The 132359-nt window shown below is 35.2% G+C and overlaps 21 protein-coding genes, 1 non-coding gene and 1 pseudogene across 42 annotated transcripts; 13 read left to right on the forward strand and 10 right to left on the reverse strand.

The window, feature by feature from the left end:
* Positions 1-2677: 2677 nt before the first annotated feature.
* Positions 2678-4496, reverse strand: LOC104718509 (WRKY transcription factor 28). Its single transcript, XM_010436264.3, has 3 exons — positions 3914-4496; positions 3662-3805; positions 2678-3516 (listed from the first exon to the last, which is right to left on the reverse strand). Exons 1-3 carry the CDS (start codon positions 4351-4353, stop codon positions 3126-3128), a joined length of 975 nt encoding a protein of 324 aa, XP_010434566.2. The 5' UTR covers positions 4354-4496; the 3' UTR covers positions 2678-3125.
* Positions 4497-15073: 10577 nt separating this feature from the next.
* Positions 15074-17381, reverse strand: LOC104718510 (two-pore potassium channel 3). Its single transcript, XM_010436266.3, has 2 exons — positions 15920-17381; positions 15074-15415 (listed from the first exon to the last, which is right to left on the reverse strand). Exons 1-2 carry the CDS (start codon positions 17089-17091, stop codon positions 15262-15264), a joined length of 1326 nt encoding a protein of 441 aa, XP_010434568.1. The 5' UTR covers positions 17092-17381; the 3' UTR covers positions 15074-15261.
* A 4461-nt stretch (positions 17382-21842) lies between these two features.
* On the reverse strand, positions 21843-26457 carry LOC104718511 (uncharacterized). 2 transcript variants are annotated; one of them, XM_010436267.2, is made up of 9 exons: positions 25725-26457; positions 25250-25293; positions 25046-25157; positions 24826-24943; positions 24204-24733; positions 23590-24110; positions 23332-23484; positions 22823-23248; positions 21843-22454 (listed from the first exon to the last, which is right to left on the reverse strand). In XM_010436267.2, exons 1-9 carry the CDS (start codon positions 25903-25905, stop codon positions 22140-22142), a joined length of 2400 nt encoding a protein of 799 aa, XP_010434569.2. In that variant the 5' UTR covers positions 25906-26457; the 3' UTR covers positions 21843-22139. The 2 variants fall into 2 exon arrangements, with proteins under 2 accessions (XP_010434569.2, XP_010434571.2); XM_010436269.3 differs by having other exon boundaries at positions 23332-23481; positions 25725-26268.
* A 1275-nt stretch (positions 26458-27732) lies between these two features.
* Positions 27733-31846, forward strand: LOC104718513 (phytochrome E). Its single transcript, XM_087469436.1, has 4 exons — positions 27733-30045; positions 30124-30934; positions 31023-31316; positions 31427-31846. Exons 1-4 carry the CDS (start codon positions 28032-28034, stop codon positions 31668-31670), a joined length of 3363 nt encoding a protein of 1120 aa, XP_087325562.1. The 5' UTR covers positions 27733-28031; the 3' UTR covers positions 31671-31846.
* LOC104718512 (protein MEI2-like 3) lies at positions 31723-36077 on the reverse strand. Of its 4 annotated transcripts, none has more exons than XM_010436271.3 (11): positions 35779-36077; positions 35016-35145; positions 34481-34941; positions 34237-34395; positions 34033-34149; positions 33770-33921; positions 32811-33692; positions 32633-32717; positions 32479-32547; positions 32224-32390; positions 31723-32121 (listed from the first exon to the last, which is right to left on the reverse strand). In XM_010436271.3, the coding sequence occupies exons 2-11, from the start codon at positions 35116-35118 to the stop codon at positions 31971-31973; spliced, it is 2346 nt and encodes a 781-aa protein (XP_010434573.1). In that variant the 5' UTR covers positions 35119-35145; positions 35779-36077; the 3' UTR covers positions 31723-31970. The 4 variants fall into 4 exon arrangements, with proteins under 4 accessions (XP_010434573.1, XP_010434575.1, XP_087325563.1 ...); XM_010436273.3 differs by having other exon boundaries at positions 32217-32390; positions 35779-36032; XM_087469437.1 differs by lacking the exons at positions 34237-34395; positions 34481-34941; positions 35016-35145; positions 35779-36077 and having other exon boundaries at positions 34033-34167.
* Positions 36078-39057: 2980 nt separating this feature from the next.
* On the forward strand, positions 39058-40153 carry LOC104718515 (large ribosomal subunit protein eL32y). Its single transcript, XM_010436276.3, has 2 exons — positions 39058-39242; positions 39661-40153. The coding sequence occupies exons 1-2, from the start codon at positions 39153-39155 to the stop codon at positions 39970-39972; spliced, it is 402 nt and encodes a 133-aa protein (XP_010434578.1). The 5' UTR covers positions 39058-39152; the 3' UTR covers positions 39973-40153.
* A 540-nt stretch (positions 40154-40693) lies between these two features.
* LOC104720265 (uncharacterized) lies at positions 40694-42443 on the forward strand. Its single transcript, XM_087468537.1, has one exon. It carries the CDS (start codon positions 40803-40805, stop codon positions 42441-42443), a length of 1641 nt encoding a protein of 546 aa, XP_087324663.1. The 5' UTR covers positions 40694-40802.
* Positions 42444-42846: 403 nt separating this feature from the next.
* On the reverse strand, positions 42847-45351 carry LOC104718516 (uncharacterized). Of its 4 annotated transcripts, none has more exons than XR_756392.2 (5): positions 44904-45282; positions 43640-44298; positions 43458-43556; positions 43313-43375; positions 42847-43221 (listed from the first exon to the last, which is right to left on the reverse strand). XR_756392.2 is itself a non-coding variant. In XM_010436277.3 (4 exons), the coding sequence occupies exons 1-3, from the start codon at positions 45001-45003 to the stop codon at positions 43464-43466; spliced, it is 852 nt and encodes a 283-aa protein (XP_010434579.1). In that variant the 5' UTR covers positions 45004-45351; the 3' UTR covers positions 42847-43221; positions 43458-43463. The 4 variants fall into 4 exon arrangements, 2 of the variants coding, with proteins under 2 accessions (XP_010434579.1, XP_010434581.1); XR_015568651.1 differs by lacking the exon at positions 44904-45282 and adding an exon at positions 44656-44837; XM_010436277.3 differs by lacking the exon at positions 43313-43375 and having other exon boundaries at positions 44904-45351.
* Positions 45352-45872: 521 nt separating this feature from the next.
* Positions 45873-48503, forward strand: LOC104718517 (SH3 domain-containing protein 3). Its single transcript, XM_010436280.3, has 10 exons — positions 45873-46327; positions 46608-46730; positions 46879-46948; positions 47051-47205; positions 47285-47386; positions 47465-47662; positions 47737-47799; positions 47877-47966; positions 48055-48129; positions 48224-48503. Exons 1-10 carry the CDS (start codon positions 46268-46270, stop codon positions 48341-48343), a joined length of 1056 nt encoding a protein of 351 aa, XP_010434582.1. The 5' UTR covers positions 45873-46267; the 3' UTR covers positions 48344-48503.
* Positions 48504-48590: 87 nt separating this feature from the next.
* LOC104718518 (ABC transporter B family member 9) lies at positions 48591-54310 on the reverse strand. 3 transcript variants are annotated; one of them, XM_087469441.1, is made up of 13 exons: positions 53976-54310; positions 53309-53849; positions 53096-53150; positions 52834-53009; positions 52526-52747; positions 52198-52436; positions 51592-52117; positions 51214-51487; positions 50492-51131; positions 50182-50410; positions 49826-50092; positions 49476-49739; positions 48591-49393 (listed from the first exon to the last, which is right to left on the reverse strand). In XM_087469441.1, the coding sequence occupies exons 2-13, from the start codon at positions 53564-53566 to the stop codon at positions 48749-48751; spliced, it is 3795 nt and encodes a 1264-aa protein (XP_087325567.1). In that variant the 5' UTR covers positions 53567-53849; positions 53976-54310; the 3' UTR covers positions 48591-48748. The 3 variants fall into 3 exon arrangements, with proteins under 3 accessions (XP_087325567.1, XP_087325565.1, XP_087325566.1); XM_087469439.1 differs by having other exon boundaries at positions 53309-53573; positions 53976-54308; XM_087469440.1 differs by having other exon boundaries at positions 53309-53573; positions 53850-54199.
* Positions 54311-56131: 1821 nt separating this feature from the next.
* LOC147935968 (uncharacterized) lies at positions 56132-57418 on the reverse strand. The gene has a single exon (XM_087468538.1). It carries the CDS (start codon positions 57416-57418, stop codon positions 56132-56134), a length of 1287 nt encoding a protein of 428 aa, XP_087324664.1.
* A 1507-nt stretch (positions 57419-58925) lies between these two features.
* LOC147935969 (uncharacterized) lies at positions 58926-60106 on the reverse strand. The gene is made up of 2 exons (XM_087468539.1): positions 59029-60106; positions 58926-58954 (listed from the first exon to the last, which is right to left on the reverse strand). Exons 1-2 carry the CDS (start codon positions 60104-60106, stop codon positions 58926-58928), a joined length of 1107 nt encoding a protein of 368 aa, XP_087324665.1.
* On the forward strand, positions 59288-62418 carry LOC147935970 (uncharacterized). The gene is made up of 6 exons (XM_087469442.1): positions 59288-60326; positions 60414-60490; positions 60582-60633; positions 60774-61029; positions 61155-61692; positions 61795-62418. Exons 1-4 carry the CDS (start codon positions 60105-60107, stop codon positions 60792-60794), a joined length of 372 nt encoding a protein of 123 aa, XP_087325568.1. The 5' UTR covers positions 59288-60104; the 3' UTR covers positions 60795-61029; positions 61155-61692; positions 61795-62418.
* Positions 62419-64279: 1861 nt separating this feature from the next.
* On the forward strand, positions 64280-66035 carry LOC104718519 (eukaryotic translation initiation factor 4E-1). Its single transcript, XM_010436282.2, has 5 exons — positions 64280-64723; positions 65157-65322; positions 65424-65549; positions 65639-65704; positions 65806-66035. The coding sequence occupies exons 1-5, from the start codon at positions 64425-64427 to the stop codon at positions 65854-65856; spliced, it is 708 nt and encodes a 235-aa protein (XP_010434584.1). The 5' UTR covers positions 64280-64424; the 3' UTR covers positions 65857-66035.
* Positions 66036-66548: 513 nt separating this feature from the next.
* On the forward strand, positions 66549-70109 carry LOC104718520 (putative methyltransferase PMT14). The gene is made up of 7 exons (XM_019231203.2): positions 66549-67184; positions 67468-68131; positions 68215-68425; positions 68519-69191; positions 69287-69364; positions 69584-69867; positions 69999-70109. The coding sequence occupies exons 2-6, from the start codon at positions 67484-67486 to the stop codon at positions 69849-69851; spliced, it is 1878 nt and encodes a 625-aa protein (XP_019086748.2). The 5' UTR covers positions 66549-67184; positions 67468-67483; the 3' UTR covers positions 69852-69867; positions 69999-70109.
* A 4883-nt stretch (positions 70110-74992) lies between these two features.
* LOC104723278 (two-component response regulator-like APRR2) lies at positions 74993-79404 on the forward strand. 8 transcript variants are annotated; one of them, XM_010436284.3, is made up of 11 exons: positions 74993-75382; positions 76074-76310; positions 76635-76784; positions 76891-76937; positions 77045-77122; positions 77206-77643; positions 77730-77870; positions 77960-78217; positions 78423-78485; positions 78606-78680; positions 78790-79404. In XM_010436284.3, exons 2-11 carry the CDS (start codon positions 76166-76168, stop codon positions 78970-78972), a joined length of 1578 nt encoding a protein of 525 aa, XP_010434586.2. In that variant the 5' UTR covers positions 74993-75382; positions 76074-76165; the 3' UTR covers positions 78973-79404. The 8 variants fall into 8 exon arrangements, 4 of the variants coding, with proteins under 4 accessions (XP_010434586.2, XP_087325570.1, XP_087325569.1 ...); XM_087469444.1 differs by having other exon boundaries at positions 75147-75382; positions 77055-77122; XR_015568653.1 differs by having other exon boundaries at positions 75160-75382; positions 76084-76310; positions 77949-78217.
* Positions 79405-90515: 11111 nt separating this feature from the next.
* On the reverse strand, positions 90516-92270 carry LOC104718524 (pentatricopeptide repeat-containing protein At5g62370). Of its 2 annotated transcripts, XR_015568656.1 has the most exons (3): positions 91679-92270; positions 91131-91225; positions 90516-90862 (listed from the first exon to the last, which is right to left on the reverse strand). XR_015568656.1 is itself a non-coding variant. In XM_019231328.2 (2 exons), the coding sequence occupies exons 1-2, from the start codon at positions 92052-92054 to the stop codon at positions 91185-91187; spliced, it is 417 nt and encodes a 138-aa protein (XP_019086873.2). In that variant the 5' UTR covers positions 92055-92270; the 3' UTR covers positions 91076-91184. The 2 variants fall into 2 exon arrangements, 1 of the variants encoding a protein (XP_019086873.2); XM_019231328.2 differs by lacking the exon at positions 90516-90862 and having other exon boundaries at positions 91076-91225.
* A 5-nt stretch (positions 92271-92275) lies between these two features.
* LOC104718522 (type I inositol polyphosphate 5-phosphatase 2) lies at positions 92276-95535 on the forward strand. 2 transcript variants are annotated; one of them, XM_087469447.1, is made up of 10 exons: positions 92276-92663; positions 92762-92867; positions 92976-93087; positions 93216-93308; positions 93395-93499; positions 93616-94483; positions 94579-94763; positions 94852-94960; positions 95059-95207; positions 95298-95535. In XM_087469447.1, exons 1-10 carry the CDS (start codon positions 92634-92636, stop codon positions 95494-95496), a joined length of 1956 nt encoding a protein of 651 aa, XP_087325573.1. In that variant the 5' UTR covers positions 92276-92633; the 3' UTR covers positions 95497-95535. The 2 variants fall into 2 exon arrangements, with proteins under 2 accessions (XP_087325573.1, XP_087325572.1); XM_087469446.1 differs by having other exon boundaries at positions 92976-93083; positions 93212-93308.
* A 922-nt stretch (positions 95536-96457) lies between these two features.
* Positions 96458-98147, forward strand: LOC104720267 (UPF0725 protein At4g17990-like; annotated as a pseudogene). Its single transcript, XR_015567769.1, has 6 exons — positions 96458-96619; positions 96742-96871; positions 96973-97176; positions 97408-97518; positions 97609-97695; positions 97795-98147. The product of XR_015567769.1 is annotated as a UPF0725 protein At4g17990-like (transcript).
* A 2779-nt stretch (positions 98148-100926) lies between these two features.
* On the forward strand, positions 100927-102366 carry LOC104720268 (uncharacterized protein At4g17700-like). Its single transcript, XM_087468253.1, has 6 exons — positions 100927-100983; positions 101147-101287; positions 101386-101606; positions 101750-101834; positions 101917-102003; positions 102106-102366. Exons 1-6 carry the CDS (start codon positions 100927-100929, stop codon positions 102364-102366), a joined length of 852 nt encoding a protein of 283 aa, XP_087324379.1.
* A 905-nt stretch (positions 102367-103271) lies between these two features.
* On the forward strand, positions 103272-106448 carry LOC104718525 (serine/threonine-protein kinase BSK2). Of its 2 annotated transcripts, XM_019230601.2 has the most exons (9): positions 103272-103654; positions 103896-104119; positions 104571-104706; positions 104808-105047; positions 105141-105226; positions 105312-105500; positions 105581-105739; positions 105828-105941; positions 106036-106448. In XM_019230601.2, the coding sequence occupies exons 1-9, from the start codon at positions 103579-103581 to the stop codon at positions 106291-106293; spliced, it is 1482 nt and encodes a 493-aa protein (XP_019086146.1). In that variant the 5' UTR covers positions 103272-103578; the 3' UTR covers positions 106294-106448. The 2 variants fall into 2 exon arrangements, with proteins under 2 accessions (XP_019086146.1, XP_019086145.1); XM_019230600.2 differs by having other exon boundaries at positions 103363-103654; positions 104808-105226.
* A 2554-nt stretch (positions 106449-109002) lies between these two features.
* LOC147935971 (uncharacterized) lies at positions 109003-113776 on the reverse strand. The gene has a single exon (XM_087470340.1). It carries the CDS (start codon positions 112809-112811, stop codon positions 110244-110246), a length of 2568 nt encoding a protein of 855 aa, XP_087326466.1. The 5' UTR covers positions 112812-113776; the 3' UTR covers positions 109003-110243.
* LOC147935972 (small nucleolar RNA R71) lies at positions 112156-112262 on the forward strand. The gene has a single exon (XR_015569691.1). It is a non-coding gene; the product is annotated as a small nucleolar RNA R71 (small nucleolar RNA).
* Positions 113777-132359: the final 18583 nt, after the last annotated feature.

Consider the following 132359-nt stretch of genomic DNA (forward strand, 5'->3'; position numbering starts at 1 on the left):
AAAGATTTTTGTAATTACATCGGAGCACATGTTGGAATTCAGAAAGCCACATGATCTATGATGGTCTCTCATTAATCATTTCATCTCATGTTTTCAGCTAAATTCAGTGACTTTGTTATATACTTATATGACATAAATGCGCTCCAAAATACTACTACTACTATTACTTTTTCATATATTTGGTATTACATTTAATTTGCTGCATAGTGGAATATCCTCTTGGATTCTACAGTACAGTTTAATTACTATTTAGTATTTACAACAACACTTTTAGTAGGAATTTGCTATTGTTGGATAAATATTTGGATTTGTTTTTCTTCAAAATGTATATGTTATCAACAATAAACTAGTTCTAGTTCATCAATCATTCTGTTGCCTATATTTTTCATTTGTACAAACACATATTTACACGTTACCAAAGAGATCTTTTTCTCTAATTAGACCATGTGCAATGGTGTATACTTGGGCCGTCCCCCGGCATTTGGTTTTTAAAGTTAAATCAAAAATGGCCCAATATTGAAAAAACGACTCTTTAAACGGGATATTTTTCGTCCGTCTATTTGGACACGTGGAAGGCGGTGATTGAGAGAAGATTTTGGGTAGGGTTAACACAAAACACTTTCTCGAGAGAAATTTCTCGAATTCTCTCTTCTATCTCGACGGCGACGAAAACGATCTTTTGTGTCTTCTGTGTCTTCTGTGTCTTCTGTGTCTTTCCGCCGATTTCAAACCGAAAACGATCAATTCCCTCAATATTCTTTCTCTTTTCCACCGATTTCAAGCCGCAAACGATCTACTGTTTCTCCCGAAGCTTGTCCGGCGGTTTAATCGAGCGAAATAAGGTTTGTGTTCTTCCTCCAATTTGAGATTTCGCTGATTTGCTTCAGGGTTATCGATTAGTCTATGTGTATATGGTCTATGTGTATAGGGTTATCGAAATAAAGGTTTGTCTCTGTGCATATGGTCTTTGTGTCTGTGTGTATGGTCGATTACTCTCTGTGTATAAGATCGATTAGTCTCTGTGTATAGGGTTATCGAAATAAAGGTTTGTCTATGTGTATATGGTCTATGTGTCTGTGTGTATGGTCGATTAGTTTCTGTGTATAAGGTTGATTAGTCTCTGTGTATATGGTCTCTGTGTATAGGGTTATCGAAATAAAGGTTTGTCTCTAGTAATGTGTAGTTAAATAGCCTGGTTAATTGCTATGCTTGCTTCGTAATGTATACGAACTAGCTGGTCCTTGTTGGTGACATTTTGGTCTGGTTTGTTCATAGTTTCTTGTTTAGTCACATAAATTGAATGCTTTTGTGAAGTGTACTTGTCATAAATTGTGATTAGACTGTGGTTGTTAGCTCGTTATGAATTGCTACTTATTGCAAGTTACCTTCTAACCTATTAAACCTCAACCATCTTCTTTCTACTTACATCATAAATCTCTTTCATTTTGTAACCCCTTCTTTTCTCTACTCATTCTCTAAGATTCCTCATATGGATTATCAGTCTTCTTCTTACTTAAACCTGCTTAACAGTCAAGAAGGTGGTATAAATGAAAACTTTCGTTGGGAAAGTTTTCCACCTTCTAGACAGAACAACGTGCCTTTGGAGTCTTGCAAGCTAGATTCACCGTTATTAACCATCTTGGTTATGGGATAAATACAAAATGGTAAATGTTATAAGAGCATGCATAATACTCCATAATATGATTGTCGAAGATGAAGGACATACATACAGTTTCCGAAACCAAGTTTCTGAATTTCAACACGGAGAATATGTGGATCAAACATATACCGTTGGTGCCGCCGGTGTGGGTTCAAATATCGGCACTACGATTACTCGTCAAACAAGACTTCGGGATAAATAAGTCCATGACCAACTAAAATATGATTTGATTGAGCATATTTGGACTAACTTTGGACATTTTCCGGGTAATGAAGATTAATTTTAAAATTTTTGTGAATTGAATAAAATGTTTGTTTTTACTTTTGATGTTTGTATGTTTTATGTTTTCTATTTTTAATTTCTTAATTGTATGTTTTTTGTTTTTCAACTTTTTGTAACTTTGTAATTTTTTAATGTTTAAACTTTCAAAATATTATTATTTTATTCAGGGACCAAATACAAATAGATACCAATGCTCATACTAAAAATAAAAAACTTTCTAAATAATAATATTAAAATTGAAAGACTAAAAACCATGAGTCACCAATGCCCATGCTCTAACGCTCTTTTTTCGCATCGTTCTCTTTACTAGTTTGAGTTTTGATATATTTTAAAAATAATGTTTAGTTTGTTATTATTATTTTGTATTCTTATGTAAATTTCTCGCTAATGGAATTTAAACATTGTTTTCAATTTTGATGGTAGGGGTAATATTATTGGTCCACAGACTATATATGTTTCCATGTGTGTGTGGATAAGATAGAAAGCAGAAGGTAGTCAAATCTGTATCTGGGTCCATTTCTCTTAGGACACAAGCTAAAGGTAGAACTCAACTTGGTTTGTTTTTTTACTTCACTTGTTCACACTCATAGATATTCGTCGTCCACAACTTCAAATTTTAATATCGACGACGCCCTTATATTAAAATCTCAATTATATATTCTTCATCTCATATGAGCTGGTTGATATTTTCAAAAACTGTGAGAATTAGTGAATGTTCACAATGAACAACCAAAATTTTAAATAATAAATTTACCATTTGAACTAGTAATTTAAAAATTAAGTTTCCCAAAACCCATATGTATATAATCAACATTTGGGAGGAATATCCTAGAATCCTAGCTAGAGTTATGTCTTTGTCCCTTCTACATATGATGACAGTACACATTACACTACATAATATCATAGATTCATAATGTTCACTAAGTAAAACTACCCAAAAATGGAAAATATTATATTACAAAGTCGAAGCGAAAAATGTATCCAACATCATCAAATATAATCCAAACCCAATCTCCGTCTAAGTCTCTCATGAAAAGATATCTACATGCAAACAAGAGAGACAAAATAAGATCTTAAGTTATACATATATATAAGTTTTGTTCTCTCCCAATATATATAAGTAGTATATATATATATATATATATATATATGAATGTATATATGTAGTTATAACAATGATCCATCAAGGCTCTTGTTTGAAGAAAACTGAAGGAAAGATCTCCCTCAAGAGCTCATATTGATCACCCCCATTATGATTATACTCTTGATGAGAACTAGGGTTTGCATTCACACTACCATAACCACTTTGTCCATATCCATAATCCAAGGCTGCCGCCGCAGAACCGCCGTTAGTATAAGCCGCCGTCCGAAACATATCATGTGCAAAGCTTCTCGGAGTCATGAGGCCGTCTGCGGAGAACATAGCAGCAGCGGCAGAACTTCCTCGGAGATTAGTGGGAATCGGGTGGTTGTGTTGACCCTCATAAGTTGTAATCACAACCGTTGGATCTTGAAACGATCTCTCCACACGTTTCTTCACGTTGCACCTTTGCGTTGTACATCTATAGTAACTCCTATTATATTTTGGATTGCATTGGCTAATATCAGTTACACTATAATGGTCCGCATTTTTGTAACACATTTTTACGGTCAAACTAAGAACAAGACTTTGCAACGCAAATGCAAAGAAAATAAGAAAAAAGGAAATAAGTAATTTACCTTGGATAAGGGCTATTTTTAACAGCCTTTTGGCCGTATTTTCTCCATCTATAACCATCTTCAAGATGATCAACTTCACTTTTAGTCATAAACGAGACTCGTGGCTCTCTTTGTTTCTTCACCTCGTTCTTATTTGTTTTCCCACTGAAATCATATACACACCATAAAATTAGTATACACATGCTAGAATATTTTCTTATTCCATATATTATTCCATCAATAATCCTATATATATATAGTTATATGGCTTACACTTTTTTGGAACTTTGATCTTCTTCATCTCCGACTAACTCTCGTTTCCTCCCGCCCTTACCGGAATCTTCACCGGGATGGTCAGCCTCACTAGAGGAAGAAGATGCAGATACCCTAGTTGTAGTCGCGGTGCATGCACCACCACTGATTACGTCATTATTAGTAACATCGCGGTTGGATTCTTGATCGATGGAAGAGTTGAAAACCTCTGAGGAAGAGGGAGAAAGACCAAAAGTTTTGTGATGAAGTAGAGATTCATACGCTCCTGGAGTATTTTGGAGGCAATCGGTGAAGGAGTAAGAAGATGGATCGAAGCCGTTTTGCGATGAGATGGTGTTTCCATAAGAAGATGGATTTGAAGTAGGCAGATTCATCATTTCGTGCAAGGAAAATGATGGAGGGTATTGGTAGTTGTAGAGATCTCTGGTTTCGTTAGACATGGTGAAGAACAACAATGAAGAGAGAAACAAAAAGAGCAAAGAGAAGACAAAGAAGAAGAGAGGAGAGAAGCCTTTTTAGGTTTGGGGATTAGGTTTTTAGGTTTTTTTCCTAAGAGGTCTAGATTGGTGCTTGGACATTAATTGGGTCTTCGTCTCCCTTTCTCGTATTTATGCATTTTGAAACTCAAAAAAGGTAGAGAGAGAAGAATATTATTATGATTTTGGCTAGTTGGTTTGGAATTAAGTAAATTATATAAAAAGTATAATCGGATATAATTCAATGGTACGTGTGTGAATTCATACTTGTGTTGCTACTTTTGTTTTTCTATTAACTTTGTTTTTAACCAATTTCAGTTTAAATTGTATAACTCTTTTCTCTATGCAGATTAATTTTATGATTCGTCTGTTAAAAGATTTCATTTTTCATTTACCAATTTTTTCCCCCACGTTTATCAGTAGAAATTTCGAATCCATATGTAGAAAAAAAAAACTCATTTTTTATTATTTTATCAGTCAAATGTGTTATAAAGTTTAATGTGGACTATCTTTAAGCAAGTTATGATATATATATTCAACAAAAAGATATAGAAGTGGATATTAGTTTTTATGTATGAGATCATGCAATGCCTTTTGAATGACTTTTTTTTGGTTGCTGGCAATAAGAACTTTACATAAAGCTAAGTTGACAAAAAATAGAGCTGCAAAACTGGCTTCTAGTGAGGAAACATACTTAATTAGCTTCTGTATTTTCAAAATATATATATATATATATATATAATGCTTTCGTCCAAAATTTATTTAATTGCAAGTCCTACTACATACCAATAGATATATTTCTTGAAGTCTTTAAAATTGCGTATCATCAATTCATCATCTTTAAATCTCCCAAAACTTTTACTTTTTTTTTTTTTTTATTTTATCCACATTTTGATAAACATGGGTAAATTTTGGGGGATCTATTTGTTTACTTCCTTTATTTATGGGGCCAAAAAGCAAAGACATGAAAAGTAGTTTCTCTTCTCACTTTCGATATGTTTTTCACTTTTCACCACTCTACACGTGACACAGTGGACGGAATAAAGAAACACGCGCTACGACGAAGCGGCGCGTGGATAAAAGGCGTCGTAATTGAAGGAGTCTTAGTCAGCGAGAAGACTATAAAGTGACCGGAAACCGGAAACAGTCCGTCACCCGCCGGTTGGCTTGGTGTGAAGAACGAAGTAAGAGGCAGTCAAAGATTCAAACAGAACAAAATTAAAGTTGTATGAAAATAAATACTCCAAAAAATGTTTTTTTGGGATTGTTAGGCTGCCACGTGGAAATAATGGCACCGGCATTTGACCGTAGCCGACACATGACTTGGCACGTGCTAGAGAGACTGTCTCTTCTCTTCTTCCCTTCTTCTTCACTTGCTGCTTCACGAACCTTAATATACAATTCAATAATTCATAGTCAAGAGGCAATAATTTAGACCCTACATATTTTTTGCGTATATAAAATATATATATATATATGATTCTCTTGATATTGAAAATTTTGATATAAAAAGTGGTGTAAGAAATTGGTATAACATTCAAATGAAAATTAGTTTGCATATGGGACTTTTTTAAGTGACGTAGCTATGTGGAGTGGATGGGTTACTTATGCTGACGGGTAAATGAGATCATGGTTACGCTATGTATAATCTTTTCACATTAGACCTTTCTGTTGGCAAGTTAAAAAACAGAGCATCTAGATTTATTAAAAAAATATATTCTATTGAGGAAAAGGTGGTCAAACTAAATTGTTGCATAAATTACGAAACATTATGTTAATTACTTTATATACAGTCAGAAAATATTATTCGTACAAATTTTATTTTGCGATAATTGTGGGGTAATTGAAGTTGTTATGAATTAAAACCTTACGCTTTCTTTCATGTAGCTAGTAATCGCTTTCATCAGTTTATGGGAATTGATAAGAACAAATATATATAATGCCTAACCGACATGACAAATGAGAAGGGGACATACATCAACTTTCAAATGTGGTCAAAGTGAAATGCTTACTATGAAATAAACATGGCTAAAATATATATGTCCAAAGAACACATATCCGGGATGCATATTCGTTTAAAATTTTACTATATTTCATGGTTCTTGTGATTTCGCCCACAACCCATTAATCCATTATCCATTTGTTAGGTAGGTGGAGGGTTTAAAATCTTCTGTTTTTTCATTTCTGCTTTTTGTGTTACCCCTAAGATTTTAGATTATAATCTCTAATTCTCTCTCTCTCTATATATATATATATATATATATATGTTTTTACTAATTGCCACAAGTTACATACATGCGGATATATAGTCAGTAGTGACTAGCTATGATATACAGTTACTTCTAAAAATGATGAAATCAAAAGACTATGGCTTAGGTGTATAATATGATTTTGCTCGATGAATAAAGTTGAATCATAATTTCCATGTTTTTAACGCTTTTTGGTCAAAACAAACTATGCTGAAAAACGTTTTCTAGAAAGTCGATAAACAATCTATGGTACTAATCTTTTGTCGAAGTAAAAGGAGCGAATAATTTTCTTCGAACACAAAAGAGACATTCTAATTTAGAACTATTCTCTCATTTGACCAAAAACATCTAATCGTACGTATACATATGCTTTAAAATTGGAAACAAAATTAATAAAACCGCAACTATATATTATCGGATTCCATAAGTAGTAGTAGTACAATACTAGTCTCTCTAAACACAAATAAATTTCAACCTTCGAAGTCAAATGTATATTCATTCTTCTATTACAAATAATAATTGCCATTATGGTAGTATCTATCCACTTCTTGTACCTAACCACATAAATGTATACTAAGTAGAAGATGTCAATAAAACAACATTTATAGTTTAATATAGGCACAAGCTGAACGCCGTAATTGGTGCCTAATTGTTGACGTTATCATATACATATATATAAAGCTTTAACTTGAGTATAAGATAGACTCGCATTTAAATTAACTTCTTAATTACCCTTAAGTAAGACCGTGGACCTCTTTGTATTTGTAACTTGTAGTATGATATATAAAAAAGCATTAGCTATACACACTGACATATAACTGTAACTGTCTGCAGTTGAAAAGTCTGACCTATCTTCGGGATATGTGCCTAACATGTAAAGATATTATTTCTACTTTCTAGTAAACATATTACTCCGTATTATTATTACCACTTTTTTTTTTAAAAAAAAGCGTAAAGAAAAATAAAAAGAAAAGAGAATGAAATTGTTGACTTTAGCTTTTAAAATAGAATAGTTGGGGCAGGTTTGTTGTTAGGTTTGTCATGTGTGACATTTCTATATAAATATAAACTATACATGAATAAAAAGGAATCTCTTGTATTTTCTGTTCTTTCACACACATCTTCTTTCTGAAATTTGAGTTTAACAGAGTATAATAAAATACATTAAATCCATCTTTAATATGAAAAAAATGAAACATATATTTTTCATTGCTTGTTATCGTGAATATGTTGAGAGTTACTATATGATATTATGATTAATTACATTTTGGCGACAATGCAAATTAATGACATTTTTTGTTAAAATCTAATAATATGACAGAAACTCTACAAAAAAATTGTTTATAAAGAAATCTCTCGTTCGAAATTTTTATTTCTAGGTAGAAGAGTTACTGTTTATTACCATATTGGACCAAACAAACTTGGATCAAACATAATCAACCAAATTTTGTATATACACTAGGATCGAATCCGCGCTACAATACGGGGGAATATTTATCGATATGGTATAATCTTATTATATAAAGTTTGATGATAAAATTACTAATTAACAAGATTGTGACACATGTCAATTGTATCATTCAGATGTTGACACGTGTCAATTCTAAATAAGGACCCGCCATAAAAATAAAAATGTAAAAATTCAAAACCTACCATAAAAATGTTTTATATAAAAGTAAAATAAAGAAAAAACCTTCTTTTATTTAGAATCTTTTAAAGAAAAATTTTTTTTGTAAACTTCTAAATTTAAAACAAAACTATTAACAATTTTAAAAATATTAAAAAGCATTTATAAGAAAATTATAAAATTTAAACAACTTTAAATTTTAAAAAGATTATTATAAGGAAATTATATATATATATATATATCATAAAATTTGAAATTATAATATAGTTTATTTATTTTAATTTTAAGTTGCTAATTTTACAAGAAAAATGATTACTTTTTATATAAGATAAAAAAATGATTGTGAAAATATACAATTAATTACTGTTTATGGAAAAAATGTAAATACTCACCTTTACATAAAGAAAAAGATGGTTGAAGTAAAAAAAAAAAAAAAGATCGTCTCATATTTTTTTGACCAATCAAATAATTTATTCAAAAATACTGCTATTGTAATATATAAGATAAGAGTATGTAATCTTAACGTATGTGTTTTGTAACTATAAAAATGTTAAAGTAAATAGACATATAATAAGTTATTTAATGTGTTCATAAAGATAATTTGTTGGTAGTAGTAAAGACTAAAAAGTATATTTTAATAAAATATATTTATGTGTACAAATACACTTTTAGTAGTAATGTATATAGTAGATTTGTAAATGGATATACATTAGTGTATTATAGCAAAAAAAATAACTATTTTCTATAACTAAAATTTTATCTCTTTACTTTTACATATTGTTTTTACTTATGAAAAGAATTAAATATATATTTTTTGTTAAAATTAATTTTATTTTAATAATTTTGAACTCATCTACAACTATTTTTTAAATCGAAAAGTGTATCTATTTACTTTTTTTTCTCAACCAAACAATAAATTAAAAAGAAATTCCTCGGTTAGTTGTCCAAGCTGGAGGGAAGGGGTTTACAAAAGATAAGAGAACACGAAACACGGGCAAGACAATCTGCATTTGTATTTGACACACGCGGGATCAAAGAGATATAGAATAGTGGGAAGGACTCCAGCGAGTTAAAATCATCAAACAGGTTGGAGAAGGACGACCAATCTTTAAGGACTGCACAATAGTGAGTAACTCAGCAAAATCAGTCTTGAAATGTTGACAAGCAATCCCTGCAGCACGTAACCGTTCCATGACCGACAACAACGCTTCTAACTCCGAATGTAGGGGAGGGGCTCCAGCTTTGACACTTGGCCCCCAACAACAAGGTTCGCTCCTCACTAACGCAACACCACTAGCCCAATCTTGAATGCACATTGGTTGGTTTCCAAGAACCATCAATCTGACAACCAGGTGAAGAAACCTGGACATCCGAAGATAGAGATGGATCTGGCATGATCCGCCGTAAAAGAGAGCGCCTCTTTCCAGGCTAACTTATCGTCCAAAGCCTGAGTAATTATATCATTCGCCTCGATCTCTAAACCTTGAAAAACGTTTTTATTTATGGCCTTCCAGATTGTCCATAAAATCTATGGTAATTGAAGAAGTTGATCATGATCACCCTGTTGAGAGGTACCCCTCTAGAAAACAAAACCCAAATTCGAGTACATCGACTCTATTAAAATAAATATGTTTAAACTATGCAGTATATTTTCCTCGGTTAGTTGCCCAAGCCAGAGGGAAGGAGTTTACAAAGGAAACTTCATAGATAAGAGAACGCGAAGCACATACAAGATACTCCGCCTTCGTATTTGCCGCACGCGGGATCTAGGAGATGAAAAATAGTGGGAAGGACTCCAGCGAGTTAACTCATCGAGCAGGTTGGAGAAAGACGGGTAATCTTGGACTGCATCATAGTGAGTAACTCAGCACAATCAGTCTCAAAATGTTGACAAGTGATTCCTACAGCACGTATCCGCTCCATGGCCCACATCAACTCTTCTAACTCCAAATGCAGGGGGAGAGGCTCCTCTTCCCAGACTAACTTATCGCCCAAAGCCTGAGCAATTATATCATTCATATCGATTTCTAAACCTTGAAAAACTTTTTTCTTTAAGGTCCTCCAGATTGCCCATAAAATTTATGGTTATTGAAGAAGTTGATCAGGATCATCCTGTTAAGAGACATCCCTCTAGAAAACAAAATACAAATTCGAGTACACCGACTCATATGGGAAACCCTCTGATGAGACCGGAATCGGTGATAAATCCTAAACTTCACACGAGTAAGGACATTCAAAAAAATGTGATTAATAGTATTAAACGCAGAGTGACACCTTTAACACCAAATATCACATTGGATACCTCAGTGTATCTATTTGCTTTTATAGATAGTTTTTACTTATTAAAAATATTTACTTTATATTTTTTTGTTAAATTTAATTTTATTTTAAAAACTATAAACCCGCCCGATGGGCCGGTCCTAATCTAGTTTAATACAAAGATGTAGGAGTATTGAAAACAAAACAAAAAATTAAAAAAAAAACTGCAATTCCTAAAAATTACACATTTACGGTGTGTGTTTCGACAGACCTACTTGCAAAAAAAATACATTTGTCAAAATATCAAATCTAACCTTCTCTAACATATGATTGTGAATTTTACAAACCACATAACTCTTACAAAAATCATGACAGCAGAATGAGTAATACCAAGAGGAATATTTATTGACATATAGTGGGTACTTACATATATTCTAACATTGTTTGGAGTTAAGTATGAAAATATATAATACAGACAAACAAAGAAAAATATGTTCCATCGCACATACATATTTTTTTCATGTATAGTATTGGTACATTAACTTTGACATTGGGGTTAATTGTTTTTTTTGTCTTCGTATACTATATATTTTAGAAAGGATTAAACATAATGAATATTATATTCAAAAATTCTAACTAACCAATTCAGATTAAACAAAATGAATGAGAAAATGTCATTTCTATATTACTAAAGTGAGAATTAGAGCTTACATATGATTCGGTCAAAACCGCCAACTTTGTAATTTGTCACTCTTGTGTATTGCTTCCAACAATGAACGATTTTCACGTGAATTTTCTAGGTTTGTTTGAAAGGTTTGATAGCATTGAGGCTTGTGAAACCATCATTACCAGCCATATTTTTGTTACAATTTTGCAAATAAAGTTTAGTGGGAAAATGAGAATGATATGAGAGTGTCACAATCTCATGCTAATATTTATAGTTTAGAGATAACCGACTGTAAATTTAGGGTTTTGAAGATTACACACGTTTGTTAAAATCACATTTAGTTAGTATCTCTTTTGTGTATATATATGTATTACCCAAATTAAAATGATTTAAACAACATTCCAAATTTAAATAGAATAATATATAAATAACAAATTAACAACACTCCCATAAATTTTGTTTACTACTGATTTTTCATAAAATATAAAATATTCAAGATCCATATGATTATGTAATACTTGGATTTTTATGGTTTGACATTTCCAAAATTTATTACATTGGATAAACTTCTCTAATTTTTTTCCAAACTGAATTTGAAAATACAACAAACCAAAAAAACAGTATATATGAGCGTATATTCCTTTTTTATTAATTTTCTTTATGAAGATATGATATTGATTAGGAATTTTTGGTTGGAATATTTATTTTTTATGGCAACTAATTAAGTTACGGTTTCTGCCCATAAATGGTAGTTCTACAATTAAAATTTCTGAAATAATTTGTTTGCTATTATAATTTAAATCCTCCATGAATGTTAACTCTAACGGGGGTGTATTGAACTTTACATTTTAGAATATTTTAGAATATTATTAAAATCTACTGTTATTTTTTTTTTTTAAAGGGTATTCAATTAAAAACTAAAAGGAAGAAACAAAGAGTTTACAGGGCCTGAGCCCAGAAAACAACAACCGAAAGCCCAAAAGAAATCTAGTTAATACCCATACTTAAGAAGGAACCAAACAGAACCAAAAGTAAACCCGACCAAGTTAAAATCAAACCAGAAAAACGGTTGGCAATAAAACTCTTCACCCACTCAAACCGTTGGCAATAAACCAAGGCTTCTCAAATTCTTCCTCGAGCGTATCTTTTGCGAGTATCGCGATTAGGATTAGCCACCAAGAGATCCATCAGTCTGTAGAACCAGCAAACCAGAGTGCGAGCAAGTCAGATGAGAGAGCAGCGTTGGAGTCACGGTAACTGAGCGCCTTGTTCCTTATTAGCCGATCAATCTGGCTAGAGATGAGAGTAGCAAATTTGAAACTTTGGCGATGTAGCCGGTGATTTCTTTCGGTCCAAAGAGAGTAGATCGTGGCCTGCCAAGCTAATAGGAGGAGTTTCTTTGCTTCTCTAGTTCCCCTGAATGACTTTAAGCTTTGAAGAGTTGACGACCAAGACATGGTAGGAGTAAGAGAGCACCTTCGGGAGATAGGAGCCCACACTGACCAACTGAAAGGGCACTCGAATAGTAAATGATCCCGACTTTCATCCGCCGATCCGCATAGAAGACAATTAGGGTCCACCTGCAAGCCCCAGTTCTTCAACCTATCCCGAGTTGGACAGCGATTCAACACAAATAACCAGGTAAGGAAATTATGTTTCGGGATTCCCCCCGAGGACCATACTATCTTGTGCCACGATACTGATGGTTGGGTTACCTTGATAGCCTTATAAATTTTACCTGTGGAATGACTATCCTTGAGTTGATTATTAATCCACCAATCATATGTGTCAGGGGAGTCCGAAAGCTGGATAACAATTAATTCCTGCTGAAACTGCACTTGACGCTCCGAGCGTGCCTGAGGAATCCTCCATCCGCCTTGTCGCCAAAGATCAGCAATTGTTGATTCTTTGGGGATACCCCTAAACTCTTCATCTTGCAAGTAAGTAGACAAACGCCCCAATTTACACCAATGATCACTCCAGAACTTGCAATTATGCCCACTTCCCACTCGCATTTTGATCCATGGGTAAACTATGTCTCTCACCTTGAGTAACTTGTTTGTCAACCAGGAGAAATGGGTACTGGGTTTTCGAGTCCAGAAGTTGCTAAGATTACCAAATAGAACAGTGTTCTTGAACCAGGCGACCCAAACCGAACCTGAGCGAAAGAAAAGAAGCCAGATAAGTTTAATCAAACACGCTTTATTCCAAACCTTTAAGTCCCAAATTCCTAATCCTCCTTGTCTTTTTTCAGTAGCAACCTCAGTCCATGCCACACGGGCTGAATGGTGTCCTTCAGTTGTGCCCTTCCATAAAAAAGCTCCTGAGAGAGAGTTTAAGATGTCTATACATTTCCTGGGAAGCACCAGAGCCGAACACCAAAAGTTAGAGATACCAGCTATCACAGTGTTGAGTTGCTGGAGCCGTCCAGCAAATGAGAGAGCTTTTGTTGACCAACCATTGAAAGTGCTCTTTACTTTCTGAATCAGCGGAGCACAGTCAAGAAGAGTAAGTTTTTTTGTACAGAGAGGCACTCCTAAATATCTAATTGGTAGTTGGCCATGACTAATCCCAGTACTGACTTTGATTTGATCCACTTCCTGTTGAGAGAGTCCAGATGTATATAAACACGTTTTTGGAAGACTAATAGCCAGACCTGAAGCAAGTTCAAACTCTTTGAGGACCGCGAGGGCATTCTGCACTGAGGTCGCCGAACCATCAACAAAGATCAGTAAGTCATCTGCAAAGTAGAGATGAGTAAGTTTTAGACCAGTACACTTATAGTGGTATTTGAAACTTCCCCCCTCAGCAGCTTTATCCAGCATGGAGGATAGGCAGTTCATGGCTAGCACAAAGAGATAAGGGGAAAGAAGGTCTCCTTGTCTCAAACCTCTACTACCTTTGAAGTAGCCATGGACAGCTCCGTTGAATCCGAGTGAGAAAATTATCTGAAATCAATGATTTTAGTGAGAAAATCATCTGAAATCAGTGAGAAAATCCACTGTTATTGAATCAATGATTTTTAAAAATCATCTGAAATCTTGTGTTATTGAATTTGAAATTTATATAAATCATTTAAAATCATTCACAATCCCTTGTTATTCGATCAATAATTTATAAATCTCACTTCAAATATATTGTTATTCAAAATATCACTAAGTTTTTTAAAAAACTATTGAATGTGATTCTAGGAGACTTTTCAAACATTTTTAGTTCAAAAATATGACTTACAAAATCACACCTTTAAACGTAAAATTTTGAAGGATTTTTAATAGAAAAGAGTTTCAATCCAAACCAATTACAAAATACACACCTTTAAAAGAACCTCCATCCGTTGACGGCAAAAGAAAAAAAAAAACCATCTCTGCAACTTGTCTTCTCCTATTCTCTCCCTTTCTCTTAACTCTCAAATACAGACATCTCGAAAAACCAGAAGGTGTGTATTTGTTAGTTTCCTAAGTTACATGCACCATATATATTCTGGCAGTTACTATTGTTTTGTTTTGGAAAATTTGTTTAAGTTTCATTTAATATTTAGTAAACAAAGTTTCATTTAATATTTAGTATATACGATTTAATAAATATATGACCGAATAACCCATCTATAATTTTCGGATATTTCGCAACCGAATCCGAATACCTTGATTTCGGGTTTGTTTTTTTAATTGACCCGACTCGGAAATAGTTTTGTACTTTCTCTTTTACTAATATAGAGATTGAACCCATATAACTTTTGATCCTAACTATCATATTCATGAGAAAACATAACTTGCTATAGTACCAAAGTAAACCGATTGACATAACCATTTGGCAACATATCAAACCGGTTAACAAAAACCCAAAATTCATCCTCATGATCTTGAGTAAAAGGGAGATGTTAACTTTTCGTTGTGAATCAGTGAATCCTGCTTAACCAAAATTATGCAAGACAAGACCAAAAGACATAAGATCGGTCCAAAACGGTTTAATTTAACCGGAGACTGGACTCCTCATCATCAGCATCGTTGATCAGTTTGTACTTCGTAGTATGCATTTGTAAACTAAGCTAGAACAAAAAAGGTTGCAGCAGATTAGTCGCCACTGCTACTATCCAAAAGATCTACAAGAGTAATCTTTCCATTGCTGCATCGGTCGAGTTTGTCAAACTGTTTGGAGATTGGAATAATGTCCTTATCGGTTATCTTCTCCATCTCCTTCAGTTTGTATATCACATACTCTGCTTTACTGGCAAACACACAAAAACAAGCAGAAGATATCTCAGCTTTGAGCTTGCAAGCAAAGCAGTTTACATGTATCAAAACCAATGTGACGAAGTCTCTTCTTTAGATAAAGCTGAAAACATCATAATCTCTAGGTGATCACAATGACAATAGAACAATGCTTTGACATCACATGTTCACAGATCTTCAACTCAGCATAAGAACTTAAAACTATGTTCTTGCATGAAAAGTTCCAAGCCAAAAAGAGCAGAAGATGCATTAAATTCGGAATCTAACACCTTCAAGAATCTAATGAACTAATGAGCAAAGAGTGCTTTTGTTTTCAAAGATACTCTACGCAAACGAAAATGGAAAGACTAATACCAACACTAACCTAAGATGTCACAAGTGGATAATTTTACACAAAACTAAGGATCACACAGTTAATTCGGAAGCCAGTTTAAGATTCACAAAACCTTAAAAGAGTGTGTCAGAGGACATAAAACGAATAGGGAAATGAGTCAAATACCTCACACAGCCATTGTTATCAATATCAGCAGCAAAAAACTGAGAGACAGACATTGTCTCACAAAGCACTTTCTTAGCCCGTTCCCTATTCCTCTTATCCACTCTCGCTTCAGCCAAGTACAAGAAAGCCCGAGCCACAGCTAATGTAGACACAAGCAGCCATATCGCAGCGAAAAGCCTACCGGGCAATGTCTTAAACGCCCTATCTCCATACCCAACAGTAGTAACCGACATAACTGACAGATAAAACGAATCCAACCACCCAATGTTCTCAATGAAATGCATAATCCCGACACCAACAGCAATGCATAAAACCACAACACCTAACGCCAAAGCCACTTTCAACCTAATCCTCATCCTCCCTTTCTTAACATCGATTATATAAGACCTCCTCTTCTCTGGCTCGTCTCTCCGCTGAGCAGAGTTTAACATATAGCTCTCTTGAAGGTCAAGAACATAAGAGACCATCCCACTAAGCAATATATCAATGAAACCAAACCCAACAAGCACAAACATGATAGAGAACAGCTTAGTAACCACACTATTCGGAGTGATGTCACCATAACCAATCGTGCACATCGTAACGATACAAAAGTACAACCCATCAACTACAGGATGGGTTTGATTCACAACGTAATGATCACGGTTAAGCCAATAGATAAGCACACCTAAGGAGAGATACACAACGAGAAGAGCAAAAGCTTGTCTTACAACAGATCGTGACGCCTCAGTGAGATCTTTCTGACGAATTGGGTGATGCACATCGTTGATTACAGCCATCGCTGGTGCGGTTTTAGAACGGTGAAGTGGATGGCCACCGTGAGAATGATTCGAGTATCCATCGGAAACCCATGGCTCCGGTTGTGGTGGTGGTGTTGATGGTGGGAGGAGAGGCTCTAGGGTTGTGGAATCGGTGAAAGGGTTAACGGCGGCGGAAGAAGAAGATGGTGAGGGTTGTTTCTGAGAGATGGAATCGATGAATTGAGAAGACGAATCACGCGGCGAACGTGAGAAGGGTCCGAAGATTAAACGGTCTTTGAACTCCGACGGTGTCATCGGCATCGGAATCGCGACTTCGTTGTCTTCAGGTAATGGAAACAGAAGCTGTGAAGGTCTTTTCATCCTCGGACTCATCATGTATTGAAGTAATGGGTCAGTCCCGTCGTTAGCCATCTCGCCGGAAAACACTAAACCGGAAAAATTCGATTTTTTTTTTGGTTTGATCAGAAGTCGAAACTTGTAGGGCTTGAAGAGGTAAGAAGTGGGACGTGAAACGTGGGGAAAAGGAAGAAACTTTTTATCTCTCTCTCTCTTTCTCACAAGGATCGAAGTAAGAAGAAGCAGAAATGGCGCTTTCTTTCCTCCTTGTGGCTGTTAACATTTTAAGAGAGAAATTTGTGTTTTTTTTTTTTTTAATTCATTATTACATTAAATATGATTAGCATAATTATTATGGTGTTATTACTGGAAAATGAAGAATCTTCTTAGTAATATAATCAGATCAATTTCTATTGTATATTGATGATGACTAAGATGCACCAAATACACATGTTGAGTTGATATTTGAGTTTGTTTTCTTGTGACTATTTTTGAAAAAGAATGCCCTTATTAAGTCGAAATTGAATTTGAGTCCTTATATTATTCTTGACTTTACTCTGACTTACTCTAACTTTTTTAATCTAAGACTATGTTAATCTTTTTTCCAACAGTTGAGCAACATTTTAAAACTCTTAAGAATTACACATATTCTTTGTGTTAATTCTTAATTTATGTGAGCTTGATTACTAGTAAATAAGTAACTTTTAACCGTAATAGTTATTTATAAAAAAATTAGAAAAAATTAAAAACAATACTATGATTTTTTGGTCAATAACTCAATTAATCAGATGGTTCAAATAATTAAATTAACGGAGTATTATTTATATTTAAAATAAAATGTGATTGTATACGAATATTGCGTGTCAAATTATCATTTTTTATATTTATTTGTTTGAAAATAAAAATTAAGAAAATATAAGTAAAACTCCAAATTTTTACTATTTACTAATTATCCCATGTTTTGTGGATTTTTTTTTTGTAAAGAAAAGTTATGTTTTACTCTTTTTTTTTGTAAAGATTTAATGTAAATTTTAATATAATGGTTTGTATTGTTAGTTCTCTATATAACTATATGAGTTGACTAACAAGTAATTAAATTTTATTCCTAACATTTTGTGTATAGGTTTTTGAAGGATAAAATTAGCCCCATGTACATACTCTCTTTGTTTAATGTATGAGCCATGTGATGTGAGGCGGCAGGCTGGGGAAGATATGTTAAATTTAAAATGAAGGGGTCAAACTGTAAATTTTGAATTCCATTAAACACTTGGGCCGAATTAAAACAATTCTGTCAACTATGTTTGACAAAACAGCACGACGTCTCTCTTATATTGAACACTAAAATGTAAAAAAGACGAGAATGTTTCTGAGCTGAAGGAAGAAGATAAAACGGCGAGATGTGTCGTCTTTTCAATAAATCTCACATGACGTGGTTTCCGAGATTAGATAAGTACAGCTCTATTAACTAATCCTATTAAATATGTGTAGACTAGTAGTCTAGTACCAAATAAATAACACATGATTAGTCTTCTTGTCTTCATTCATAATTTCTTTTGTCTTCATTCATAATTTTTTTTTCCATCCAAACGATACTAATTTAATTTTCATTCATGATTAGTGGTCTTGTCTTCATTCATAGACATATTTTATTTTTCTCAAAAAAATCGCATAATTGTATATTTCTTCCGTTATAGTAAAATTTGTTAAATCTTATCATATAAAGTTGAGTTTTGAAAGTTAGTCATTAACAAGATTTTGACATGTGTCAAGTTATCAATTTTAGATTTTGACATGTGTAAATATTTAATAGAAAGAATTTGATTACAAAAAAAAAAATTTTGTTTTTAAAAATATTAATAAAGTAAATATATAATTATAAAAAATTTCGGAATTTAGAAAAAAACAAAGATTTTAAAATAATTATAAGGAGATTATATATATATATATATGTATTTCATAAAATTCGAAATTAGAATATAATTGACTTATTTTTAATTTTAATGATTAATTATTAAAAAATAGGAAAAAAGGATTAAGAAAAATAGACTTTTAATTATTTCTTCTAAATTTTGTACTCACTTCTATATATTCAAAGAACACCTCATATTTAAATAATTTATTCAAAAACATTGGTTTCAACTTTTTTTAATTGGGAATATACTTTAATGGGAAGGTAATTTTTTCTTATTTTCTTAAACCAAATTTTTTTACTACTTTCTCCTATTTCAGTTGGAGGTAGGTAAGATTAATATGTTGACAAAAAAAAAAGATTAATATATGAGTCTTCTTTTTTAATACTGTATTTTAAAATTTATCGTAGTATTTTTAGATTGTTTTAATTTGTATTTTAATCTTTGAATGATTTGGGATTCATATATTAGCATGCTTATAATTTTCTATTGTTTCTTTAATTATGCCAAATTATTTTTTTTTCAATTTCTCAACCTTGATTGGTTGGTCATAAACCTTTTTTTTTTTTGCAAACATAATTGTTACCATTATTCATTCAATCCCAAAGAGAGATAACGAATAGAAGCTCATCAACCTAATGAATTAATAAAATAGGCTAATCAAACACAAGCATACAACAAACATAGATAGATAGATTGGAAAAAAATAAATCGTTGTTGATAGATCCATAGGAGCTCAAAGACTCTGACACCCTCGTTTGTGGAAATGTTTAAAAGAATTGATTTAGCCACATACGTCACCATAATGCACTTATTTTTTCAGTCAAGGGTCTTGAGAGAACTTCATGATGGGTGACCTTTCTGGAAGTGATTGTCGAAATTGTGGGAGTGAGGACAAAGCACAAAAAAATATCATTTGTTGATTTGTAAGGTCTGTAATCAAGTTTTTAGACTTCCATACGTAACAAAACGACTATCGAATATGGGTTGGTCCACAAGCCGAAAATAGATGTAGGGCCCATGGACTGAGAGTAGACATGGACTCACTAAACAATGTGGCGGTTGAAGCGTTACAGATATAGAGGCTACATCATGATGTGTCAAAGACACTTCCACGAATACATTGAGAAATCTAGCATTAGTTACTATCAAAAGATTTTGTGACGATTGAAAAAGGTTTTGATGTTTATTGGTTGTCGAAGCAATCTATTTTGAGATAGCAAAAAGACGTGAACATTTTCTCTCTACACAGGATGAGGGCAGAGCCGAGGTTCTCTCTATGCTGGAGAAGGTTGGACACAAGGTTATCTACCCAACAGAGGAAGGTGGAGGAGGTTGGATGCAAGGTTATCTCTCCAAGTGAGGAAGAAGGAGCCAAGGTTCTCTCCATGATGGAGGAAGTTAGACGCAAGGTTCTCTCCATAAGAGATGAGGGCGGAGGCGAGATTTTTTCCATGGCGGTCATACATTACTGTGATGATACATCATTGATTAGTATATTATGTTATCTATAAACACATTAAGACAACTATTTTACTTTCACTTTGGCATAGTTACTATCACGAATACATTGGAAAATTTAACATTACTTACTATCAAAATATTTTTTTGTGAAGTTAGAAAATTGTTTTTACTTTCATTGGTTGTCGGAACAAGCCATTTTGAGATAGAAAAAAGACGTGAACATATATTCTCCACATAGGAGGAGGGCAGAGCCGAGGTTCTCCCTATGGCAGAGAAGGTTGGACACAAAGTTATCTCCGCAAGGGAGGAAGGTGGAGGAGATTGGACGTAAAGTTATCTTTCTAAGGGAGAAAGGCGGAGCCAAAGTTCTCTCCATGGTGGAGGAGGTTTGGACGCAAGGTTCTCTCCATACGGGATGAAGGCGGAGCCGATGTTTTCTCCATGGGTCATACATTATTGTGATGATACATCATTGATTAGTATATTATGTAATATTCTTTTATTCAAATTGTTTTTGGAGCCAACAATTTTAGTAATTAAAAAAGTATGCAGAAGTGAAAGTAATATACTTGGCTTAATGTGTTTATATAGACAGTTTCTACATGGTGATAAAAAATATTTTTGTAACAGACAAGAGTACATTTAGATATAAAAAATATACTTTTAATAGTAACATACATAAAATATTTGTAAATGGATATAAATCAGTGTATTTTAACAAAATAAAATTTATATATAACATACAACAATTTTTTTAATAAATTTAATTTAATTTATAAAACTTTAAATCCGCACATCAGGCGGGTCCTCATCTAGTGATTAGTATTAATTCGTATATACTTGATTAAAAAATCGGTTTATTCTTATTTTTTTAATAAATTGAATAATAAAACAATCATCTAATATTTCAACAAGTAAAATAAGAATATTTGTGAATACAACAAAAATATAAATATTTGTTTTTGTCAGTATTTAGTTTTAAAGGACAGACTTAATCTGAAACATAAATAATATTATTGATACACAACTTGTTTAGTATTAGTATAATAGAGCATTATCACACACTGAAAATGTGTGTATATTAATCTTATTTCTCTGTTTCCAAGTTTTTATTTTGTCTATTTCTCTCCTACCTAAAATTATAGGGAATGTTTTATAAACAAGTTGGGGGTAGATGTGTGTATTAGATGCCACTAATTCGGGAGATAATGATGTCAAGGTAATATATATGTGAAAACTCATATCACTGACTTACTAACATATGAATGTGAAACATCAATACTTAAGCATCAAAGAAACAAAAAAGTACCAAACAACAAATCAACTATGATAATCGTATTAACATATTTGAGTATTTGCATCGACTATGATAATCGTATTAACATATTTGACTCTATTCTGATCATTCTTAAATCCGCAGCTGACCCCGGTTTGGGTTTAAAAACACTGCTCTAATGTGAAGTTTTAAGTCTGATATTGAAGGGTATGTAAGACTTAAGAGTTAAATAGTAAGAAACAGACACAAAAGAAGACAAACAGAGTCTTTTTTTAGTAATACAAGAAGGTTAGCAAGTAAACAAGCCAGCCACTGAATGTCTCTCACAAAACCCCTCGTTAGACCTTACCCCAAACCACAAACACACACACACAACACATTGCCATTTTCACAACTAGGAATCATCCCATCGCTGCTCAGGAATGAGTAATGGAAATAAGGGGAAAGAGGGGTTTGATTGATTTACTTTTTCATCAGTAGTTGTTGGGCCATAACTGTTGCTGGGCCTGTTTAGACGCGTCTCTAGCGTTTTGTTGTTGTTGGTGTTGGTGATGGAGATGGTCTAATGACATTGCACCTTGTGAATGGTAAGGACTGACATAGCCATGTCCTCCAAAATGCTGTTGTTGCTGTTGAGACGGCTGCTGTTGCTGCTGCTGCAGTTGTTGGGCTTGACGGAAACCAGGAGGCTGCTGATTCTGATGACCTGGGAAGCTGTAATATCCACTTCCTGGAACCACTCGCGAGTTGGGTTGTTGACCTTGATGCCATGCTGCTGAGTTATCGTTCTGCAGATCAAAGCAAAACAAAAAAAAAACTACTCGGTAAGGTTTGGGAAACAGATACGGGCACAAATAACTACAATCCAAAATTTCTAAACTGAAAACTCCATCTAAAACACGATCTGCACTGAAACCTTACTCAGCCAAAACCATACCTCAACTAAAATCAAATAGATGAAATTCACTTTTACTAAATAATTAACTAAAAAATGTTATTTCTTTTCTATTATTCTTAGTAATATCTATATATCTAAAACCAGACCTAAACAGAAACCAAACTTCAGCTGACTAAACTGAGAAAACCAAACGGAACCAAAAATTCAAAAAAACTCACATCAACAAGATTAAAATATGAGAAGAATTTCATGGTTTACCTGCTGCTGAAGTGATGATGTCAAATGATTGCTATCCTTAAACTGTGAGCTCAAGACATCCTCGTACGAGTTTGTAGCATTTGTGGGATTCAAAGGGAAGTTGTTATTTGAAGCGGCGCCACCTCCAAAGCCGTAGGCAGAGGGAGGAGGAACAGGAGGAGCGGTTGCTTGAGTTTTGTATTGCGGAAGCATAGCAGCTAAGGACTGATGATTACCAGTGGGGAACGCTTGCTGATAACCTGAAGCCATGTAAGGGTTGTAACTTTGTGCCATGAACGGATAGCTTATCAAATTACCATAAGGCCCTAAAGGCATCCCGGGCTGATGAGAGTATGGGTTTAAGGCAAGGTGTTGTGCAAGAGCTGCTGCTTGTTGTCCTGCACTGGGCATTGCGTTTTGAGTAGAAATACTCGCAGCTCTCAGTGCCTACAAACAAATATGAGTAAAAAATGGTATTAAGGGAAAGCTCAGAATATGTTTATATGGAAGAGAAGAGGGAATTTGGTTACCTCGGCCATGGACATTGCTGGATCACTAAGTGAAGAGGGAGCAGCAGTGTTGTATTTCGTTGGGAAAGGCGAGTAGTGAAGATCGGATTCTCTTGAGTCTTGAATGCCTGATGGGAGTAGAGTGTTGGGTAACGTACTTGTATATCCTTGCTGCTGAACATTTAGAAAAAAATAATAGAGATTGTTAGAAACCTTTTCAGTGATCTTTCGAATGTGTGATGAATTTTTAAGGTTTAATAGTGTTTGGTTTTTAGTTACCATTACGCTGGGGAAGTTGTCAAGATTCTGCATTCGAGGATTTGTTTCCGATGGAGGATTCAACTGTTGGCTGTTTTCATATCCGTAATCTGCAGGAGATGAAAACTTGTACTGATGACCTTCTTCTTGAGGAGGTTCATGTTGCACGGCTTCTGTCTCAGACTCAGAGGGAGAATGGTAATTCTGAGTACTTGAATCGATTTGATAGGACACTTGTTCATTAGTAGCAGCAGGATTTCTCAGCTGTTCTTCTTCCTCTCCATAGAAGTTAGTGTCGGGATGTCTGAATGATGAATCATCCTCTGCTTCTAGTGGTTCATCCAAGCCACTAGCTTGACCAGATCCTATCCCGGAGCCAAAACTACCAAACATTAGGTGCGAGCATTCTGAGGTATGGACTTGGAGGTGATTGGGGATTATCACTGAAGGTTTGTCTTCTTTCGCTAATGCTTCCTGCTCTTCTTCTCTGTCTATAGTAAGTTGCTCAAAACCGGTAGCAACAGATGCTGAAACATCTTCGGCTGAAAATAGTGGAAAAAGCAAACAGACCTCAGAAACATGGACAAAGAGTAAGAAAAAGCTAACAAAAAGACTTAACACTGAGAATATCTCACCTCCATTTTCCTCATAAGAATGTCTCTCAGCTTTGTTATTATCATCATCACAAACTGAGGAGTATCTAGAATCATCATCAACCAAATTTCTGCTTGATACTGAAGCAGGCGGATTGTGATCCGCATTAGGAGGAGACTCAATTGGATATGTTTTTGTTTCCTGGTGGTGGTCATCCAAAAGAGTCTCATCCAGATGTTGAGACTCACTAAACTGGTCAGCAGACATCTTAGCTTCAGCAGCTGGTTCCAAGACAGAGGATGATTGGTTAGAAACATCTTGTTTCTCAATTGAAGGCCATTCATCCTTCAAAGGGGCTTTACTTTTGCTCTCTTGAGCCTCTGAAGAACGAGGCAAAGCGACATTCTTCTGCTGTTGAGGCCTACCCATTTTAACAATATCAGCCATAGTTCTTTGCCCGGGGTTAGCACTAGCCCAAGCGGATTGATAAGCAGGAGTAGGCAGCGACGATGAAGTTACTGCATCATTCGATCCCGTTGGTGCTTTCTTGACTTCAGAGCTTGGAGGATCACTGCAAAGCAAAGGAGATACTAAGATAACACAAAAAAAATGACATTTTAAACAAAATAAGATAACCAAAAAGACCACATGAGAGGGATGAACCTGTTTGATAAAGGTTGGCGTCCAAGAACACCAGATGAGGAAGAAGAGCCAGCCCAATGATTACGTGGTGCTCCGTTTTCTCTTCTGTTTGCAGGTACACCTTGAGCATTTCCCGTCTCTGAACCAAGATCCAGTAACAAGTTTAGAGATAACCAAAATACCACAACCAAACATAAGAAAAAGAGAAACACTTTCTTGCAAGAATCTGCATCTTATTTACCATTAGAGTTATACTTGTTTCCACCACCTCGAGAGGTGTTGTAACTGTCATTACCACTTCTAGCTCCGCGATTAGGGATGTTCCTCGTCCAGGAGTCTGCAGGATCTTTGGTCTGACCAAAAAAAGTGACAAGGCATTAGATTAAAACATACTGCCTAGTGCCTATAACTAAACTAGTAGGTGTTTGATGTTATTTCCACAAACCTCTTTCTTCTTCTCTCGTTTGCTCTTCACCTCATGAAAAGTATCTGAAAACAAGTTTTAGCGAAACAACATTATAAGACACACATAACCAATAGCTTCAGCAACCAAAAACAAACAAAGGAGAAGGCAAAAGAGACAAAAAAAAAAAAAGACAGAATTTTAAGTTATTTCCAGAAACAGGTAACAAATGGAGACTGAAGATTCAACCAAAGCCAATAAAACATTACCATTTCAAGAAACTTAAGTTAAACAAAATATAAAGTTCTGACACATTCTTACACAAGTCGTAACAACTTTAACATGACTACTCAGAACAAGAACAAACAAATTCTTCAGAAGCTAGAGACATGACTACTCTTTAAAGTTTTTTGAATTTTTATTTATTTATGCAGAGCTCAACTTCAATTAAACAAATTCGAAGCTAAAACCCAGAAAGAAGAAGAAAAGCTTATGGAGTGTTGAAAGAGAGAGAAACCTTGAGAAAGGAGACGGCTAACAGTTTCATCAGGATCCATATCGCACTCAACTAGCATCGCATAGATCTCTAACTCAGAACAGTTGACGATCTCTTTCAAACTCTGAACAACCTTTCTCGAAGACGCCGGAACACCCGCGCTGTTCGCGTTACTAACGCCGCCGCCACCTCTACCGCCCATTATTTCCTCTCTCTCTCTCTCTCTCCGGATTACCGGAAAACAAAACGAATCAGATCTGAACTGAAAAGAAACTTCTTCAGCTCTCTCACGATTCCTTCTCCAGCGATTTCTACAAACAAAAACCAAAATTAAAGGATTCTCTCGATCTTCGTATCTCTCTCTCTCTCTCTCTCTCTCTCTCTCTCTCTCTCTCTTTCGTTCTCTCTCGCTAAGTATTTGAAGAAGAAGAAAAAAAAAACCCTCTTTTTATTTCTTAAGCTTCTCTTTGGGTTTGGGGCTAAATTGGTTTTGTGAAAAGGGGAAAAGATTCAAATTTTGGGAAAGTTATGTTTATCAAAAATGGTAATTAAACTAATTAATGATAAAAAAAAGGTTATGTAATTAAAAAAATGGTAATTAACTTATTTCTTTTGGTAGGTTATTACCATTTTTATTAATTGTTATTTATTAACTTTATATATTTTTAGCATATGAACTTAATTTCATATTAAGACATGGATAGGTTTTGGATAATGATGAAACATATAATTAAAACAGTTGTTGCTTGTTGCTGAGATTCGGATTAAATTATATATGTCTTATAAAGAAGATAAATAATTGAGATTTGAATTTTTTTAAGGTTCGAGAGGAAATGATGTTCACGCGCTATAAACAACGCGTGGAATGATTGGAGAGAGAGAATCTGAGAGTTTTTTAAACAATGTTGGGAATATTGGATAAGAACGTGATTGCGGGCCTACACATATTATGGGCCTAAGCCCATTATACCTAACTTCAAACAAAAAGAAATAAAATTTAAACAAATTAAAAGGATGACCAAAAAGAAGAAGAAACATCTGATAACTTGTGGTAGCTGTTCTACTTGATCAAACAAGTCTTTTTAGTTTTTGCTTTTTTTATTTCGGAATGTAATTTTAAACAATCTTTTTGCTTCTTCAATACGGTATATGCGTGCCTCATCTTACAATGTGTACAAGACTGTTTTTGAAAAATAAATCGTATCTCATATCATATATTCATCACTATAATTTGGTCGGTGTCTTGAAACGGTAAATCTGCATTGCATGAAAGTCTCTTCTTGTTCACTATTTTGGGAACTCACCTCGGAAGATTTGGCATGGTTGATACTTTGAAGGACAGGTCTGAGTCTGACTCAATCATGTAACTTGATAACCATTATACAGGGTGATTTAATTTGGAGGTTGTGAAAGAGTCTCAAGGCAATAAAAAGTCTCCCGGACGCCTTTTTCTGATTCTTGGGCTAGAATTGCCACCGAGGCCCTCTTTTCAAAGATGTCATGGAAGGAAAACATACTTCAGTACTATGTGTAGTTGACTTGTTCGTTTTGTTCAATACTTCCTTGGTACTGTATATCAATATGTATACCATCCTTGGTATACATATTGATATACTTGAGCCAGAAGTTTCTAATTAATATTTTAAGTATCTTTCCTTTTCGCATTAAGATTAGTTTGGTGTTTAGATCTAAGGCTTTGGCTCATCTAACACTATCCAGTATCCACATGTATTTTCTAAAGGATTCACTTCAGTACTATGTAGTTGAAAATTTTGACCAAAAAGTTGAAATGTTTGATAAGGGTCTCTTAAATTTGATAAAGACATTAGCCATTTGTTCAATGGATTGAGAATTTCTTCTTGCCGTCATAATTCAGTATGGTTATAATTAATCCAAATTCGAAAGCATTAGTAATACACCAAAAACAACTTTGATGTACTTAAAAAATAAACTCTTTCTTTTGTTGGAGAGAGTTCAACTGATTCCATGGAATGTTTTCTTTATTCACAAAAATAAAACAATATGAAAAAGGCAAAGTGAATCGGTGGTCACAGAACAATCTGTACGTGTGGGAGAGAATGCGAACACCGAAACAGAGTAGCCAAAGATATATAAAAAAAAAGCATTGAAGGAAGCAAAAACAAAACATGAAAAGAAGAATCTTGATGGTAAAAGTTAACGAATCCACAAATATCAACGACATAATTAACAAAACCTTTTTTTTTTAACTTGCTCACTCTCTCTCTCTCTCTCTCTCTGGCTGCAAATGATAAAAGAATCAGCTTCTTCTTCTGAATCAGAAACTCACTTCACAGTTTCCCCAAAGCTATGGGATTCGAGAGCTCTTCATCAGCTGCTAGCAACATGAAACCTCTTGGCGGCGATTCTAAACCTCAAAAATCCAATACCGCTCAGTACTCTGTCGATGCTGGTCTCTTTGCTGATTTCGATCACTCCATTTACTCTGGCAAGTCTTTCAACTACTCCAAATCTGTTATTTCCCCACCCAGTTACGTTCCTGATGAACACATCACTGCTTATTTGTCTAATATCCAAAGAGGCGGTCTTGTTCAGCCTTTTGGTTGTTTGATTGCTGTTGAAGAACCTAGTTTTAGGATACTTGGTGTTAGTGAGAACTCTGCTGAGTTCCTTGGTTTGTTGTCTCTTGCTTCGAGCTCTCATTCTGCTGGTGGTGAGTTTGATAAAGTCAAGGGCTTGATTGGAACCGATGCAAGGACGCTTTTCACGCCTTCTTCTGGGGCTTCTTTGGCTAAAGCTTCTTCCTTTACTGAGATTTCGCTGTTGAATCCTGTTTTGGTTCATTCTAGGACGACCCAGAAGCCTTTTTATGCTATACTTCACAGGATTGATGCCGGGATTGTCATGGATTTGGAGCCTGCTAAATCTGCTGACCCGGCTTTGACCCTTGCAGGTGCAGTTCAGTCTCAGAAGCTCGCCGTTAGGGCTATTTCTAGGCTGCAGTCGCTTCCTGGAGGAGATATTGGTGCTTTGTGTGATACTGTTGTGGAAGATGTTCAGAGACTTACCGGTTATGACCGTGTTATGGTCTATCAGTTTCATGAAGATGATCATGGTGAAGTTGTTTCTGAGATTAGAAGATCTGATTTGGAGCCTTATTTGGGTTTGCATTACCCTTCAACAGATATTCCTCAGGCCGCTCGGTTCTTGTTCAAACAGAACCGTGTCCGAATGATTTGTGATTGCAATGCTACTCCGGCTAAGGTTGTTCAGAGTGAGGAGCTCAAGAGACCACTTTGTTTAGTCAACTCTACTCTAAGAGCTCCTCATGGATGCCACACGCACTATATGGCAAATATGGGCTCTATAGCTTCTCTTGCACTCGCAATTGTGATAAAAGGCAAAGATTCAAGCAAGCTTTGGGGATTAGTTGTAGGCCATCATTGTTCTCCTAGATACGTTCCATTCCCTTTAAGGTATGCTTGTGAGTTTCTGATGCAAGCATTTGGACTTCAGCTTCAAATGGAGCTTCAGTTAGCATCACAGTTAGCCGAGAAGAAGGCTATGCGGACGCAGACCTTGTTATGTGATATGCTTCTCCGTGATACTGTTTCTGCTATTGTGACACAATCTCCGGGTATTATGGACCTTGTGAAGTGTGATGGAGCTGCGTTATATTACAGAGGAAAATGTTGGTTGGTTGGTGTTACTCCTAATGAGGCACAAGTTAAAGACTTGGTGAATTGGCTGGTTGATAATCACGGTGATGAGTCCACGGGTTTAACAACTGATAGCTTGGTGGATGCGGGATACCCTGGTGCCATCTCACTTGGAGATGCGGTTTGTGGTGTGGCAGCCGCGGGGATTTCTTCAAAAGATTACTTACTTTGGTTCAGATCCAATACTGCACGTGCTATCAAATGGGGAGGAGCTAAACATCATCCAAAGGATAAAGATGATGCCGGAAGAATGCATCCGAGGTCATCGTTCAAAGCGTTTCTTGAAGTTGCGAAGAGCAAAAGCTTGCCGTGGGAAATCTCAGAACTTGATGCAATCCATTCCCTGAGGCTTATAATGAGAGAGTCATTTACCAGCTCCAGGCCAGTTTTGTCTGGTAACGTTGTGGCAAGAGGTGCTAATGAGCTTACTTCTTTTGTGTGTGAAATGGTCAGGGTGATTGAAACCGCAACTGCACCTATTTTTGGTGTTGATTCTTCTGGATGTATCAATGGTTGGAACAAGAAAATCGCTGAAATGACGGGATTGCTAGCTAGTGAAGCCATGGGGAAGTCACTTGCCGATGAGATTGTTCAAGAGGAATCACATGCAGCTCTTGAAAGTCTCTTGTCCAAAGCTCTACAAGGTTATAATTTCTTGATACAACTTTCACGTTATGAGTTCTATAAACTAACAAGAAACATTGATTTGTTGCTTTATTCAGGTGAGGAGGAGAAAAGCGTAATGCTAAAACTGAAAAAGTTTGGCCAAAACACTCATCCAGATTCTTCTTCTTCTGATGTGTGTGTACTCTTGAATTCATGCACGAGTCGGGATTATACTGAAAAAATCATTGGTGTCTGTTTTGTTGGTCAAGACATCACTAGTGAGAAAGCAATAACAGATAGATTCATCAGACTGCAAGGAGACTACAAGACTATTGTTCAAAGCTTAAATCCGTTGATTCCACCGATCTTCGCCTCAGATGAGAATGCTTGTTGTTCAGAGTGGAATGCAGCCATGGAAAAGCTCACCGGATGGTCAAAACACGAAGTGATTGGGAAAATGCTACCCGGTGAAGTCTTTGGAGTTTTTTGTAAAGTGAAATGCCAAGATTCAGTCACAAAGTTCTTGATCTCTCTGTACCAAGGAATTGCTGGTCATAATGTTCCAGAGAGTTCACTGATTGAGTTCTTTAACAAGGAAGGGAAGTACATAGTAGCATCCATAACCGCGAACAAGAGCACAAACACCAAAGGGAAAGTCATCAGATGTTTCTTCTTCTTGCAGATTATTAATCGAGAATCGGGTTTGAGCTGCCCTGAACTGAAAGAGAGTGCTCAAAGCCTCAACGAATTAACTTACATAAGGCAAGAAATCAAGAATCCTCTCAACGGTATCCGATTTTCACATGAGCTTCTTGAATCCTCAGAGATTTCAGCTAGCCAAAGGCAGTTTCTGGAGAATAGTGATGCTTGTGAGAAGCAGATCACGACAATAATCGAAAGCACAGATTTAAAAAGCATCGAGGAAGGGTAAAGCATTACATTTTGGATCGTTATCTACTGTTGGCTTTTACATTTTGATTCTGACATACAAATGTTTTTCTTTTTATGATATCAGCAAGTTGCAACTGGAAACAGAGGAGTTTCGAGTTGAAACCGTCTTGGACACAATCATTAGCCAAGTGATGATTATGTTGAGAGAGAGGAACTCACAACTCAGGGTTGAAGTTGCTGAGGAGATCAAAACTCTGCCTCTCTATGGTGACAGATCAAAACTTCAGCTCATTCTTGCTGATCTTATGCGCAACATTGTGAATCATGCCCCGTTTCCAGATAGTTGGATAGGAATCAAGGTCTCACGAGGCCATGAGCTTACACACGAGAATGACCACTATATCCATCTACTATTCAGGTGAACAGCGACTGAAACAACCAACCTTTTTACGATTCTGTGTGTGTTTAACCGCAAATGCAACACTTTTTGCAGATTCTGAGCTAACGTTTGATGTTGTTATATGATAGGATGATACATCCAGGTAAAGGACTTCCTTCAAATATCCTTAGTGATATGTTTGAGACTGGAGATGGTTGGGTCACGCCTGATGGTTTAGGGCTTAAGCTTTCACGGAAACTGCTGGAGCAGATGAATGGTCGTGTGAGTTATGTTCGAGAAGACGAACGTAGTTTCTTTCAGGTGGATATCCAAGTCAAGACAATGTTAGGTGTTAAGTCCAGAGGAACAGAGGCTGTTTCAAGCATAAAGTAGAAATTTTGAGCTACAAGACATAGTAAAATTCAATGAAATTTGGTAGTTTTAATGCCTGAATATAACCAAACGTTTCATTATTTATGACCAATAAGATGTGTCTCAAGTATACCTATGTACACATTTTTGGAGAGATGATTTAGTCAACCAAGACAATAATAAAACACAACCATCAATTTACATGTCTAGATCAAAGAATCCTTCTGAATCCGGAAAACCAAAAAAAACTAGAACTGAGAAAACCAAGAATTTTTTTAAAGGTGCTATGCAGTCTATTGCTGTTCATCATCATTATCATCATCATCTCATCCTAAGAAACTGATATTTACGTTGTACACCAGAGGCAACAATGGGATTTACTTGACTGTCAGCTTTGATGCGTGCTCTCACCGACAAGAGGATGAGAAACTGTGGAATTTGATGCCTCGAGCTGCGAATTCTCCAAGATGATCTAGTTCAGATATGGATGTCAAATTCATCAGCTAAATCACAGAACATATAAATGGACGTTTTAAGATCATGTATTTGTTGTAAGAGATTGTTTACCGGATACCTAGATTCTGATCCATCAAAGACAATAGGTTGGCATCTCCTATCTTCGTTCATCAAGCTTGAGTTCTGAAAGTGAGCAATAAGCACAGCTTTACCTTGGATTCGTGCATAAGCCAAGGAAGCTACTTTCTCGCTGTTGAACTTATCCCATTTGTTTCCATTAAAGGCCTATCAAACAGATCAGAAGCATAAGTTTATCCCAAAAATGTATAATCTCTCATAAAACAAACACCAAAGATTCAATAAGGTTTTGTACCTCGTACAATGCAATGATATATTTAGGAGACACCATATTGATAAATGCATAACCCACATTACATTTATTCTGCACACAGGAAACAAAAAGAGCATCACAGAATTCAGATCACATGATGTCAAAAATTTCAACACGTAACCTAAGTGGTCTTTACCTTGAAATCAATAGGCAAATATAAAAAATCATAAGTTCCACTGTTTTTTTCGTCGATGGCAGCTACCAGCATATTCCGGGTATACCTGAGAACAAGGAAAAATGTCAGTTCTTTCAGCTACCACAACGGTAAATGAACCAGACCACAGCAGACAGCACAATCAAAGTATAACTCTTACTTATTAGGGATGTTTTTTATCATCAAGGTTGTTCGTAAATCGTCACCCCTCATAATCTTACTCAAGTCAAGCTGAAACTGTAACTTGCTGTCGACTTGGTTAACGTTAATATCATGCTGCTGGTTCCTTCCATCCTCCAACGGGTCGTCAATGGAAGCTATTTTAGCAACAGGCCATGGGTAAGAGCCATTGCCCGTAAACAATTGACTACGTCTTGGAGAAGACAACATTTTAAAACTTGGAGAGCTAGTTTCACGCAAGTTCCTTTGAGCATTCATATTACCACTTACTCCTCGGAAAGCCACTGACCCTATTGATGAAGTTTCAGGGGACCTCGGGAAGAATCCAGATGGCGCAGATCCGACATGAGGGAGCTGGTGGAGGGCACCTTTCTGAGCTGAGTAAGGAAACCTGTGATTTTTTCCGTTTGAAGAGTATGGATTCACAGGCCAGGCTGAAGAACTAGGGCTTCCCCACAAGAATTCGGATCCAGATAATGTTTCTACGTGACTCGGGTGTGAGTTCAAAGAACCAAATGAAGAAACAGATCCAAACGACTGCGGTTGCTGAAAGGTAGAAGCTGTGTGGCTTGCATTATTATAGCTGCTACTTGAAAACAGGTGATCCAAGTGGCTAAACCTTCTTCCTTGGTCATTGCTCACCGATGCAGCCTTTATTGGATTTGCTCCTTGATAACGGATGTTAGTTGTTGGACTCAAGTTTCCAAATATTGGAGACTTATTGAAAGTTTGCAGAGGATGATCAGTAGGACTATTACACCAGTAGTTCCCTACAGGAGAGCTTCCTAAAGGCGACTCGACATGATTCAGGTAGCTGTGGGAATCATCTTGCTCCAATTCCGGATTAATTTGCAACATCATGCTGAGAAAAGAAAGCAAAACAGAAAATTAGTCCACAGTTTCTATAAAGTCAGTTTCCAATGGTATCAGTAAACTCACTTTCGACGAGCACCACCAGGACGACTATGTTCAAGCTTGATACGTTTTCCAGCGATGTCAGTCCTGTTCAAAGCTTTGAGAGCTGCATCAGCTGATCTAACGTCAAAAAATTCAACAAATTTGTGATGCCTCTTATTTGGTGTTTCCCGTATCTGCTTTGTCAGAACAATAACTTACACAAACGTTAACCATTATGCAGGTCATGAGAGAAACCTAAAACCTCAAAGAAAGAACACAGAAACAACAGAATAAAAACGCATCACCTCCTTGATCTCGCCATAAGCACCAAATATATTTTCAAGGTCTCTGTTGGTAACAGAATGTGCCAAGTTGAAAACCACAAGAGTTCCTTGGTTAACATCTTTCTCCGATGGATTATCCTATAAAACGGAAAAGTTGTATATTAAAAAAGAGAGTGTAAGAATTATACATACATACATATATAAGAGAATTCAAGAATCTGAAACCTTGGGGATTGAGAAATGTATGTCAAGTTTCCTCCGTTTGAGCAGCTTGCTTTGTAATGCTCGCATAGCTGCTCTAGAAGCACGGATATCGTAATATGAGATCATTACAAATCCCCTGTGCTTGCAGGCTGTATAGAGAGTTCGTATGTCTCCATATTGCTGCCAAGAATGGGAAAACAAACATAAAGATCCAATCTTTAACCCTATAAACATTCCATTTATAAGAATACAGAAGAGAAATTACCTCAAAAAGAGCTTTCAATTCAGAATCCTCAATGTTACTGTTAATATTCCGAACAAAAAGAGTCCTTGAAGGATGTTCACCATAAGGATGCTCGCCAGCAATCGATCCCACTCCATTTTGGAAACTGTTTTGAGGAATACCATTATCAACGTTAGAATCAGCAAAACCCAGTCTTGGTAAGCCCTTGATGTTTAGACTGTCATGTGGATCAGTCTCCAATTCAAGACCTCCTCCGCTACCGAATAAATCATAATCTTCCAAGTCATCCAACGTAGCTGGCAAAGAACTCAAGTTTAAATCATCCATTAGACCAGAGAAAAGCTCTTCCTCATCATCGGGAAGCATGCTTCCAATTGGATGTGAGTCACCAACTTCGAGCATATTGCCAATGCCTCCGTTGAATTGGTTTAGGCCGGAAGCAGTTTCATCAACAGACTGATGGTAGCTCTCGTGAGGGTTGACTGCAAGAGTTAAAGATTATAATATAACACCAATGTGTGACAATAAAAAAAAATACAGTTTTGAGAGTACATACGGTTTTGGTGTGGAAGAACAGGTAAAGAGCTGGAAAAGAGGGAGGCATCACTTGAAGCATGGAAATGATCAGATCTTGAAAAGGTTCCATTTGGGATATTCATTGTATAAGCTCTGCACTTCGATCAATTCTGATGCAGGCAAATGATTAAAAGATGACTTCTCAATTGAAACAGAGAAAAATTCTTAAGGTAAACAAGAGATAGCAGTGCACTAAGACATCAAATATTAGCCAAGAAGTTGGATACAAATTTCAAGAACAGAGGATGAAAAAGCTCATTAGCAATAACTATTTCAGTAAATCCCCCAAGGACTCATATCTCTATAAACCCTAAACCTATTTTTAAACCCTAATCAAACTCAAATTGATATATATCATCATCCTCATCAGGGGACAGTTACTACAAAGACCTATAACATTTAGTGCAGCAGCTACAGAAAATTCAGAGTAGTTGAATAGGAACGAACGACGATGTCACAATCAATTTGGAAGCAGACGAAAAAAGCAACTAAGGATACAGAACAAGAACCCTAATTTTCAATCTAGAAGAAGCTTAACTATGATCATCCCCAACCGTTTTAGATCAAAAGTAACCAACTTTACTACTTTAAACTGTGATCACTAACACGAACTCATTGCCGCGAGAGCAAAAGGAATAAGATATATCGATTGTAGTTTAAAAAAATCGAAACTTTCTATAAAAAAATTGGAACCTGAAAAATCAAAACTTTAGCAGGAAGGAAAGAAAAACAAACAAACTTACTTGAAAGAATCTGTTTTTGTTTGTTTCTCTCCACGAATACAGAAGAAGAAACTCTCTCACTATATATGCCTCTGTATGTATTATGTGTGACAAAATAAATATATTTTTCTGGTTATTCGTGATTTTTAGATATTCTTTTGAAAGCATTTTATGAAAGAAAAAGAAAAAGAAGAAAAAGGGGAATCTTTGAAATTGGATGGAGTATAGAGAGTAATGAGCGGACGAAGGGTGAATGATTGGAGTAACAAAGGACCAAGTGGGGGAACTAATTTTACTTTTTTTTTTTCCAAACTATATTCAACTCTATTTAAGCTTCTTTTCGAATCCGACTTATTAGACAACTAAACCATTAGTCAAAACAAAAACAAAAACAAAAAAAAAAAAACACATTTGCTTTCCTGGCTTGAACGGCCGAGAATTTTAATTTTTACTTAGGTCTATGTTAGCCTCTCAAAGTCAAACTAACAGAAGTCATAACCAATTATTTTTCGGTATTATTGTATCCACTCCACATAGCTTGCAATCCAACTATGACATCATAGCCTCAAATTTTTTACAGTTCTTGCAATCCAACTATGATAGCTACTGATATTTTATATATATTTATATTATTACTATTTTAAATATTATCATTAATTTGAATTCTGTTACTGAAATTTGCGGCTTCTAAAACTCAAATCAGCAAAATCTTTTCTTTATTGCTATGAGTGCATTGAATCACGCCAGAAAATAATACAATTGGTAAGAGTTTTTAAACCACCTTAATTATCTGTGGTTTAATTTCAAACCATTTTTAATATTGGTTGATTTAGAGATTAAAAAACGAAAGAAAATAGACAATAATTGGTTTTGTTGATGACTTAAAAAATTGGTGGTTAGAGTACGTTCAATCTTACCACATTTGGAAAAAAATTGGAAATGACTTATGTTAGTTTGAGATTAGTAATCATCATCCATGATTGATAAATGCCATATTTTACATCTAAAGTAACATTGCATTATCACAACATATTTTGTACACTCAAGTTCAATTTGTTATTGTATAATCCTAAACGGAAACTCATGTTCCGTTTTCAAATTGCAACATAATCATACCTTTTTTATTCAAAAACTTAATATATAAATATTTTAGAAATATTAACATTTATGATATTTAATTTTGTATCTTGAAATAGCCTAACTAATATAAGATACATATGAATATAGACATTTATGAGGTAAATCAATTATTTACTAAGGCCATGAATGTTTTTAGTTTTATAGTTTTTTTTTTTTTTGGTTTTTGATTTTTTGTATAGATTTTAGTTTCTGCACAATCTTGAATGGTAACTAAATTCATATCCACAAAATTGATAGCGCCTTTGTTATGCATTCTTTGCATTTTGCTTACAAACCCTTATTGGAACTCTTGAAGTGACATCCGTCTTTCCCACATCGATCTAGATTTCAATTATTTCATAGTCAAACTTTTTGTTATTATTTTGAATTTAGTTTTTTTTTAAAAGGTCCTGTAAGTTTTTTTTTTAGAATCCCACAAAACTTGGTTGTTGGATTCTATTAACAAATAAGCAAAATCACTTAAAATCTGGTTTTCCTAATTTCTAGGAAATCTATTTTTTTGGAATCATGAATGGCTTAGTTTTTGCAAAATAAAAAAACCAGAAAAACTTGTTCAAAATCTGCAGCAATTAAAGGCCTAAGTAATAACATTTATTTATATTGATTTATGAGGTAAAAATAAATAATAAGATTTATTTCTATTTAATTAAGGACATACAGTATCTATATTATTATTTTCACAACATTTTTTAGAAGAATGCTTGAAGTTTGACAATATTTACATCATATGCCATTGTAATTAAAACATTTAATACAAATTTTTTAAAAAAAATTAAATTAGGAAAATCGAGTATGGAAATATATATTTCCCTAAATATCTAAACAACATCAATTTCTATTTTTATTTTTAATTACAAGTTTTAAAATATTTTAATGAAAAAAGAAACTATAGTATCTTACATTATTCAATTTCGATTTTCCATAATTGGTTTTGACATTATACATGTTTTCCATTATACATAAATTGTTTAATGTTTCATACGTTAAAATGGATAGAGCAATTGATGTCAAAATGGGTAGAAAAAAATATAAAAATAAACTAATAATGTATGATTTTATTATACTACGTATATATATTTTGTTTTAACCTCCACAAAATGATATATGTTTTTTTGAGTAAAAAAGAGGTGTCATTTATAGAGTATAATGTCAAATACAAATATATATATATATATCCTATTGCACAATTTAAATAGTGAATACATCAAATTTAGTCATATGAGTAATATCAATAATATTACTAACTTTGTGATAATAAAACTAAATCTGTGTAAATATCAATAACAATACTAAAAAAACAACAATAATTTATGGAAAATTATATTTATCCACGGGTCCAAACCTAAAATAAAAATAATCATAAGAATGTGATGGGGATTATGTTAATATTAGTACACTTCTATATTTTTGCGGGTTGGTTTAAAAATACAAATAAAATATTTTAGAACTTAATTTTATATGAAATGAGTTAAAAACCAACACTAACCCGCTCCATCATACTCATATACAAAACTAACTATTTTTTTTAATAACTATTTTTTTTATATCCACGGTCCAAACTTAAAACTAATTAAAAATAATCATAAGTATGTGATAGGAATTAGGTTAATATTAGTACACTTATATATTTTTGCATGTTGGTCTAAAAACACAAACAAAATATTTTAAAACTTAATTTTATATGAAAGGAGTTAAAAACCAACACTAACCCGCTCCATCATACTCACAGACAAAGCTAACTAATTTCAATTTGATAAATAAAATTTAAATAATTTTATACTAATTAGAAAGTATTATACATATTATCAGATGTTTACTTTCATAACAACTAATTTTGATTGATTAAATTCCAAAATAAAAGAATTTTGATTAATTAAATTTCATATGAAAATAATAATTTTTAAATAGATAAAGAAAATAAAATTACAAATATCTCCATATTATTGTAAAAAAATTTAAAACATATATTTGATCTAACATAATGTTTTTAGTAAGTTATATAAAATATAAAAAATTACATAATCCTGCTGAACACGGCGAGTTTAAAATCTAGTACACTTAGTTTATCAAGTGGTAAAAAATAAAAAAGGCCGGAAAATAAACTTCTATTGGGCCAAAAAATGAGCCCATATAGAATGGAATATCAGAAAACCCTAGTGTACGCTTATAAAAGGCATTTTTAGGTTTGTTCAACTCCGGCTGTCTACTACTAACGGAGTCGCTTTGAAAGAGATCTTAGGAAGAAAGAAGCAAAAATGGCGGTCCCGTTGCTTACCAAGAAGGTCGTGAAGAAGAGGTCTGCTAAGTTCATCAGACCCCAGAGCGACCGTAGAATCACCGTCAAGGTATCCACTTTTCTCCTCACTCGATTCCACAGAATTTATACCTAGTTTCTTCTTAGGATTTTAGAAGATCAATCTCTAGAGTTCTATTCATCGAAATTATAGGTAGCTGAGTCTTAAAGTTACCACCCTTAGGATACAATATGGTGGTTGATTTAAGTATTTTGATTTCAGTCTCTGTAGTTTGATTCAAGTTTTAGTTTTTGATTGAGACTCTTATGGTCTTATCTGTGAACATCTTCCATTGAAATGATGGTTCAACTTAAGCTTGAGTACTCTCATCAACATTGTTCACTGAGGTTGATTCTAGTTTTGGTTTTGACATGTTTCTAGTAGAAACAGCTGTTGATTTTGGAATGTTCTTGATATGTTTTGTGGTGATTTCTTACATTTAGACAATGTGGTTTTGACATGATATCAGGAAAGCTGGAGGAGGCCAAAGGGTATTGATTCGAGGGTGAGGAGAAAGTTCAAAGGTGTGACTTTGATGCCCAATGTTGGTTACGGATCTGACAAGAAGACTCGTCACTATCTTCCCAATGGGTTCAAGAAATTCGTTGTTCACAACACAAGCGAGCTCGAGTTGTTGATGATGCACAACAGGACTTACTGCGCTGAGATTGCTCACAACATTTCCACCAAGAAGAGGAAGGCAATTGTTGAGAGAGCTGCTCAGCTAGACATTTGTGTTTCCAACAAGCTTGGTAGGCTCCGTAGCCAAGAAGACGAGTGAAGAAGATTACGAAGAAACTGAAGCCTACTTTAGTCGTTTCTTCTGTTTTGTTGCATTTCCATTTTGTTATAAGACTATTTTTAATTACTGTTGTTTGGATTGAACAAACATGAGTTTTGGTTTTACTAGTATGAAGACAGAACAAGTTAAAAGACGTTTTGGTAAAACTATTTCAGATTCATTTACTTGTCCAATAGAATCAACCTTTTTGGTCTTGAATTCATACCATATAATGAGAATTTATCAGAGAGGACACTGTACTTTTAAGATTCATAGTTTCAACGTCCCATGTTGTCGAGTCGAGACAATGTTCGCCATGGTTATATTGAGGCCAAACTCTATCTAGCGTGTGATATGCCAAATGTTTTGTTTCTGAGAGCCAACATGCCGTTACATTTGTTAGAGTGGGTTACTTTATAAGATGGATGAGTCGTGTCATTTATCAACGGTTCAGGTTCCTTATTAGGTGCAAAGTTTGTATCAGTCAGGGAACCAAATCACGGGTTTTCAAAAAGGGTACTTTTTCCCCATGGGATTAACGAGGAAGAACACTTTAATGGAGAGGCACTGAATCTGTTCGACGAAATGCCTCTGAGAGATGTTGTACTGTGAGAATGTAGAAGAGAAGAAACGTGATTTTGTTTTTTTTTTTACGTTTGACTTGTATAAAAAGCAAATATATATATACACAACGTCAGCTCAAACGTCTTTGTATAAAAAGACTACTTAGTACATATCGAAAGTCTCTCTCCCTCTCTCTGTCTTTTGTTCTCTCTCTCTCTCTCCCTCTCTCTCTCTCTCTCTCTCTCTCTGCTTGCTGAAACCAGAAGATGAATATCAGAGATTCGATTGAAGATACTAACGAAGGAGAAGAAAGTGAAACGGGGAAGACCAAGAAGAAGATGAGTCCTGAATCTTCAATCTTTTCAACTCTGCTCGCTGATATTGAAGACAACCCAACGATATTGGAGGGTAAACAGATGAATTTGACCGCTGAATTCTCAATCTTTCCAGCAATTGACGCTGATGGTGATGAACAGAGTCCAACGATACTGCAGAATAAGAACAACAAGAAATTGAAGACGACCCCAATTGACTTCACGAGTACGGTACCAGAAACCCTAACTCAGTCAGATTCGATCGACGTTCACAATGAAGAACTAAAGATTATGAGATCTGAAACAGAGATCATAGGTCAAACGAGTGATCGATCTGTGTCTTGTAACCCTGGTAACGATAGAGAATGTGATTGCGTAGAAGAGGGGAAAGTGGAACAACGTGAAAAAGCTAAGTTTCTTGCGGATGAGGTTATTGAGTGGCTCTTGAGAGATATGAAAGAATCCGAAATCTCCACTGGTACTGAAGTCTTGGCGTGCAACGTAAGGGATGGTGACATACTCGAGACTATTGATGAGATGTTACCAATGATGATTGGTGATGAAGATGAACGGGTGAATGATACAGACGGTTGTGGTCGGGTTGATGAGTTTGTTGACAAGGTGTTAGAAGAGATTGAGAAAGATGGTAGTTACTTACACTGGATTAAAGATAGTTATATGTTTGGAGGGTTGCTTGAGAATGTGATCAGAGATAGATTGAGAGAGAAAGCTGAGAAGGAAGAGAAAGAGATTTCTTCATGGATCTCTAATGGAGAATCTGAAGTCGAAACTGGGGTTGCAGAAGAAGAGAAAGAAGAAAAAAGGGATGTTAAGGAGAAGAAGAAGAAGATGACTCCAGAGGTGGTCATAATGGAGAGAGCTGAACAAGAATCAACTGAGACTAAACGTGATTGTTTCGAGTATAAACGACGGTTGAATTTGATTGAGAAACTGAGAGAACGACATGAGGATCTGATGCAGAGGAAAAGGAAAGCTGCTAGATTTGGATTGGAGCTTTCGTTTCTTGCGGCGGAATTTATGTTTTTGATACCTAATGAGTTTCTTGCTAGTGAAACTGGAGATTGCAGTATGTGTAGAAAGCTATTTGGGGTCAGTGAAGATGAAAAGGGTACAAGTGTAATCATAGGAAAGCTTGAGGAAGTCTTTGAGATAGTGATTTGGAAGAAGGAGAACAAGGAACATGATGTGAACCTTCCTGAATCTTTTTTTAGGTATGATGATTTCATTCGTCGTTGCGCAAATGCAACTCGAGCCTTGGGAAAGATTGTTTGGGCTATGAGAAGGGATCAGTGTGAAACACTTAAGCTTTCTGATTTGGATTGTTTGTTTGAAGATTTCGAAAAAGTGTTGCTGAAGGTAGAGCTGAAGCTAGCAGAGATGAAGCAAAGGGTGTACAGATCTGTTTCTGCGGATTATGAGTCGTTTTCGAAGTCAGAAAGGGATGATCGTTTTCTTGGAGAAAAGATCATGAAGAGGGCCATTGCTGATAATAGATTTGGGAGATCAGTGATTGGATCTTACTTAGTAGAGATATGGCGGTCTTTGTTTCAAGCAGAGGCATTACATGAGTAGTGAAAAAGAATGGTTCAAAGCCTTTTCTGGAGTTTTCGTGTTCTTGAACCAGAGATTTTTTTGTAGATCATTGATTGGTGAATTTGTGTAGTCTTAATCTCTAGAAATCAAAACAATGTAGATTCTTACACACGCTTTATGCGTGATTAAGGCTAATACTTCTTTTACACGCAGCTCACTTGACAATGTTATTGATGCTGATGCATATAGGGGTAAAGAAAATGCTATTTTCTTTTTGAAGTGATCATTTACATGAACTAAGAATCAAATGTACACATAATACAGAAGAATTTTATCGTGGGACAAAGTGTCCTCATGGTGGAGATAACACCAATAGACATTGAAGAAATCATGTTTTTTTCTTTTGTTTAGGGCGAAAGAGTCTCCAGTTGAAACCCGAGAATCCATAAACCCAGTCTTATTATACGTAAAACATGAATCATTTAAGTTCACCATAAACAGTAAACAGTCTCAAAGTCTCATAACCTGAGATAATAAAGACAATGCAGACAAGGAATCTTACATATCGAAACGGAAGACAAAGAAAGAAAAACTACAAAAGAAGCTGTAAAAAACTTATATAAAGAGCAGATACTGTAGTAGACATGTCTGAGCTGAAGACTATTTAGAAGTAGAGTACTCTTTCATGTGCGAAAAATTGTGATTTGATAGACATTCATTCATCAAGTTACTGAACTTTGACAGGTACTCGAGGGAGGAAACTGAGAATCCTTAGCCGTGATCTGCACCTTCCGAGTTTATAGGCAGCACACTGTTTCTGTCATTAGATAGAATATAACTCATCAACGACTCAAAGAGATGTGATTTTTCAGACAGCAACTGCAGGATTGAGGCTAGTTTGACAGTACCATTGATGTCTAACCAACTCCTGCTACTTAAAGAAATGCTTTCAATTGGCTCTTATCCATAAACTAAGAAACATATATGTAAAGACTCATGAAGCTCACAAAATCAGAGAGATTATGCATCCAACAATTCAAACAGAGAGGTTACCTGAGTTTATCTACTGGATCCAGTGACCACATCAAACAAGCCACAGCAACTTAACCATGAGGTTCTTTGCGCAATACCATGTGTTGGTCGCACGGGAGCCTGAGAGAAAACTTAGTTTAGTCCTTTTTGATAACATAAGCTATAAAAAAAAGGGATGAAGCCAAAGGGATAACAATAAAGACCTCTTCCTCATGAGATATGACAACATCAGACCCTCTTTTGTCTTCAGGAACACCGTTGGATTCTGGAAGAGGCGATGTTTTTTCCTCGCTTTCTTTCACATCAGAGTCGGTTTCACCAGAAGATGCCTGCCTAATCGCATCAGATGCAAGAGAAACTTCAGGGGCAATCTCAGTTGGTTTAGGCAAAGGGTTCTCGTCCGTCTCGTTTGAGGTTATAGTATCAACATGCGAGATTACAACCAGTTCTCCAGAGTTGGGATCACTAGGCGTAGCTGAATCCAACAAACCGGTATTCTCTACAATCGCATTAGCAGTACACCCCATAAACGGAGCATCTCCAGCAATCGGCACAGGTTCAACTGGCACAGAACTCACAGTAATCACTTCAGGAACCGACTCACCAGTCTCTTTATTATCATCATCAACCTTCTTAACTTCCCGGGACTCATCATCTGAGCTGCTGCTACTGCTGCTGCTACTACTGCTACTGCTGCTAGAGCTCTTGTCATGATCATGACTTGAATCAGTGATCTCTATGCGGTCATCAGTATCCTTTTCGATTCTGATAGCATCTTCCTCAGTCGATCCTGACTTCTTGTAGTTCTCCTGAGAGCTAACAGTACCATCATCGTTCTCCCTTTCACCTTGGCTTCTCGAATCTAGCACATCGGTTTACAAAATCCAATCAGTATCACTAACATAGTGACTTAACACTGTCTTTATTCAGATCAAATCTTAACTACCATCAAAAGAATCAACCCTCAAAAAAGAAAGAAACAAACAAAACTGGAAACAGCTACTAATCAAACCAAAGCATCAGAGGTAAAAAACAACTTCAACCATAAACATAACAACATCAAAACAAAACTACCCTTAAGGTTAAATCCCAAACCGAAAACTAGATTGAACCCAAATGAATTAACAAGCACAACATGCTAAAACTAACCGAAAGATCAGATTTTTTGACAGATTTGAATCCCTAAATTTTAAGCCTAAAAGGGAAGTTAAAAGGATACCCATTTTGTTTGGATCGGTGAGCACAGATAAAAAAAAAAAAAATCAAAACTTGAAGAAACCACTGTATAAAGAGTAAAAAGCTGAGATTCAAAGTGAAGCTAAATAGAAACAAACAAGAGAGGAAAGGTAGCTAAAACGTGTGTTGTGAGATTTGAATAATTGAGAAAACAGACAGAGAGACAAAAGAGAGAAAGTAGTGAGTGGAGATATATATGTAATGGGCTGTAAAAAGGAATTAAACAAATACCATGGTTGTTGTTGGATTTGAGATTGATTTGAGTAGAAGATGCTTCTTCTACTTCTTGCTTTTTCTTGGCTGCTTTCCTTTTTTTAGCACCTGAAGGCATGATTTTTGGTCCTTCTTCTTTTTTCCTAAGGTGGGGATCTCTAACAGCTATGGCGGATCGTGGCTTGTCTCTTTGGGGTTTGTTTCTCTCTGTAAAACAAGAAAGAAGAAGAAATAAAAATGGAGTCTTTGTTGTGGTATTTATTTTTCAAAACTCAAAATGGTAGAAGTGGGAAAGTTTTTTTTTGGGTGTTTCTTCTGCTTTCTCGTTTTTATTGAATTTTAACTTTGCAAAATTAAATCACTATAATTTGATTTGTTTTGTGCACGCGTTTGTTTCATTTATTTTCCGCGTTTGTTCCGCTTTTACTAATTTAGTCATTAATTTTAATAGATTTTTCCTAAAGTTAGTTCAAACAAATAATCTTACACTTTTGTTAAAACCGACTAATTAAAACAAAAAATTATTGTCACTTCTTAAAACTTCAAAATATAAACGAAAGTAAAAGTATGTTTAATAATCCTACAAAATATATACTTTTACACTATTGGTAGACTAATAAAATCTTCGTTCAGCAACTCTTTTTTTATTACAATAAAAATTAAAAACTTTACAACAACTTTTGGTATATTTATTAACGCGATCGATGAATATTTATAACTTCTAAAATATAGGCACCAAAATGGTCGTGAGTTGAGTTAATTTCGCCTTACTATAGGCTATTTAATTAACTAGAGTCAATATTGCAATTTTGATAAGGTAAAATATCTCACTGGAGTTTGTAGTCGGTAGTGTATAGGTTGTCTTTTCAGATTATTATTATTATTATTATGTTATGGCAGTTAGGACAAATGATATGGGAAGAGTGGGGACAATATTATTATACAAGTGGTTCTTAGTTGGCCATGTCAGATACTCTATTTCGTTATTTACCTCATACTTTAATTATTTAATCATTCATTAATTATCGTGTAACGTAACTAAAAAAGGTAACGCTTCGTTTGGGATGTTATAATTGTACATCTTCCTTAATATTCAATCGCGAACGCTCCAGATCAGATCGGTTCGGTTCGGTTCGGTTTAATCTCAGATATTTAATTCACTGGTAACCTTTCTCGAACCAGCTCCGATCGATTTGTGTGATGATTTCTCTCAGAGGATAATCAGTGAGAGACATCGAGTCGAAGAACATATTTAGAATCAGATCTGATCTGCTTTGTAAGTTTCTAAGCTAGTCTGATCAAAGTGAGATCTCCCAAGCTTGCCTCTGTTTGATTCCTGTAAGATCAATTTTGGGGTAAAATCAAAAGAGGAGGAAGTGACAATGGATGCTTTTAGAAGGCAAGCGAGTAAGCTCAGGGATCAAGTCGCAAAGCAGCAACTGGTAATTTTACCTTCTTTAATCTCCGCAAAACTAATTTCATTTCTACTGATTCAGCGAAACGCATCCCAATTTAGAACTCCTTTGTTGCGACTATAATGAATGATCTTTGGAATCTGCTAATTTTGGAGAATGTCTTCTTTCAATTCCAGAGAGTGTTTGATCTTGCAAGCTGCGTACCAATTTCGTGTTGTTAGAATAGATGATTTATGCATTTTGATATGTATAACATTCTTGGTGAGGTTTTCATTGATTTGTGTGTGGTAAATTTTGGACAATGTAGGCTGTGATCAAGCAGTTCAGTGGGACTGGTTATGAAAGCTCAGATGTAATGGTAATTGATGAGTTAGAAATGCAAAGGCATCATCAGCTCGATAAGCTATACCGCTCTACTCGTTCTGCAAAGGTTAAGACTTATACTGACTTCATGTTAATGGCATTGTCTGTCTTGAGACTGATCTCACAGTTTATATGAGTTGATTATTTGAGGGAGAAGGTTCAGTACGATTCATCTTAGCATAGTAACATCAAACTTATGTTATTGTCACTTTCAGGAGTTCCAGAGAGAGATAGTTAAAGCAGCTGAGACTTTTACCACGATCGGGCTCAGGCACATTGAAGCAGGTACCTTCTGAATGAATACCTATTTTATGTTACCTATCATTGGTTGTTCAATTACAATATGAGACATTTGTAAGGTTTTTTTTTTATCATCTTTAATGTCAGGAACCAAGTTGTCTGAAGACTGTTGTAGGTATGGGAACGAAAATAGTCAGAACATTGATGAGAATATTCTAGCCAAGGCTGCAGCTATATACGGTGATGCTCGGAAACATGTAGACAAAGAACAGGAAGACTTCAACAAGCTTTTGGCTTCTCAGGTTAGGCTTCGATTATCTGTCTTAATCTTAGTATGCTACGTAGATAGCAAGAGTAAACCTTTTTGTTAAATGCATTAAGGTTTTGGATCCTCTTAGAGCTATGGTTGCCGGTTCTCCTCTTGAAGATGCTCGTCATCTTGCTCAACGTTACAGCCGCATGAGACAAGAAGCAGAGACACATGTAATCTTCTTAAAATCTGAGTTCTATGATGATGTTGGCTATATTGTAATGTGAGTTAAAACTTTAAAAGCAAAACAGGCAACAGAAGTCTCTAGAAGGCAGGCACGTGTAAGAGAATCTCCGATTCCAGAAAATGTGGCAAAGCTTCAACTAGCAGAAGCTAAGATGCAAGAGCTAAAAGCAAACATGGCAGTTCTTGGTAAAGAAGCAACTGCTGCATTGGCCGCTGTTGAATCACAGCAACATAGACTCACTTTCCAGAGGCTTGTGGCCATGGTATGTTTTGCATACATACACACTGGATTTTGTGTCTTATAAAGATTAGTATTTACCGTATCGCTTACTTTTAGGTTGAAGGGGAGAAGAATTATCACTTAAGAATAGCAGCAATCCTTAGTGACATTGAAGCAGAGGTTAGTAATGGATGAATTGTCTTCATATCTGAGTCTCATCAAAAGCTCACACATTTTGGCCTTACTGCGTTTCTTAGATGGTAACTGAGAAACAACACAAAGAATCTGCTCCTCCTGCGATTCCAACAGAGAACGGCTCAGAGAAAACATCATACTTTTTAGCTGAAGTAAGTTTTTATATCTTTTCGAAATATCATCATCGCATATCTCAGACAAAGAGAAAGACTCTTTTCAACATATTTCTTCCCTCGACAGGTGGTTCATCCGTTTTCCGCTGCTTCAGAGAAAGAGCTAGACTTGAACAAAGGAGATTACGTCGTTGTCCGAAAGGTTCACATGTTATTACCAAAATCAAATAACTAGTCTTTGTGGTGAGAGCGTGAAACTTAACATGCCTGCTGTTTTTCTTTCCTATTATTCTCAGGTGAGCCAAACCGGTTGGGCTGAAGGAGAATGCAAAGGCAAAGCTGGTTGGTTTCCTATGGCTTACATTGAGAAACGACAGAGACTTCCTACAAACAACTTTGCTGCTGAAGTTTACTGAGACTCTTCTTCAAAGATTTCATTTTTTTTCCTTACATTTGTGTCTGAAATACTTAGTTTCGTTCAGTCATTTCTGCCAAAAAAAGAAATACTACTCTTGTTCATATTTGTTTGTCCAAATAGTGTTTACCTCCAAAAAAAAATGTTTCATTGGTACCCTATTGAAGAGTGTTCTTATTGCAGATTAAAAAAAAAATATTGAAGCTTCAAGTTAATAATCCTATGACTTGCAGGGGAACAATAACAAAAAGATAAATTAGGAGTTAGTAATTACTAATTTGACCACAAAGATTTTTGTTCATCCAATAACATTTGGAACCCACTCTGTTTGCCTCAAATTTATGAGTTTAACAGAACAAAATTAACGAATCAAATCTAAAAATTATCTCTTTCAGTCAAAAGTCTCTTAATTTGAAGTCATGTGCAGAGTGACAAGAGAAGCATAAGCACCACCTGAAATCTTCATTAGTGTCTCATGCCTTCCCTTCTCAGCAATAACGCCGTTTTTCACAACCGCGATCACGTCTGCGTTCTTGATCGTCGTGAGCCGGTGAGCCACAACTACAGTGGTTCGGTTCACCATAACTCGATCAAGCGCATCCTGAACCACACGCTCAGACTCTGCGTCCAACGCACTCGTCGCTTCATCAAGCAACAAAATCTTTGGATCTTTTAAAATGGCACGAGCAATCGCAATCCTCTGTTTCTGACCGCCAGATAGCTGAACGCCACGTTCTCCAACCGACGTTTCGTAACCCTGAGGCAACGAGCTGATGAAGTTATGTGCGTTTGCGGCTTTTGCTGCTGATACAATCTCTTCCTCTGTGGCTACACCGGTTTTACCATAAGCTATGTTTGATTTGATAGTCTCGTTGAACAGAATCGGTTCTTGACTAACCAAACCCATCTGTTGCCTTAACCAACTCAATTTAAACGTTTGAATCTCCACCTGATCGATCAGAATCTTTCCTGAATCCGGATTATAAAACCTCTCAATCATGCTTATCACCGTTGATTTCCCGCTCCCGCTCTCTCCAACAAGTGCAACGGTCTGAAAAGAAAAAAACAACCAATAACCAAATCTTTAACCGATTGAACCGAATTTAACCGGGGGAAAAGACTCTGTTTTTTACCTTTCCGGAAGGGATACTCAAGCACAAATCACGAAATATCTGAACGTCCGGTCGCATCGGGTACCGGAAACTAACATGTTTGAATTCGATATTTCCATGAACGTTTTGCAACGTTGTACCTTCATCAGAGCTCGAATCGATCTTCGGTTTACTATCGAGGATATCGAAAATGGAAGCAGCAGAGTCTTTAGCTTTGCTTGTATCAGGTGCCATAGCACTCGTTTGAGATACTCCAATCGCCATGATCGTCAATGCAAAAAAAACCTATAAAAATTAAATAAAGTAGATATCACTAAACCAAACCGGATCTTAAGTAAACCGAAACGAGAAATGTTTTCTCTTCTTCTTACCTTGAAGACTTCACCAAATGTGGCTTTACCTATTTGAATCAACCCCGCACCGCTGACGAAACATACACAATTGATGCAATAGAGAAAAAAGAAAGAGAAACCGAAACCCGCACCGCTCATAAGACCTAACCGGACACCGTTCTTCTTCGGTCCATCGCATTTTTGTTGGTATAAATCCATTACTTTGCCCTCTGCGCAGAAAGATGCAACCGTTCTTATGCTTCCAACTGCATCATTTGCCACTTGACTCGCTTCTTCATACATCGCCTAAACCATAATAATATCCATCAGTAAATTGAAATTGTGACTAAACCGGAACCGAACCAAAAAATGTTGTGACCATTATTACAGTAAACCTTAGCATCTGCACTGAAACCGGTCAGGAACTTGGTTTGAGCATATCCTTGGATGACAATAAATGGTGAGAGAGCAAGAACTATGAGAGCTAGCATCCAGTTCGCTGTAAACGCTATTATCAACCCAGTGGCTACAGTAGCTATGTTCTGTACTATTAACGCCAATGCATCTCCTACCAAACTCCTCACTGTTGAAGCATCCGTAGACAACCTCGCTCCAATCGCACCGCTGAAACAAAACGCGAATTTAATATTAGAATTAAAAACATACAGAAATACGCGTTTGTTTATATCATAATGTTATTTTTACCTGGAATTAGATGTGTCATCGAACCAACTGATTTCTTGATGAACCACTTTATCAAACGACATTGATCGGATGCGTTTAATCAGCTTTCCTCCAGCGATACCGAAGAAATAGTTTTGGATAGGGATCATGACGAAATTAGCTACACCGAGAGCGACATATATCAGTGCCCAAAAATGTGAATCTTTCTTCAGTATCGCTGCTGGTTCATAGAACATATTGATCGAGCTCGAAAGCAGTAAACCGAAGATGGGAAACAACGTTCCGTGAACCATTGCGGCAAGTGACCCGAGTAATAAAACCGGAATTTCTGGTTTGTTGAGGCGAGCAAGCCGTTTTAATGATACTTTCTTGTGTCTCACGGTTGTTTCCTCATCTTGGATCTCCTCGGTCTGGTTAACGCCAACGCCTGGTATGAAGAAATTGGAAGTGAGAGAGAAAGAGTGGCGGCTGCTCGATCTGGATGAATTCCGGCTAACTGATCTCCTCATCGCTGATGATAACCTACGACTTCCTGATCTCTCCACGTCTAAGCTTGTTTCAGGTCTCTCTGTTTCGTTAGCTTCTTCTTTTGATCCTTCTTGAAGACGAACAAGCTGTGAATACGCTCCCTCGGGATCTTGAATCATCTCATCGTGAGTTCCTGTAATTCACAATCGATTACTTATAGTGCACAATACCAATTTTCCAAATAGGTGACTTTTAGCACACGGTAACTTTAGTACCTTTCTCGACAATTTTTCCTTGGTGGACAAAGGCGATTACGTCCGCGGTTCTTATCGTGGTCAACCGGTGAGCAACCACAACGGTAGTACGATTTGACATTAAGTTCACGAGCGCGTCTTGAACAATACGTTCGGATTCTGCATCTAACGCACTTGTTGCTTCATCTAAAAGCAAGATTTTAGGGTTTTTCAAAATTGCCCTAGCGATAGCTAACCTCTGTTTCTGTCCACCAGAAATTTGCGTCCCGTGCTCTCCTACCATAGTATCCAAACCCTATAAACATAGAGCATTTCATTAGAAAGGTCTAAGGATAAAAAAAAATGCAACGAATACAATTCCCTTCTAATCTTATGTTCTGTATTGAAAATTTAAGGCACCTGTGGGAGTTTGTCAATGAATTTAGCGGCGTTAGCGAGTTCAATCGCAGTTCGAATCTCTTGATCAGTCGCATCTTCTTTCCCATAAGCTATGTTCTCCCTTATTGTGGTCGCAAACAACACAGGTTCTTGGCTAACCAAACCGATTTTGCTTCTTATCCATTTGAGCTGAAGCTTCTTCAAATCAACGTTGTCTATCAAAACTTGTCCTGATTCCGGATCATAGAACCTCTCTACTAGACTGATAACCGTCGATTTCCCGCTTCCGCTCTGTCCCACTAGAGCCACCGTCGTGCCATTCCGTACAAAGAGCGAGAATCCAGCGAAGATTTGAACATCAGGCCTTGCCGGATACCTGAAGTAAACATCTTTAAGCTCAATGTCTCCTCTAATGTCCTCAAGAACAGAACCGCTCATATCGTACGCATCAATCTTTGGACGCCTCTTGATCGTTTCAAACATTTTGAAAGCTGCCGCTCTTCCTGCGGCGAAAGCATTCAAACTCGGTGATGTTTGCCCTAATGACCTGACAAGACAAGGTAGCTTGATTAACACTTAAGATTGTATGCAATGAGTCAAGTTGAGGGATTAGAATCTCTAACTCACATTCCTCCTGTCAAGACCGCGAAAATTATATTGATGACTTGTCCGCCATTGTAACCTTTCTCCACTATTAGCTTTGCACCATACCAAACCGCTAAACCGTAGCTGCAAAACATCACGCCTAGCAATGTACCAAGGCCTAGACCAGAGATCAAACCCTGTTGAACCATAGTCTTGTAAGCGACCTCGAGCTTCCGTTCGTATTTTTCCGTTGCTTTTTTCTCTCCGGTAAACGCAACTACCTAAGGAAAAAATAAAACAGCGATTTGATCTAATGACACGGAGGTTAATGTTATGGAAAGGAGAAAGAGAAAAGAAGAGAAGAACCCACTGTTCTAATGGCTCCAATGGTTTGTTCAACTACATTTCCAGCCTCTGCGTAAGCCACTTGACCACGGCTAGCCATTTTAGACATGATCAGAGACATGGCTGCACCTGCCATCACAAGCAGAGGGATGCAACTCAAAAGAACCAACGTTAAAAGCGGGCCTTTAATAAATGCAATCGCGAATCCTCCAACGAAAGTCGTTCCTAGTTGTATGACTTTTCCAACCTGTGCATCAAAACCAACAGTTTTTTAAGTATCTTGTATTGCAAGAAATCATTTCTTCCTTAATTGTATTCAATTAGTAAAAACACCTTTTCTCCCATGGCGTCTTGAATCAAAATTGTGTCTCCGGACATTCTTCCGATGACCTCTCCGGTGGTTGTCTCCGTATCGAAGTAGCCTATATCTTGTCTTAATATCGTTTTCAGGTATAGACCACGAATTGTGGCGGATTGACGTTCTCCAGTAACCATCCAGCATGAGACCTCTGTTGAAGAATTTGCAGAAGAAACTGTTAACTTGGAACACAAGTTAGGGCAAAGAAATAAAAAACAGAGAGTAGTAAAAGCTTACGGAGGAAGGCGACGACACAAGAGTATACTGCAAGGTAAAGAAACTTTACAGCAACCTGTAAACGTGGTAGGAAGATTAATGGAATTATAGTCACTAAAATTTGATTATGTTCCACGCCAAAAAAAACAAAAGGTGCTTTCGATCTAATCAAACCCCAAATTTAACTAAATAAAAAAAAAGATAATCTATACTTAAAAAAAAAGGAACCCTAACCTTCCACACTTCTCTAACCATATGATCTGGATCGGTGGTACCAAAGGCGTCTATGAGCTGGCCGAAGATTAGAGTCATTAACGGCTGAGTAAGGCCGTTACCCATGGCGGCGAGAGTCCCGACGGTCATCAAAACTACGTCGGTTTTCTCGGCAAACGAAAACAGTTTGAAATACGACACTTTCTGATTCCCACCATCATTCTTCTTCTTGGTCGGGTTCTCCTCCATTGTTTCTTCTCTTTCCTCTTCTTTTCCCATAATTATCCTAGAGGAACATTAAAAAAAAAAAAAGAAGAGTCGATCGAGACTTTATAGGTATAATAAAAACTTTCACGGGATCTATGAGACCAAGGGAGATAATTAAAAAAATATAGAGAAGGCTTTATATAGTAATTAAGGCTTATAACGTAAAGAAAGAGATATCAAAATTTGATTACGCGTTCTTGAATGAAAAAAAAAAACAAAACAATCCAGACTGTAATAGAATATGAGAATCTTAGAGGGTTTCTAGAAGGAGAGAGAGAGAGAGAGATAAAGAGACCTGAACAGAAGAAGTGATGAGACAACGAAGAGAGAGGAGAAAAAAACTGGTGAGATTTCAAATACCGTTATGGGTTTTTTTTTTTTTAAAGATCTCGCTTATGTATAAGTCATAACACTAACTTACTTTTTTTTTTTTTTTTTTTTGGTGCTCGCTCGTCGTCTCTTCCTAAATATAGAGGTAGACAGTTAAATACTATTCTTTAGTCTCCTCCTCCTTGACGTTTGCGTTATGATGTTATTAAGGATTTTAAGAAATTAAGCGTTAGTTTTTTTTTTCTTAAGATATATGAAGAATTAAGAGCATTTCTATAGGGAGTTTTTCATCGAAATATCACACCAAAAATGTTTAAAAACAGTAAAATAATAATTTTTGATCAAATATATATGTTAGGATCGACTTTCATATATTTATGAAAAAAACCCTCTCTATCTCTCTCTTCAAAAATCAATACATGTCATATATCGTTTTAAAAATAGTTTATATTTTTATAATAAATTAAATACCCTATAGTTAGAATAGTAATTAAATATTTTATATTTTGCCACTTTTTTTTTTTTAGAAATCATAATATAATACTATCTATATATCAAACTCCATTATTTTTATTTGATATTACTTAAAAGAATAATATGCTTTTTAAAAAAACTGAGATTTTACATTTAGAAAAATTAATGGTTTTATTATTGTTATATCAACATGTTGCAATTAGAATTTAAGATTTTATTATTGTTATGTTTGTAAATAAATATAATTAATTAATGCAATTTAGTTCTTTAAAGTGTAAATTTGATAGGTTTAGTTTAGATGATATTAATTAATGAAAGGTAAAAATATAAAATATTTATTTAAAAAATAGTAAAGTTTTGAGAAACAAAATAAAATCATCATCAAAAGTACACTTTAAATGGACCAAATAAGGGAAAACAAAAGGACATACGGGTTTAGGATATTAGTCAAACATACTAGAGACATCATAATAGAAATCATGTAATGTAATAATATAAGAACATATTATAGTCTTCAAGCAACTTTCCAACATATATATTCCAATAAAATTTATCGATTCCGAGATTCGAATTCCCAAGAAATTAAACTATTGTTTATTCCATTAGGTTCCACCAAGTATATGAGCTAGACTAATAGATATTTTTTTCAGATAACAAACTAAATATTATTGTTATTCTTCACTCTTTATTTGCTTAGTTAATATTGTATACACACTTTCTTATGTTCTAGTTTTGTTATGAAGATGGAAAACTAGGAAGTATACGTATATATATAATATATTGATTGGTTTAGAGTTAATTAGAATCATATTAAACATAATTTAGTCATAAGGATTAAGGAGAACCCCTAGTGGAGAATCAAACATCTTTATATCCCCAAATTTGTGTGTAAACTTACTTTTGGAAAAGATGGTATGTGTATAGACTTGTAACTAATAAGTGTTCTCTAAGTGTATTAGTAGTGTATTACTCCTTTTCTTTTCATAATAAGTGTTTTTATGATTTAACAAAGATTTTCTTGTGTGTTTTTAAATGAAGATTTTGAAATAAGTACCAAATTTATCTCTATAATTTTTTTTAACGAAAGAAAATGATATACCATATCATTAAAGGTGTACTTGAAATTTTAAAGTTTTCTTATTGTGTGGAAATTGTATAACGTTATGCAAGAAATATATATCATGCGAAAACAACTACTACGGTTACGCAAGAAATATATATGTATATGAAATAAATATATGATTTCTACTTTATTCCATAATTTATATTCTTTTATAAATAAGAAAACAACTACTTTTACCAACAAAAGAAAAAAAAAACATTACTTAGGTATTTCTCGAAGCATGGGGAAGCTAAGTCATAACCCATAAGGATTGTTTGCCGCACATTGATAGAATGAAGCTAAAATTTCAGTTGTTATTGTTCCGAGATATAACTTGTACTCATGGCTTTTGTTTCTTCAAAGCAAAAATCCGAAAAGGATTGAAAGCAAAAACTAGGTTTGATTATGATTCGGTTTTTATGGTTTTACGGTTTATCGGTTTTATTAACCCGAAAGGAGACAAGTTTGCTTATCGGTTGTTATGCTTTCAATATTTGCCTTTTCAAAAATTAACATTAATATTGTTTTTTTAAGGGAAAATAAATTAAAAAGGAGAATTTGATTCTAATCTTTATAGAAATAATGGAAGAAAACTATGACGCATTAGGCATTACCATTACAAGTCACTTTTTTTTTTGGGCAAAATAGAAATGCTTCATTAAATAAAAGTCTCATACAGGAAGGGGAACAACCCCTTTAGCCAAAGCATCAACTTGTTGATTAAAACATCGAGGGATAAACCTAAAAGAACAGGAATTGAAAAAGAGAGATAACGATAGGATATCATGAACAATCCCATTACGTTCCTTGTGAGGGATCTTCAAATTAATGGCTTTGACTAGGGTTTGCGAGTCAGAAGCAAAAAGAACATCTCTGGAATTCGATGCAATTGCAACCCTTACCGCTGTGAGAGTTGCCTTGGCTTTGGATACCAGCGGAGATGTGACCATCGGAACAGGTGCAGCGCCTTCGAACACCGTCTCGCCCTGTTGGTTTTTGCAGATCCATCCCAGTCCCGCTTGTCCCCCTTCTTTCCAAGAGGCATCAGTACAACAGATTAAGCAATTTGATGTGGTTTGGGGGAATTGAAACGACAAGGGTCTTGACGGGGGGCTTGTATGTGGGAGTTGGGCTTCTTGCCACTCCCGGGCTCGAATTATGGCTGTGAGCAGAGCTTCCCTAGTGGAGATGCGTTTTTTGTTGAATAGGAGTTGGTTCCGAGAGGTCCATAAGATCCAGAGGATCCAAGGGGATAGAGGACCAGTTCCCACGCCCGACGGAGGTAAGCAGAGAAGTTTATTGGTCAGTTCCAGTCCCGATTTGATCGAGTCAATCTCTTCTATTTTCAACTTATCTTGGAAAGGTGCTAATTCCCAGATGTTCCGTGCAAACGGGCATTTGAAAAGGGTATGCAGGGCTGTTTCATCGGCCTCACAGTGGGGACACTTCGGATTAGCATTTAAAACGCGGGATGCAAGAGTTTCACCTACAGGTAAGGCATTGTGAATCGCTTTCCACAGTAGCAGTTTTATCTTTGGTGAGCACTTTACCGACCAGATCTGTTTATGCCAATTAAAGGATTCCAGGGTCACAGGTAGAGGATCTATGATCTTGTCATCTTCGTCTTTCACAGCTTCAAAGTATCCAGATTTAGCCGAATAGAGACCATTCTTCAAAGGGAGCCACTCCCATACATCTGGTGCGTCTGTCAAACTTGGATTCAGGTTCGAAATCTGGTCTTCATAATTTGGTAGGGTCTCGCGAATAAGCTCCTTATTCCATTCTCTTGAATCTGGCAGGAGAAGGTCAGCAACCCTTAGGTGTTGAGCTGCTTCCGTGGGAGGTCCCATAGGCGCAAGTGGAGATTCCAACGACAACCAGGGGGTTCTCCAAACTGATGTTGATTCTCCGGTGCCTATCAACTTTCCAAGGTGAGGTTTCAGTAAGTCTCTGCCCATACAAATACTCCTCCATCCGTGTGAGGCTTAATTAGTGGCCACACAGTTAAGAATATCATTCTCTTTGCAGTACTTGCCTAAGAGAACCTTTGCAAAGAGGGTGGAGGGTTTTGTGAGTAGTCTCCAACATAGTTTGGCTAATAGGGCTATATTAAACGCTTTGATATTTCTGAATCCCAGACCTCCGGACTTGTAAGGTTTTGTCATTTTTCTCCAAGCTATCCAACTCATTTTCTCTTTTCCTGTGTTTGTGTCCCACCAAAACCGAGTGAGAGCTGACTGTATCCTTTTGCAGAGAGAGTTTGGCAAATGGAAGCAGGACATGGTATACGTGGGCATTGCAGCCAACACAGACTTGAGTAGAGTGAGTTTACCCGCAGTGGATAGAAAGCGTGAGGACCAGCTCGCAGCTCTTTGCTTGATACGATCAACAATGGCGGTGAAGAGATCTTTTTTCTTCCTTCCAAACAGTTCAGGGAGACCAAGGTATTTACCTTGTCCCCCCTCTTTTTGAATATTTAGATCTCTTTTAACTCTATCTCGAGTTTCTTGTGATGTTTTTCTTGAAAAAGTTATTGACGACTTTGATTGGTTTATCATTTGTCCCGAGGCACTCTCATACTTCCTCAGGATAGACATTAAATTTCTGCAGCTTTGCTGGTCGGATCTGCAAAAGAACATGGTGTCATCAGCGAAGAGAAGGTGATTTATTCTGGGGCTTCCTCTTGCTACCCTGAGTCCTGGTAGGTTTCCTTGTTGTTGTGCTTTTGAACAAAGGCCAGATAGCACCTCGCTGCAGATAATGAAAAGATAGGGAGAAAGCGGGTCGCCTTGTCTAATGCCTCGTTCAGGGGTAACTAGGCCTTTTGCCTGTCCATTGAGTAGGTAGGAGTAAGTGATTGTAGATACACATTGCATAATCCAGGTTATTAGGATTCGATGAAACCCCATTCTCTCTAGTGCTGCTTCGATAAAATCCCATTCAAGTCGGTCGTATGCCTTGCTCATGTCAGTTTTAACTGCCATGAAGCACCGTTTTTTTGCTTCAGAGACTTTGAGATAGTGTATAGCTTCATGCGTGATAAGTACATTATCTGAGATTGCTCTTTGAGGCACAAAAGCAGATTGGTTTTGAGATATGCATGCATCTAGTACTGGTTGTAGTCTCCTGGCCAGTAGTTTAGAGATGATCTTGTAATACACTGAGCAAAGTGCTATTGGCCTGTAGTCCGAAACCCTTTCTGGTACAGTAATCTTCGGGATTAATCTCACATGTGTGTGGTTTATTTTTGCAGGTAGGGTCCCATTAATGAAAAAGGTTTGGATCTCAGCCACAACTTCATCCGCTAGAGTCTCCAAGTTCGTTTGGAAAAAACTCGCAGAGAACCCATCGGGTCCAGGGGCTTTGTCCGGGTGGATAGAGAAGCAAGCCTCTTTGATCTCTCCAGGTGAAGGTATAGCCGTCAAGGCGGCATTCATTTCTGGTGTAATACATGGGCTCAGGGCTTCAACAACCACATTTCTCCTGTCTCTTTCCTGAGAGGTGAAAATCTCTTTGAAGTAAGTGGATATGGCCTTAAGGATGTCTTTTTCCTCATAAACTGGAGAACCTGTGGGTGTTTCTATGATTGAAATGGAGTTGATTGCTCGTCTACCCTTTGTTGCAGCATGAAAATAGTCGGAGTTCTTGTCTCCTAGAGCAAGCCACAGTTGACGACTTCGTTGCTTCCAGAATTCCTCCTCTTGTTTGTAAGCTCTCTGCAGATTTTGATTGAGTGTATCTATAGAATTTTGACTGGACTCGTCAGAACTCATAGCCTCCTCCAGCTGTTCTCTAAGCGATATTATTTCCTTTTGACTGTTCTGTAGCTGGATTCTGCTCCAGTTTATGATAGCTATTCGACAAAAATGCAGTCTCTTGTTCACTGGTGCATCCGGATCAGAGAACCATGCTTCTTTAACTAATTTTGTGATCTCAGGTTTTTCTTTCAACCGTCTATCATATCTAAATAGTCCTTTTCTTTTTTTCTTTTCAGGATTGAAAGATGTAACCAGGGGTCGGTGGTCAGAGCCCTCAAAATGTAGATACTCACTTCTTCCAGAAGGGTAGGCAAGGATCCAGTCACTATTTGCCATCGCACGATCCAATCTGCATCGAACAACAAAGTTGTTCCTTTTTCCTCTCCAAGATAAGAAGTTTCCACAGTGTTTTAGATCGTATAAATCACATGAAGACATTAGGTGTCTCAGGTCAGAGAAAGAGCCTTCAGGTCTAGGTGGTCCACCAACTTTCTCCTCATTGCTGATAATATCATTGAAGTCCCCCGTAAGAAACCACGGGCCAGTTCTTGACGCTGCAATGTCCTGGAGGTTATTCCAGACATGAATTCTTTGTGATCTGTCTGGTTCTCCGTATAAGAACGTTGAGAAGAAGCTTCTGCCCTTTGATTTAACTTTTGTATCAATGTAGTGTTGGTCTGCAAATATAATTTCAACTTCTATGTTCTCTTTCCAGAAAAGAGCCAGACCCCCAACAGCAGGAGTGGATGGTGGCACTAGATGGTGATGCGCGTAATTAATCCATTGGAGGGATTTGAGGACTGTGTCAGATGGGTTTTTGGTCTCCATAAGGAATAGGATGTCAGGATAGATCTTGCGACGGATCTCCTTCAGGCGCTGGATTGTCATGGGATTCCCCAACCCACAACAATTCCAGCTCACCATCCTTAAGGAAGAGGAGGTGATGGATTCTGAAAATCCATCTTTGTCTTCTTTACTGCTGGGATCAAGGCTATCTTTGGAGGACCTGAGGAGTTTAAGGTTTGGTTATGATCCGCTGAAGACCCTTGTCCCCGTTGATCACTCAGATTTGGTAAATGAGCTCTTGATGAGCTTGGTCCCGCTTGAGGTTGATCCTGTTTTTTTTACCCTCTGGATGTAGAGTTTTTCTTTGGTGAGCCCTGGATTAAATTTCGCTTTTGACTCTTTGCCCCAGAAAGCTTTGCAGGGGGTCTTGAGGAGGTTTTGGTGGAGGACTTACTTACTGGGGGTCTCCCTCTTCCTCTTTTCGAGGTACTAGTCGCATATTGATACTGACTTTCACTTTGGGTCCTCTCAACAGTAGGTAGTCTCCTCACATCCTCAGAATTTTCAATATCTCCAGGCAGAGATTGATCAGGAGGAGCCAGGGTTTCTTGAGCTGCTTGGATAATCTGGTTAGTTGTTTCCTCTGTTAGATTTCTTGTCTCTCCCTGAATAACCTGGTGTCGTCTAGCTGCACTTTCAGTAGGATCCGCACAAGATATATATTGTACTGTAACCTCCCGTAACTCGGATAGAACCTGATCTTTTGTAGGGAGAGCAAGGGGAGGGATAGAAGTCGTATCCTTTGAGAAAGCTCCCTCTGCTAGTACAGTAGGGGTTAGAAAGACAGGAGTGTGTGGTCTATCAAACATTTGATCTTCAGTATCGCGCTCCAGGGGGGGGGGGCGGCGTGGCCTGGATGAATCAGACCGCTCTGGGGTCAACTTACTCTGGGGGTGTTCTTTCTCCCTCCATTGCCAGTTCAGCCTCTGGTGACGACCCTCATCTCGTGGGTACGAGTGTTGCCGGTAAGAGTCTCTTCTCTGTGATCTTCTTTGATAAGGGTGTGATCTTTCTGAATATCTTCTGGGGGCCTCTACCCTCCTACTGGCATCACTACGGTTTGACACACTATAGTTTTTACTATCTGCAGGTTGGGGTCTATGGATGCGAAGATTATGAGCGGGTGAGGACTGGTGCCTTGACACAGAATGTTCAGAGGGTTCTACTGGGGGTCGAAAGTTGTTTTCTGGAGTAAAGTAGTTTCGGCGCACACCCTGTGGTGGGGGAGGGGGTAAGGGTGACTTTTCTAAGACAGGATTATCCTTGACCATCTTCAACCCCGGACAGGACCTCATGTCGTGTGTAAGCCTTTGACAGTGAGTGCAGTGATTTTTCAGGCTTTCATATTCCAGGAAAACTACAGTTTCCCTTCCATCAGAGAATTCCACAATGGTTTCTTTCACGAGAGGCTGGAGCCCGTCTACTTGGAGGCGGATCCTGGCTGAAGCATTAGTAATTTATGTGTCTTCAATTTCTCTGATTTCTTTGCCTATAGTTTGTAGCATAGCTGGTTGCCAATAGTGTTTCGGGAGGCCTTGGAGCTCAATCCAGAAGGGGATCTTAGACGGGAAAGTTTCAGAAACCACAGGTTCCCATCTCTGGAGGATGACCATCCACTGGTCGAAATGGTAAGCTCTGTTGTCGAGAACTTTTTGCATATCCTCTGCATAGTCAAATCTAAACTGGAAGACACCTCGACCTAAGTCTGAGCCTACTGCTTTTCCTTTCAGTGTCCAACGGTTAGCTAGAAATGGAAATAGAAGCCAGAGGCGTTGAACAGAGGGGTTTGTTAAGCGTCCTAAGAGGGTAAGAGAGTTTTCCTCTATCTGACCAGAGGTGTTTAGTTCCGGTGCACGGATTCTTCGTCTCTGTGGGGGGGGGGAGAAACTCGCATCGACCTCTTTGCCCTTAAGGCGGTAGGGGATTCAGAGAGGAAGGAAAAAACTTTTGTTCGTAGAACCAAAACAAGACAGACAGTCAGGTTGGAGAGTGGTATGGGGTTGTTGGCGGTGGTTGGACGGGTAGACAGACGTGGTAGAGGTAAGGCTTCGAGAGGATACTAGGCGATGGGCTTTGAGGCGGGAAAACAGGAAAAGATTTTGGTTCTAAAGAAGGCTTTAAAAAGGTTTCGGATCCTTTGTGCTCTTGAGTTAATGGGGTGAAGGAGATGTAGTAAATGCAGCTTAGATTACTGAAAAACCAAACTTAGGTTTCGCTTATGGATGCTCTCATATCTGCAAATCATGTTTGAAAATTCAAAAGCTTATGTTATGAACCAGCCATTAAAAATAGGAGGCATGTTTCATTTACCATTACAAGTCACATCACACATTATTTATCAAAAAAATTTCACTTTTGTTGTCAAAACTAGTCACTTCTCGACTTTTGAAAACTAGTCACTTCTTTCACTACATAAGACAACGTCAACTAGCGACAAAGTTTTATCAATCATTAACCTCTTCGCTAGCTAAACAAAAAGGTCGCTAAATTTACTTACGAAAGGCTACTATTTTTTAACTATTGTTAAAAAAATATATAATTTTTAAATAATATTCGGCGGTGGTCTCTCGAGCGGATTGGATAACGTTCAACTGGTTATGAACTTCTCTAATATTATACATGTCAAGTGACATTACCATATTTCCAATTTTGACTTTCACAATTCTGTTTCAGCGATGGATGAACAATTTATATTTTAATCACTTTTTAGATAATGAAAATTTAGAATCCTTGTAGAACATCTGCTTAATTAAATTATGTTTTTGTTTTTTTTATAAGATTCAAATTATACAAATATTCCTAGTGAAAAAATAAAAGATTTCACAATTCAGATGCACTAAGAAGTGATAAGTTAAGCGATGAAGATTAACGATATATTGAGTAGTTGACAAAAAAAAAAAAAAAAACTTTCGTCCTGGTATATAAACTAAAAGGAGTGGTTGACAATTAAAGCAAATTTAAAAGAATTCTTCCGAATTACTTCATCATATATATACTTGAAAGGTATTATACCATTCGAGATTCTTTGTTTTACGGCATATAAACAAGCGAGCCATGCAATTATGTCTTTGCAGTGAATCAAATAATCTTATATCTTTACAAAATCTAACGAATACCACATAAACTTAAACAAAGACGATGGGGAAGTCAATATATAGTCCCTCGATCGAACTATGGTGTCAAAATAGCTTTTTCAGTACATCCTATATATACAATTTAGTTATCTATTTAGTACTATACTTTTACTAGCTAGTGATGCACGTACAATAAACAAAAATTCTGACAGTTAATGGAATAGAACCAGATTCACTGATCAGTTATACGTCACTATCGACCATGAAGTAAAAGAATACATTCGACTGCAAATTAACATTATATGTGAAATCTTTTTATTTCCTCCATTCTTTCGTTTGACCGAGAGAAACCAATCTAAGTTATTTTGTTCCTGTGGTTAGGTATATCCACAGACTTTCAATTTAAATATAACATGCATGCACGGAACTAATTAAACACAAATGCATATTATTTTGATTTAGAATTCGGTTGCTTTTTTGTATGTCAAACATACTTATATAGTTATATATATTAATTAAGCAAAGGTAGGTGCGTACAAACCTGTTAAAATAAATACTATAATGGGGTTAGAACCTTTACATATGTATAATTAAGACAAACTTAATCGTCTTGAAGTTCCAGTCTCTGTCAACAACCTATGAATTCGGATGGTGAGATACCAAAGATATTAAAACAAACTATTACGGTACAAGTCGTAGTAAGTAATAAAGCTTGACACTAAAACTATACATATTATTCTATATGTAGTGTGAAAGTAATACATCTTCTTAATAATCCTATTATTCGCTTTTGTGAATGTAAAAAAGAAAACAGATTTAGACATGTAACACTTTTTGTTATGTAATAGATTTCATAGACTATAAGTTCCAATCACCATTTTTTTTAATTGATTTACATTTCAAACTAGCAATTAAAAGTTCAAATCAACTAATTAAACAAACAGGATCTAATCGATGATATTTACAACTAGTATTATGTATATGATCAAAACAAACATCATGAACTTAAAAAAACCCTGATGAAAGAAATGGAAACAATTTTATTATGGCCGGGGGAGCCTCAACCCAATATAAAAAGCCCAATATTACTTTAATACAAAATATCTGTTATTCATATTTTTGGCCCAAAAAAAAAAAAGACAGAACAGTATGTATCATATAAGAACGGTGTCGTGTCGTAGTTAACCCTACGAGAGGAAAGTACATTTATTTTGGAGAAGAGAAAGAGACAGAGACAACGAGACAGAGAGAGAGAGAGAGAGGCTGTTCGGATTTTGGTAGAAACAATGGCGGTAGAAGACACTCTGAAGCCTGTTATTCACGAAGAAGCGAACCCTAATTCTATAGAGAATCCAATTGATCGATACCATGAGGAAGGTGACGATACCGAAGAAGGAGAGATCGTAGGCGGAGAAGGACACGGAGACGTTGACGAATCGAACAAATCCGCCGTTCCTCAATCGCATCCTTTGGAACACTCGTGGACGTTCTGGTTTGATAATCCTTCCGTGAAATCGAAACAGACCACTTGGGGTAGCTCTTTGCGATCCGTCTTCACGTTCTCTACTGTTGAAGAATTTTGGAGGTTAGGGCTTTTTGATTTTTTTTTTTCCCCGATTCAATCTCTGTTTCTTTTAGATGATTCTGCATCTGGGTTTTGTTTAGAATTCGATTTCTTGATGAAATTTATGGTCTTGATTGGTGTGGATTAGAAGATGACATTGAAGTCACTGTTCTTATTGTGTTACTGATGAAATTGCTTTGTTTGGTATTTTATTTTTTAGCTAAAACTTATGTTAGGGTTTAAATTAGGTAACTATGATCTTAATGGTTAATCTAAAGCATTAGTTAGATTTTGAAATTTTCACTTTTTGTTCACTTCTTTTTGCTTCAGCTGAACCTTGTATTGTTCTTGTGTTCAGTTTGGTTGTGGAACTGTTCACCTTGGGATTAGTAGCGCTTGTGTATCGTTCTTTGGGCTTCTTATTTTAAAAGGCAATTTTTGTTTTGCGTTGCAGTTTGTACAATAACATGCGGCACCCTAGCAAGTTAGCAACTGGAGCTGACTTCTACTGTTTCAAACACAATATCGAACCTAAGTGGGAGGATCCTATTTGTGCAAACGGAGGCAAATGGACTATGACATATCCTAAGGATAAGTCTGATAAGAGCTGGCTCTACACTGTACGGTTTCTGTTCTTGTTTTATTTTTGGATAGTAAATTATCACTTCCACTTCACTATCAGATCGAGTCTAACTGGGTTATTATTACATACTTGGTCTAGTTGCTTGCATTGATTGGAGAACAGTTCGATCATGGAGATGAAATCTGTGGAGCGGTTGTTAACATTAGAGCAAAGCAAGAAAGGATATCTATTTGGACCAAAAACGCTCCAAACGAAGCTGCTCAGGTAAATAGAGAAGACGATTTTTCTCATCAAACAGTCTCTCAGTGAAAATAAAAAAGACATGAAAATTCCATACTGCTTCAATGTTGCAGGTGAGCATTGGAAAACAATGGAAGGAGTTTCTTGACTACAACAACAGCATAGGTTTCATCATCCATGTAAGAAGAAGTGATCTTCTCCAAGAGCTAGTTCAAAAGTCGTTTCATCAGATCTCTCATTGTTTGCTTTCGTTTCTTTTTTTTCTTTTTCTCTTTTTCAGGAGGATGCGAAGAAGCTCGACAGGAACGCAAAGAACGCTTACACCGCTTGAAACGAAACAACCCTCTCAAGTCTTTGCATTGTTTCAGTTACAGTTTTGTATGTGAGAGATCTCTATTTTATATCTTTAAAACATAGACTTGTTGACCACTGTCTTTGCTCCTGAGTGTTGATTGTTCAGAAGCTCCAACATTTCATTTAGTATTGATATATTAGTATTGTCTTAACAAATTTATGTTGCCTTACTGCCCTTGTGTATATATAACCAGAGGCAAAATACTCTTATAAAAAACCCACCAATCTTATCGGTCCTCCAAACCAAAACTTCATAACATTGCATGTTTAGTTCCCCATATACCATTCATGTTTGGAGAGAGGTCATGTCTTTAACTAGTAACTTAGTGATCACCGGTTTCTATAAGGATTTTTTTAAGGATTTTTTAGAAAACATCATTTATAACTAATCAAAGATGTTGAATTCTAGAAAACTTTTTGAGACTTGAAAAGTCACATCCTCTTTTTAATTGATGCCAACACTTTTTCTAATGTAGGAACTAGGAAGTAATGTTGAGCAGTGTGAACTGATTAACTCGGTTATTGACGGTGGATCGGATCCGGTTACTTGGGAATAAGAGTGTCGGTAGGAGATCCAAATAACGAAGTATGTCAACTGTCTGATAAGGACCACTTGGGACGACAAGTTTCTTCGGCTAATAACATTAGATTACTACATTCAACAAATTAGTCTTTAAATTTATTATTATGCATTCTTTTTAACATATGGGTTTGCTCCATTTTTAATAATAGGAACAAAAGGTTTTGTCACCCATCTTCAAGTATTTGTATTTGTTCCAATAATGGTGAACCAGAATCTCAAATTTTATTTCAACACTAGATATTGTAATGTATGGTAAATCAAACTACCTAAAAGCTTTTAAAAACAAAATAAAGTATAAACTATACTTTATATACAAGCGCACACAAAAGGGTTTGAAGAAAAAAACATATGGATGCATGTGCACTTGTGCAGTCTCCAGATTAGATCTAAAACTATGACTATTGTAATAATATTGTTATAAGATCTTGCTGCGAAACTACACACATTTAATTCCAACAAATTTTCTAAGAAATATTTTTCAAATTGAATTAAATCAAACGCGCCTTCATCATCAAGTTAAATCAAATCTCAATTAGTGTCCTAGTACTAATTAGTGAAGACGAAGACCTTTATTTTAAGTGAGTTCTCTCTCTGTCTCGCACTCAAAAGCTTTATACTTTCTTACAAGCTCATCACTAAAAGAGAGCTTGAACCAGAGAGATCTGAGACAAAAGAACAAGACTTTAGAGTCTCTCAGCTACAACAAGATCTACATCGACCAGGTTAGAATCTCTCTCTCTACTGATAGCTCTGCTACTCATCTGTCTCAACGAGATCCGTTTCTGGGTTTTGGATTTCATTGCTAAAGTTATAGTCTTTAGATTACTTTATGTTAGAACTTGTCTTTTTTGAATCGATAAATCCTAGATTTCAATTGTTTAAGTATTGGTTTCGATTAAACTGAATTAGTTTATGTACTCTTTTGAACAGATCTTGATGTTTTTAGTTCAAAGTAGTGTGTTATACTAAGTATCTAAGTTTGTGATTTGTTCAAAAATGCTTCAGGAGATTTGAAAGAATCATGGGTTCTAAGCATAACCCACCAGGGAATAACAGATCGAGAAGTACACTATCTCTACTCGTTGTGGTTGGTTTATGCTGTTTCTTCTACCTTCTTGGAGCATGGCAAAAGAGTGGGTTTGGTAAAGGAGATAGCATAGCTATGGAGATCACAAAGCAAGCACAGTGCACTGATATCGTCACTGAGCTTGACTTTGAACCTCATCACAACACTGTGAAGATCCCTCAAAAAGCTGATCCGAAACCTGTTTCTTTCAAGCCGTGTGATGTGAAGCTAAAGGATTACACGCCTTGTCAAGAGCAGGACAGAGCCATGAAGTTCCCGAGAGAGAACATGATTTACAGAGAGAGACATTGTCCTCCTGATAATGAGAAACTGCGTTGTCTTATTCCAGCTCCTAAAGGGTATATGACTCCCTTCCCTTGGCCTAAAAGCAGAGATTACGTTCACTACGCTAATGCTCCTTTCAAGAGCTTGACTGTTGAAAAAGCTGGACAGAACTGGGTTCAGTTTCAAGGAAATGTCTTTAAATTCCCCGGTGGAGGAACTATGTTTCCTCAAGGTGCGGATGCGTATATAGAAGAGTTAGCTTCTGTTATCCCAATCAAAGATGGTTCTGTTAGAACCGCATTGGACACTGGATGTGGGGTAAGTTGGTTTCATTGATTTCTCTGGAGTTATGTTTTGATTTATATAGTAGAACCTTATTGATTCTAATGTTCCATCTCTAGGTTGCAAGCTGGGGTGCTTATATGCTTAAGAGGAATGTTTTGGCTATGTCGTTTGCCCCAAGGGATAACCACGAAGCACAAGTTCAGTTTGCGCTTGAGAGAGGTGTTCCAGCGATCATCGCTGTTCTTGGATCAATTCTTCTTCCTTACCCTGCAAGAGCCTTTGATATGGCTCAATGCTCTCGATGCTTGATACCATGGACCGCAAACGGTAATATCAACTGTCAAACTAGGCGCAAATTCACATTTCTTGCTCAATATATGTACTCATATTTGTGTCTTTGCTTCTTGATTGGTTGTACAGAGGGAACATACTTAATGGAAGTTGATAGAGTCTTGAGGCCTGGAGGTTACTGGGTCTTATCAGGTCCTCCAATCAACTGGAAGACATGGCACAAGACGTGGAACCGAACTAAAGCAGAACTCAACGCTGAGCAAAAGAAAATAGAGGACATCGCAGAGTCCTTATGCTGGGAGAAGAAGTATGAGAAGGGAGACATCGCAATTTTCAGAAAGAAAATAAACGATAGATCATGCGATAGATCAACACCAGTTAACACCTGCAAGAGAAAAGACACTGATGATGTTTGGTACAAGGAGATAGAAACTTGTGTAACACCATTCCCTAAAGTATCAAGCGAAGAAGAAGTTGCTGGAGGAGAGCTAATGAAGTTCCCGGAGAGACTATTCGCTGTGCCTCCAAGTATCTCTAAAGGTTTGATTAACGGCGTTGACGCAGAATCATACCAAGAAGACATCAATCTATGGAAGAAGCGAGTGACTGCGTACAAGAGAATCAACAGACTGATAGGTTCCACTAGATACCGTAATGTGATGGACATGAATGCAGGTCTTGGTGGTTTCGCTGCTGCTCTTGAATCGCCTAAATCTTGGGTTATGAATGTGATTCCAACCATTAACAAGAACACATTGAGTGTTGTCTATGAGAGAGGTCTCATTGGTATCTACCATGACTGGTAAGAACATCTATACACACAACTCTTCATCTCTCTCCCTTCAATAGTTCTTTACATTGTTTTCCAATATCTTTCTCTATTTCAAATCTCTACAGGTGTGAAGGCTTTTCAACTTATCCAAGAACATATGATTTCATTCATGCTAGTGGTGTCTTCAGCTTGTATCAGCACAGGTAACAAAATTACAAACTCAACCTTAAACCCTAAAGCCATAAACTTTATGAGAATTAGTAACTCTCTTAAGTAAACCCTAAAGCTACAAACTTTATGAGAATTAGCAACCAAAGCATTGATCTAAACCCTAAAGCTAGAAACTTTAAGAGAGTTAGTGATTGAAAGGTCATGTTCTCTACATGGGTTCGTTAAGTAATGGGTCAGTTTCATTTTCGCAGCTGCAAACTTGAAGATATTCTTCTAGAAACTGATCGGATTTTACGGCCGGAAGGGATTGTGATATTCCGGGATGAGGTTGATGTTTTGAACGATGTGAGGAAGATCGCTGATGGAATGAGATGGGATACTAAATTGATGGATCACGAAGATGGTCCTCTCGTGCCGGAGAAGATTCTTGTCGCTGTTAAGCAGTATTGGGTCGCCGGCGACGATGGAAACAGTTCTCCGTCGTCGTCTTCTTCTTCTGAGAATAGTGAAGAAGAATAAAAACAAAACTCCTCAGGTATTGGATTTTACAATCTCTGTACTTTTACATATTTACCAGATTAACCACCAAGTTTTGTTCAAGTCAGTTAAACCCAAATTCTATCTTATGATTGAGTTGTTTTTGTTGTTGTTGTTGTATGATGTCAGGTGAAGGTTTACTAAGCTTGAAGTGTAGATCTATTTTACAACACCTGGAAAAAAAATTCTTATCAAAAGGAAGGAATCAGAATTTTTTCCATGGAAGAAAGGTGTCAAAAAGCTGTAATACAATATAGATGATGATCAAGACGAATATGTGCATTTGTGTTTTTATTTTTGTTCCCTAGTTTTTAATTTTATTTTTGGAGGAAAAAAAAGTTTAATAGTTCCATGTGTTTCGCAAGATAGTTTGAAGCGTTTTGGCAACCTTGGACGCTTGTTTATGATGTGACCTTGACATTTTTTTTTTATAATAATAGTCTTTTGTATTGAAGGAAAAAAACTATGATATAAATGGAAACTTTTATATAATTTTAAATTAGATAAAACTAGAAGTTTTGTAGAAAAATATCAATAATAGTTCAATGACATTAGTGTAGGGAAACTGATTCAAATGTCGGTCGGTTGATGTACGTAAATGGATATTACTGTTTTGGAACAAAGCTATAGTTGTCATGGGGCACCTTTTGTCTCGTGACTTGCATGTGTTTTAAACGAATATGTAACTCTAAAAACACAATCTAACTTTCAAAGTTAACACATGAAGCTTAAACAAAACGAATTAGTCCACACTAGGCTCCGGTCAAATAAAACTATGGGTTGTGAAATTGAGATCCCTAGCTACAAACAAAAAGAGGCAAATTATTACTAGGAATAACTTTTAGAAGGATAGGAAAATATAATGGCCATGGATGGAATAAAAGGACCAATAAATAGTAAAAATACAACTACTACTTTCGTCTTAGTGATGAGTCTGTAAAGGAAACTTTTTTTTTTGTTTCATTCAATTATTAGTTCCATACTCTCCCGTTTGAATCATACCTTTCTTATAAAAAGATACGTCATACGTGTACATCCATCCATACACACTTATTATTTCTTTGGCTTATTGTTCCGTGACAATAAAAACATGTGGCTTATTCTTCTAAGCCTAATCACACCAATTCATGATATATCTTAAAACTATCGAGTACAATTAATAGAGAAAATAGTCCTACCTAATTACCTTTGACAGTTAAAAAGAAACAATATGGTACACAACAGAAGAGAGGAGTCATGATTAATATTTATCAGCGAAGCATAAATTTATAGAGTAACATTAATAAGATACGTAATCATCTAAAAGAGTGCTTTTAGTATACAAGACACGTGAAATGAAAAAAAGCGTTTTCACGACCACGATCTTAAGATTATCTTGTGTCGGACTAATAATGAATGTTCAACAAGTACTACTAACTACTTTTAAATCTTAATCATAGTAACCTTTGAAATTTAGGAGCAATTATTTCAATCTCTTATAATCATATAATCAAACGCAAGATATTTCAAATTTGTTTCTTCCCCCACTTAGATATTAGAAAACGTATCTTTTCAGAAGTTAGAAAAAAAGTAATAAAAAGGAGAGTTGAAAATTGTGTGGCTAAAACTAAAAGAGAATAGTATTGGGACACCTAAAAAGTCAGAACTTCATTCAATTACATACATATATACAAACAGAAATATTGACAAATGTTACTTGTCTATTTCATGTGGAACATGAAAACATAAAGAGGACATAAATTATACATATACATATTCCTCATCAGTCCTTTTTTTTCTTCTCCAAATTGTGTTTAAAATGTATGAACCTACCGGTTTGAACTAATATCTTAGCCAAACTACATCTAAACAGAATTCGAAATAAAAATAGTAAAAACTGAATATTTCTTGTTTAGGTTAGAAACATGCTTGATTAATAGCCAAATTTTGAACCAAAATTAATCATATTAAATATAAATATAACTTAAAAGCTAATTAAACCGAAACCATTATGGTTCCAAACTAATCTCTTTATATTCAATTTTATTTTGATTTAAAACTTAAAAAAAAAAAGATTTGAACTGAAACAAATTAAAGTTTTGTATCGACGACTTCTATAGATATAAAGCAAAACAACATAATATATTTCTAGATATTTAGATTTTTGTTCGTATTTGAGATTTAATTTACAAAAACCACCATTTAAAAGTTGAGGCAAAACTGTGGGCTTTGCAATAACTGTGTGCCATTCATTACTTCTTACGTTTCTTTCATAGGTTCATATGAATGTTTTTGTTTTCTTTCTATTTTTGGTTCAATTAAATAATCTGTTACAACTTACTTCGATTGGTCCTTTATGTACAAGCTCGATCAATACAATGGTGAACATTATTTTTATTTATAACTTTCAAACAGATAGTTTTAAATAGTTTAATGACAATGTTATACATTGCTAGGTTTGTCTATATTGGATTTTTTTTTTGGGCAGGTACATTAAACTTCTAGAAATAAATAAATGATGATGAGATACCTTCTTTGTATGAAGAACAAAATATATAATCGTTGAGAAAAGAACAAAAATATTTACAGTAGTTAAGTATTAATTCTAATAATTTACCAAAGTATAATTTGTGTTTTGGCTGTTCAACTGATGTGAAATAAGCTTTGTTAGAAAGTATGTTACATTTAGTTGTCTTTTTAGACTTATAAATTATAAATCATCAAAGCCTAATTAATCAACAGAAAACTAACAATTGTTTTTACTTTCTAGTGTAGGTGTCGTTATTATCATCCCCTAAAACCAAAGATGAAAAACTATTGGCCTCCCCGTTCAGCCATTTTGGCACCCTTGTTGTACTGTTGTTATCACGAACAAAGTTTGTCGCCTAACTTGATATTCCGACACTAATCAGTCGTAAGCAATTTCAAATTAAACACTATCTTTATCGTTAATATTCAATAATTAAATTTATGTCATTCACTTGCAAATTGACTATTGACGACTTACTAAATGCTTACTATATATTTCTCGTCATCAATTATATATAGCTTGCATAACTTGGCTCTAATTTGGATTCACTCTGGATTTGATTGGTGACCACGTTTAAACAAGGCGGTTAGAAAACTATAAACAGTTGTAGAAAAGACGATTAAAAAGAAAACAGTTAAAAATAGCAAAGAGAAAAAATAGTACGGTTAAAAAGAGCGGTTGAATATTTACTTTGATTAGTAACATTGTAGTAGTTGAATAGTATGAATTATAATAATTAATAATAAAAAATAGTTTAGTTGGAAAATAAAAAATATGAAATAACAAATTATTATTTAATTCATTTATATGATTTATGAACATAGTAAATAGTAAAATGAAAAATGTTAAAATGCTAAAGAATTATTTTTTCATAATAATAATAGATTACAATAGTAAACTATCATAAATTATATAAAAATAATAGTTAAATAAATTCAATGTCATATAACTTTTTTTTCAAATATAACTTTTTAAAAAAAGTTCATGAAATTTTTATATGAACTATTTTTTTTGTTTCTAGATAAAAAATTATCAAATGCCAAAATAAAAACTTTGCATCTTTTATACATCAATATATCGCCAAAAGTTGGTTTCTCCAAGTGATTGAAAATCGTGTTTGCAACCACTAAATGTAAGCTTTAACCACTTTCTCCAAACTCTTTCTCCAACCAAGATTTCCAACCGTTTTCTCCAACTGCTTTATTGATTAGTGATTATTTGAGTGGTTCATTTGCAAACCATGTTAATAAATGACACAAATCAGAGCCTACATGTTTGTATTTATTATTCAACATTCAAAACTTGTAAAACATGATTTGTTGATGTACAAGTCTCCAACTTAAAAAAATTATTTCATTTGTCTACACAAATTTTAAGGTTTGATTAATACAAAGCGTGAATTATATATATTTAAAATGGTAAAATTACGGATATTTCTAACTTGGTATAAAATGAAGTGTTTTTCATTTTGCAATATGTTATTTATCACGAATATAGTGCATATATAACTTGTGATTGTTTTTTATATTGTTCTTTGTATGTAATTAAGCTATTTATTTTGACTGAAAAGGAAAAACAAAAAAAACAGGTGACCTCTAAATTTGCTCCCAAACGAAAAAATGCTCGAATAACGAAACTAATCATGTTGAAAGAAAAAAGAAAAACAATGATGGTCACGGACCACGGTGGAACGAACAAGCGAAAGTAATTAACTAATTATCATTCAAATGAGTAAAAAAATGGCCATGTATTAACGAATGTTTTCGCTATTTATCGCATTGGTGAACTTTTCGTAAAACATTTTACTATCAAAAATGAGTTGAAAAATCGCATTTGACAACCACCATTTGCATTTACTTCTTTTAAATACAATTGGATATGGACCATATGGTCAAACTTAAGTTTTGATTGCCGTTACAAAAAAAGCTCTGCAAGTTTCGATTGGTTGTTGTATATGCCTCACTATATAAGTTATAACAATCAATGTTATTTGTTTGATCTATAATCATTTAATTATACAAAACATTATAACCTAGCTTTTGCACAATATGAATTTATAGTTTAGTGCAAGTTGGAGACTATATATATATATATATATATATATATATATAGTAAGTAGGAGTTATTAGAAAGATGAAAATAAGATCATCTTTCAATTAATGAAAATAAGGAGTTTGGTTAAGTTCAATTGTTGCTTTGAAATTACACACACACATGTCATCATAAAAGTTGGGCAAGGAGTTTGAAAGATGGAACCTCTGCAGAAAGATTTCCCTACCTTTCATTCACAAACATAGAGTACCACCAAATAATTTGTTAAAAAAACAAAAAAAAAAGAGTACCACCAAATAAAAATCAAGAACTCTAACTTAGCAATATATATTCATAGGTTAATATCAAAAAGGTTTTGATATATTTCTTTCTTATCATCTTAGTTCGCTTTATTTTTATTTTTTGGTTTAAGTTTTCTATTTCTCACAATTTGAGTTTTTAAATTTCTCGTATCGTTTTAATTTGGTAAAACATGTATATAACTAAATTGGAACAAATCTGATTTTATTTACTTTTTGTAAATATATCTGTCTATTTATAATAAAAGTAGCTAATGTGGATATTTTCTTCTTTTTTTTTTTGTGAGAAGGAAATTAATCTTATACCATTATGTTAAATAAAATGTCAAGAACAAAAAAAAAAAACTAATTAATCCTTATCTCTTTTTTTTTTTTCCTCTTACCTCAATATTAACCTTTATCTTAGTGAGGTCTTCTATAATTCTATTCCCCTTTTATCTTGTGTAATAACCCAATGACAATAACAACACTAGTCACCAACTTATTATAAATCTTCTTCTTCATCTATTTTTCTCTCTCTTGAAGTCACCATATCCACCCAAAGGTTTTAACTTTTGAATGTGACTCAGGGACACAGAGAGGTAGAGAGAGAAATAGAGAGAGCTTGAGGAAGGAAGGGTTTAAGCAGATCTGCAAGAAACAAACACTCTCAGGTATGTTGAGAACTTCATAAGAAAAAAAATATGAAATTACCCATTTGATTTGACTTTATGGATTGTGAAAGTTTTTTTTTTTTTTCTTTTTCTTTGGGTTTTGAATTTTCCAAAGCTTTCTTTTGATCAAATTATATTGTTGGTTCATTGCATGTGATGTGAGCATGATCTCTTCTCTGGGTAACTCTGGATTTTCTAAGATCTTGTCCTTCTTTTGGATTTTATCGAAAGTGCAACTTTTGATTTGATCACTATTCTTTCTCTCTGGGTATTATTATATTACTCTTGTCTCTCAAATTCCCTAAATCCAAGGGATTTTTGCCTTTCTCCTTCATTAGTTTAGTTGTTGTCATTAGCCTTTTGGTTAAAAAGGTCATTAGTATGTGTTTTAAGTTAATTTAATCACTGCATGCACGAGTTACACAACACTAGGACTAGGACTAGGACTAGGAGTAATAATAAATTAATTAATACTTATATCATTCACTCTCTCTCTCTCAAATGATTCAAAAGCTTTGTTAGATTTTCCATTTCATGGTGATGGTGGTCCACTCTTTTTTATAAAATAAACAAAATCGAGTTCCTCATGAATTATTCTTATCTCATCAATAATACAATACACCTTTTTGAATATTTTACTTTTCTATATTTTTTTTTAATTTTATTCTATTCTTTTTTTTTAATTAATCAGAGTTCTTCAGACAGTGTGGAATCAAACCGGCGGCGACAGTGACGGCAGCGGAAAGCGGCGGTGTTGGCCGCGAAAACGATGCAAAACCAGCTATGTTCATTACCGCTAACGATTTATCTAAATGGGAAAATTTTCGTAAGGGACTTAAGGTTCTTCTTCTCCTCAACGGCGACGACGACGGAGATGGCTTCTCCGCCGCTGAGACTCGATCAAAGCTCGAGTCAACAGACTATATCGGTAATTAATTAGTCCACTAATTAATTTCTCTCTCCTATTAAACCTTTTTATTTCCTTGATTCTATAAATTACATTAATTTATTAATAATGGTTTAATGTATTAAAAAATAAATGCCAATTATGTGAGTGAGACAATTCTGCTTTACCTATCTTATTTACATGCCCCGTGACATTGTGCTTGCAGTTATGTTCTGAAGTTTTGTTAGTTTATTTTATTTATGAACTAACTACCCCGAAGACTGTTTAAGGGACTTCTATGTTTTTGTTTTTGTGTTAATTAAGACTATCAATCCAATTCTTGATTTTTTTGGAATTTTCTTGCAGTTACTACATTCACAGATGAAACCGAAGCTCTCTCTGCGGTTTTCAAGAACCCGGAGAGCTTCCACATTGCTATCGTCGAGGTGAATACGAACGCTGAGAAAGAAGGTTTCAAGTTTCTTGAGGCTGCCAAAGACGTTCTTCCTACTATAAGTATGTGAACCTTTTTTTTTTTTACAAGTATTCTTTGTAAGTTTCTATGAATCTTTACAATACGAACATCATAGTAACAATGTGGATTTTGTCTTTGTCTAATCAGTGATTTCAACCGATCATTGCATCACTACTACGATGAAATGCATAGCGGTAAGTGAAACGCCACTTGTCTTTGCATGCTTAAGTTTATATATATATATATATATATATATATATAAATGATTGTTCTTTGATGACAATTGACAAGTGCTTTCCAGCTTGGTGCAGTTGAGTTCCTTCAAAAACCGCTCTCACCAGAGAAACTAAAGAACATTTGGCAGCATGTTGTTCATAAGGTTTCAGTTAGTTTTTGGCCCATCTTTACTTCCTTCGGTAATATAGCCATCATCTAAGAATGGTACATTCTTTATGTTGTTAGGCATTCAACGATGGTGGAAGTAAACCCGTGAAAGAATCCGTTGTCTCGATGCTTCATCTTGATACCAACATGACAATTGATGAGAAGGATCCAGCGCCATCAACCCCTCAACTGAAACAAGTTTCACGGTTAGGGGATTGCCAAGAAAACATAAACTGCTCGATGGAAAATGTAAATTCCTCGACCGAGAAAGATAACATGGAAGATCAAGACATCGGTGAATCAAAATCAGTCGACACTACAAACCGCATATTAGATGACAACAAAGTGGTTGTCAAAGAAGAGAGAGGAGACAGCGAAAAAGAAGAACAAGGCGAAACCGGAGATCTCGAAAGTGAGAGGACAGATTTGGTCAATTGTCATAAGAAAGAAGATGACAGTAAACCTGTTAACAAATCATCCAAGAACTTGTCTGGTAACAAAACTACTCGAAAGAAGGTAATGTGGGGTTTCTCTTGACGCTTCTTAGTGCTAATTAAGTGATTCAGGCTCGATGATCATTGTTATTGCGTTCTTTTCTCTAGGTGGATTGGACACCAGAGCTGCACAAGAAGTTTGTGCAAGCAGTTGAGCAACTAGGGATTGAGCAAGCCATACCTTCACGGATTCTTGAGTTGATGAAAGTAAACACCTTAACAAGACACAACGTAGCTAGTCACCTTCAGGTAATTTAATATCCGAAGAGTCAAATGTTTTTGCAGAGACTCTTGAGCTCTTGTGAAACTTTTACGGAATCATTTGAGTTTTTGAGCAGAAATATCGGATGCATAGGAAGAATAGTCTTCCAAAGGATGATCATAACCAAAGATGGGCACATTCTAGAGAGAACCAGAGACCAATTCAACGTAACATTAACGGGTTTCAGCAGCAACAACGTCCTGTGATGGCTTATCCCGTTTGGGGTCTTCCCAGTATTCATCATCCTCCACGAGCGATTCCACCTTTGTGGCCTCCGCCGCTGCATTGCGCTGGTCAACCACCTCCGTGGCATTGGAAACCACCTTATCCAACGGTAACATCTTTTTTCTAAAGCTGCTAACTTAACGACAAAATTCATAAATTCATACCTATACATTTTAGCTAATGCCTTCTCTATGACACATATTTTGTCATTGTATTTTGACGTGACATTGTAAAAGTAATAACAGTAGTTAGATAAGATTTAGTGACATTATGTTAAACTCCCATAGCTAATTCGTCTGTAAATCTTGTTTCAGGTGAATGGTAATGCATGGGGTTGTCCGGTTGGACAACCGATTACCGGATCATATTATACTCCGGTAAATATTTTAACAATCTATAAACCTTAAGTTTATGTATTTGGCATTTAATCATGGACACAAAAATCTTATTTTTATATTTGTCTAAAGAGGTTTTTTTTTTCTTTCTTTATGTCACAGAATATTACCGCCGGCGGATATCAATACACCAACGGAGTTGAAACCGGCTTCAAAATGATGCCGGCGACTCAGCCGGTAATTGTCACAAATTCTCTATATCATTTATGTTTACAAAAAAAATGAAAAGTTTTAATTAAAGTAAAATTATGCGGGTCGGGTTGTGATGTAATTTGGGTCGGGTCAGGACGAGGAAATGTTAGATCAAGTGGTAAAAGAAGCGATAAGCAAGCCGTGGATGCCGCTACCGCTCGGGCTGAAACCGCCGTCCCCGGAGAGCGTTTTGGCTGAGTTATCGCGTCAAGGCATCCCAGCCGTCCCTTCTTCCTCCTCATCATTTCTAATCAACGGCTCTCATCGTCTCCGCTGACGTGTCAACTAAGCAGGACCCGCAGATATGATGACGTCATGCGTGGCGTCCTTGTCCGTGTCTGATGACTACTGTCCGAAGCGGGGAACTCTGATTCGGAGTTTGGATTTTTAGTGTTCTTTATTTTTATTTTTTTGCCATAAAAAAAACATTTGCTATTATCATTTAATATTATATAAAAAAGATCGGACGGTGGAGATGAGGGCGACGACTATAGTTCGAAGACCACAGGTGGAATTTGCGGCTGTAAATAGATCTCGGACGCGAGATTTTGACAAGTCGGAATCTGACGTGTGTGTAAATCTCTCTTTGTGGGTTGTCGAGTTTCGGGGCCACTGTAAAAGAGAATTTAATAGTTGACACTGTTGTAGTTGTAGGTGATGATGAGATATGATAATAAAAAGGTACAACTCCGAAGATTCCGTGATGACATTTTTTTGTTTGTTAAGTTTTCTATAAATTCCAAGAAAGAAACAACAAACAACACATTTCTTTTTTTTACAACAACAAAAAATTCATGAGATGAAAGATTGATATTTTTTTTTTCTTGTATCGTGATTTGATTGGATTGATTTCGACCGGAAAACATCTTTTGGTCACAGCGGACATGAAATGTTTTATTGTTTTACATTACTTATGTGTTTCCAGCGATTGGATTTTTATTTTTATTTTAAATTATGTGACACTTTCTTTTAGATTATCTGATTATGTTAATATAATTTTCCCGTTGCACATTGTTGAGGTAATAAATAAGATCACTGGGTTATCTCGTCTCTGATAATTTTTAAGATTATGGACATCAGGTCATAGTATCTCAATCAGTTATTATTATTTACATATATAATCATCTAAAAAGAATAAGGAAAGGACTAGGTATCCTCACAAAGCCCTAATTTTATTACTTGGGCCTGATATATTCATGTTTATGTAGGATAAGGATCTAGACATTGAAAGATAAAATCTAGAAGAACAAAATATAATAATATATGATCAGGAGACAATATTTGCATGCCAAATGGGTGGAATGTATTTTATGAAATTATATGTATAATCTCGTAAATTTATATTCTGTTCATTACGTTAATCTAAGGCGGAAATGGCAAATTGAATGATCGAACATCGTACTAAACATTAACAGTCATCGAGACACTGAGACTACAATTTGTATTGGGCCCAAAAAGCATAAATGTTCAAATTGGGCTGAATGAAGTGATATACTATGCTTACTAGGAGAATGAAGTGACAGTGCTAATGTTTTTTAGGTCTTACTATTTCAATTTGTAATCTGTATGAGTTTAGAACTATAAAATTCGTCAGAATGATGCCAACAAGAAAAACCAGAAGATCCTATACGAACTAGAAACAAACAAATATCACATATATTATATAAGATATGAACGTATATATAATTCTAATAACAAAATTAACATTCTCATCTAAGGAAAAAAGGCTATCATTGTTAAAAGTCAACTATTCAAATTGTTCATTTAGAAAAAAGAAAAAAAAAAGCATGCACAATAAATATATCACGTGTAATGTAACTTGGAGTCTTACACGTTATTTTGTTCGGCGGGACTCAACTAGAAACTAACTATTCTTTTAGAGTTCACAAAATTTCATAAACTCTAAGTCTATAACATACTTTATAACTTATTATACCAAATCACATGATTCAGTTTATTTGAAAATGCTGTTTATACGTCTTAACAAAATGTCACGCAAATGAATTTAAACAAGTTTTCGCAACAGAAAAGATTATCCTCAAAGCATATATACTAGCCATTTAATTTTTCTAGGGTAAATTTTTTTACCAATGCATCCATAATCCGAGAGAACAAAGATTATACACATGAAATTCACAATAGTCAAATATATCTTTATAGATCCTCTGTAGTCAATAGAAAAAATAGATATAAATATTCTCATCAAGACGATTCTGTAGATGAACAAAAAATTAATACAAAACAAAATAGCATGATTTATAGAAAAACGTTCGAGCGGAACAAGAACAATAATTGATCCAAAAGAATAAACTTCTCTCAAATACGCACAATATCGATCGAGCACTATAACTTCAAGAAAGAGACAATACTACCACATTTTTCTTGCATCCACAAACCAAAAGAGAGAGGCAATACCCGCATGATTAGGATGAGCTTTTGAACAAACAATTTCGGAGACTATCATAGTGCTCATACTTTATCGTAACCAAGATATTTAGAAAGATCCAAATTTTTCAAGTTAAAAACATCATTTATAAGCACCATAAGCCTCATCACCATATCTTGGCTAGTTTAGTGTTGCCATCGAGAAAGGCTTATGGCAAACATCGGTTCCGGCCTCCAAGCCTTTGCCTAGTCAGATTTTCGGATCTAGAACAAGTGCGTCAGAGCAACTCATAAAATTTCTCTTACTCATGATCCATACATTCACGGCGTAGATACAATTGATTTGGTGTATAAATCGTACGTGGAATATGGGCATGATTCGGCACCTTAACATCCCATGAAGTTTTATGGACATGATTGGACAGCAACAATCTTGTATTGTACTGTTGATAACTCTTGGTCTATTTAATGATGTCAAAAGTGGAACATGATGGATTCTACAATTACCTCATGGAGATGTAAATATCTTTATTAAGGGTTTCGAGGTCATAAAACTCCAAGGGCTAACATGGGGGATGAATTTCTCTTCAAATATAACCATGTCTGTTCGTTCTCTGTTGTTGATAATTGTATGGATCTAGTGCATATGATATTTTAGAAGCTTTTCATCTTTATCTATCATTTGATCTGGTGTTTAGGAATTAGGCATCACTAAGATAGAGTAAAAACATAATTTTTGGTGAGTAGTGCATTAATGCAGTAATGCACTAAAACATTTTTCACATAAATAATAGTAGAAGAAGTGCATTGGTGACCGTGAAAAAAAGTCCAATGGTCGAGACTGGAACTCTTTAGCCGTGCGACATTGTGACACACATATCGGCTGTCCAAAAAATTTCTGAGCGCTAGTGGATCTCTTTTCCACGTCGCTTTTCATACGTTATTTTATATAAAGAATTTATAATATTACAATGTATAGTATTAAAATTACTCACGTGGCGTTCAAACTACAAAGTATTTAAACGGTCTATAAGAAAAGTGAAAAGTTATGAGCGTCGGCATCATTTTCTCAAAGACAGCGTAAGACATGAATCCAATAGAAGAAAAAGCGTCTTAAAATGTCATGAAACACTCTGACGCAGGGGATAAAAAGTTCATGGCGTTCATGCTATTCTCTTTTCTTTTAAAAAAAAATGAATTAAATGCTTCAAACATTACAAAGTAATCACCATTTAACGTTCGATGTGTGTATCTAATTTACAATGCTTGCTCGCTGCAAATGCTCTAAGCATATCCTCTTTTTTTTTTTTTGGTTTTACTCTACGCATATTAGACAGCTCAAAACGCAATACTAGTCCTAGCTTCTGGTCCATATTGTGTTTTGTATATATGTGATGATAATGCCACTCTCTTGCTTGGTGGGATCTCCAATTCTCTCAAACCCGTATGGTTCTAAAAACGCAATGTGTGGAACAAAAGATAGTGATTTCTGATGTAGAGAGATCTCGCATTCCACTTTCCAATTTGTAATTTTCTATGCTAAATAACAACATCACCTTCGTTTTTAACAAAAAAAAAACATCACCTTCGTTATATTCCTTTTTAAAAAAGATTTTTTTTCACACGGCTTTACCTTTCCTCTTGTAATAAAAAGCGAATATTTATTTTCTTGGATTACCAATTGTTTGCATTGCTGTATAGATAAAGACCAATGACTTTTGTACAAATCTGTTTTTTTTTTTTGTGTGTGTTTTTTTCCCATCTTTTTAATATATACAATTGTATTAGGAAATGTCTAGGAAGTAAGAAGATAAGCGATTAGCTAGGGACAAAAACGTCGCCGGTTGCTGTGTGAGTAGTGACGAGTCAAGTCAGTGGCTCACAGCTGTTTCTAGGTACTGTAACGGTACTTTACAGTTATAACCGACATATACCAAATTTTGGTGTTATCAATTTTCACCCGTACCTTATTATTATTTGTATTGATCAGACGTTTTGAACCCCAAATGAAGAGACATAAATTTTGGTGAAAGTTTTAAAATAGTTTTTTTAACAAATTTTGAAAGGAGCCATATTATAGAGTACCTAAATTTGTTTTTTTTGTCTAGTTATATTAACATTTCTATATTTTCTATATAATTCAGCCCTAGATTAACTGTGCCCGAAACTCTAGGTCCAAAAACTCTAGATTTACAAGTTAAAATTTTGAAAATATGGAAAAAAGAAACAACAAAACAAAAATAGCAATTCTCTGCCGTTTAATTAAAAGTGTTGACATTTTATTCCTCAAACAAAAGAAACGGACGCATAATTGTTAACTTGTAAGATGGACGTAGGGCCCGAGTAATCACTTCATAAGGATGTATATCTCGTTTTTGTTTTTGCTACGTCATAGAGCTAAATAGTATGTTATTGCGGGGGGTCGTCATTAGTTCACATACCTTTGCGATTTTAATGATTTGGAATGAGTTGTAAAAGAAAGTGAAAGTTGAGGTCTTCAAGTTTGATTTCGTAAAACTTATGGGGTCAACTTGGAGGTTTAACTCAAACACATCCATCGTTAAGCGTTCTCCTTTGGCCTCACGAGGGGCCAAATATTTCCACCACCTCGTTGGTACAACACCGTACACACGCATTTCTCACTTTTAATATGTTGTTAGACACACATACACTGATACGTATACTAACTAATATACACGTATGCATGTACATATAATATAATGCAATATGGGTGTAATTAATGTAATATTGGATGGTTTTTATTAATTATGGATTTTAAGTCCATATTATCTTCTCTAGACCTGAGATCCCCTACTACTTATAAAAACTATATACTAAATCCAAAGTTCAAATTACGAAAAACTAAAGTTGATGCCTCGATGGTGTTAATCAAAATATGAACGTACGTACGTAGTGTTAGGGAAGATATACCTTATGTGCTGCGTATAGATTACAGTTCATTGTATTAATTGTCAATGACAGTATCAAAGTTAATGAGTTTTGATTTTAACACAATTACATGATTCATATGCAGCTGAACCTATATCAGAAAACATACCTAGGTTTAATCTGTTGGATCAAAATTAGGCTATGAACTTATGATACCATGTCTAATACATTGAGTTTGTAACTTAAAACCAACTGAAAATTATAGTCTATTGATTCTTATCTCTTCTATTTTGTGCCAAATTAAAATTTTATTTCAGATATGAAATTTATAATATAAAATACAACAAAAAGGTAAATATAGATTAATTACATTAATCAAAGTTTAGTAATTTATTCCAAATGAAAATTTAATCTAGACGTAAATAACTCATGTTGGAAATCCTATATTGTGAAAATTAAAATAAAAGCTAGTAAAACATATGAAGACGATGTACCACCCTATTTCATAACTGTTACATATGTTATTATTGATCAAACTATGAACGATTCTTTTGTTAATCTCTATATTTTATTTTGTAAATGTATATAGATAAGGTTTCTATTGTCTAGGCAATAGTAGATGTGCGTGTTACATTGATATGAGCCATATATATTAGAATATAAAATTTCAAGTATATGTGTGAAGACAAACGCAGTAGTCATTCTTTGTGTCACTAGATTTTGTAGGTTCACCCCACTATGAGAAAGTTAGTTTTCTTAATATATCAAGAAATAATAGTTAATTCCAAATTGAGCTACAATATTATTAGTTGTCAATTTTTGCCCCACATTAAATCACACATCGTGAGAGTTCCATACTGTTGTATGGTCGCTATGATGTGCGTGCTTATCTCGTGATATTGCTAATGAAATTTGCACACGATTCTACTCACTTTTTGGTGGACCAAATTGAAAAACATAAACAATTAATGTAAAAAGAAAATCAGAGATATCATAAACAATCATGTAATATATGTTAATTCTAATCAAGTAAAAGGACAAAATTTGAGATATGGTGTAAAGGAGTTATTTTGATGCACTATCGTCGACCATTTTTTTTTCCTTTTTATTGTCTTCTTTTTATTGTTAATCATCTATTTTTGCCTTCTCCTCGATTCGACAATGTCATTAATAAATGCCATAGGAATATGGGTAAGAATCGTAAGATCTGACTGAATTTGCCAAACATACCCGAAAAGTGTGAACATAGTTTGAAGTTTAGGTAGTGTTTAATTCGGTAAAAGTAACTAGAACGTTGTTTTCAAATGCTATTTAAAAAATATAATCTACCTTAGCAAAACTCTAAACAAAATTAGAAACTGACTACATCTAATTCTACATAATTTTTTTTTCCCTTTCGGTTTATCAAAATACTATTAACAGATAAGTTACACTTTTGTTTTATCAAAACTGTTCACTTTTGAAATAATTTCTCTAATGTTTTTTTTAAATAATTTCAACATTGGATTAAATTCAAAAGTTATGATCAATCTATTTTTCGAGTCTTTATCCGAATCAAAACAAAAACTAAATTAGTCTCTAGCATTTGTATTGTACTTAGATGGATATATATGCTCTCTTAATCTTAGAGTTTTTCTCTTTTACGAATATATAGTTGAAAATTCTAAGAAGACAACATTAAATTTGATTTGTTACAATATTAAGAAGAGAAAAATCATAACTGCAATTTTGTCTACGGAGGGGACCAAAATCCCAACCCCATGCCTTGTGTGGATTCATATGTATTCTCTTTTTTCAAAAATGTTTTGTGATGACTTCCACGATACTTCCATTACTCTATCAAAATCTTTTAGGCTATTACGTTAAAATTATCTAATTTTGAAGAGACGGTATTTGATATTCTCAAAATTTAGATATTTTAAAATTGAATTTTATCTATAAATTTTTTCATCTACATCTTTAATATTTTGAACAAATCTTAGATCATTTTTATCGTCTTTTATCCATCTCAAACAGATGACTTTTTTTCCTCCTCTTCCTTTTCATTGTTAATTTGTTCAGTCTTCTTCTTTATCTAAATTTTCTTGTTTTACCTTTCCATTTGTTTTTTTTTTAAACTAGTTTTTGTTCATTGAATTTTTCTTTTCTATTCTTTTTATTTTTTTCATCTTATTCTTCATTTTCTCGACATCTTTTCTTTTTCTTGTTGGACTATGATTAATTTTCACCGCTAACTTAGACATGCGATTTCAGCAAACTTTATAAACAAAATATCAATAAGTGAGAACCGAGTTTTGCTTTTCATGAAGCAAAAACCATATTTCATTTGTGTTTTTGTAGACAAACTGTTTTGATGGATAGTAATGATATGAAACTTTGCCATATTTCTTAGTACAAAAACATGTTGCCACACATCAAAACCAATAGTTGTTTCAACCATTTACACAACATTATTATCACCACAAAAAAATCATAACATTGAAATTGAAAGAAAATTTATACTCTTATTTTTTTTCTTGTCAATTTCTGAGGAATGTTTTCTATAGGAATTTCGTCGATAAGTTAATTAAAAATTATAATCTTGCAAACAATAAAAAAAGGAAAAAAATTTCGAATCAGTAATCCTATATAAATTTATAGAAAAGTCTATAAAAGATGCGACAAAGTCTACCAAAATTCACAAGGTGCGAAGGTTAACAAATACCACAAGCGATCAAAAATAAAATGGTTGGGTTTAACCAAAACAAAAATGTCTACTAATTGAACGCCATTATCATTATAATAAAAATAAATAAAGAAACAAACAAAAAAATTAAAACAAATAGTTCTTAACCAAACTTTCTATTAGATTACCAATTACGATTATTACTTGCGATTCTAAAAAATATTGGGGTGAAAAACATCTAACCAAAACAAAGTAAATAGAAATAGAAATTAAACCATTAATTAATTTTAATTTGACAATTTGACAAAAACAATTTGATGAGAAAAAATGTTGACGTAAAAGTTAACCACTGTATTATTTTACATTAGAATCAAAAGATCAAGATTAACGACAAAAAGAAAGCTACCAAAAATATATTGTAATTTTTACTATTTAACTAGTTTGTCTGATTCTTTTTAATTAATTAATTAACATGGTATAAGCTCATGTTTAAAACTAGATTGTAGATGACCCCATATTTTGATCCTAAATTCTCTATATATTTGAGTTTTCAACGTTGTAACATATAAAGTAAGCCCATTTTTGTATATAATTTTTACTAGGAATAAACTTTATAAGAGTAATAAATATTATAAATATATGTCCTTAATTTTTTCCAAAATTGGATGCCACATGCGAAGGTTTATTTTTCTATAACGTGGGTATACCTAAAGTATGCAATCTAATATATGTCCAAATTTTGTTGAACTCTGTCTAAATTTTCACGTAGTGGCAGACCTAGTAGCAGAGACATTGTTAAATTTGATAAACCTCGCAAGCCTTACGAATCTCAGTAAACTTAGTATGACTCAGCAAACTAAATTGAATTGCCATGAACGTATCACTAAATTTAAACATATTAATCAATATCAAATCTCTAAACCTTCACATATGAATCAAACCTAGCTAGATCTCTTAACTTTCCCATAAAATTTGATTAGTTTTAAACTTTTAATAATTGGTGTGTCCTATTGACTATACTTCAATGAACTATTATATTGTAAACACATTTCCAATGAACTATGTGATAGTAATTTGTACACTACTTGTCTGATTTGTAGCTTGGTGGTTGGGGAAAATGATTTGTGTGAGTAGTTATGACTTCAGTCCATTGAAAATTATGTGTGAAAATGAAAAAAAAAAAATTAGTAAAAATACAAAGTGGATTATTCGCATAAATTGCGTGTTGATATACTATTGGCACGATAAAGAAAGCAAATGACATCGACAGCGTTATAAAACCTTTTTATATGTTGTCTACACGTTACTATAAAACTTTCTTACGGCATGATTCTGTTTAATAACAATTAATTCAATAATTTTCCAAGTTTGTTAATCAAATACTGAAAATTAATTAGGGATCGGAATAATTGTTTCCTTATATATGGGTGCGCGTACAGGTATGTGGTCCATATGTACCTTTATACCGGCCTACCAATCGTATCTAATATTTGTGTTGGATTTGGTAAATTAAAATATACTATAGTTACTTCATATTATTATGTTAATGATCACGATAGGAAACTCCACATTTTGAATGTTTTCGACTGACCGACTTAATCAAATTTAAAGTAAACTATTCGATTTATAATGATTTGTTTTTTTTTTGGTTTTATTCGGTTTTTCGTAATTTTGTTTCTTGTGTGTTTAAAGGTTAGCTTTTGTAATAATTACCATCTTTCTTAAAATATCTATGGACGTGATATTTAGGAAAGTGGTAATCTTTGCTGTCTAAGTTTATTGATAGTAATGGATGATAATATATAAAACAAGAACAAATTAACGATCTTTAAGTAAACTAAAACAGCATAATGATAATAAGAAGTAATTCAACGTAAACCTGAGACAGCAGTTGAACTAAGAATTAATCTATCCAAATATATATTTGTTATACCGTCGCACTCGTTGATGATAAGTAAAATTATTTATATATATTTCCCACTGATCAAATTTAGAATTTATGGTTAGAAAAAATTATCCCATTAAATATTTTATGGTCAACCAGTGTCGTCGCGTCCACTTTTTGATTTAAGGTCCACTAATTTAATTAACTAACGTGATTAAATAGATTAAAAATTATACACAATTTGACGAATCAAACTAATTTAATTGAGTAGGGTCAACCGAAACTTTCGTAGTAACTCTCCTTACGTCCCATATTCGCAAATTGCATTGCATGGGCATCATTTGTAACGCGTCATTTTGTTTTATATAGTTATAATACTTAGTGACACTAATTTTCAGTGATTAATTAGATATTTCTTGATTAAAGAAAATAGAAACTATGCTGTCGGAAATTAACATATTTATACATAGTTTTGTAATCCACCATACAATATTGGACTGGATATTTTTTCGATATTATTTGGAGAGTAGATATCCACACCTGTTTTGGAAATTGGCAATAAAATTTTGTCTTTCGAATATTGAGTTTTGAAACATATCTAGACAATTATAAAACTTTTCTAAAGTGGGGATAAAGCGCATGTTCTTGATTTTTTTCGTTGTTTTCTTATGAATCTTCCAATTCATTATTCATAGGTATCGTCTAATATTTATTTTATCAAAAACATTAGTCAAATAAATAATCTATCTCTAACGCCGACTGTATGGCTGAAAATATTAGCTGGAGCTAGAAGAAGAAGACTCCTATTGAGAAAATTAATCGTTTATATATGTTTTCTATGAAAGTGACATTTTGACCTTTTTATATACCAAAAAAGATCAGTTTATTAAATATTATCCAGATAGCAGCGTTGGTTGAATCGGATTTGGTGAGTTTTTGGTTTTTTCTTCTGAGTTTTAGTTTGTTTTTGTTGGTTTAATAGAACCAGTGTAACTCAGTCAGATTCTTCCGATTAAATTACGTACCACTACCTTCAAAACTCTAAATAGACTCAAAGAAACATTAAACCAAAGATCTGGTCGGTTCGTAACTTCGTATATAGATTAACCAGGTCGGTTTGAATAGAGATAACCGCAGGTCGGTTCGAATATAGCCAAAAAACCGAAAACACGTGTGAGAAAGAAGGAATTAAATCTGACAGTCTTTATAGTTTTCTTTAATATGTCGTCCCCAAATAATAAATCAAAAATTGTAAACAAAATAAAATTGAAAAAAGTGGATCGCACAAGTTGGAGTTTGGTTCTTTTAGGGGGCTAAGACCATCTTTACTCCAGCTAACGGCATCAGCATTGGGATAACTGATTTGGGTATTTTTAGAGTAAAAATATTATTAATATAATGTAAGATCATTAGTTTAGATCTTTTGTTTAAGGAGTTGGTTATTGGGAGAACATGTTTAAAATCGTAAGATTTAATAATATAATGATCTAAATTATATTACAATTTTAAAAACTTAAAAAAAATAACATTTAAATTGCAAACTTAAAAAACTTATACTAAAATTCAAAATACAATACCAAATTTTTATGAAACAAAAAAAACATTAAAGATATAAATAAAAAAAAACAAACAAAACTTCCTCCAAACAAATAAATGTTTTCTCCTTTGCAAAAAATTGTATTCATTCACGAGTTGCCACGTCACCCAAGAACTGACCCAAAATCAGTTCTACATCAAAACCTAACAACATGTTCTTCACCCACTATTCTCTATATTTTTGATTTTAAAAAAGCTTAGAACACCCAAGGTGTTGGCCCAATGCAAATGGCCTAACTCTTTCAAGTTGCTCAAATATAAACTAATCATATATTAAATATTAAATACTAATCTAATTAAAGCAATCCATTTAGAACTTAAGAAAAATCTCCCTTCCACTAGAGAACCCCTATCACATTAACATTAAAATAGTATTTTTTTGAACATAAACACACCAAAATATAAATTGCTTAAGCTTTTTGAACACAAACACACCATGATAGAAGCTTTTTACACAAACACACCATGATAGAAGCTTTTTGTTTGTTGCAGTAAAAAAACAGAGCATAGAGAGATTAGAAAAAAGAGTAGAGAAGAAGATGGGAGCACACACATTTAACAAGTTCAGTAGTGTCAATGTGACACCACCTACATCTCGCCGAGACTTGTAGATTCTCTTTGATCATAGTAACATCTTAATTTGCTCTCACAACAGCTATATCATCTTCTAGACCTAAGATGTGCCAAACCAGCAAAGATTGTTCACTATTCTGCCTAATCATTCTTGTTTCCTTTCTCACATTCTATCTGCAAAGCTTTCATCTTTTGTGAATTTAGCTCATGACGCATACATTAGGAATAAAACTAGTATTAGTGCTTCAAAGTATCACAACTAAGATCATAGAAACAGAATCAGACTTGGCCAATGTAGACAAGGATACTGAGAATGCACAAGACGATTCACATACACACACAACCAAAATTCAATTAACTGAACTAGAGTCTACATATACACACTTTGCTGCAAACTACTTATATAGGATCCAAACTAATACATGCTTAGAGCGACACAAACCTGATCAAGAACCAGCTATCCTATCAACCATGCTTACAACTGATCCAATGCCACTTAATTGCAGAAGAAAGTGCTTGTGGCGAGTTGGACTTCACCTGAAAACAACCAAAAGCATACATCAAGTTCAGAAGAATGTTTCAACGACAAAAGAGGAATGGCAGCTACGAGATTGCCCTGTTGCAAATACCCTTCAAAAACAAGTCAACTACAAAACGAAGAAGAAGAAGAAAAATCATCCCTAAGAGTATCTAACATCCCAACTGCTTCATCCAAGTGTCCATGATCGCACAACCCCTTAAACTATCTCTTACAACACCAAAGCCATAAACCACTGCCTCCCTTTTTCACTTGTTCAAAGCAATGAAACCCCTCGAGAAATCGATCTTGATTACAAAGCTCATCAATTACTAAACTAAAAGCATCTCTACTAGGAACATAACCAGAAGCTATACTGCTATCTAAATGAGCTCTAGCTTCTTCATCGAACCTCCTTAGCTTAACTAGACAAAACACCATTGAATCTAAAACCGACGAATCAGGAACCATACCATTTCCAATCACACGTTCGTTGTAGAAAGTTTCAGCCAATCCAGGCTGACCCATCTCCGTCAGCTTCCTTATCAATGCGCCGCAGCAACACGAATGGAGTTCTATTCCATTGTTGCCCGCGAAATCAACAACTAAAGCCGCCTCTGAAATAGAAGAAGAACCATCGATAACACGGCTAATCACTTCCCGAGCAGAGTCTACAAGACCTCTCCCACCAAGTTTGACTATCAAAGACAAACATCGAGACCGGTGGTCACCAGAAACGGCGGAGACTACGGCTACTGAAGTGGAGGGAGATGGTTCAGAGGGAAGGGCACAAGAAGTAGCTTTTCTGGATTTCACTAAACGATAACATAAAGCCTTGGCCTTTAACATCAACCTGGAACTGCTGAATTGGATTCTGCTGAGGTGAATCACTATGAGTTTTAGGGATTCCGTCGAGAGAGAGATGAGAGAAGATCCCCAAAAGAAGGAAAAGAAAATGGCAAATTTTTTTTTTTTTCAATTAAACCGACAACCAACCAAAACATGCCACATAGCGTTGCTTATGCCGTTGCTCAATTCCTAAATAAGAGCAACTGGGAGAGAATCCCCCAGTAAAGATGCTCTAACGAAGGCTGTTAAATAACAGCCATAACTTTACTTCGAGAACGAACCCAACAAAAAAAAATAATATCAGAGAATTTTCATCATTACACCTTTTTTTTTATTTTTCTCTTTTGCCTTTGCCTTCACACGTCTTCTTGTTTGTATTACTCTTCACCTTTTTTTTTTTTTTTCTTGTGTCTTTTCTTCTTGTTCTTGTTATATCTCTTCTTCTAACCTCCTTTTAAGTCCCTGTGACTCTGTCACTATTATAAATATCAAGAACTCTGACATTTTCCCTCTATTCAAAAATTCTCCTCCCACAAAGAACACAAATCTCAAATCTCTCTTTATCCGAGATCTGAGAAGATGAAAACAAGACGTGGGAAACGTCCTGAGGTACACAAGATTAAGATTCTCTTCTCTGTTTTCTAGTATGTTTCTTTAATTCTCTAACCATGATCTTTTCGTTTTTTCTTTTTATGTTAAAAAAACAGAAGTTTTGGCCTTCGATTGTGATGAATAAGTGGTTGAACATAAAACCTAAAGTGTACGACTTCAGCGAAGACGAAATTGATACAGAGCCTGAGAGCGAAGACGATGGTAAGCCTTATCTTATTATTTATCTTGAAATTTTTGGTCAGATTTGGTATATAGTTTTTTTTTTTTTATCTTTATTTAATGTAAAATTTTGTTGGGTCCTATTTACAGTATGTTCGGTCAAAGACGTCCCTAATGTTCACTGTGCGACTGATGATGAAGATAGCCATATTAATAGTCGTCGAGGAAGCGAAGCTGATCACGGCAGTAATATTTCAGGCAAGTTTCTTGTTTTCATTTATAAAATTAAATCAAATAATATCGACTATTCAGAAATGAAAATAACAGACAAATTCTAATATTTTGTTTTTCTTGTTTTATTTTATTATTTTTTTGAAATCCTCTAGATAGTGGTGGTGGTGTGAGGAGTGGTTATCAGAGGAAACACCGGCGAGGCAAATCGGAGACTTTGAGAGCTCAATACATTAACACAAAGGATATCAAGTAAGGGTACTTCTGTAATTCCATCTCTTTTTATCCCGGTGAAAATATCTCTCAACTTTTACTTATGTACGTATGGTGAATTGTAGAGTGACGGTGGCTTCGTGGAACGTCGCCGGAAAACGTCCTTCCGATGAACTCGAGATTGATGATTGGCTCTCTACTGATAACCCTTCAGATATTTACATCATCGGGTAAGTTATAAAACTCACAAAACTCTTATTTTATTTTATTGATTCTCAGAAACAGAGTAATTTTCCTCTGTTTTGATGAATTTTATAAGTCTTAACTGATGTAAAATTTATAATAGGTTTCAAGAAGTTGTTCCTTTAAACGCTGGGAACGTTTTTGGAGCAGAAGACAGAGGTCCTATTCCGAAATGGGAATCGATAATACGTAGAACATTGAACAAATCCCATAAAGAATCAGTTTATGATCAACCACCAAGCTGCACCAACAACGTTCTTCATAGATCTCACAGTGCGCCGTCGTCTCCTATCTTAGCACAACAAGCAAACTCCATTATCGCTGATGTCATGGTGGAGAATCTCGTTGCCGACCACTCGCTTGACTTGGCTACAAACGAGTTCATCGATGCTGCAACGGCTTTACCGAGTCTTGAACCAGAGCGGAATCCTAACATGGACTGGCCGGAACTAGCTTTAGATGGCAACCCTCAGATAGTTGGATCAGAAGGGAAGCTAAGGAGGGTGTTTAGCAGCAACGCGATGCTAGGGTTTAAGCTACCGGAGAATCCAACAGGAGCTAGTAGGTTTGCTTCGGAAGCAAGACACTTGAAACGGTCACGGAGCTTTGAAACGTTAAAGTTGAGTTGGAATGATCTGATTCTAAAAGAAGAGAATGATAACAATTCCTCCTCTTCGTCCGAAGCGGAAGAAGCTGCGAAAACCCTGTCTGATGATTCATCAGACGGAGATTCGTCTTCCGATGATGACGAAGAGGAAGGCGACAAGATCAGAAATAGTTACGGATTGCCTGAAGATTTGGTGGAGGAGTGTCGGAAAGTGAAAGATAGTCAAAAGTACGTAAGGATAGTAAGTAAGCAGATGGTTGGGATCTATGTATCGGTTTGGATCCGACGACGGTTAAGAAGACATGTCAACAACTTGAAAGTCTCACCGGTTGGAGTTGGCTTGATGGGTTACATGGGAAACAAGGTAAAACAAACCCCCCTAGCCCTATCTTCCTTCCCAAGTAATCCGTTATAAAAAAAGTACCTAGCACTTGCTTAATATATTTGATATGTTTCCAGGGGTCAGTGTCGATTAGCATGACATTATATCAATCACGAATGTGTTTTGTGTGTTCACACTTAACTTCCGGCCACAAAGACGGTGCTGAGCAACGACGTAATGCTGACGTCTACGAAATCATACGTCGGACTCGTTTCGCCTCGGTTCTTGACACCGATCAACCAAGAACGATTCCATGTCACGAGTAAGCAAAAAAACAAGATTACAAAACACAAAGCATTAAACGTTTTTTCTTTTACTAATTGGGTATTTATGTCGGAAATTTTCAACAGTCAAGTATTCTGGTTCGGAGATTTGAACTACCGACTTAATATGCCAGACGGTGAAGTAAGAAAGCTTGTGGCACAGAAACGATGGGATGAGCTCAAGAACAGTGATCAGGTTCGGTTTAGTTTGGATATTACTTTGTTAAGTTTGCCTTCATATTATAGTCTACTTTTTTAAGCTAATAACACAAAACATTCAATTTAACTTAACAGTTGATAAGAGAATTAAGGAGAGGGCATGTTTTTGATGGATGGAGAGAAGGAGCGATTAAATTCCCTCCGACCTACAAATACGAATTCGATTCGGATCGTTACGCCGGAGAAAACTTGAGAGAAGGAGAGAAGAAGAGAGCTCCTGCATGGTAAGTGACTAAAAACAAATTAGAACATTTTTTAATGGTTACAAAACTTTGTGATTCTTAAAGAGTTTGGTCTGTGTGTGGTATTACCAGGTGTGATAGAATATTATGGCTAGGAAAAGGAATAAGACAAGAGTGTTACAAGAGATCAGAGATAAGGATGTCCGATCACCGGCCAGTGACTTCGATATTTAACGTCGGAGTTGAAGTTTTTGATCACCGGAAACTTCAAAGAGCTCTTCACGTTAATAACGCCGCTGCTTCTGCTGTTCACCCTGAACCTTCTTTTTGAGTCTAGGTGTCTTTGCAAAAATATTAATAGTTTTCTACACTAATTTGTGTGATTTATTTTTTATTACATTGGAATAATTTATTTGTGGGGTTTTGATTTTTTGTTCTTGTTATGTAAAATCTAACCAAAAGTCTTTTACGTACAGTTTTACTTGTCTATGTATACGAGCCTTTTCATGGTTTAATATTTTTCTTTTTTCAAAAAATTGTATAACGATACTTATATTTAGTTGATCCAGCTCTGAAAAAACCATTTGACATTTACAATTTTATATAACAAATGCTCAAGAGAAATATATAACAAGATTTAGTTGATCCAACGTGGAATGTGGACGTGTTCTTATAGAGATGACAAGATTTCGTTAGGAAGATTCAGACTCTTGGTCGAGTAATTCACCTTATGGTGTGGTGTTGTTCATGACTTGTCTACAGTTTCAGAAAGTAGTTTTAAGCATCAGAATCCGTTTTAGACCTCTATGGAGATGATTGCTCTGACTAATAGCCTAGGAAATATGTAAATATTCTATAAAGCCTAGATTTACTAGGATTTACTCTTATCACGTATAGGCAACATTGCCGTTTCCCCTAGTGTTCCCTATTTGTTATGTTGTTTATGTCCAGAAAGTGATTGTGGAGTTAGTAATTGTTGGTTGGAGTGTTATGAGCTGGTGTTGAAACAGCGTTTACCTCCAACTTTTTCTACAAAGACCTAGCCGACCGAGACTATATATATATATGATGATGAAGTGTTTGCACTGAATGCAACACATGAGCTACTGCTAAACCAGAGTTTTGCTTCAAGACTTCATGCACAAATAGAACCGAGATCGTGGCTCTAGTTTCTATTGGAATATGAGTAGTATTATTGGTTTACTTTGGTTATTGTATTTGGTTTAGTTTATTATTTTACGATTGAGAAGTAATAACAGAATTATCTTATGGAAACTGAGCAAAGTTGAGAATAGAGGGAAACCCTAATCATTAGCCGAGAAAAGTTGAGAAATCTCGTGACGATGAGTGAAGAAGACGACTATGAGAAGCAAGAAGAAGACGACTATGAGAAGAAAGAAGAAGAAGAGGCTGAGAAGCGCAGGAGGTTTTGGGCTCGCGTGGGGGAATCCGAGGTAATAATTCTTTCATCTTCTTAATTATCTTTTAGGTTGATTTAAAAACTCTGTTTTTGACCGGGAAGATCCGATCAGCGAAACCCTAAACTGGTTTGATTTTGTCTGATAATACTTAAAAGGGGTTCGATGTTGAGCATTTGATGAAAACAAAACCAGAATGGTGTATGCTCGATTATAACAATTCTAATTTCTATGGTGAAGTCTTCCTTTATGCTAAGTTGGGGATCCTTGAATACAACATTTTACAGGGTGAAAATTCTGATTTCTCCCATCCTGATCTCGTAAATATATACACAATATCATTTTTTTTTTTTTAATTTTTTTTTTCTTTGTAATCAAATGATTTCAAGGGACGAATTTGCAGCTCTCTTACATAGAGAAGTGCAATACAGAAACCAACTATGCATTCTCCGTTTATTCTATAACTTTGGTTGCAAAAGATCCAGCTGCAGGTGGTTCCCTTGTAACTTTTCAGACCAAGGTTTGTGAAGAAAGCCGCTATAAAATCAAGACCCTGACGGTCACAACTGCAAGACTTAAGTTAGAACCACAAAGTAAAGTGTTGACACATTTTATATCATCAGAGAGTAATAGTATATAAGGTGCATTACTTTATACACTTCTACTGGAAAAGTAGTGTTGACACATTTTATATCATCAGAGAGTAACAGAATATAGGGTGCATTACTTTATATACTTCTACTGGTTCCTCTCATATTCTTGCACCATTTAGACCCTCTAGGTTCCCGTAATAATCTCATCATGTGTGTGCTTAATTAATGTAGTGGCTAACCCCGAGCATCATGGATCTGTAAACGATTGCGCCCAATTTAGATTGCCTGATGAGTGGCCGTCATCAGAGGATGCTTTCAGTGATAAAAAAACAATACTATGTGGTAATTAAGATATGGCAATTTCGCTTTTGCTTTTTTTGCACATGACACATACAGTTCAAAAATGTAACTGTGATTTGTTTGCTTTTACAGCTGAAGAAGTCGGAGCTACGAATATATGACTGGATTCGTCTGTACATGGAACTTGCATTCCTCCATGCATATGAATATCTTACAAATGTAACAACCTTTTTCCTTTTCAATGACACCTCCATCAGTAGCTCTCTGTTGTTAATAAATAATAACACTGTTTTGTTTTTTTTTTAACTCTTGTCGCAGCCTAATCTGTCAAAACTGGTTATTATGAAGGCAGTGGTAGAAACTGAGGAAAATTTGAAGCCGCCAAGTGAACGACTCAATGCCAGAAATGCTGTTTTCTACATATGGTACAGGTACTACCCGAATAAGGGTCGGGCTCCTAATAAGAGTCATGGTCACAAGCCTCCCCGTGATCGTGTCGCTATAGTTAAAAAAACCATGGAAAAGGGACGCCTCACACTCCAGTTTGATGTTCGGTTTGCAAAAAGTCTTCTGTAAGCTATCTAGTCCAACTCTTATGAGTCTTGTAATACTTTATAAGACTAGCTATATCCATTTGGACATATTGTGGTTTATATATGGTTATTCTCGTCTCTTCCAAATGTTTTTACTAAGAGTTCTTGGCTTTGGTGTATGTGGAATATTTGAGAAAGTCACACTTGACTGTTTCAAATTTCAACTGTTTTACATCCACAAATTTCTTAGTTTTGGTTTTTGAAAGAAAACCGAGCTAAAAAGCAGAGTCTACTAGTTTGATTGTCTTTGAACTCTTTACAAACAACTTCACTTTATGATCCAAGTAAAACTGTTTAATACATAAATTTAGATGATCCAAGTCGGAAACCCATATTTGACATGTAAATAACTAATAAATTATACATATAAACCTAAATTATACTGTATATGGGATTTCCCCATTTTCTCCCTCGATCGAGATATTCTCTGTTTTGCTCGAAACGATTGATTGAATTATCAAAAATTTGTAACGCGAAGCGCAAAAAATAAAGTAGAATTAAATGCAGGGAGTATTTAAATTGATATTAGATTATCAAATTTTTTTATGATTTACGTGATCGGACTAATAAAATGAAGTATCCAGGCTCCGTTTAGCAAAAACCCAATTGATAATTAATATATAATATTTTTATAATTAACTACTTAATATGATATGCAAAATTCTGATAAAAATTCTATAAAAAATTTGAAACAGGGTTATCTAAAACTGTTGCTCAAATAAAATAATTCAAAATCTGTTGACTATTTGACAGAAGACATGTGAAAGAAATGAATTGAAAAAAACGAAGGAGTAGTAAAAAAAGACGCGGATATATCATGTATACCGCGTTGTAAGTTCAGTTGACTTGCGTCATTATATATTTCTCGCTGTCAAATACTTTGACATTGGGTTTGTTCGTTTGGTTGACGCAGGCGACTGCGGCAGCAGCAACGGCTGCGTTTACGTTTTTAACCGCTGAATCAAAACAATGTTTAAAAATGTTAAACGCAGGTCGTAGCGTTTGCCGCAGCGTCTTGACGCAGGTACCTGCGGCAATCAAACGAACAAACATATTAGCGTAAAATGTTTAATTACAATTTATATGGTTTAAAACAGTACAAATTTAAAAATTTTAATTTGAACTTTATCAGTAGCCAAAAGAAAAATAAAAGTGAATAAATATTTAACAGTGCAAATTTTTGTCTTTAAAATCTGGAACATAAATTTAATGGTTTATTTTTCTAATGCAAAAAAATGAGAAAAATGCCCGTTTTTTAAATTAATTCCAATGGTTCCAATTTAAATAAGAAAAGGTTACTTTCCATGAAATTAGTTCCAATTTCTCAAAACTATGTACCAATATTATCTGCAGAACAATTAAGGAAGGAAATATATTCATGCTTTGGGAAATCAATCAACTTGAACCAAAACCATAGTTGTTGATGAAGAATTGGAAAATCTCACATCTTATGTTGCCGAGAATATGAGATCCTCTGAGGGTGAAAAAAAAAAAATGCTTACCATTAAAAGTATTATTGAATAACACTCTCTAAACTTATACAAGATTGGGAAATAAGTGGAAATTTGCAAATTAAACAACATAAAAGACCTCTATAGGATGATGTTAAATCAACCGGTTGCAACACAATACTAAATAATAACAAGGATTACATGTTTTTGGGAAGTTGTTGAAAATACACCAAGCTAGGAGTTGTTTGTAGAGAATTAGAAGAGGACATCAGACTCTGCTCGAAATCATAGATCTCACGGTTTTTATATTTCTAGTTTCTTAACTGAATACAAATGTGTCTTTATATCTACTTTTTTTACTTTTTGGTTTGTAGAAAACTGTTGGACATATGGAGTTGTTTAGTGCTTGGAGATGGATCAATAAAAAAAGATGACTAATTTCGATATTCTACATTCATATTCAAGATTGGTAAAAACTAGAAGTGAAATACCTTCTATGATCTTTACCTTTTTGTTTAGTTGCTTACATACATGTGTGTGTTTAACTAAAGAAGATGAGAAATTCCGAACTTTTAGCTCAAAATATCTCACTTTTTATTGTGATGAGAAGGAGCGGTCCAAAGAAGCAGCTAAGAGTGAAAAAAATAATGACCACCACTATTATGGGTACTCGACAGCTACAACTCTTAGGTTCAGGCTGAAAAATGGAGTTTCAGAGGAGGATCCTAGAGATGCCAAGATCGATTTTGATTGCATTAGAGATGTTCCTGAATGAAATCCTCCAAAACAAAACTATACCAAATTGGGAAACAAGTGGAAGTTTGGACATCAAACTATATCAAAGACCTCTACAGGATGCTCTCATAAAAACTAGAAGTGAACATATCTAGTACAAACTATAAGTTGTATAAAATGCTAGTGTCCACCGATGGTGAAAAATCTACACTTTCTTTTGTATAATCCACTTGGTCTTTGTGTAGTAGCATAAACGAAATGCGTTTAATAGTAACTTTTAAACTAAAATTATTCGGACATGATCAATTACAAAGGATGTTGTCAATACAAAAGAATTATGATTATGTTGACCACTAGTTTGACATATCAACATCAAATCCACTGCATCAAAGTCAATACTTTACAATACTATGATTAAGTCAATAATAAATAATTGATTGAGAAGTACTGTACCTTCATAAATCTTACAATAAATTTTTTTTTTCATGAAATATTATTTGTTATAAAAAGATATGGGCTGTGGAGGCCCAATATAGACCCATATCATATGAACAGAATGTCTATTGGAAATCTAATCGACGAACTATAAACCTTTTAAAAAAACATCATAATGGTAAAAAAAAAAAGCATCATTAGCCGCTTGATTCAGAAGTGCAAATTAGTTTTGCTAAATGGACGATTACGTCATGGAGAAGCTGGTGTTTTGGACTCGATTCGGTGAATCTGATGTAATTCTCCATCTTCTTTGGACCATAAGCCTAATCCTAACCTTACGTACTCTAGTTATTCGTGTTCTATTATTGTTTTTGATAAAACTCTGTTTTAAGAATTCGATAATTAGTCTTTGACTGGGATAATGGAAACCACTAACTTAATTTTCATTAATCTCAGGGGTTCGATGTTGAGCATTTGATGGACACAAAACCATCATCATGTTTTCTGGATTCGTGCAAGTTTGAAGATAATGATGAATACCCTACCAAAATCGTCCTTAATGCTAGGTTGGGTATCCATAAGTACAATATGCTACAGGTGACAAAAACTAGTCTCCTCTTGTTTTTTTTAATATTCTTCTTGCATTCGAGAGTGATGATTCCCTTATCCAGTTCTTGTTGATGACTTAATGTCAGGGGACTAACTTGCAACTCAGTTCCATAGAGAAATTCAATAGACGATATAGCGTTGTATATTCCGGTTACTATATAACTCTGGTTGCTAAAGATCCAGCTTCAGGCGGTTCCCTTGTAACTTTTCAAACGAGGGTTCTTGAAGAAGGCTTTGACATCAAGCAACTGACTTGTACTATTGCTCGACCTAAGTACGGACCACGAGGTAAAAGTGTTGTCGTTGACAGATTATTACATCATAGGGCTGGTCGAATATCTTGCATTGTTTTGATTGATACTATTACTAGCTAGCTCCTCCTATCATACTTACCATTTAGACCCCTTGTAATCCCGTATGTGTTTATTATGTCTTCTCCCTACTTATTATGTCCGTTGATGATTGCTACCAACTTGGATTGCCTGACGAGTGGCCGTCGGAGAATGTTTTCAATGATAAAAAACGATATTACGTGGTAAGATTGGCAGTTTCACTTTTACCCCTTTTGGCCATGATCACTGTCCAGTAGTATATATGTTTGCTTTTTTGTTTTACAGATGAAGAAATCAGAGCTACGAAAATATGGTTGGGTTCGTCTATACATGGAACTTGCATTCTTCAACGCCAATATGAAACTTAAACATGTACGTACGACTTTTTTTATTTCCGTTCTTCCGTTTTCAGTGGCACTCCACCTAGTGGCTCTCTCTGTTGATAATGGTGTTTGTTTTGAACTCTTGTTGCAGCTTAATCTGTCGAAATTGGTGATTATGAAGGTAGCGGTAGGAACTGAGGAAAACGTGGAAACGCCAAGTGAGAGACTCAAGGCCAGAAATGCAGTTTTCTACATAAGGTACAGGTACCACCCGAATAAGGGTCTGGCTCCTAAGGCTCATGGTCACAAGCCTCCCCGTGATCGCGTGGCTATAGTGAAAAGAACCATTGACAAGAATACCGGATCCCTCACTCTCCAGTTCGATGGCAGGCTTTCAAAAACTCTTCTGTAATCGAGTCCTACTTTAGCTTCTAAACTCTAATTATGAAGCTTGTAGATCCATTTGATAATATAAATGTGGATCACATAATAAGCTCTCAACAAAACTTTGTAGTTCATATTTACTCCCTTGCCTTCCAACAAAACTCGCATATATAACTATTTTATCTGTTTGTTTCTTTGTGTTGATGGCGTAATGTGATCATCCTGTGGTCTTCAAATTGCACGATCAATTTCGAACTAAAACAATGCAAAATAAAACCTCTGATCATATACAACAACTAAAACCTTGAATTTTTTTGGCATGTTTGTGGCTAAGAGCTTACTCATGGTTAAAATCTTGGGTGCAAATGGATGACTTAAATTAATAGGTTGAATAAGTTGAATGATCATTCAGCCAATTTTTTACCATTTGAGATAAATAAGTTGGAAAACTTATTCAACTTATTCAACCAAAAAAGCTGGAGAAATGAACAAATTATAAAGGAAATTTGGTCAACTCTTTCGTTCCCTATTTAGTGAATGAATGAGTTGAATGCTGTTCAACCAATTTTGTTCAACTCATATTTTTTGTTCAATCAATTGATTTTTTTTCTTTAGGGTATTTTGGTTTAGTTTACATTGTAATCCGGTTTAGATCGGGATTTCGATGGAAAACGTTCGTTAACAGGGCGCTCCAAATTGTTTAGGCATGGGTCCCCAAATTTTAATTATTCTTTTTTGCATAAGAGCTCCCAAATTTTTATAACTTTTAACATTTGTTCTCACTGTATTACGAATTTAAATCATTTTAGAAATTTTTGGTTGAGTTAATCATTCTTGTTTGTTTAATAATTCGGTAATTTTGCAAAATTCAGTCAACTTCTTTAACAAAATTCTCACATATTATCTAATCAAAAATCCATATCCAAATTACTTAACGTTCCAAAAAGAAAACAACATTTTCAAAATCCAGAAGAGCCGGAAATTGTTACCTCTGTTTTGTTTCCAAACTCTGTAGCTTTTGTTTGGGGTTAAAATTTTGACTGTCTTTTTAAAAAAAAAAAGTATTCCTGCCTCTTCATCTTCTTCTTTACATAGACCAAAAGCCAAAAACCCAAATCAAAATCCTAACTCACTCCGAGGGAGAGAGGGCACAGAATCTTCTCTCTAATTCGCCGGCTTATTTTGTTTCTTTTGATGTGAGATAGAGAGAGAGAGAGAGAGAGAGAGAGAGAGAGAGAGAATGGGTTGTTTGCATTCGAAAACTGCTCATCTTCCTTCTCCTGATGATCCATCAGTTCCAAACAAACCAGAATCAGGTTTGCTCTTCAAGTTTTCTATCTATCATAATGTTTTTTTTTTTCACCCTGTTGTTGATAGGTGTGTATAGATTTGATTCTTCCTTAAGACAAATCATGTTTGATTCCTTGGTGGGTTTATGGTTGATTAGGTTTAGAACAGAAAAACAAGTGGAAAGATTAAACCTTTCAAGTTGATGCCTTTTTGTTGTCTCTAGGATTCTGTTATGTGAGTGTGAGGTGAGCTTTTCTTGTGTTGCAGTTAATGAGGACCAAGTAGATCAGGAGAGTCAAGTTCCAGTTTTCAAAGAGTTTGATCTAAGTGAATTGAAGAAGGTAACGAACGGGTTTAGTCCCAGCTGCATTGTATCTGAAGGTGGAGAGAGAGCTCTCAATGTGGTTTACAGAGGAAAGCTTGAAGGCAATCGTCTCGTCGCCATCAAGCGATTCTCTAGACAGGCCTGGCCTGATGCTCAGCACTTTGTGGTAAGAATCTTTGAAATTCAATATTGAGATTCTTATTTTTATGTCCATTGATTAATTGCTCAGCACTCAGCAGTGACTAGTCAAAGGATTGAAATGGTTTGTTTAGTTGTAGAAAAGAATAAGATATTAGTTAATGTCTATCTTGACCAGAGAATCTGCTAATCTCTGTCTGGTAGCTGTTGATATGAAGATAAAGTAGGTAACTTTAGGTTGCAAAAGCTACTTTATCCCAGGATTCTGACTATATTTTATAGACTATTCTGACCCTTAGATTCTCTCTTTTAGCTTTTTGTTGTTGCACATAGCTTATTAAAGGTATAGTCTTTAAGGGTCATTATTTGAATGAGATAACAAAGATGCTTTGGAACTTTCTTTCGTCTGTTCTCTTGTCTGATAACAAATTATGGAATAACTTGGTTTGGTGTTGACCAATGTTTGACTTGTGAATCAGGCGGAGGCGACTGGTGTTGGTAAACTTAGATTCAACAGATTGGTTAATCTGATTGGTTGTTGTGCTGAAGGGGATGAGAGATTGTTGGTAGCTGAGTATATGCCTAATGATACACTCTCAAAGCATCTTTTTCACTGTAAAAGTTCCTTTAATCTTTTGTCTTAGTGTACTTCCTTTTTGATCATCTCTATTCTCTAGAGACTTGATGCTCTCTGTTTCGTGTTCCATTTCGTGTAGGGGAAAAACAGCCATTTCCTTGGGAAATGCGTGTTCGAGTTGCAGATTTTATCGCACAAGCACTTGATTACTGCAACATCGAAAACCGAAAGCTTTATTATGATTTAAATGCATACAGAATCCTGTTTGACGAGGAAGGTGATCCTCGTCTATCAACTTTTGGTCTTATGAAGAATAGTAGAGACGGCACAAGCTTCAGTACCAACTTAGCTTATACGCCACCCGAGTTTCTACGAACAGGTAATAAAACTTACTTCAAGAACATCTATAATCATAGCTTTCTTTTGTTTCTGATTTTGTTGAATCTAAAGAGAGTTCTTTCTCTTTTTGCAGGTAGAGTCATTCCTGAAAGTGTAATATACAGTTATGGAACTATTCTTATAGATCTTTTGAGTGGCAAACACATTCCACCGAGTCATGTAATGTCCTTGCAACTTTTGTAATTTCATTTCACTCTATTTAGTTTTTGTCAATCTGAAATAAGTGATGAGTGTTCAATACCAGGCTCTTGACATAATAAGAGGGAAAAACGTGTTGCTACTTATGGATTCATCACTTGAAGGGCAATATGAAAACGAAGACGCAACTAAACTTGTTGATCTTGCTTCAAAATGTCTTCAGTCTGAGGCAAAAGATCGTCCTGATACCAAATATCTTCTCTCTTCAGTGCCACCACTACAAAAGCAGAAAGAGGTTTCAAGAATCAAATAACAGTACTCAATTTCTTTTCGTAGCAGATTAGTAAGTTTTGTTTCGTATTGTTTGTGTGTTAGGTTGCTTCTCATGTCTTGATGGGTTTGCCTAAGAATAGAGTTATACTACCAACTCTGCTTTCTCCTCTTGGAAAGGCTTGTTCCAGAATGGATCTTGCGGCTGTTCATGAGATTTTGCTTAAAGCTGGTTACAGAGACGATGAAGGAGCGGAGAACGAGGTACCATACAATCTTTACCGAGTTTTTAGTTAACTGGTTTCCATGTCCGTCCTTATTCTCTCTGATCTGTCCGAATCTGCTTCCACAGCTTTCATTTCAAGAATGGACACAACCAGTGCAGGAGATGCTCAACACAAAGAAATTTGGAGACGTTGCTTTCAGAGATAAGGACTTCAAGAACGCTATTGAATGTTACTCGAAGGTAATACTAATCAAAACAAACAAACAGCAAAAGTCCAGTGGTTGATTTATGCATTTATCTATATAACTCTTGTAAAAAACTGTACTGTTACCAGTTGGTGGTGATGATGTCTGTTCCATCTGCGACGGTTTTCGCAAGACGGGCATGCTCCTACTTAATGACGGATCAACATGAACTTGCGCTGAGAGACGCAATGCAAGCTCAAGTTTGCATACCGGAGTGGCCTACTGCGTTTTATCTGCAAGCTTTAGCTCTTTCAAAGCTTGGAATGGAGACGGATGCTAATGATATGCTTAACGATGGTGCTGCGTTTGAAGCTAAGCGACAACAACAGAACAGTTGGCGTTGTTAAAAGGGAAGAAACAGAGAGAAAAAATGAAAGTTCCAAATATTTTTATGGGTCCTTTCTAGAAACTGAATCTATTTTGTGTTCATTTGATTTGAATGGGTATAATAAGCTAGAGACACATTTATATCTAATATGTTATTTTAAATCGTTTTCTGCCATTTTGTATAGCTGGTAAAACAAAAAAATGTTGTAGAGCTTTTCGAAAAGTTTCACATATGACTAGACAACCAAAACCTGCTAACCAAGCGTCAATTAAATTATCAATTCACAATCTGCATTAATTAACTCACTAAGAATACACAAAGTTGCTTAATCTATTCTTAACAGGAATTGGTTTTGTTGTAACAATCTTAACTAGCAAACAAATTAAAGAAAAGAAACAGAACACAACTAACAAAAAACTTTAAATCAAGATTAAACAAGTGAACCTTAGGCAAGGTAATTGACTTGGGAGATAGCTAACCAATCCTAGATGTCCAGACAACAATCAAGAACAATCTTATGGCTAAGAACACTAATGCAAATCAATCCATTTCCATGGTAGAGATTCCTATGCTAATCAAGTGATAATCAACTTTTTCCAAAGGCAATCACAAAGCTAGCATGCATTAAGAACAAGTCTTAATACCACTAAGCATCCTAATCATCAATTTCCATTGGCTAGGAGTGCAAAGCCATTGAATAGTTTGGTTTAGGAATTTCATCAAACACCTTCTGGGCAATGGAAATCCTAATGTCTAGATTCAAGCTTGATCAAGGCTTTCCAGCATTATTAACACTAAACAAGATAGGAAACACATAAATAAAGCTCTAGACATCAAAGATCAATCATATATCTCCCTAATCTACCTAGCCCAAAGTTCTAATGATCTGCCCACTCATCATCATGATCACACAAAGGAAAGAGTTTGGTCTTTGTGAAATCATAATCAGAGATTATAGATTAAGAGATTTGAAAAAGAAATTGCTATTAAAAACTTAGAAGTACTCAATCATTCAACAAACCAAGAGTAAACAATCTTAAAACTCTCAATGGCTGCTAAACAAGAGATAAACAAAAGATAAGAGATAAGTCTCCCCTTAATAGGGTTAGAGTATTTATAGCAAAATAAAAAGGAGCCGGGTCAACCTAGTTCAAACCGGGTCAAACCCAGATCAAAACTAAAACAAGTGTGGTGATGGTCTCACACGCCCATGCTTTGACCGATTGAGATGGCCGATTGGGATGGCCGATTGGGATGGCCGGGCACACTTTGGCCGATGGTGGTGGCCGCTGGTGTAAACGGTGTTTTCTCTTCTTGAGCTCCATCGGCCATGGCTTGGCCGATTGATGAGGTCGCGTGGCTCCAACGGTCATGGCTTGGCCGATTGAGCTTGGCCGCTGCTGTAAACGATCTTCCTCTTACTGAACTCCATAGGCCAGCTCTTGACCGATTGGGATGGTCGCTGGTCTTCACTCGGCCACCGTTTGGCCGCTGCTCTTGGCCGCGTGTGGCTCCTGTCTTCACTCTGGCTGTATATACGTTCACTCAAACAGGTATAACTCTTTACACGCACATCTGATTGGCCTGAAATCACCTCCATTGCAAAGCTTACTCAATTTCCAATAACTTAGATGAAGAACTCTGGAGCTAAAGCCCAAAGAAAGGTCTTCATATGAGTCGATCTTTGAGGGACTGTAAACTGGTTCCGAATCATCAATCATCTTGTGTGCATCCAAATGTGTGTCTTCCATTATATTACTAATTATTGACTTATTTGGCTCCAAAGCACACTTTTCTTGTACATCTCTACTCCATCATCTGAGATAACAAACTTGATGCAAAATGCAACCTAAACAACCTAAATGCTCATGAATATGCACAAAACAATGAAGAATTAAGCTCTAAAATTACATAAAAACACAAGATATAAACTCCCCCAAACTTATAACTTGCTAGCCCTCAAGCAAGGACCAAACAAAAAGTGAGAGAGAGAGGTTTGAAAAAGGGATACAGAACCAATAAGCATCAACAAAGGATTCAAACCACAGTCCTTAAATGTAATTCAATGGTGCTAAGATCAATCAAAGTCCTTACAAATATTTTTATATGCTTTTCACAATAAACCACTCTAGCTCACTTTCTATCTATTGGTAAAGACTTGCAATCCTATTGAGCACATCTTTCACATCCATTAAAGTGTTAGGTGTGATCTTGCAAATGGAAAATAAATCAATCTCAATTGGTTTAAGGGAAAGACTTTTTATAAAGAGGTTGGCAATGATGTTTTTGGGTGGTTTACTCTCAAACAAAGAGGAATGCTAGACAGTTGTGAAATCAATCTAAGACTGAGAATAATTTGGGCATACAAAGCTTAACTCTTGATGTTCTACCCAAATAGAAGCTTTTCTACCATTTTTCTCATCTTTCTTATCTTTCTTTCAAAACAAAAAAAAATCAACTTGATTCAACTTAAACCCTTTCTCTTCTTTACTTATGGTCTTATACTTTTGAATATCTCTAAGGATTCACTTTAAACACAAACTCTCTTTCTTCTTACTTCATTGAACTTCTTTTGATGAACTCATATTCTTATAAAACTATGCTTTAGCATTTTTTTTTTTTATGAAACTTTTCTAGGAGACATCAGCTAAACTTTTCTTTCTCTTTTGTTCTTCTTAAGAGACTTAGAGCTTTTAACCAAACTTAACCTTAGAGATAAATCTTTTCTTTTCTTTTGACCAAGTAATTCCTTCCCCTTTTTTTTTTGTTTCTTAATCTCTCTTATTTCCAAACTTTTACCCAAATAAAAATTCTAACCACCTATTTCTTTCGAAACCAGTCCTATTAGCTAGCTATAAAGATTCCAAACCTAGCTAAAACAAGAGCCAATTCTTTGTCATTCTCAATACTCTCAAGATTTCACAACCTATAGCATTATCAAGAAAAAGGCCTTACTTAACAAATTAACACAAGGCTTGAAAGAAAAGGTTGGGGTTCAAAGGTATGGCAAGAGATTGGGTTAAACAAAATAGAGTGGCAAATAGAGATTGTTAACCCAAATGAAAGTTCCATGAGCTAGCATTCATAGTCCATATGCAAGATAATTTAAAGATCAAATTAAAGTCCAAATAATATAGAGATGCAGCAATGATCATGCAAGCTTTACACTAGAAGAAAATGCTTTTAAGTGACACAATGCTTTAAGCCTAGACTCTTCATTTTTTCCCAAAGGTTAAACAAGCACCAATGAACTATAAATGAGGGATGTGGGTTCAATCCTAAGATTCTGCTTCTAACAAGGTAGCTTCATTATTATCCCAAATGCAAATGCAAATGCATATTAAATGTTTCTAGACTCAATCCTAAACACAAGAATGAATATGCAAAGCTACATGCATTTGTTTTTGTTTTTTTGAAAATTTTCAAATTTTTTTGATTTTTCTCAAAACAAAGCTATTAACAATGAATCACACAAAATATGAAAATCAAAACAAAACACAATGTTAGATGGTTAGTCCCTCCCCCAAACTTAATTCACACAGTCCCTGTGTGAGAAAAGACCAAGAGAAAGACTAACAAAATAAAGAAAACAAGACTCAAATGATATATACAATGGAAAGTTAGGACCATACCTTGTCCCTAGTTGTGAACCTTAGGGAATGGAGTGATAGGAGGAGCTTTAGTGCTCCCTTGAGATCTTGTTGAGTTGGTGGAAGGAGATTGGAGGTTGATAGTAATGACACTTGAGAGAAGTTCATGAAGCTTATCTTTGTCATAATGATACTTGAGATCTAGCTTGGCTTTGGCACTTGCAAAGGGTGAAGAAGGACCTTTGTGCTTCACTTTGTACTCTATTGCTCCATCAACAAGCCCCAATGGATGCAAACAAAAAGTCATAGGAGATGAAAAAATGGTCGGAGGGTGGTTTTGTTTCTTCTTCCTCTTCTTCTTGTCAACAACTTTATTTGCTTAACCCAAATCCCCTTCTCTAGAATCTCCTTTGAGGTCATCAAATAAAGAGTCTAAACACTCACCATCAAAAATGTCCTCATCAAGCTTTGTAGTCTCTTTAATACCCACTTTATCAACTTGGAGCTCTTGATGTTGATCATTCAAGTCTCTATGCTCTTCTTTAGTTGCTACTTCTTCACTAGTGATTGTTCCACAAAACATTGTAGAGAAAGGTTTGATAGGATAGGATGTGTTGGGATTCACATGAAGAAGAGTTACTCTCTTATTTGGGAAATCAATGCTTGCCCCCACAATGTTGAGAAAAGGAGTTCCTAGTATGAGAGGGAGCCTATTGGTTTCTTTCATCTCAACTACCATGAAGTCTGTTGGAACAGTGCAATCACCAACCTTGAGTGGATAGTCTTCAATCAAACCAAGTGGAGATTTTGAAGAAGCATCTCCAAACATGATGGAAGAAGAGGGTTGCTTCATGTCTTTGATCCCAAGACTCTTTACCATATCAAGTGACATCACATTAACACTTGCTCCTGAATCACATAAGGCATCATCAAGTTGTAAAGCACCAAGTGAGCAAGGTATAGTAAATCTGCCTGGATCTTTAAGCTCGGAAAGTGTTTTTGGTTTGGGTTGTTGTTCACTTGGTGAATCAAAAATTCCCATGATTTCTTCCACCTTCTCTCTGTTTGTTAGAATAACTTTGATGAAATCTATATGGCTAGGAACTTGAGACAAGCTATCCACATAAGGCAAATGTGCTCCAACTCTATTCATATTAGCTTTGAAACTTGAGAGCACTTTCTTTTTGGCCTTTGTAAGAACCCTTTGTGGAAATGGAATTGGAGGACTATAAAGAGGAAGAGCAACACTTGGTTCATCTTTCCTTTCAACCTCCTTGGCAACTATCTCCTTACCCCTTGATCCTTTCTCAGTTTTCTCAACTTTAGCAACCACCAAACCCTCAACAGCATAACCATATAGGAGAGCAGAGATCTCTTCAATAGACCTTTCATTCTCATCAGCATGGCTATCCATTTTTGATTTTTCGAAATTCATACTAGTGACCCTGTTCACTTCTTCTTTGAAGATGACATTGCAAAACTCCTTTGGGTTTGGTTCTGGTTTTCCTGGTAAAGAACCCATTTGTCTTGTTGAAGAGGAAGAAGTTTGTCCCTGTACCTGTGTTTGCAACCTCTCAATCTTGGCATTTAACTCACCATATACATTCTCAACCTTGTTGTGCATGGCTTTCATTTGTGTGGCAAGTTCAATGGCACCTCTCCCTTGTCCTTCAAGGATTTGTCTAAGTAGAGCAGTTGTGTCATCTACTTGACCTTGAGGATGTGGTGCATTCATTTGTTGCTGAGGATGGGAATAGATTTGAGGGTTAGCTTGATAGTTCCCTTGAGATTGGCGTTGATAGTTTGGTTGTGAAGTAAAACCAAGAGGTTTTTGTGGTGGATAAGTCTGGTCTTGTGGGTTCTCCACATTGTTGCTGCGGTAAGAGAGGTTTGGGTGGTTGCGGTAATTAGGATTGAACTTGTTATAACCCTGACCACCTACATAGTTGACCTCTTCTTGACATTCAACACAAGCTTCCATACCCTCTTGATAAAGTTCACAATCATTGACAAAGTGAACTTGCTTTTGATTGGCACTAAGCATCTTATCCATCTTATCATTTAAAGCTTTGATCTCCTTTTGGTGCTGCTCATTCATATCAGAATAGTCCCTTGGAGTTCTATCATAATCTTCTCCATAGTTGCCATCACTTTGAGCAAGATTCTCCACCAAAGTCATACCAACATCAACATCTTGCCCAAGGAAATTACCATTACTTGCTGTGTCAAGCAACATTCTTATCTTTGGAAGCACTCCTCTATATAATGTGCTGAGAAGAGACTCCTTAGAGAAGCCATGATGAGGACATTGCATAGTGTAGCCTTTGAATCTTTCCCATGCTTCACAAAAGCTCTCATTTCCTTTTTGAGCAAAGCTTGATATTTCATTCCTTAGCCTTGCTGTTCGAGTAGTAGAGAAGAATTTGGATAGGAAAGCTCTCTTACATTGATCCCAAGAGGTAACTGAGCCTACTGACAGGTTCTTCTCCCAAGTCCTAGCTCTATCTCCAAGAGAAAATGGGAAGAGGCGGAGCTTGAATGCATCTTCAGAGATGCCATTGATTTTCACTGTCCCACACATCATGTCAAACTGATCCAAGTGGTCAAGAGGGTCTTCCATAGGCAGACCATGACACTTTGAGCTTTGTACCATGTTGATAAGACTTGACTTGATCTCATAGTTATTGTTCTCAACAGGAGGTGCTCTAATTCTCATGCGGTTCCCATGAATGTTTGGTTGATCAAAAGTTCCAAAGACTCTTGGCTGTCTTGGAGGATGGGTAGGAGCTTGTTCAACATGGGGCTGGTCATTTCCATTGTGACCAGCTGGGGGTGGAGGGTTGTTATCCATAGCTTGGCGGGCTATTCGGCGATTTTCTCTTTCAAAACGGCGAATGTCGTCAACACGCTCAACTAAATTTGCTTGGCCTTGACTTCTAAAGTTCATACACCTTGCAAAAGAGAGTTCAAACCACCAAAGCAAACCAAGTAAGTAACAATGTAAAGTAAATGAATAGGCTCAAACAATGTTGAAATCCTAATGAGCAAATTGAATGCAAATGGGCAACGACGCCAAATTGATGTAGTATATTTCAGTCAATTAAATTATCAATCCACAATCTGCATTAATCAACTCACTAAGAATACACAAAGTTGCTTAATATATTCTTAACATGAATTGGTTTTGTTGTAACAATCTTAACTAGCAAACAAATTAAAGAAAAGAAACAGAACACAACTAACAAAAAACTTTAAATCAAGATTAAACAAGTGAACCTTAGGCAAGGTAATTGACTTGGGAGATAGCTAACCAATCCTAGATGTCCAGACAACAATCAAGAACAATCTTATGGCTAAGAACACTAATGCAAATCAATCCATTTCCATGGTAGAGATTCCTATGCTAATCAAGTGATAATCAACTTTTTCCAAAGGCAATCACAAAGCTAGCATGCATTAAGAACAAGTCTTAATACCACTAAGCACCCTAATCATCAATTTCCATTGGCTAGGAGTGCAAAACCCTTGAATAGTTTGATTCAGGAATTTCATCAAACACCTTCTGGGCAATGGAAATCCTAATGTCTAGATTCAAGCTTGATCATGGCTTTCCAGCATTATTAACACTAAACAAGATAGGAAACACATAAATAAAGCTCTAGACATCAAAGATCAATCATATATCTCCCTAATCTACCTAGCCCAAAGTTCTAATGATCTGCCCACTCATCATCATGATCACACAAAGGAAAGAGTTTGGTCTTTGTGAAATTATAATCAGAGATTATAGATTAAGAGATTTGAAAAAGAAATTGCTATTAAAAACTTAGAAGTACTCAATCATTCAACAAACCAAGAGTAAACAATCTTAAAACTCTCAATGGCTGCTAAACAAGAGATAAACAAAAGATAAGAGATAAGTCTCCCCTTAATAGGGTTAGAGTATTTATAGCAAAATAAAAAGGAGCCGGGTCAACCTAGTTCAAACCGGGTCAAACCCAGATCAAAACTAAAACAAGTGTGGTGATGGTCTCACACGCCCATGCTTTGACCGATTGAGATGGCCGATTGGGATGGCCGATTGGGATGGCCGGGCACACTTTGGCCGATGGTGGTGGCCGCTGGTGTAAACGGTGTTTTCTCTTCTTGAGCTCCATCGGCCATGGCTTGGCCGATTGATGAGGTCGCGTGGCTCCAACGGTCATGGCTTGGCCGATTGAGCTTGGCCGCTGCTGTAAACGATCTTCCTCTTACTGAACTCCATAGGCCAGCTCTTGACCGATTGGGATGGTCGCTGGTCTTCACTCGGCCACCGTTTGGCCGCTGCTCTTGGCCGCGTGTGGCTCCTGTCTTCACTCTGGCTGTATATACGTTCACTCAAACAGGTATAACTCTTTACACGCACATCTGATTGGCCTGAAATCACCTCCATTGCAAAGCTTACTCAATTTCCAATAACTTAGATGAAGAACTCTGGAGCTAAAGCCCAAAGAAAGGTCTTCATATGAGTCGATCTTTGAGGGACTGTAAACTGGTTCCGAATCATCAATCATCTTGTGTGCATCCAAATGTGTGTCTTCCATTATATTGCTAATTATTGACTTATTTGGCTCCAAAGCACACTTTCCTTGTACATCTCTACTCCATCATCTGAGATAATAAACTTGATGCAAAATGCAACCTAAACAACCTAAATGCTCATGAATATGCACAAAACAATAAAGAATTACATAAAAACAAATCTCCAGTTTTCATGAATCATCCTATTCTAATAAAAACAAAATTAATGCAATAGATTTAAATTGTTATAAGCAGTATATGTAACTACACACATATATATTTAAGTTTGTATTAATGTTTAATTAGACTATTTCAGCATTATTGGTTGCCCTGATCTATATATTGGTTTAATTAGACTACTTCAGTATTATTGGTTAATTTTTTTTATGGAAATGAATGAAAAAAAATTATATATCTATATACATTATACACCTACGGGTTGTAAGAAAAAAAATTATATATTCATAGGTGTAATAATTTTGAGAGAAAAAATAATAAATAAATTTTGCCACATACTAAATATTTTACAAGATCCACCTTCTAAAGAAAATGAAAAGAACAAGTGTATTATACGAAAGAAAATGTAGATTTGTCACAACCTGTCGACATAATAGTATCTTATACAACTTAAAATGGTACCATATGTGCACTTCCATATTTTACAAATCTTAAATATGAATGTAAGATATGATTATCAAGAGCTTGTAATATATCTGAGAAACTTGCCATATGATTTTGAGTTCCAGATTTTTTTATTTACAAATTTTCTTAAATTGACTTTAGTTAAAAATTGATGGCTTAATTAATTATAAGTTGTGTTTTATTTACATTACATCAACACTCTAGGGCTAGCTCAAGCGCGGAGAACCACAACCTCCTAATAAAGTGTTGATACACGATTTTTCTTGAGTTGTGATGATGGTATTTAGAAACCTAAAAGATTTATATATAATGTTGCGCACAGTTCGTTGGAGCAAATATCCACTATTTCCAATAAATTTAGCAGGAAATATATGTTGGATGTACTTCTGATGAGTCAGAATACATGGGGTTACGCTCTATCATCATCATTGTCATTATTAGAGTGATGAATAAGCTTGCGTCTGTTGTGAAGTCCAACCATGGTATAGGAGGAGGCTTTGACGGTGGTTACATGTATGTGTATGCTAGTCGGTGTCCGATACCGTGGAAGCAAACTTGTTCATGGTCTCCACAAAGGTATTGAAGTAAAGTCTTCATATCTTCTTAGAGATTTCACATATCTGGAAATGCCGCCAAAATGAGGTTTGCTCTGAAGTTATCTCTAAACCGTTGATATTTAAAATTTTTGGATATATAATAGTTTGATGTTTGGATGATTAATTACCCATACTTCTTGATATATAAAATATTTTTTATATGTATAATTATGTAATCCAAATATGTAAAAATTATTATCTTTATTCTGTTCTAAAAATGGCTAAAATAATTTTATATCTCAATTATTTCAACTTTAAACGGCTTTATTTCATTTTAATACACCTAATTCAAAATTCAAAATGTTAATTGCAAACTGAAAATCTAAAGTCCTGATTTTTTTCTCCTAGAATATTACTTTTTGGTACCTTTTCATTTATTTATAATAGAATGTACTACATTGTATTGTTGTTCTGTTTGTCTAATTTGCTATGTAATCCTTCAACGTTATCTCATGTAGGAAAACAAATATGTCACATCCAAATAAGACAATGTGCTACATGATGACCAACATCTATTGACACAACTAAACATGCGCAAACTCACACACATGTACGCATGTATTAGAGATTTAACAGATTTGTGTACATCTACCATTTAATAAAGTAGTCGAAAAAAAAAAAGATCCTTTATTTGTTATATGAAATTGACTATATATTGCTTGTATGATTTGGCAACTCACTTCCTTTAACCCATCTTTTCTCCATGAGTTTTAATTTGAGGAATGAATCAAATTAACTAAGTTGACGACGATTAACAAATACATATATACTTTTGTCGGAATCGTGGACTAGAAAAGTACACTTGTTGGCAAAAACAAGAACACGCTCACCAGTGACCATTGTGGTGGGTTGGTGTATTTTGATAATATCTATGATATTTATCTTATTAGTTTTGTTAGTTATGTACATATAGGCTTTAGACTCTGATTGGTACAAGACTTTTAAAACTTAAAAAATAATTAAAGCTTTGACAGCCATTTATTTACCAATCATACTTTTTTGACTTTTATTTTTTTTAAAGCTTTAGAATTCACTTTTTGTTTTTCCTTCTTTGTTTTCCCAGATTTTTTAAAGCGTGAAAACCAGGCTTTAAAATTAAATCAATATAAAATTTTAATTTTTTCTTTTCCCATTATACTTAAAAGCTCTCTAAAAGTTTATATTTAAATTTTATATAAATTATTTTTACAATTTCCTTCTTTTAATATCCATTTCAATAATAATTATTTTTCTTTTCATTATCATCAGTTTAATATATTTTAATAATAAAAGTAACAGTTTCAGTTTTAAAAGTATTTGTTACCAATCAAATTTTAACAGTTAAAATTTATACAGTCAAAACATCTACAACCAAATTCTCTACAACTAAAATTTAAAAGTTAAAGTCTTTACGGTCATAAGTAACAGTCGTTACTAATCGGAGCCTTAGAAACTGCAAAATTTTGAATAATGCAAATTTGACTACTGATATGAATTTAACTCCGAACATTAGTAACCAAACATATTCAAACATATATGGTACCTTTTGATATGGATAATATTTTTTCCTACAGATATTTCCCGTTATATCAAAAAAATGAAAATAAAACGAAACAGAAATAAGGTTTATATCATTTCTACGATACAGTACAAGGTTGACATGCACATAAGCTTATCGTAAAATAAGGTTTGAATAAATTATACAAGTTTTGATAAGTGTGAACAAGTCTATGTTAGCTTTGAGACAAGCAATGTCTTTATCCGCTTTCGGTGTGTCTCAGTTATTTTTTCCTTTTCAATGTTAAACGGCACTATACAAATGATACTATTATATAGTTTTTCACTCTAAATATTAAATTGATTCATGCATGATAGTATGATACTATACCATATATATTTGATCTATTATTAATTTATCTTCCCCACATAGTTTCGCAAACCTTTGTGCTATAAATATCAGACAATGATCTTGTCACAAAAAGGATGCAATCAACGTGAGTTGCAGCTTACTCTTAAGAACAAATTGAGTGTCGAAAAGAGTTTCTATTGAAAAAATTGTATTAAAAAGAGCAAAAAATGAGAAGAAAATAAGAGAAAATACTAAAAAAAAAGAAGATCATGATGATTAAGGAGAATATGAAGTTAGAATTCAAAGACGGAGAGATCATGAGTTAATGTACGTAGTTTGACACTCAAATTGAAATCTTAACAACAAAAGATACTGAATATGAAATATTTTAAAAGTTTGAAAAGGTTTTAGATTCTGATTGCCAAAAATAAAGAGGAGTGTGTGAGAGCAATGAACCCGATCGTCCTTGGCCGACCATCTTCCTTAGACGCGCACATTATGATAAGTGTTAACTATTATTATTGTTATAAGTTTTAACTATTATTGTTCCCCTCTAATATTTATTATATTATTTATTTATGTGTGACTCGGGATATTTAACCAGCATTTATCGCGGAGAAAAATAAGTAGTAAGTATATTTAATATTAGATTAATTAATTATATATATATATATATAATCTATTATAATTGCCAAAATGTTTAATGACTGTAGGTTGTTTTATATAGAAACTAGCAATTGACCCGCGCTACGCGCGGTAGTTAGATTAAGGTGTATTCCGAGTTTTGTTGTGTATATTTTTTTTTGCTTTTGTAAATTCATCTTTACGTTTGTTTTTGTATTTAATTTTGGTCGCTTATGTTGTTTTGTTGGATATTTTAATAAAAATATGTTTTGCAGTAAGAAGTAAAAAATTCATCTTGTGTGTTTTTAATGCTTTTTTAAAAATTATTATTAGAATTTAACATTGTTTAGTTGAAGTTGTTGTTTTGCTGTAGTTGTTAGTTGTCATTAATTTATTATTATTTTCTATTTTGTGGTTGAATTGTTATTTAATATTTTCATATGTATTTTGTAAACTGTTGGAGTAATTTTTTGTCAATTTTTTAGTGTTTGGAGTGAAAAGATTGTGGATTTTATTAAGAAAAATAAATAAAATCAATAACTTACATTCCTCTTTTGTAGGATATTTTTGTTTGTTTCATTCAGACCCAATTTCTCTGTAAGGCTTATAATTTGTGGGTTTATTGAGCCATTATTTATATGTTATTGAGTTGAAATTGATTTGTTCTTTTTCAAACTTCGATGTCCTCGTGAACGGATATGAGAAGAGCAATTTTCCGATCTAGAGGTTTGTTTGAGGATTGAACTTATGTCTTTGATGCTCTTAATCATTTTTTTCAGTCATTCATGTCGTAATCGTTATCCCCAGTTGATTTTGTTAAAGGTGAATGTCAATTGGGTTCCAAATTTATTCATATGAAAATATGTTGGCTTCTTGGTTTCCTAATTAAGTTGTGAGTTGTTTTGTGTTCTTGGTTGTAACTTTTTTTCCCTTTGTCCTGTGAGTGGTTTTTTCGATTCGATGTGAGTTGTGTTTTGGGGAAAATTAATTTTCTTGTTTATCTTGCTGTAATTCTATAAAGTCCGGGTTGTTTTTTTGTTTTATCGGTTGTTTTTTTCATATAATTTTGTGTTACGGTTATCTGATTGTGGCATTCATATATCTACATCTTTTTAGTTTATTAAATGTGTGTTCATCACTTTGCGTCTTTGTCTTTGGTGATGGATTTGTGAAGTGCTGCCAAATATTTTTAATTGATTTCTAGTTGTGTTTCCTTGATTCTTTGAAAGTGTTGCTTAGGTTGCCTTGTTTTGATATTTGAAATATTAAATTACGATCAGTTTAAAATTTTTAACTATATTATTACCACTAATGAAAAATTATAGTATTGTTTTCTTATTTTAACATTTAATTTATTTTACATAATTATTTTTTTATTTAAACTTTCGATTAATTATATTTAACAAAAAACATGCACTAAATGAATATTTTAATTAAAAAAAAAAAATTGAATTCATAGGATTTAAAAATAGTGATGGGTCTAGAGACTTTGAATGAAATAGTGTTGGGCCTACAGATTTTGGATGAAATTTAGTTGATCAGTTTGTCATTTGTATGATTGTTTAAAGGGCTTATCAAAATCTGTAAGGCCCACAAAATTAAAAAAGAAGTGGCTGACGTGGCAGCACCAGGAGTGAGAAAAACTAACTTATATATATAGATATGTTTCATCTATAAAACGATAGTTGCTTGTATTATATATTCATTTACAATACTGCCTTTACGAAAATAGATATATTTTTTTTATATGAATATATAACTGAGTTTTGATTCAACTAAATAAAATATGTGATAATTTTCTGTTTAGTTATATTCAAATTTGAGAGGATTGGTAATTTTCTTACTGATTGACTGAATAGTAATATTAATATTCATTTTTTATGAAGTATAAATTGATTTTGGAAATAGAAATATGTTTGAGTTATGCTAAAAAAATAAAAATAATTAATTTAAATGAATTTAAACAAAGCATTATGTCATATTAAGAATGGTCCTCATTTAATATTTGTAATATTTGTAATTTATTATATGATTATTTAGGAAATTTATCGTGTCTTATACAATGTATTCATAATTTTATCATTTAAAACAAAACAAAAAGAAAGAAATTAAAAAATATAATCATTTACATATCATATTTGAAAAGAAGAGAACAAGTTGTAATGGTTCATAAAATATACAAAAATATGACTGTAAAGTTAAGAAGAGAAGACACGACGGTAGATTGCATTTATTCAATTTTTTAGAACTTAACAAATATTTACGAAAAGTTACTACGAAAAACACGGGACATTTTCAAAAATACCCTATTTTCTATATCATTTTTTTAAAATACCACTTCATGTTGACCATTTCATCAAAACATTTTCTCAAAAACCCATCAATATTAAGAAGATAATATTACCCTTAATGAAGGTTGTTAAAGGTTAGATATAATTAAACCAGTAAGTGTTCAACGAAAAACACAGTAGCTCAGTGGTTGCGAGCTCCATGCGCACGCGCGTGCGCCCAAGATTTGAATCCCACTATGCAGGGTACAATTGGAGTGCAACGGATGCAACTGGTACAACTGGTGCAACGAGTACAACTGGTACAACGGGTGCAACTGGTACATCTAGGATGTTCGATTTTTATTTAAAATTTGTTAGATGGGTAGTTTCGTCCTTTCATTGAAAAAGAGGGGTATTTTTATTATATGGGATGAAGCTCCAATGATGAGCAAGTATTTTTTTGAGAATTTGGACAGAAGCCTGAATGATTGTATTGGAAAAGGGCTTAAATAACCTTTTGGTGGTAAGGTGGTTGTTTTTGGGGGAGATTTCAGATAAATCCTACATGTGATTAATGGGGCAGGGCGAGCAGAGATTGTTTTGGCTTCCTTGAATGCATCTTAATTATGGGAGCATTGCAAATTATTAAAGCTAATCAAGAACATGCGTCTAATAAGCGAGAATTTGACAGAAGATGAGGGAAAACATATTGAGGAGGTTTCAAACTGGATATTAGATGTGGGAGATGGCAAAATTGCAGAACCTAATGATGGAGAGGCTCTAATAGATATCCCTGATGAGTTTTTAATAACAGATGTTGATGATCCCATCGAAGCAATCAACAGAGCAATATATGGGGATGTTAACTTGTTGCAAACGAAGAAGGATCCTAAATTCTTTCAAGAGAGCTATTTTAGCACCGAGAAATGATGACGTCAATACTATCAATCAAATCATGCTGGATAAGTTAGCTGGTACGATTATCAACCTTTTAGTTTCGTTGACAGTTTAGAAAAACGAACGTGTGAAGGGTTCTTCATTGTTTGAATTAAAATTTTATTCAAATTCTGGACTAATACATTTTTGTAAACTGCTGCAGGTGAAGAGAAAAGCTATCGTAGTTGTGATATTATCGATCCAACTGATTTAGACTCAGCCAATAATCCAATTTTCACTCCTGACTTCTTAAACAGTATAAAAATATCAGGCTTACCAAATCATAATTTGCGTCTAAAGGTTGGAGCTCCAATTATGTTGTTGAGAAATCTAGATCATAAGGATGGATTATGTAATGGAACAAGGCTTCAAATTATACAAATGGCTGATCATGTTTTAGAGGCCATGGTTATTACTGGAGACCGAAGTGGTGATTTAGTGTTGATTCCTCAGACATTTATCAAGCCATTTGATACCAAGCTACCTTTCAAAATGCGGCGTAGGCAATTTCCTATAGCTCTAACTTTTGCTCTGACAATCAATAAGAGTCAAGGACAATCATTAAAAGAAGTTAGTTTATTTTTGCCTCGACCTGTATTCTCACATGGGCAATTATATGTGGCGCTATCTAGGGTGACGTATAAGAAAGGATTGAAAGTTCTCATCGTTGACAAAGAAGGTCAGATTCAGAGGCAAACAATGAACGTCGTGTTCAAAGAGGTTTTTCAGAATTTGTAAGAAGCACGATCATATTAACTCTATAACTGTCCAATTTTCAATTTGCTTTTACTTTTCTTTTAAACAATTATTTTCTTTTAATAAGATTTTAGGGAATTTCTTTTTGTTTTATTAAAGTACTTTTCTATTAAAAATTCATTGTAAGCGATTTTATATATATCAAAACAATTATGACTTTTAAAAGAATTGCCTATTATTGATAGAAATTCCAAAAATTGGTAATATATATCGAACCGGATCAAATTACAGATTTGATTGGAAAAGTATTTCTTTAACAAAATCAATACACATTACTACTTATGATTTTTAAAATAAATTGTTCCCTATTATTGAGTTGTATCTGTTATATGAGAGATTCATAACTAAAATATTGGGGAAAATATTATTAAGATCAACTACGAAATATTTACAACTCCGAAAACCCTAAATGGTAACAACTCTATATATTCTTTACCTTATACTTATTACTAAACAGCACCCACGCAAATCTTCTCAATTTCATTATGACAAACATTGGGGAAAAAAAAAGATATCAAAGATCCAATGCTTAATGCTTGGTTTCAACTCAACCTCAACTGTGAAGTTGAACGACAACTCACTTTCGAAGTGATCCCTGTTTTTTTACTTGGAATCCTAAAGGAAAATGCTTTGAAAGGAGAAAAAGGACAATCAACAATCGAAGAACAACGTCTATTTCAAGTAAGTTTAATGGTAAATTAAGCATCAAACTTCTATTTCGTTTTCTTAAAGGGCCAATAAGTGACAAAGATCTGAGGACATATGATGGAGTTGTATATCCTTCATACAAGGAAGCATGTGTGGCAAGAGGATTATTAGAAGAACGATTTTTGGCATCTTTTACATTCCTTTTTTTACTTGGTTTTATTTTAACTACCTATTTGTATGTTTTCATTTCATGTTTAAGTTTAAAATAAATGAGCAAAGAATAAGTTTTCCAGTTATTATTAAACAACGAAATGCAGGAAAATTTTCTTTAGGATTAATTTGAGAAAATCGAAATACTAACCTTTTTACTGTGATCCTCTAGATCTCCTTCTTTGAGATCAAAAACTTGACAGCCAATTAACGTCATACATTCTCCTCACAAACCAATCAAAGCTCATACATAAAAGTGTATTATATTTCAATTAGTTCCCAATTATCATACACTAACTATATCAATTCAAATCTAAAAGAAAATATGCCATCTTATTATATCTCTTTGATGCGTATTTTAAAATTTACGTTACACTGCAGTATCTAATAAGAAATCACAATACAGTAATGGCCAAGATTGTAAGGAAAAAATGAATTAGGAACTTATCTTTCTTTTTTTTCGCTCAAGAAACATGGAATCTGTGGTAACAAACTGGTCTACATGAAAATTGATGTAACTTGATACCCTGAAGCTTTCTGGAAAACAAGTAAAGCAATCAGTTTTTCCTCTTACAAATAAAACAACTTTTCCCAATCGAATTGAATACATATAGAAGATTAAGAATCTAAAAGTTAAGCAATTCTGAATGGTAGGCAACTTACCAACTCAATTGAATTGATTACTCACTGTATTATACTCATGGCTGAAAACCGAATCCGCCAATTATCGGATTTTTTTTACCCCAACACAGACATCTTGGATTCAATTCGACTAAATGAATCTTCTCTCATTTCCCGATTTTGTAAAAACAGCGCCAAACAGGGTCTCAATTTTCGATGTAGTCAATTTGATTAGAAGGTATGATTCAAGAATGAAATCTCGCAAATTAAAATCTGGAAATAAGATGAATCGAATGGAAGATGATTGACGACAACAATTGTAGTTGTTTCACTCAGGAAGAAGATAAGTAAAAAAAACAATCTAAAAGGCGTTGTATTTTTTACAAGAAAAAGGCCAACAAAGCCCAACTACTCAATTTGCAGAAACAACTTCCAAGCCCAAGATTTTATACAGACACCATTAAACATATAACCCAACTATAATTACTTAGAAGTTATAATACATTTTAAATTACAAAAATTGAAGTCATAAATTAAAAATCATATATTTCAACTATGTTTATGTATATGATGTGAAGAAGAACAAATAATTGTAACATCCATGAACCAAAACTCTGGGTTTTGGGGATGGGTGTCGATGGACACCAAGAGTGGTGTCGACCTACACCACTTATTTCTGGTTCGACCAAATTGAGTTTTTGATCGATTTGGTTCAGTTTGGTTTATGGAAACCATTGAACCGAGTATTAAAGGAGGAAAATCGACCTAGGTCGTGTTTTTTGTTGTTTACGCCGCTTGAGAGAGAGAGAAAGAGGAGAAAACAGTTTCCAAAGGTTCTTGAGAGAGTTTGTGAGATTTCAAGGTGTTTTTGGTGAGATCTTGTTGTTGGAGTGAAGATCTAGGGCTAGGAACGTGTTAGAAGGTTGCTCGGAGTGTAGGATTCGTCATTGTTGGTCAGAAACTTCCTAAAAATAGATGAGTACATGACCATGGCTAATCTAAGCCTTTGATTTCCTTGTTCTTGCTTGTTTGTTGTTGTTTTGTGTGTTTTTCTTGCTGGGATTGGTTGCTACAGGTTCCTACGGATGTATAAGGATTGGGTTTTGAGTATTGGACGATTTGGTGGAGTTTTTGGAGCGAGATTCGACTTTTGGCTTCGTGCGGATCGCGGTTGCTGAGGTAGTGTCGATCGACACCAGTGAAGCCGCATTGATCGACACTGTGGAGTAGTGTCGGTCGACACCTCCCTTCCAGCGAGATGATGTTTGTTTTTCCTGGTTTGTATGTCTTGTTTGTTGATTGTTTGGAACATTGGTATCACTGTTGCTTGTGTGAATAGCCCAGTAGATGAGAGGATTGCCTCACAGAGTGTTTGTCAAATACTCATGCATCTCAATTTGTGTTTGTGGTGCAGGTAAATGCAAAGTGTGATCGTGGAATCAAGGCAATGAAGAGGAGGATGTTCTAGGGACTCGATTGGATGTTTTCTGGCATTGTTAGGTTGCTAAAGTTGGGTCATTAGAGCATTGTTAGGATTGCTGGTTTTATGTTTCCCTGATGTTTGGTTATTGGAATTGATATACTTATAATATTGGTTTATTATTGGGTTTTTATTGGATATTGGTATTGGTTATTCCGCTGTTGGTTGTGATTGTGGTTATGTAGCTAGTGGGTATGAGACCACTAGTTGTAGTTTATTTACTATTATTATTATTATTATTATTATTATTATTATTATCATTATTATTATTATTATTATTATTATTATTATTATTATTATTATTATTATTATTATTACTATTATTATTATTATTATTATTATTATTATTATTATTATTATTATTATTATTATTATTATTATTATTATTATTATTTATTATTTAAAAAAAATAAACGGGTCAGGTCGTTTCAGTTTGGTATCAGAGCCCTTACGATTTTAGGTTTGGGTTCACTAGGTTTCTGTTGTGATGTTTGGGATTGCATGTCTTGATTGATTATGTGAGGTAGTCAATTGTGTGTGGCATGGAGTCCTAGAACATCCTCTTCGAGCATGTTCTCTATTGTGCTTAAGGATGAGGAGTTGAGAGGCATGGGCGGATTTGTGTGCCTAAGGATGAGGAGTTGACGCAGGAGATCTTGAGAGAGGCTCATGCGAGCATGTTCTCTATTCATCCAGGAGCAACTAAGATGTACCGTGATCTCAAGAGGTACTATCACTGGGTCGGGATGAAGAAGGACATGGCTAGTTGGGTTGCGAGGTGTGATGTATGTCAGCTAGTGAATGCTGAGCATCAGGTACCAGGTGGATTGCTGAGGAGTCTTCCCATTCCAGAGTGGAAGTGGAATATAATTACTATGGACTTCGTGGTTGGTTTGCCATTGTTCAAGACGTTTGATGCTATTTGGGTCATTGTGGACCGGTTGACTAAGTCGACACATTTTCTGGCCGTTAAGAAGACTGGTGGAGCAGCAGTCTTGGCTAAGAAGTATGTGAAGGAGATAGTCAGGTTGCATGGGGTGCCAACGAGCATTGTGTCTGATAGGGATTCCAAGTTCACTTTGGTGTTCTGGAGGGCATTTCAGGCAGATATGAGCATTAAGGTGCATATGAGTACATCTTACCATCTCCAGACATATGGACAGTCAGAGAGGACGACCAAGACATTGGAGGATTTGCTGAGGATATGTGTGCTGGATTGGGGTGGCCATTGGGCAGATCACCTGAGCTTGGTAGAGTTTGCTTACAACAACAGTTACCAGGCGAGTATTGGCATGACTCCTTATGAGGCTTTGTATGGGAGGCTGTGTGCTGGATTGGGGTGGCCATTGGGCAGATCACCTGAGCTTGGTAGAGTTTGCTTACAACAACAGTTACCAGGCGAGTATTGGCATGACTCCTTATGAGGCTTTGTATGGGAGGCCGTGTCGTACACCGTTATGCTGGACTCAGGTGGGAGAGAGGAGCATGTATGGGGCGGATTTTGTTCAGGAGACCTCGGAGCAGATTCGGATTGTCAAGCTGAACATGAAGGAAGCCCAAGATCGGCATAGGAGTTATGCCGATAGGAGGAGGAGAGATCTGGAGTTTCAGGTGGGAGATAGAGTGAACCTGAAGATGGTCATGTTGTGGGGTCCGAACAGGTCATTGACTGAGACTAAGTTGAGTCAGAGGTATATGGGTCCGTTGAGAGTGATTGAGCGAGTTGGACAGTGGCATATAGTATGGAGTTACCTGAGGTTTATGAGAGTATTCCATAAGGTTTTCCATGTGTCTATGTTGCAAAGTGTCTCCGTGAGGATGATCAGTTGTTGGCTAAGATTCCTGAGGATCTTCAGCCTAACATGACTTTGGAGGCGAGACCAGTGAGGGTTCTCGAGAGGAGGATCAAGGAACTTCGGAAGAAGAAGATTCCTTTGATGAGAGTTCTTTGTGACTATGATGGTGTTGAGGAGCAGATTTGGGAGCCTGAGGCGAGCATGAAGGCAAGGTTCAAGAAGTGGTTCGAGAAGCACGTCACGACTTGAACTTGTCTAGCCTGGTCCCAGTTGTAGTCCGTGGCTGGAGCGGGAATTGAGTATTCCAGCCCATCTCTCTTGTTTACTTGGTCGATTAGGGGAGGTTGGTTGTGCGACTAAGTAAAAAGATGAGTTGGTGCTCGGGATACAAAATTTCTGTGAGGCAGACTTTTGAGTCATTGCACCCGTGTGTGGCGGTCTCTTGAGATATTATGTGGCCTTTGTGGCGGGCTGTTTAGCCGATTGTGTGGCCTTTGTTGCGGGTTGTTTAGCCAGAGTGCCTGTTTAGGCGGTCCTTTGGGACAGATGGTCTTTTTGACAGTCCTTCAGGATAGATGGTCTTCGTGACGGTCTTTTGGGACAGATGGTCTTTGTGACGGTCGTTCGAGACAGATGGTCTTTGTGACGGTCCTTCGGGACAGATGGTATTTGTGACGGTCCTTCGGGACAAGTGGTATTTGTGACGGTCCTTCGTGACGAGTGGCCTTTGTGGCGGTCCTGTTTAGGACATTTGAGTGGCCTTGGTGGCGGTCCTGTTTAGGAAATTTGTTTGGCCTTTGTGGCGGCGCGTGGGGCAGTGAGATGATCCTTGTGTGGTCATGAGGTATTCCAGTGAGGGAATATGTGGTTGGTAGGACATTGTGTTTTCTTACGCGAGCCACATAAAGGAAACCTGGTTAGGGATAGGGCTCAGACGTGTTCAGAATTGTTGCTCACGACTCTTGGGGGACTTTGGTTCTCCTTGTACTGCTATATTCTAAGACTTTGTGGCTTGAGAGTATAGTTGGTATATCGACTTCGAATGACGATCCGGGGGCGCGCTGTAGGGTGGCAACCCGAGAGACGATTGTTGGACTTCCCTATATAATGGCATGCGGGCTTAGGCCCGATGAGGAGCCAATTATGGCATGCAGGCTTCGGCCTGATGAGGAGCCTATATTATGGCATGCATGATTCGTTCTGATGAGGAGCCAATAAAAAAACTCAAGGTTTAGGCCTGTGAGTAAGGGAAATTTCAAAAAGTCGAGAGCAAATAATGCATGGAGCGTGAGTCTATCGCCTAAAGGTGACCTTTCGTAGATCGGTCGGAAGAGTGCGGGTCGTGGAGACGGTTGCACGGGAGTCCTTGGTTGATGGTTGTTCGAGATTCGAGGACAAATCTTTGTTGGTTGGGGAGAATTGTAACATCCGCGAACCAAAACTCTGCGTTTTGGGGATGGGTGTCGATGGACACCAAGAGTGGTGTCGGTCGACACCACTTATTCTGGTTCGACCAGATTGAGTTTTTGATCGATTTGGTTTGGTTTGGTTTATGGATACCACTGAACCGAGTATTAAATGAGGAAAATCGACCTAGGTCGTGTTTTTTGTTGTTTACGCCGCTTGAGAGAGAGAGAAAGAGGAGAAAACAGTTTCCAAAGGTTCTTGAGAAAGTTTGTGAGATTTCAATGTGTTTTTTGGTGAGATCTTGCTGTGGGAGTGAAGATCCAGGGCTAGGAACATGCTAGAAGGTTTCTGGGAATGTAGGATTCGTCATTGTTGGTCAGAAACTTCCTGCAAAGAGGTGAGTTCATGACCATGGCTAATCTAAGCCTTTGATTTCCTTGTTCTTGCTTTTTTTGTTGTTGGTTTGTGTGTTTTCTTGCTGGGCTTGGTTGCTATAGGTTCCTACGAATGTATACGGATTGGGTTTTGAGTATTGGACGATTTGGTAGAGTTTTGGGAGCAAGATTCGACTTTCGGCTTCGTGCGGATCGCGGTTGCAGAGGTAGTGTCGGTCGACACCAGTGAAGCTGCATTGATCGACATTGTGGGGTAGTGTCGGTCGACACTTGGCTGATGTCGGTCGACACCTCCCTTCCAGCGAGATGATGTTTGTTTTTCCTTGTTTGTATGTCTTGTTTGTTGATTGTTTGGAACATTGGCATCACTGTTGCTTGTGTGTATAACCCAATAGATGGGAGGATTGCCTCACTGAGTGTTTATCAAATACTCATGCATCTCAATTTGTGTTTGTGGTGCATGTAAAGGCAAAGTGTGATCTTGGAATCAAGGCAATGAAGAGGAGGATGTTCTAGGGACTCGATTGGATGTTGTCTGGCATTGTTAGGTTGCTAGAGTTGGGTCATTAGAGCATTGTTAGGATTGCTGGTTCTATGTTTCCTTGGTGTTTGGTTATTGGAATTGATATACTTATAATATTAGTTTATTATTGGATATTGGTATTGGTTATTTCCGTTGTTGGTTGTGATTTTGGTTAGGTGGCTAGTGAGTATGCGATCACTAGTTATAGTTTATTTACTATTATTATTATTTATTATTTAAAAAAAACCCGGGTCAGGTCGTTTCAATAATACATATTAGTATATCTCTACCAACTATATTATTAATTTATGCATAATATTTTCCTATGTTCATGTTTCGAGAACCTCATTTTATATTTTGCTTTTTTGTTCATTTTCCATTGTATATAACCTTCAATACTCATCTCTATATTAGTCCACAGACTACAAAACTGTGGTAAAATGTACTCCGGAACAAAAATTGTATTCATTATAGAAATCTCTTAACACTGGTACAAGGTAGATTAGAACACATATAATATAATCACATGATAATATATCGCTATAATAATATGCAAATTTTTCTCGCGCTGTAGCGCGGATCCGATCCTAGTTATTGATTAATACGACATATACGCAAAAAGTCAATTAATTGCAATTTTTACAATAATTTTGTAACAAATACGAATTTGCAACATTCATATAGCAACAATAGATATTTCGTCTCAATTTTATTGCAATATCATGTTTGCAATAATATACTTGACTTATTGCAACAATGTTCAATGTTGTAAGATGACTATTTTCTTGTACTGATTATTTTATAAAGTAGTTGAAACAATATAAATTTGTTTGTTTGTTATATAAAATTGACTATATTGCTTGGTATGATTTTACAACTGACTCCCTTTAGTTTCGTAATTCTTAAAACCTTTTATTTTGCCACTGACCAACTATTATACTGGTTGGGGTGCGGATAAATAACAGTTTTACCATCCCTCACTTTTGTCTATATATGTTTTTCTCTAATGCTAATTTAATATTATAGCTGCAAGCAAAATAGTACAATAACTTTGAATATATTTTTCATATTGAGCAAATGAGAACAAAACCTATGTATAAGTGTTATAGTGAAAGCAATAGTGGTCGTTCCACATGATAATATTAGCTAAGTTTACATTAAAACCAACAACAACAAAAAAATTAACTAAGTTGACGATGATCAACAACAAATCAACAAATATATGTAGTTTTGCATATAGATGATTTTAAATATATAGATATATACTTTTTGTCGGAATCGTGGAATAGAAAAATATACTTGTTGGGCAAAAACAAGAACACACTGACCATTGTGGTGGGTGTGCATATTTTGATCATATCTACCATATTTTATCTTATTAGTTTTGTTAGTTACATACATGTAGGATTTAGAAATTAAACTGCAAAATTTTTTGTATAATGCAAATTTGACTACTGATATGAATTTAACCTTGGACATTAGTAACCAAACATATTCAAACATATATAGTAATTTTTAATATATATAATATTTGTTCCTACATAGTGATATACATACTACAGTGTAGCCAGAGAGCTTCTCTGAATCTTGAAGCAAAACAAGACTCATCAGGACTTTGCATAAGCTCAGAAATTTCTAAACACTTCATCAATGCATAACCAAGATAACCTTTAGAGTATTCGTCCGTATATATATAAGCCTCGGTGTTTCAAGATTCTTGATTAGTTTGAAGAGTAGGTCAGGATTAAGCATCTGCCAAGAAATTCCAGTTAAGCATATGTGAGTAACTAACAATAGAGATAGTGATGCCATATCTTTAAAACAATGGGAACATAGGAAAATAAAGTCAGAGAGAATAATAACCTCAACCAAAGTTCGAATAAGAAATTTCTTGTACCGGTAAAGTTTAGAAATATCAGCAATAAGGCCGAATTCAATATCACATCTGCTGGCGCCTGATGGCTTCAATGTCTTAAAATGGCTCAGGATTGTAACAGCTGAAACAATTTCTAAATGTGGTGGATGGAATAGCAGGGAAAAAATGGTAAATGATGTTATGCCATACTTAAAATATACAAGTTCGTTTTCATATAATGAATAGTAAGTATGTTTTCAAAATGGAATTACTCTCTAATACTTCTTCTAGGATGGAGTTTGTGCACAAAAGAGACAACACATACATTAAAACCTCAGTCTGTCTAAAGGGTCGACACTAAAACTTTTGGATATGTAATAGTTTAATGCTTGATGATTAATTACCCATGCTTCTTAATATTTTTTTATATGTATACTTTTGTAATCCAAATCAGTAAGAATTATTATCTCTTTTTATTCTAAAAAAATGGCTAAAATAATCTTATATCTCAAAAATATTCAACTTCAAACGGCTTTACTCCATTTTAATATACCTAATTCAAAATTCAAAATGTTAAGTGCAAACTGAAAATCTAAAGTCCCCATTTGTTCTCCTAAAATATTAACTTTTTTTGGTACATTTTCATTTATTTATAATGGAACGTACTACATTTTATTGTTGTTCTGTTTGTCTAATTTGCTATATGTAATCCTTCACGTTTAGTTCTTGCGGGAAAACAAATATGTCACATACCAGTAAGACAATGTGCTACATGATGACCAACATTTATTGACACAATTGAACATGTGCAAACTCACACATATGTACGTATGTATTATAGATTTAAAAGATTTGTGCACATCTATCATTTAATAAAGTAGTAGAAACAAAAAAAAAAATTATTTGTTATAAGAAACTGACTATTGCTTGGTATGATTTTACAACTCACTTCCTTTAACCCACGTCCTTTTCTCCATGAGTTTTGAGGAATGACCAAACTCTAAACACGGAGAATTTATTAATTTTTAGATGAAGTTTTTTAAGTACATTGTGGGATCTTCTTATTTTCTAAACTTTAGTTTCGTAACTCTAAAAAACTTTTCTTTTGTGAGTGACGAACTATTTACACTGGTTGAGGTGCACATAAATAACAGTTTTCCCATTCCTCACTTTTGTCAATATATGTTTTTCTTCAATACTAATTTAATATTTTTTATACAATAATACAGATAGTTGCAAGCAAAGTAGTACAATAACTTTGAATATATTTTTTAGATTGAACAAGTGAAAAAAAACCTATGTATAACTGTTATAGTGAAAGCAATAGTTGTTCCATTGATAAGATTAA

This window comes from Camelina sativa, chromosome 10 (genome assembly GCF_030686135.1).
Source record: "Camelina sativa cultivar CO46 ecotype springtype chromosome 10, ASM3068613v1".
Lineage (NCBI taxonomy): Eukaryota > Viridiplantae > Streptophyta > Magnoliopsida > Brassicales > Brassicaceae > Camelina > Camelina sativa.

What these genes read in the sequence shown, in the direction of transcription:
- LOC104718509 (XM_010436264.3), bottom strand. Translation starts at nt 4,353, where the DNA reads ATGTCTAACGAAACCAGAGATCTCTACAACTACCAATACCCTCCATCA. An exon ending in GATCAAAGTTCCAAAAAAGT is followed by an intron (nt 3,806 to 3,913) that starts GTAAGCCATATA and finishes ATATGATTTCAG; the next exon opens with TGGGAAAACAAATAAGAACG. An exon ending in AAAAATAGCCCTTATCCAAG is followed by an intron (nt 3,517 to 3,661) that starts GTAAATTACTTA and finishes AAAATATAATAG; the next exon opens with GAGTTACTATAGATGTACAA.
- LOC104718516 (XM_010436277.3), bottom strand. Translation starts at nt 45,003, where the DNA reads ATGCCTTCAGGTGCTAAAAAAAGGAAAGCAGCCAAGAAAAAGCAAGAA. An exon ending in CAAATCCAACAACAACCATG is followed by an intron (nt 44,299 to 44,903) that starts GTATTTGTTTAA and finishes CCGATGTGCTAG; the next exon opens with ATTCGAGAAGCCAAGGTGAA. An exon ending in TCATATCTCATGAGGAAGAG is followed by an intron (nt 43,557 to 43,639) that starts GTCTTTATTGTT and finishes GTTTTCTCTCAG; the next exon opens with GCTCCCGTGCGACCAACACA.
- LOC104720268 (XM_087468253.1), top strand. Translation starts at nt 100,927, where the DNA reads ATGGACGATTACGTCATGGAGAAGCTGGTGTTTTGGACTCGATTCGGT. An exon ending in GGTAAAAGTGTTGTCGTTGA is followed by an intron (nt 101,607 to 101,749) that starts CAGATTATTACA and finishes CCTACTTATTAT; the next exon opens with GTCCGTTGATGATTGCTACC. An exon ending in CCAATATGAAACTTAAACAT is followed by an intron (nt 102,004 to 102,105) that starts GTACGTACGACT and finishes CTCTTGTTGCAG; the next exon opens with CTTAATCTGTCGAAATTGGT.
- LOC104718522 (XM_087469447.1), top strand. Translation starts at nt 92,634, where the DNA reads ATGAAAACAAGACGTGGGAAACGTCCTGAG. An exon ending in TCAGATATTTACATCATCGG is followed by an intron (nt 93,500 to 93,615) that starts GTAAGTTATAAA and finishes AATTTATAATAG; the next exon opens with GTTTCAAGAAGTTGTTCCTT. An exon ending in AGCTCAAGAACAGTGATCAG is followed by an intron (nt 94,961 to 95,058) that starts GTTCGGTTTAGT and finishes TTAACTTAACAG; the next exon opens with TTGATAAGAGAATTAAGGAG.
- LOC104718515 (XM_010436276.3), top strand. Translation starts at nt 39,153, where the DNA reads ATGGCGGTCCCGTTGCTTACCAAGAAGGTCGTGAAGAAGAGGTCTGCT. An exon ending in ACCGTAGAATCACCGTCAAG is followed by an intron (nt 39,243 to 39,660) that starts GTATCCACTTTT and finishes ACATGATATCAG; the next exon opens with GAAAGCTGGAGGAGGCCAAA.
- LOC104718511 (XM_010436267.2), bottom strand. Translation starts at nt 25,905, where the DNA reads ATGGGCGGTAGAGGTGGCGGCGGCGTTAGTAACGCGAACAGCGCGGGT. An exon ending in TAGCCGTCTCCTTTCTCAAG is followed by an intron (nt 25,294 to 25,724) that starts GTTTCTCTCTCT and finishes ACTTGTTTTCAG; the next exon opens with ATACTTTTCATGAGGTGAAG. An exon ending in CGCCAACCTTTATCAAACAG is followed by an intron (nt 24,734 to 24,825) that starts GTTCATCCCTCT and finishes TTTGCTTTGCAG; the next exon opens with TGATCCTCCAAGCTCTGAAG.
- LOC147935970 (XM_087469442.1), top strand. Translation starts at nt 60,105, where the DNA reads ATGGGATTCCCCAACCCACAACAATTCCAGCTCACCATCCTTAAGGAA. An exon ending in TGAGCTTGGTCCCGCTTGAG is followed by an intron (nt 60,327 to 60,413) that starts GTTGATCCTGTT and finishes TCTTTGCCCCAG; the next exon opens with AAAGCTTTGCAGGGGGTCTT. An exon ending in TGAGCTGCTTGGATAATCTG is followed by an intron (nt 60,634 to 60,773) that starts GTTAGTTGTTTC and finishes GATCTTTTGTAG; the next exon opens with GGAGAGCAAGGGGAGGGATA.
- LOC104718512 (XM_010436271.3), bottom strand. Translation starts at nt 35,118, where the DNA reads ATGAATATCCCAAATGGAACCTTTTCAAGATCTGATCATTTCCATGCT. An exon ending in TGTTCTTCCACACCAAAACC is followed by an intron (nt 34,942 to 35,015) that starts GTATGTACTCTC and finishes TAACTCTTGCAG; the next exon opens with TCAACCCTCACGAGAGCTAC. An exon ending in CTTATGGCGAGATCAAGGAG is followed by an intron (nt 33,922 to 34,032) that starts GTGATGCGTTTT and finishes CTGACAAAGCAG; the next exon opens with ATACGGGAAACACCAAATAA.
- LOC147935968 (XM_087468538.1), bottom strand. Translation starts at nt 57,418, where the DNA reads ATGGGCAGAGACTTACTGAAACCTCACCTTGGAAAGTTGATAGGCACC.
- LOC104718525 (XM_019230600.2), top strand. Translation starts at nt 103,579, where the DNA reads ATGGGTTGTTTGCATTCGAAAACTGCTCATCTTCCTTCTCCTGATGAT. An exon ending in CACTACAAAAGCAGAAAGAG is followed by an intron (nt 105,501 to 105,580) that starts GTTTCAAGAATC and finishes TTTGTGTGTTAG; the next exon opens with GTTGCTTCTCATGTCTTGAT. An exon ending in ATGAAGGAGCGGAGAACGAG is followed by an intron (nt 105,740 to 105,827) that starts GTACCATACAAT and finishes CTGCTTCCACAG; the next exon opens with CTTTCATTTCAAGAATGGAC.
- LOC104718518 (XM_087469441.1), bottom strand. Translation starts at nt 53,566, where the DNA reads ATGGGAAAAGAAGAGGAAAGAGAAGAAACAATGGAGGAGAACCCGACC. An exon ending in AGGAAAAATTGTCGAGAAAG is followed by an intron (nt 51,132 to 51,213) that starts GTACTAAAGTTA and finishes TGTGAATTACAG; the next exon opens with GAACTCACGATGAGATGATT. An exon ending in TGAGTATCCCTTCCGGAAAG is followed by an intron (nt 49,394 to 49,475) that starts GTAAAAAACAGA and finishes TTTTCTTTTCAG; the next exon opens with ACCGTTGCACTTGTTGGAGA.
- LOC147935969 (XM_087468539.1), bottom strand. Translation starts at nt 60,106, where the DNA reads ATGACAATCCAGCGCCTGAAGGAGATCCGTCGCAAGATCTATCCTGAC. An exon ending in AATCATAGAAACACCCACAG is followed by an intron (nt 58,955 to 59,028) that starts GTTCTCCAGTTT and finishes TTCACCTCTCAG; the next exon opens with GAAAGAGACAGGAGAAATGT.
- LOC104718513 (XM_087469436.1), top strand. Translation starts at nt 28,032, where the DNA reads ATGGGATTCGAGAGCTCTTCATCAGCTGCTAGCAACATGAAACCTCTT. An exon ending in CTTGTCCAAAGCTCTACAAG is followed by an intron (nt 30,046 to 30,123) that starts GTTATAATTTCT and finishes TGCTTTATTCAG; the next exon opens with GTGAGGAGGAGAAAAGCGTA. An exon ending in TTAAAAAGCATCGAGGAAGG is followed by an intron (nt 30,935 to 31,022) that starts GTAAAGCATTAC and finishes TTATGATATCAG; the next exon opens with CAAGTTGCAACTGGAAACAG.
- LOC104720265 (XM_087468537.1), top strand. Translation starts at nt 40,803, where the DNA reads ATGAATATCAGAGATTCGATTGAAGATACTAACGAAGGAGAAGAAAGT.
- LOC104718524 (XM_019231328.2), bottom strand. Translation starts at nt 92,054, where the DNA reads ATGTTAAAGGCCAAGGCTTTATGTTATCGTTTAGTGAAATCCAGAAAA. An exon ending in CGAACGTGTGATTGGAAATG is followed by an intron (nt 91,226 to 91,678) that starts GTATGGTTCCTG and finishes GGTTGTTTTCAG; the next exon opens with GTGAAGTCCAACTCGCCACA.
- LOC104718517 (XM_010436280.3), top strand. Translation starts at nt 46,268, where the DNA reads ATGGATGCTTTTAGAAGGCAAGCGAGTAAGCTCAGGGATCAAGTCGCA. An exon ending in GCTCTACTCGTTCTGCAAAG is followed by an intron (nt 46,731 to 46,878) that starts GTTAAGACTTAT and finishes TGTCACTTTCAG; the next exon opens with GAGTTCCAGAGAGAGATAGT. An exon ending in ACAAGCTTTTGGCTTCTCAG is followed by an intron (nt 47,206 to 47,284) that starts GTTAGGCTTCGA and finishes AAATGCATTAAG; the next exon opens with GTTTTGGATCCTCTTAGAGC.
- LOC104718520 (XM_019231203.2), top strand. Translation starts at nt 67,484, where the DNA reads ATGGGTTCTAAGCATAACCCACCAGGGAATAACAGATCGAGAAGTACA. An exon ending in GATACCATGGACCGCAAACG is followed by an intron (nt 68,426 to 68,518) that starts GTAATATCAACT and finishes TTGGTTGTACAG; the next exon opens with AGGGAACATACTTAATGGAA. An exon ending in TTCAGCTTGTATCAGCACAG is followed by an intron (nt 69,365 to 69,583) that starts GTAACAAAATTA and finishes TCATTTTCGCAG; the next exon opens with CTGCAAACTTGAAGATATTC.
- LOC104718519 (XM_010436282.2), top strand. Translation starts at nt 64,425, where the DNA reads ATGGCGGTAGAAGACACTCTGAAGCCTGTTATTCACGAAGAAGCGAAC. An exon ending in ACTGTTGAAGAATTTTGGAG is followed by an intron (nt 64,724 to 65,156) that starts GTTAGGGCTTTT and finishes TTTGCGTTGCAG; the next exon opens with TTTGTACAATAACATGCGGC. An exon ending in GCATAGGTTTCATCATCCAT is followed by an intron (nt 65,705 to 65,805) that starts GTAAGAAGAAGT and finishes TCTCTTTTTCAG; the next exon opens with GAGGATGCGAAGAAGCTCGA.
- LOC104723278 (XM_010436284.3), top strand. Translation starts at nt 76,166, where the DNA reads ATGTTCATTACCGCTAACGATTTATCTAAATGGGAAAATTTTCGTAAG. An exon ending in CTACGATGAAATGCATAGCG is followed by an intron (nt 76,938 to 77,044) that starts GTAAGTGAAACG and finishes AGTGCTTTCCAG; the next exon opens with CTTGGTGCAGTTGAGTTCCT. An exon ending in ACGTAGCTAGTCACCTTCAG is followed by an intron (nt 77,871 to 77,959) that starts GTAATTTAATAT and finishes GTTTTTGAGCAG; the next exon opens with AAATATCGGATGCATAGGAA.
- LOC147935971 (XM_087470340.1), bottom strand. Translation starts at nt 112,811, where the DNA reads ATGAACTTTAGAAGTCAAGGCCAAGCAAATTTAGTTGAGCGTGTTGAC.
- LOC104718510 (XM_010436266.3), bottom strand. Translation starts at nt 17,091, where the DNA reads ATGGCTAACGACGGGACTGACCCATTACTTCAATACATGATGAGTCCG. An exon ending in GATAACAATGGCTGTGTGAG is followed by an intron (nt 15,416 to 15,919) that starts GTATTTGACTCA and finishes TGTGTTTGCCAG; the next exon opens with TAAAGCAGAGTATGTGATAT.